General features: G+C 36.4%; 10 protein-coding genes and 1 long non-coding RNA gene across 13 annotated transcripts; 9 read left to right on the top strand and 2 right to left on the bottom strand.

Moving 5' to 3' along the window:
* Positions 1–14,317: 14,317 nt before the first annotated feature.
* On the top strand, positions 14,318–22,297 carry LOC142633108 (uncharacterized). The gene is made up of 6 exons (XM_075807380.1): positions 14,318–14,693; positions 17,464–17,722; positions 21,134–21,170; positions 21,274–21,379; positions 21,589–21,699; positions 21,861–22,297. The coding sequence occupies exons 1-6, from the start codon at positions 14,517–14,519 to the stop codon at positions 21,975–21,977; spliced, it is 807 nt and encodes a 268-aa protein (XP_075663495.1). The 5' UTR covers positions 14,318–14,516; the 3' UTR covers positions 21,978–22,297.
* Positions 22,298–27,738: 5,441 nt separating this feature from the next.
* LOC142633091 (ethylene-responsive transcription factor 3-like) lies at positions 27,739–28,005 on the top strand. The gene has a single exon (XM_075807364.1). The coding sequence runs from the start codon at positions 27,739–27,741 to the stop codon at positions 28,003–28,005; it is 267 nt and encodes an 88-aa protein (XP_075663479.1).
* Positions 28,006–31,413: 3,408 nt separating this feature from the next.
* LOC142631079 (uncharacterized) lies at positions 31,414–49,945 on the top strand. 2 transcript variants are annotated; one of them, XM_075805151.1, is made up of 7 exons: positions 31,414–31,491; positions 31,586–31,849; positions 34,549–34,807; positions 48,827–48,863; positions 48,967–49,072; positions 49,285–49,395; positions 49,557–49,945. In XM_075805151.1, the coding sequence occupies exons 2-7, from the start codon at positions 31,673–31,675 to the stop codon at positions 49,671–49,673; spliced, it is 807 nt and encodes a 268-aa protein (XP_075661266.1). In that variant the 5' UTR covers positions 31,414–31,491; positions 31,586–31,672; the 3' UTR covers positions 49,674–49,945. The 2 variants fall into 2 exon arrangements, with proteins under 2 accessions (XP_075661266.1, XP_075661265.1); XM_075805150.1 differs by lacking the exon at positions 31,414–31,491 and having other exon boundaries at positions 31,528–31,849.
* A 388-nt stretch (positions 49,946–50,333) lies between these two features.
* Positions 50,334–52,813, bottom strand: LOC142630824 (pentatricopeptide repeat-containing protein At5g50990). 2 transcript variants are annotated; one of them, XM_075804876.1, is made up of 2 exons: positions 52,655–52,813; positions 50,334–52,490 (listed from the first exon to the last, which is right to left on the bottom strand). In XM_075804876.1, exons 1-2 carry the CDS (start codon positions 52,782–52,784, stop codon positions 50,974–50,976), a joined length of 1,647 nt encoding a protein of 548 aa, XP_075660991.1. In that variant the 5' UTR covers positions 52,785–52,813; the 3' UTR covers positions 50,334–50,973. The 2 variants fall into 2 exon arrangements, with proteins under 2 accessions (XP_075660991.1, XP_075660992.1); XM_075804877.1 differs by having other exon boundaries at positions 52,660–52,813.
* A 12,055-nt stretch (positions 52,814–64,868) lies between these two features.
* On the top strand, positions 64,869–68,751 carry LOC142630844 (floricaula/leafy homolog). The gene is made up of 3 exons (XM_075804900.1): positions 64,869–65,406; positions 66,186–66,547; positions 68,105–68,751. Exons 1-3 carry the CDS (start codon positions 64,971–64,973, stop codon positions 68,465–68,467), a joined length of 1,161 nt encoding a protein of 386 aa, XP_075661015.1. The 5' UTR covers positions 64,869–64,970; the 3' UTR covers positions 68,468–68,751.
* Positions 68,752–71,045: 2,294 nt separating this feature from the next.
* LOC142630843 (uncharacterized) lies at positions 71,046–74,354 on the top strand. Its single transcript, XM_075804899.1, has 3 exons — positions 71,046–71,345; positions 71,435–72,133; positions 73,785–74,354. Exons 1-3 carry the CDS (start codon positions 71,091–71,093, stop codon positions 74,070–74,072), a joined length of 1,242 nt encoding a protein of 413 aa, XP_075661014.1. The 5' UTR covers positions 71,046–71,090; the 3' UTR covers positions 74,073–74,354.
* A 4,208-nt stretch (positions 74,355–78,562) lies between these two features.
* LOC142633090 (uncharacterized) lies at positions 78,563–79,240 on the top strand. The gene has a single exon (XM_075807363.1). The coding sequence runs from the start codon at positions 78,563–78,565 to the stop codon at positions 79,238–79,240; it is 678 nt and encodes a 225-aa protein (XP_075663478.1).
* A 6,653-nt stretch (positions 79,241–85,893) lies between these two features.
* LOC142631322 (E3 ubiquitin-protein ligase ORTHRUS 2-like) lies at positions 85,894–92,071 on the top strand. Its single transcript, XM_075805474.1, has 9 exons — positions 85,894–86,610; positions 87,526–88,058; positions 88,683–88,808; positions 89,349–89,448; positions 89,535–89,596; positions 89,670–89,772; positions 90,083–90,227; positions 90,466–90,680; positions 91,066–92,071. Exons 1-9 carry the CDS (start codon positions 86,080–86,082, stop codon positions 91,768–91,770), a joined length of 2,520 nt encoding a protein of 839 aa, XP_075661589.1. The 5' UTR covers positions 85,894–86,079; the 3' UTR covers positions 91,771–92,071.
* A 2,108-nt stretch (positions 92,072–94,179) lies between these two features.
* LOC142630652 (mitochondrial import inner membrane translocase subunit PAM16 like 2) lies at positions 94,180–99,891 on the top strand. Its single transcript, XM_075804680.1, has 5 exons — positions 94,180–94,400; positions 95,456–95,527; positions 98,990–99,077; positions 99,176–99,306; positions 99,416–99,891. The coding sequence occupies exons 2-5, from the start codon at positions 95,525–95,527 to the stop codon at positions 99,527–99,529; spliced, it is 336 nt and encodes a 111-aa protein (XP_075660795.1). The 5' UTR covers positions 94,180–94,400; positions 95,456–95,524; the 3' UTR covers positions 99,530–99,891.
* Positions 99,892–107,680: 7,789 nt separating this feature from the next.
* Positions 107,681–110,559, top strand: LOC142631499 (uncharacterized). Its single transcript, XR_012843613.1, has 3 exons — positions 107,681–107,795; positions 108,692–108,748; positions 109,875–110,559. It is a non-coding gene; the product is annotated as an uncharacterized LOC142631499 (long non-coding RNA).
* LOC142631498 (ethylene-responsive transcription factor ERF114) lies at positions 109,659–111,698 on the bottom strand. Its single transcript, XM_075805667.1, has 2 exons — positions 111,075–111,698; positions 109,659–110,411 (listed from the first exon to the last, which is right to left on the bottom strand). Exons 1-2 carry the CDS (start codon positions 111,211–111,213, stop codon positions 109,843–109,845), a joined length of 708 nt encoding a protein of 235 aa, XP_075661782.1. The 5' UTR covers positions 111,214–111,698; the 3' UTR covers positions 109,659–109,842.
* Positions 111,699–114,913: the final 3,215 nt, after the last annotated feature.

Below are 114,913 nucleotides of genomic sequence, written 5' to 3'. Positions count from 1 at the left end.
TTGAAAAACTAATTACTAGGTCATATAACTGATTTTGTCACCTAAAACATGAGGCTAAGAAATGCATCTTAATGTTCCGAGATTAATCTTTTAACCAAGAAAATAAAAACAAAAAGAAGATAAACTGTTTACAGTTTATAATAGGTAGTCATATTTGTATTACTACTTAATTACAATTATTTATTGATACTCTCAAGTTGATTAAGAATATACCATGAATTAAGAGATTAGTACAAGCAAATCATAATTTTGTCATTAACACTACCCATCTTTTTTCATTCTCAATTTCTATAACCATATGCATGGTTTTAAAAATTGAATTAGATTGGCGGGCTGAATCAGGTTAACTACAAATTCGACCATCAATCCATTTTTAAAAGCTACAAAATCAAGAAAAAAAAAAGTTTATAACAGATAAAAAACGAGTCTATCAGTTAAACTTAGTATTCTTCTCCATATTTTTGATTACTAGTGTGGGTTGCACATGCAAGGCACGTGCTGGCCCTTTAATGATAAAATTAATGTAAATTTTTTTTGTTAAAGAAGTATGAAGTTATGTACTTAAATTTAAAATAGCTATTTAAATATCTATGTACTATGACAATTTCTTGGAACTTATTTACTAAATGTAATATCTACTTACCAAAAAATGCTACAAAGAATGAAAATGAATGTCATCATCTTTCTACAATATTTAAATTTTCGCAATGAATGATAATATATGCTACAAATTTTTTGAAAATCTTCATTAAATTAAATATTTGCAATCATCTACAATGAAGATTTTGTTATTCATATTTCATTCTTTATTATCTTATTTTATGAGTCTAACTACGGTGTTTAGCTTACTTATTTTTAATGAATACCCTTTTACGTAGGAAAATAAATTAAAATAAGAACAAAATAACGAAAGACATACGTCATCAAATTTTTTATTAGATAAAATTATAAGTGTAAAAGATTTAAATCTAATAAATTAGTGTTCTCTAGGTAACAAATAGAACATCATATATCATCATTCTAACTTTCCAAGCATGACTACTAGTCTACTACATAAAATTCAAAATACACAAAGAAATTTTTTGGGACATTAAAATTTAGCAAGAGTATATTAGACATTGCACAATGGAATATTTTAGGAATTATAAGATTTTTTTAGGGTTTAACTAAGAGAGAAACAATAGGAGTATATGCTCATTTACAAAATATAAATGATGAAATTATTCAACTTTACTTTAAGGGGGAAAGCAATTACCCCGAACATAAAGGAGGAAAGTGTTACTTCGTTAATTTGTGTGTGTAAAACAATGTGTGTGTGTGTGTGTGTTTATTTTTATTTTATTAAAAAAACTTGAAACAATGTGCAAAAAAAAAAAAATCAACCTAAAAAAATTATGCATTAAACAATGAATTTTAGTTCAACAAATTGAATAAACAAAAAAAAAAAAAGTCTAGAAACACAAAAACAAGTCATAATATTTTTACAATACCTTTATTTTTAGCTATGGTAGGTCCTAGTCTGATATTTTATTATTTTATTTTAGAGTAATGTTACCTGCACAATATTTTCATAATAAATCTTAGGTGGTGAATTGCTACTGGTTTTAAATTGGGCTAACCACTTTTAACCGCGTATTTATAAATAAAATAAAAATCCAATTGAAGAAAACTGTGCCTAAAACAATGAGTTTTGGCTTACTAAATTTGTCTAAACAAAAAAAGAATCCTAGGATCACATCAAAATGTCACACAAAAAAGAAGTTTAGGAATATAATAAAACATCACAACATTTTCGTGATTTTTTTTTTATTTCCAGTTGTGGTAGGTCTCAGTTTGATATTTTAGTATTTAATTTTTACATCCATAGCATTTTCACAACGAGCTTAGGTAAAAAATTATTATTGCCTTTAAAATTATGCATTAAAAAAAACAAACAAAAAGACAATACAAGAAAATTATGCGTGAAATGTACAGTGAATTTTGGCTCACCCAATTTGACTATATATAGTAAAAAAGAAGTCTAAAAATACAACAAAATATTAAAAATATTTTCACAATACTTTTATTTTTAGCATCCAAATAGATATTTTTTTATTTTATTTAAGAGAAATGCTACATCTGTGGGGAGTAAAAGGACCCAAGTGGGCATGTGGGCCTTTGGGCTCTAGCAAGGAGGGCCGATCTGTTCATAAGCTAGGAATTTGTTAGTACTATGAATCGGCCCATATGCCGAGGGACCGAAGATACAGCCGAGGGTGAGTTCCTCCTCGGACCGTTCCAAGAGGACTCGGAGATTCACTACAAAGGTCAAGGCAGAATTCTGGAAAGACTGTTGGTTAAAAGGGGGAGGCCCTGAACCTTCTAGATGCACCAGTGTTAAAGAAAATATCAAGAGCAAAGTCTGCCACCTCCGCATTAAAGACTCTGCACCTACCTCCCTGGCCGCATTAATGGGGAAGTGACCCCTGAACAGTAGGGCTGAAACTTCTAGTCACTGTCCAAAAGGCATCAGGGAAGGAAGTATTTAAAGGGGTGAAGGCCAAAGAGATGGGGGGTCGATAACTAAGAAAGAAAATTAAGAATTGTAACCTTTAAAGAAAGAAAGAGAAATAATACAGAAGTATTCCTCGGCTCACGTCCGAGGAGGTCTATTTGCAATTATCGTTTATTATTTACAAGTGTTTGTAATTTTTAGCCTGTTATCAAATTCTCAGTACTTCTAACCTAGGTTTCAAGCCCACACTCTACAAATTTCATTGTTTAAGGCTTATTGGGCCTAAGCCCGTAGTTGTCTTTGGGTCCAGGTGCAATTGTGCACTTACAATTGGCGCCGTCTGTGGGAATCTAGTAAAAAAGGAGCTGGGATATGATGGCAGGCCTAGGTTCTCACCATGCGGAATCACAGGGATCACAACCGGAGGATCATTTCGAGCGTCTTGAGCGTCAAAGGGATCGTGAGGGAAGTGTCCATACAAAATACCCCAGGGCTAGCCATACTCAGGGCGGGGGTAGCACCACCCACGAGGATGGTGCTAAAGCCATGCAGAAGGAGATTGGTTGTTTGAAAAGAAAGCTACGCCGCGCCAGACGTAAGCCTTCACCGTCCTTATCTAATCCTTCTTCAGAGGAAGCCCGGGGAGGTAGTTACAGCTCAAGGTCATGCTCACCCCTCAGCGCAATGTCCTCTTGTAAGGAGGACGACCAGCCAGCTCGCAGACGCAAGAAGCTTCCTTCTAGGGGCTTAAGGAACGATGCTATGAGTCGGGCGTTGCACCAACTCTCCAAATCTCCATTTTCACGGAGGATTGAGAAAGTGAAGCTTCCCAGGAGATTCACCCAGCCTACCTTCACCATCTACAATGGCCGGACTGATCCGGTGGAGCACGTGAGTCACTTTAACCAGAGGATGGCAGTGCACTCTCATAACAAGACTCTGATGTGTAAAGTTTTTCCCTCTAGCTTGGGACCTGTTGCTATGAGGTGGTTCAACGGCCTTAAATCGGGGTCTATAGGTTCGTTTAGGAAGCTCACTAGAGCATTCGCTTCGCGGTTCATTACGTGTAGCAGAGTACCTCGGCCATTGGACTCGCTGTTATCCATGACCATGAGGGAAGGGGAGACGTTGAAAGCATACTCCAACCGTTACTGGAAGATGTTTAATGAAATAGATGGTGACTTTGATGAGGTGGCGCTCAATACCTTTAAGGTAGGTCTTCCTATTGATCACGACTTGAGAAAGTCTTTGACCAAAAAGCCTGTCCGCAGCGTATGTCGCCTCATGGACCGTATTGACGAGTACAAGAGAGTGGAGGAAGATCAGCAGCAAGGAAAGGGTAAGGAAAAGGTTATCCCGCAGGAGAGAAGGGATTTCAGGTCGGACAGGTACCACAACAACAAGTCGAGGAGAGATTACGTTAGGCAGTCCGGCTCGGCAGCACCTCAGGCCGTGAACACTGTGTTCCAAGAACCAATACATCAGTTGCTGGAGAAAGTTCGTAAGGAGCCCTTCTTCAGATGGCCTGGTAAGATGGCAGGAGATCCTGAGAAGAGAAATCAGAACCTCTTTTGTCAGTACCATCAGGATGTGGGCCACACTACCGAGAACTGTCGGACCCTTTGGAACCACTTGGAGCAGCTTGTCAGTGAAGGAAAACTAAAGCAGCACTTGTGTCAACCTGGCGAGCAGGGCAGTCAATCCGACTCAAACAATCAGAAGAATAATTCATCTCGGCCGGCGTTAGGAACAATTAATGTTATTTTTGCTGCACCTGGCAAGACCGGCTCGGGTCCCACCAGGGTGATGGCAGTTTCACATCCTCAGGCCGAGGAGTCAGGCTGCAGGCCGAAGAGGTTGAAGTTGAATTTGCCCGTCTTGGGATTTTCCGAGAAGGATAAGGTGGGGACTATCCAACCCCATGACGATGCTCTTGTAGTTACTCTTAGGATAGGGAATTATGATGTGAGGAGGGTGATGATAGATCAGGGCAGCGGTGCAGATATCATGTACCCTGATTTATTTAAGGGGTTAAGGTTGAAGCTGGAAGATCTTACTCCTTATGACTCGCCACTTATAAGCTTCGAAGGGAGAGCCGTTGTGATGAAGGGGCAGATCCATTTGCCTGTTCAATCCAGCTCAGAAACGGTTGAGGTGGATTTCATTGTGGTCGACGCCTACTCCCCATATACAGCCATCCTCGCCAGGCCATGGCTGCATGCTCTGGGGGCCGTCTCCTCTACCTTGCATGTTAAGGTTAAGTTCCCCTCTGGGGAATATGTTGAGGAAATCCTCGGCAGCCAATCGGTGGCCAGGCAATGCATATCGGCCGCAGTGCTTCATCAGACAGAAGCCGAGTCATCAGCTCTGCCCATCCAAGAATCATAGCAATTAATAGTTCCTGATGCACCTGTAGTGGTGACAGGAGAGGAGGCTCACTGTGAGGAGTTAGAGAAGTTTTTGATAGCCGACGATCCAGAGAGGTTCTTCCAAGTCGGCATACGCTTGCCGTACCAGGAGAAGATGGAGTTGTTGGAATTTCTGAAAGACAATATCGATGTTTTTGCGTGGGACCCTTATGAGGCTCCAGGTGTGGATCCGAGCTTCATTTGTCATCGTTTAAACGTCAACCCTGCTATTGTTCCGAGAAGGCAGCCACCTCGGCGTTCTTCCAAAGAACATTCCGAGGCTGTGAAGGAAGAGGTGCTCAAACTCAAGAGGGCCAAGGCTATTAAAGAAGTTTTCTACCCCGAGTGGCTGACGCATACGGTTGTGGTTAAAAAGAAGAATGGAACGTGGAGAGTATGTGTGGACTTCACAAATTTGAACAAGGCCTCCCCCAAGGATTCGTTCCCAATGCCGCGCATTGATCAATTGGTGGATGCCACTGTCGGACATCCTCGTATGAGTTTTTTGGACGCCTTTCAGGGTTACCATCAGATTCCCTTGGCGTTGGAGGATCAAGAGAAGACTGCCTTCATTACTCCAATGGGGAACTACCACTATAAGGTCATGCCATTTGGGTTGAAAAATGCTGGGGCTACTTACCAAAAAATGATGACCAGGATGTTCGAACAGCAACTGGGGAAGACTATTGAAGTATATGTGGATGATATGGTGGTGAAGAGTAAAACAATACCTTCACACGTGAAAGATCTGGCCGATACCTTCCAGATGCTAAGAAAGTACAAGCTGCGCCTTAACGCCTCAAAGTGCTCTTTTGGCATGGGGTCTGGAAAGTTCTTGGGATATATGATTACTCATAGAGGCATAGAGGTAAACCCAGTGCAGGTTAAGGCTATTCAGGATTTGCAACCGCCTCGGAACCCAAAAGAAATCCAGAAATTGACTGGGATGATTGCCGCATTGAAAAGATTTATATCTCGGTCAGCTGACCGGTGTCGTCCTTTCTTCCAATTGTTGAACAAGTGGAAAGGGTTTCAATGGACCGAGGATTGCGTTTTAGCTTTCCAAGAGCTTAAGCAATATCTTTCTCGGCCACCCATTCTGTCTCGCCCCGAGGCGGACGAGGTTCTGTTTGCTTATCTGGCAGTGGCCGTCCACGCGGTCAGCCTGGTCCTCATAAGGAATGAAAGCGGGGTGCAAAGACCGGTCTACTATGTTAGTAAGTCTTTGAATGAGGCCGAGGTGCGCTACCTACTCTTGGAGAAAGCACTTCTGGCCATAGTTCATGCCACGCGAAAGCTTCCTCATTATTTCTAGTCCCGCACGGTGGTGGTCCTGACCCAATTGCCTCTCAAGGCGGTGTTACGCAACGCCGATTACTCTGGCAGGGTGGCAAAGTGGGGAACCATTTTGGGAGCCTTTGACGTTAAATACAAGCCCCGCACCTCGGTGAAGGGCCAGGTCCTCGCTGACTTGGTGGCGGAGTTTACTGAACCATTGCTAGAAGAAACTCTAAAAGAAGCACACATGGATGGAAAATCAGTTGGCATGATCACAGCCGCAGTGCCTTAGACTTGGAAAATGTATGTGGATGGGGTAGCTAATCAGAGGGGGTCTGGTGTCGGACTTGTCCCGATATCCCTTGAGGGAATTATCTTCGAAAAATCTCTAAGGCTGTCATTCTCGGCTACTAATACTGAAGCCGAGTACGAAGCAGTCTTGGTGGGCATGAACATGTTGCATAAGATGGGTGGAAAGGAAGTCCATGCGTTCTCGGACTCTCAGTTAGTGGTCGGCCAGGTCACAGGGACCATGGAGGCTAGGGACCCAAGAATGCAGGAATATTTGGCCCAAATCAAGCGTCAACAAGCTGAATTTGACTCCTTCGTCTTAGCTCACATCTCTAGGAGTGGAAACACCCATGCCGATTCTTTGGCTACGTTAGCGACGTCCTCGGCTCAGGGTTTGCCCAGGATTATCCTTGTGGAGGATTTGCTAGAGCCAACTCTTACCGCTGTCAATGCGGCTCGCATCCATCTAATAACCTTAGAAGGTACCACGCCCATGGAATGTAAATAACCTTAGAAGGTATTATTATTAATAAAATGTGCTTTTGTTAGTTAACATTTCAAAGTTATAAGTACCTCTGGGGCTTGCAGTTACTATTCTTAAGAATCAAACAGAAACTTGGTTAAGTGTAGTCCTCGGACCACAAACCTTGTGGAAATTGATATCTTATCATTTGTTAAACAGAACCTTAGTTATGCCGGGTCCTCGGACCTTCTACTTTGGGAAAATTAACATTTGAACTTACCACTCTTAAGAATCAAACAGAAACTTGGTTAAGTGTAGTCCTCGGACCACAAACCTTGTGGAAATTGATATCTTATCATTTGTTAAACAGAACGTTAGTTATGCCGGGTCCTCGGACCTTCTACTTTGGGGAAATTAACATTTGAACTTACTATTCTTAAGAATCAAACAAAAACTTGGTTAAGTGTAGTCCTCGGACCACAAACCTTGTGGAAATTAATATCTTATCATTTGTTAAACAGAACCTTAGTTATGCCGGGTCCTCGGACCTTCTACTTTGGGAAAATTAACATTTGAACTTACTATTCTTAAGAATCAAACAGAAACTTGGTTAAGTGTAGTCCTTGGATCACAAACCTTGTGAAAATTGATATTTTATCATATGTTAAACAGAACCTTAGTTATGCCGGGTCCTCGGACCTTCTACTTTGGAAAAATTAACATTTGAACTTACTATTCTTAAGAATCAAACAGAAACTTGGTTAAGTGTAGTCCTCGGACCACAAACCTTGTGGAAATTGATATCTTATCATTTGTTAAACATAACCTTAGTTATGCCGGGTCCTCGGACCTTCTACTTTGGGAAAATTAACATTTGAACTTACCACTCTTAAGAATCAAACAGAAACTTGGTTAAGTGTAGTCCTCGAACCACAAACCTTGTGAAAATTGATATCTTATCATTTGTTAAACAGAACCTTAGTTATGCCGGGTCCTTAGACCTCCTACTTTAGGGAAATTAACATTTGAAGTTACTATTCTTAACATCTTGTCACTGTTCTTATTCTTATCACACGTTTTGTGGAAATCAATATCTTACCATTCGTTAATTTGATCTTGAGTTCTATGTCTTTAAGTGTTGAACAAATTTTTGTAAGGAATGGTCATCGGACCTTACATCCTACTGAAGGTAATACCTCAAATTACAAAAGTTCAAACCATCAAATTAGTTTTTTAACTAAGGCATTTTTTAAAATCCAAACTAAGTTAATCTCTGTCAGGTTCTTAAGTACTCTACTTTGCAAAGCAAATATGCGCATGGCTGTCTGGAGGTTATAATTATGCAACTCCTGGGGTCAGATTTGTCTGTTCTGTTCTTCTTTAAACTATGTATTAATGAGAACTTCTACGACAAGCACAAAAAGAATAAAGTAAAACAAATACAACATGAATGAAAGTTGAATAAAACTGTTCTTCATTAATCATAAAAAAAAAAAGGGGGAGGAGTACAAAAAGTTCTATCCTAGGCCTTAAGCTTATGGAGGGGGGTCTTGGAGGGAGCCGTCAGCCTCGGACTCTTCAGGCCTACAAAGGTGGACAAAACTTGCTTCCCTTTGTCTGCTGAAGGGATGAGGGGCTCCATGTCTTGAACTTGCTTCTTCTCGGCACCATCACACTTGTCCTTCTCTTTATGGGAACCTTCAGGTTCTGTAGGATTAGGAACAAGATCTTGCATCACAGGAGGAAGGGCAGGAGAGGCTGCTATAGGAGGGTCTTCTATCTCCTGTATGTCTAGGGGGAGCCAGATGTTCTCGGGCTTCCTTAGCTTGGAAGCTGGAGGAACCCCTGCTGCATTCATGGCCTCTCCCCAGACCTGTTGACAGTACTCTCGGCACAATGCCGCGAAGGCCTTTGTCAACAGTTCTTGTGTTCTGGTTACCCCCTCCTGATAGCTGGCCTTCTTCGCAGCCTCCAGTGCTTGCTTGTGGGTGCGAGCCTCCTCCTTTATCAGCGTAAGCTCCTTTTCCAAGTCAGAGCGTGCCCGTTGGGCTAGAGAGAGCTCGTCGTCCTTTTGACGAAGAAGCTTACGCTGCCCCTCCACTTGGGTTTCCATCGTCTTCAAGCTGGCCTTGTCACCATCTCTCTCTCTTTTCAAGTCGGCCAGCTGTGACGTGATTTTCCCATTCTCTGCTAGGGCTTGGCTTAGGGACCTTTCTGCCTCTTGCCTTAGCTCTTGCTCCATCCTAGCGCGCTTCCGAGAATCCTCCACGAACTTCTCGGCCGTGAAAACTTCTTGGATGGACTGCAAGGATGTCAGGAGGTTAAATACGGTAAAGTGTTTACAAATAAATACAAAGTACGAGTGCGAGGTGGAACTTACCAAAGCTAAACCCCTTTTTAATGAAAGGAACAGCTGAGGCTGACCCATCTTTTCCAAGGTTTCTATGTCCTTGGGCAGCAGAAGAGGACGCTCCAACACCTCGGCCAAATGGTGGGCATGGCCTTGTTGGACTGCCCTAATGTTGGAGTGGCAGGGAATTGACGCGCCGTCCAGCCTCAAGTCAGGAGACCAGGTAGCTGGTGCTCGGTGCACCTCGGCCACGTCCCTGATCTCCCCACTTTCAACTGAGCGAGCGCGCCCTTTGCCCTTGTCCAGCTTCTGCTGGGCCGGCGGTGGCTGCTGTTTCAGCTTCTTTGGCTTTTCACCACCAGCCCCCTCGGCATCCACCTTTCTTTTCTTCTTAGAATCGTCAGTGGGAAGTTTGGGCTCGGCTGGAGGAGGGGGTGGTGGCAAGGCAAGGGGAACTTGGGACCCCCTCATTCCCTTATTAGCCACTCTCGCGCCTCTCGCGGTCATGAGGCCCTTAAGCTCGTCCATGTCTTCCTCAACGGAGCTGTCTTCTGGACGTGCTATCACTAGGCCTTCGATCCCAGAGGCTTCGGCTGCTTCTTCTCCCTCGTCGGAAAGAACAACGAACGGGTTTCCGCAAGGTCGTGGGGAGTCCTCGAGCCGAAACTGTTCTATCTCCTCGTCCAACGTGTTCGAAGAAGACACTTGCTCCTCTGGGACAGTAATTGCTTGAGAGTGCACGGCGAGAGGGATTGCCGATATGGGCTGTGTGTACAATACGGTGTGAGGGGCGTCAGGGATGTCGTGGTCGGCCAAAAAGTGCGGCCTAGCTACGTGAATCTTTCTTCGCCTCCGGTCACCCGCAATTATCGCATTCTCGATCTCTTGGAAGTCCGAGGAGATAGGGTTGTACCCTAGAATCAAATGAGCCGCCCTCACTTGTAAGTCTTTGCTGACGAACACCTCGGAGCGCAGCACTCGATTCAAATCTGTAACTTTGCAGTGGCTTAAGCGTGGGCGCACATGTTGCTTATCTGCAAAGAAAGATACCAAACCGAACAAACATGGTTAGACTCGTAGAACATGTGATAAACGAAAATCAAATAGTTTGTAAAGGCAAATGACATTCTAAGGTGTTTAGATGGGGTGATGGGGCATGAAGTTAGATCCTAAGGTGTCACACCTGGATCTCTCCACTCGACTGGGCAGTGGGGGCCGTCGTGCTAGTTGCCAGAGACGATGAGGTAGTCATCCTTCATGCCTTTATTGGACTTGGGCAAACATGAGATTAGTCTAACTACGCTAGAGCGGAATTTGATGTAATAACCTACTTTAGTGAGTTTATGGCATTCGTACATAAAGGCAACATCATGCTAGGTTAGGTAGAGACCCATTTGCTCGTTCAGAGCGTCTACGCTTCCTAAGACTCTAAAAACGTTGGGAGCGCACTGATCGGGGCACAACCGGTGGTTGCGAAGGTACTCCCTGGTTACGGGTTTCATTGGGATGGTCATCCCACCTTCTACAAAGGCGACTATCGGGATGATGACCTCTCCGGTTTTCCTAGAACCGGCCACAGCTTTCGCCGGGCAGGATTTTAATCCTACGTCGCTGGGAATACGGTATTTGGCTCTAAAACCTTCCACCGAGGAGAATGGGTTAAGGAAAAGGAATAATCACTTACAAATTTGAAGTTGTGCGAGTTTCCACGGATTTGTGTAGACAAAAGGTGATTACTGATGTTTTGATGGGATTAGCCTCTGAAGAAATAAATGAAGGCGCAAGTTCCCGAAGCGTCACGACGTGCGGGAAGCGGCCTCGAAATTACATTGCCCCGCCCAAATTTTCATGGAGTAACAAAGGCCGTTGGATGCTCATCTCACCGTTGAACGTGGGGGACAAGGCGTAACTTACGGTAATAAATGCGCGCGTTTTTGAAAATAAAACCGCCAAGTGGCACCCTCTGGAACGCGAAACGGTCTCCACACGTGCAATTATTTACAAAACGTGTGGGGAAAATTCTCGTTGGATCAAAACCCTATTTTTCTCCTCAGATGCTGAAAAATAGAGTTTTGAGGGGCTATTGTGGGGAGTAAAAGGACCCAAGTGGGCATGTGGGCCTTTGGGCTCTAGCAAGGAGGGCCGATCTGTTCATAAGCTAGGAATTTGTTAGTACTATGAATCGGCCCATATGCCGAGGGACCGAAGATACAGCCGAGGGACCGAAGATACAGCCGAGGGTGAGTTCCTCTTCAGACCGTTCCAAGAGGACTCGAAGATTCACTACAAAGGTCAAGGCAGAATTCTAGAAAGACTGTTGGTTAAAAGGGGGAGGCCCTGAACCTTCTAGATGCACCAGTGTTAAAGAAAATATCAAGAGCAAAGGCTACCACCTCCGCATTAAAGACTCTGCACCTACCTCCCTGGCCGCATTAATGGGGAAGTGACCCATGAACAGTAGGACTGAAACTTCTAGTCACTGTCCAAAAGGCATCAGGGAAGGAAGTATTTAAGGGGGGTGAAGGCCAAAGAGATGGGGGATCGGTAACTAAGAAAGAAAATTAAGAATTGTAACCTTTAAAGAAAGAAAGAGAAATAATACAGAAGTATTCCTCGGCTCACGTCCGAGGAGGTCTATTTGCAATTATCGTTTATTATTTACAAGTGTTTGTAATTTTTAGCCTGTTATCAAATTTTCAGTACTTCTAACCTAGGTTTCAAGTCCACACTCTACAAATTTCATTGTTTAAGACTTATTGAGCCTGAGCCCGTAGTTGTCTTTGGGTCCAGGTGCAATTGTGCACTTACAACATCTATAGCATTTTTAGAACAAATTATAAATTGGTTTTAAATTGAACCTACTACTGATATCACTTTTTTACCCTTTAAAAATACCTTGCCACATAAAATTTGTTACAAAATTATTGTGAAAATTTGTGGACATAGCATTTTTTTATTTTGATCTATAAGGAACTGAGATCTCGCAATCATGAAAATATTGTAACAAGAAGAAGAAGATGTTATAACATTTTCATAATACATTTATTTTTAGTTGTGATTCTCAGTCTCTTAATTTATTATTTTATTTTGACCTTTAAAAAATTGACACCTCAATAATTATGAAAATATTGTAAAAATTTGTTGCGCTAGTGTAATTGTGTATGCACATATAATATTTAAAAGCACAAGCAAAACCAGCGTATTGTAAAAAAAAGGCCAATGAACAATGCAAATCGTCAATAATTGTGAAAATATTGTAAGAATTTGTTAAGTCAGTGTAACTGTACATACACATATAAATATTTAAAAGAAAAGGCAAAAACAACACAACTAAAACTGGCATACTGTGATTTATGGGGAAAAAAAAAAAACCTAATGAACAATGTTGTGAAAGTGTTGTAAAAAATGTTATGAATATAGTATTTCTTTTTTCATAAGACTTCTAGTTTTAGTTGTGGATGATTCTAGTATGATATTTTATTTTAACCTATAAGAAATTAACATATCAACAGTTGCAAAAATATTGTGACAATTTATTGTGTTAACTAATAATTATATTTATATATATATATATATATATATATATATATATATATAAAAGAGTGGACAGGATATTACCCCAAAAAAAAGCAGTGGGAAAAAAAAGGAGGAACTGTTCAAAACCTGAAAAAAAAAAAAAAGAAAAAAAAAGAGACTTACTAAACCAAAGCACTGTGGCTACTGGCTTTAGCATATTCACGCTTTTATATATAGAAAAATAAAAGGAGCGGACAAGATATTACCCAAAAAAATAAAACAAAGGAAAAAAAAAAGAAAAAAGAAAAGGAGAAACCGTTCAAAACTGAAAAACAATGAAATAAAAAAAAAAATACTCACTAAATCAAAGCACGGTAACTACAGTGCTTTAGTGCATTTGCGCTTTTATACATATACATAGATAAGAGAAAACAATGGAAGCCCAAAAGTCGTCTAACCCGAAAGCCCAAAGTTGATGCCTCAAATGTCGGCTACATCTTTCACCCACTGTCAACAAGACCACTGTTTTGGTATTTTATTTTATATTCATAGATAAGTGTTTAAATAAGGCCCCATAAAATAACATGGTTGAAACTTGAAAGCCCAACAATATCAGACCCAAACGAAATAAAAAATAAAAGTCCCCCCAAATCCAATACCTGCGTTCTAGGCCTGGCTTTCAGTTTCACCACCAAATTTGTACTCAACAACAAACAACACACTTGACACTACGTACAGACAGTAAACATTATGAAGACTATTGCATGCATCTCTCATTAAATGACATTATTAAGTAAAACTTAATCTGGCTATCAAAGATTGCGTGATATCTAGTTGTACAAGAACAAAAGGATTTGGATATATTTGCCATTTTTATTTTAAATGGTCGACAAGAACGTAAGGGTATATGATAGATACATTGCCGGCTATTATTTGCGTGCATAGCTTTTTTTTTTTTTTTTAGGCCGTGCATAGCTAGTTGAATAGCAATAAGGGCTCATTTGCTTTTCTTGTTGAACATTAAATGTAGGTAGTTGGGTTTGCATTATCATTGGGTGCCCTGTGATACGATTCTTCATCAGCTTGAAAGTGACCGCAGCATAAAATACCTTACTTAAAAAAAAAAAGAATTTAAAAAACTAACATGATACGATTAATGTGTGCTCTTAATACACGCATTAAATTATTTATTTTTGAAAAAAAATTTTGATCAATTTTTTTTCAGAAATAGTGTATTATTGTGTGCCTTTAAGGCACAAGTTAGTAAAATCTAACTAACATTAAAGTTTTAAATTATGTTATTTATTATTGATGATAGTTCTTTATTATTAGACCAAAATATCAATTGATTTTTTTTTATCTTTTATTTATTTATTTATTTTAAAAAATTCAGGATATTAAGTGCGGGTATTTTTCTCTGGGCCGGGATATTAAGTGCGGGTCCATTTTGCCAGATCAAGGAAGGGCTACCTCACCAGGACCAGCTTATTCTATTGCCAAAATTGACAAAAATCCGTACTTTTTTATTCATTATAGTTTTGGTGCAGCTAATTGTTTATGTAGCACTAGAACCCCATTGCTGTTCAACTTATTTGCCTCTCATTTTAAAGCCTGTTTGTTGTTAGTCATCAGTCTCAGAATGTGTTGAGAGAGCTAGTATAGTGAGAAATCAGAGAATCAATAACGAAGAAGAGTGAAGGCAGGGAGTTGAAGTACATGATGATGATGAACTCCAACATAAGTGAGTCTCGAGAAAGCTCAGAATTAGAAGAAGAAGCAGGAGGAAAATATCATGATGATGAAGGCAATGGCTTGAAAAGCAATAATGAGATTGAGCTGTCCAGAATTCGATTTATGAGATCCTTTGTGGAAACCCAGGATCCCTCCTCCAAGGTGCCATGCACCTTCCTTAATTACTAGCTATGTCGTTTCTTTAAATAATTTTGCACGTGTTTTTTTACTCTTTTATTTTCATGCAAAATTCATATTTCTACTTATTGGTAAGAAGATTTAGTACTCTCAAAATGCAATAACAAGGAAAATACTCCTACTCCTAGGCGCTGCCCATAATTAAAACTGCTATACCAATATTGATTATATATTTTCAACACTATGGCTTGGATCGATGATGGATCAGCTAGAATCAGCCACTCTACTAATTGCGATCTCCAGCGATTGCATGGCTGGGCCAGGCCAGCCATATAACATAACGAGTTATGCTACGCTGGCTTTAGCATTTTCCATAATATAATTTTTCTTTTTAAGAAATAATTTCAACCTATAATACATATTTATTATTACATCACGATGCCAATTAGTTTTTTTTTTCTTTTTATAATAACAGATTTATCCAGCTGAGTTAATTGAAATTCACCGTAAATTTTATCTTTACTTTTAATACTAATTAGTTAAAGGATGCCATAATGTTATTAGTTTTGGAAATATTTTTAGATACTTTTTTATTATAAAAAAAAAGAGAATAAATTGGGTCAGGAGCTGGCGTAAAAGGTGTGTTTTACGCCAGCCAATCCTGACCCGCCACGTCAGATTTTTACCCACAAAATAATAAATTTTAACAGTTAACACACAATTTCTCCCGAATCTTCATAAATCAAAACCCAATTTCACCGTGAAAATCATAGAAGTGTCCATTGGAGACACTGACGATTATGCTTATAGTCTGAAAGTGACACCAGACAAAACCACCAGGACCAAGTGGTTGTGCCGATAATGTTGGCCATTTTTAAAATCTCAGTGACTTGGAGTTCTAGACCAAGTTTCTCTTCAATCTTACGGAGAGAGTAGCTAAAAAAAAAAAAAAGCAATAACTCAGAAAAAAAATCCTATTGTTTACAAATCTCCAACAACTTCTCAGACTATCTCGCCGGACTCATTTCCAAAAGCTCTTGTTGTAACTGATCTTTTGAACAGTAACATTGGGATTTGATTTTCGGCAGATTTTGGGTTTAATTTTTCTTTATTAAATTTGGTATTTAAGAGGGAGTGGTAGTGTGTGTTATCGTTTATTATATTCATGGGTAAAAAACTTAAAAAAATTTAGCTTCCACAGTCCACACTACAACGATGTTCTTTGATTTTTTTTTTCTTAAAATAAAAATTGTTAATGACTGTGTTTGGTAGAGAAGAAAATCAAAAGGAAAAAGCCACATAAATCTTCTCCACTTGTGTTTGGTAGCCTAGAAAATTAAAAGGTAAAGCTAAACAAAGTTTCATCTCCATTTAGCGTTTGGCAGCCAAGAAAACCAAAAGGAAAATCCTCATGTTCTTCACAAAGAAACCCAAAAACACCCAATGGCCTTGATTCAACCACATCGGCCAAGGGCCAAACCTCTAACACAAAATTGCCATCAACCACCACATCAAACTCCAAATACTCACTTCAACCACACCAAAAATCCAGTCAACCCAATTGTCAAAAGGAAAGAAAAAAAAATACTGAAAGAAAGAGAGAGAGATTCAGACGTGATTTATGAAGATTTGGGAGTAATCGTGTGTGTTAAAAGTCTATTATTTGGAGGATAAAAATCTGACGTGGCGGGTCAGGATTGGCTGGCGTAAAACACACCTTTTACGCCAGCTCCTGACCCAATTTATTCTCAAAAAAAAAAGACCATTGACTTTTTTTACAGCTTTAAATATATATATATATATATATATATATATATATATATATATTAAAAAAAATTATAACTTTTCTAAAATAGTCTATTAACAAATGCACTAACAGTATCTATTAAGATTAGAATCTCCATCCATTATAATAGGCCTTACAAAAGAGGTCTTGGGCAAAGTGAGTCCAAGAATTAGCTGATCTCAACACGTGTGAGATCTTTCATAAAGAAAAGGAAGCAAAACTACTACTCCATAAGTGAGGCAATAAACTAATGTGGCACCGAAGTAGAGCAACAAAACACATTAAGGCTTTGTTTATTTTGATGAAAAATATTGTATAAAGATAATTTTTCATATTTTTTAGTATTAGTAGCATTAGAAAAAATGAGTCAAGGCAAACTATCTTTGGTCAACATAAAAAATATAGCTTATTTTTTAAAAAAATTTTCACTAGTTTTTTTTTTTTTTAAAAACTACTCTATCTCACAATAAGCTAAATAAGGAAAGTTAAAAGATTATTTTTCAACTTTACTACCAAATATAAGAAAATGAGATAGTTTTATAAGAAATATCTTTTGAAAAATGACTCATTTTCTAGAAAACATTATTGCCGAAACAAACAAAGCATAAGTGCATCACCTTCAAGAAATTTCGAGATGAGATTTTCCACCTCGGCCATCATAAATGATAAAAATGAATTATCATGAGTTCAATTTTTGTTTTTATTCTACCCCTCATTTTAAATACTTAAAATCTTATGTGTTAGACCCCAATTTTATAATTAAGTAATTGAATTCACTATTTCCCAAATGCTTAAAATACCATTTACATTTTGCCTTGTTTAGAAATACAAACGTTGGTGGCCCATATTATTTTCATAGATCAGTTGCCTGCACTGATTTTTTTTATTTTTTTTTTTCAGGCATATGCATAAATATATCAATTAACTAGTATTAGTGTGGAAGACATGGCGACATCTAAATTTCTTTTCCATTGCTGATATTTTGATATGTGGTGTTTTAACAAGCAGGTTGTAGATGATCTGATGATTAGAAGATTCCTTCGTGCTCGTGATTTAAATGTGGAGAAGGCTTCTGCCTTATTCCTTAAGTACTTGAAATGGAGGCAAACCTTTGTTCCAAATGGTTCAATTTCTGCATCAGAGCTTCCACATGAAATTGCACAAAACAAGATGTTTATTCAAGGATTTGACAAGACAGGAAGACCCATAGCAGTGGTCCTTGGTGCTAGACATTTTCAAACCAAAGGGGGAATAGAAGAATTCAAGCGTATGTTATTTTCCCTCTCTTGTTAAGTATTCATACAAGGGTTAAAATATCTTTGGAGCTTAACAATTCGTTTTGGAGGAAGAAATGGAAAAAAAAAAAATGAATAAAATGAAAAGAATAATTTTAGATATTCTTTTTATTTCCTTGTTTGAAAGTTTTAATATAAGAAATGAAAGGATCATTTTCTTTTTTAGGAGTTTAAATGGGAGGAAATGAATTAGATTTAGTGATATTTTCACTAAATTCCTAAAACAGCCTTATACATTCAACATTTTATTTCAAAATGCAGGTCTAATAATACTTTTGTTATGATGATTCTACCCCATTCCTTCTAACGTCACTCTTAAAAAAGATTTATTTAGGGTATAATAAATAGGAGTATAATAAATCTTCTTCTTTTTTATTTTAAAAAAGAATTTATTTACGTTCCATTCCTTATCATGCTATTATTTAGAATATGTTTGATAGACTGTAATAGGCACTGTAACATAATAGTTATTCCTATAATTTAGCTATTCAATAGTTGGTTATGTTTTTATTATAAGGAATCGTCATTCTTTATGAATTGTTATTCTTTAAAATAAAAAATAACTATTTCTCTCTAAAATAGTTGCAATAGTTATTCCTTAGTAGGTGCAATAATTTCTAAAATTAATATATTTTCAAATAAACAAATTTTCCATATGCATAAAAACTTACAGAAATTAAAAATAAAAAACCATTAAAAAAATGAACAAATTTGGTTACAAAATTGATTATAGTATAAGGTTACGACATTACTTTTTTTTTTCTCAAAAAAAAAAAAGTTACAACTAGTGGCAGAGCCAAGAATTTAGGTCGAGGGGCAAGATTAAAAGTAAAAGACTAATCTAAAAAAATTAATCAATATTAATAACAAAATAAATAAACAACTGTGGGTTCTAGTTAGCTCAACTGATAAAGTCTGTGATGATTGTATAAGAAATTTGGGTTCAATCCCCGCCTACACCAAAAACTAATTGGTGTTTTGGTCTGAAGAGCTATCATCAGGAGCGGACGCTATAAGTTAAAACTTTCTCAAAAAAAAAAAAAAACAACTATATGCTAATGTAAATTAGACATAAAATCTAAACTTTAATTCGTCTTTTCACATATAACTTAATTTACTCAATTACCCTCGGCAATTTTTCATATTTTGAAACTGCTACATGATTTTTTCACACTCAATAGTCTTGAATATATTTTTCTGTTTCGTTTTGCTGTGGGATCTTTTTATTTTATTTTATTTTTATAATCATTATTGGATGGGTCCCATTCCCACATGATTTCTTATTTACTTATGACAGTAGGATGACGGAGTGTGATTCCTATTTCATTTTGCTGTAGAATCTTCTTCTTCTCCTTTTTTGATTTCTTTTTTTTTTTTCAGATCATTATTAGGTGGGTCTCCCACATGATCTCCTATAGTAGTAGAATATGTTTTTTGTGCACAACTACACCTAGTGTCTTCTTTTGTAAGGGAGGGCATAATGATATATGTACTATATTAGCAGTGGAAAATTTGGAAGTTTAGGGCAACTCCCCTCGCCCTTGCTTACAACCTTACTTAATATATTTTTATTAAAGGTAAATTTTGAATAATACACTATTGGATTACATTTTCTTCTTATATTCTCTATATTTGTAAATTTTCTAGAAAATTAAATACCAATTTTTGTGTCATCAATAAATTGTTTAAATTGCAAGTTTTTATAATTTAAAATTCTACATAAAATACATGCTTATAGATCATGTAGTAAATAATATGCAATTGACACATAATTTGACATGTGTCTTAAGAGCGTAAAAAACATGCAATTTAACTGTTAAATTTTAAAAATATGTAGTAATATTTATTTTTATTTAATAAGGTTGTTTCCTTAGGCAACAACTAATTTTGTAGCCTTAGACTGTAACCAATTTTGTAACTAAATTTTGTCCTAAAAAAAATAACTAATCTCTTTTTCAAATTAATACACACACACACACACACACACACACACACACACACATATATATATATATTTTTAGGAAATATAATTATATGAGTAAGATATTTCCTAAAATATATCTTAAGTTTTATTCTAAAGTTACAATTTTGATTTTTAAAATTCTTTTATTCCATCGTTTTCAAGGTTCTATTCTTGTATTGTCATCAAACAAATGAACAATAATAAGTATTACATTACAATATTTTATATTCCTTGTAATACTTATTCCTATCCCTAGGTAATTACTATTATAGTCTACCAAATGAGCCTTTAAGGTATATTTGGTAGATTATAATAGGCACTGTAATATAATTTTTATTAGTATGATTTAGCTATTCAATAGTTTTGTTATGTTTTTATTACAAGGAGTCGTCATTCCTTATAAATAACTATTATTTAAAATAAGAATAATTATTCCTCTCTAAAATGACTATAATAAATATTTTTTAGTAAGTTTATTAATTTCTAAAATTAATATATTTCCAAATAAACAAACTTTTCATATGCACATACCAATTACAAAAATAAAAATCATAAAAAAATAACTAATCTTTCTTTCAAATTAAATATATGTTTTAGAAATATAATTATATGAATAAGATATTTTCTAAAATATATCTTAAATTAATTTAAAAATTTTAATTTTTAAAATGTTTTTATTCCATTGTCTTTATTCCATTGTTTTTATTCCATTGTCTTGTGTTGTCACCAAACAAATGAATATTAATATGTATTACATTACATCATCTTGTATTCCTTGTAATACCTATTCCTATTTCTATGTAATTACAATTACAGTTTACCAAACGTGCCCTTAAATGGGATAATACTACAGCCACAAACTATTTTACAACATTTTTACAAAGTGATGTTGTAGCCAACTTCTTACCAGCTTTCATCTAGGTCCATTATTAACATAACTTTTTCATTTACCGATAATCACTCACCGCATCAGCAATTTATATTAAAAAAATTGTAAAAGATTTTGTATCTCTAGAGTTACTCTTTAAAATGTCCAAACAAGATAAATTAATTCTATTACATTCCTTTCTTTTCTTTTCCTTTCCAATATGTAAATACATTCTATTCATTTACATTCCTTTATAATCTATTCATTCAATTTATCTATGAAATGTAAAAATTTGAAGTAATAGTTATAAGAGAATGAGAGAACTTTACTAGCAGTTTCAGTTTACAGCAAAAATGGTGAATGAATTATCCAAGTGGATTGAAACAAAAAGTCAAGTCAAAATATGTCTTGATTAATCACCTCCTTTATTCTGGTCTACATATATAATTGAGCTTATAAAACCTCCACTAGAGGGAAGAGGTAGAAAACTTAGTTTTACTTTAGTATTGTTGAAGTCTTTTAGCTCATACAAGGCACTCTTTTGTTGTACAGGTTATGTAGTCTATGGTCTCGACAAATTGTGTTCAAGGTATCTCTATCCCTATCCATGATTCATAGTGAAGCTAGAATTGGAAACTCAATAATACACTGCTGTAATTATAGACTGTAAATGTTTAACCTTGATGTATTAGGATGCCCCCTGGACAAGAGAAATTTGTTTTCATTGCAGATCTTGAAGGATGGGGATATTCAAATAGTGACATCCATGCATACCTTGGAGCTCTATCGATTTTGCAGGTTACATTACTTACAAACTCCCCAGATAAAAGATCTAGTACCCATTGAGAGAATCTGAGAAACTCAAATCTTTGACAGATAAATACAACTTCTGTAATTATTAGGACTGAAAACATAGTGAGCGTATATAAGCATAAAAGTCATTGCAATGAAACGATTACATTCAAATGGCTCATGACAGGCTGTTTCTAACTTTATGATAATGGCAGGACTTCTACCCAGAAAGATTAGGGAAGGTTTTTATCATCCATGCGCCTTACATATTTATGACAGTATGGAAAATTTTATACCCCTTTATCGACAAAAATACCAAGAAGAAGGTCAGATTTTGATTTTGTACCTTCATTGAGTGGAAAACTTCATACATGTTATTAAACTGCATTACATATCCGAGCATTCACACTTCTCAAACAAATACTTGGGCTTTTATAGATACATCTCATGATGGTTGATTAATTCCTTGTCTTCCAATACTGTGCAGATATTATTTGTAGAGAACAAAAGTTTAAAATCAACTCTGCTCGAAGAGATTGATGAGAGCCAGCTTCCAGAGATATACGGAGGCCAACTGCCATTAGTACCAACCCAGGACAGCTAATTAAACAACTGAGCTGGGAGAAAAACAGAAGAAACATAAAATGGATAAATTAAACTTCTTTCTTAGCATATCTTTGGTCCAGTGCATTATTGATGCACCTTTTCACTTATGTCTATTTGTATGAGGATATTTAAGACTGTGCATTGGTCAACTTGGAGGATTTTTTCAACTTCTTGGGTTGAGAAATTCCCAACCCACATAGGTCGGGTTAGGCCGGTGATTTGTGCATTTGTGCTTACATGTTTCATTTCTTATAAAAATTTGACTTTCATAAAACTATTTAAGCCCTTTTTTATAAATTAATTATTATAATTCATGTAATGTGCCTAAATTATGTTGCAAATTACCAAATTCATCAAAACTAATTTTCAAATACCAAAATAAATCGAATTAAAAATTAAAATAAGGGTAATAAAATAAACTTATATATATGGTGGGTCAAGTTGGGTCAAATGAGTTAAAAATATCACCCCAAACCTGACCAGAACCAAGGCTTTAAAAAAATTACAACACAACCCACAAAAACCAACCCAAGGAGTAGAGTTGGGTTGGTTTTGTGAGGTTTGTGGGTTGGATTCACACTATATATATATATATATATATATATATATTCAACAAACAAGTATCCAATAGCATGTAAAATTCAAAAAGATTTGGAGAAATTCAATGATCAAATTTCAAAGCATTGACCAATTGGTGTCACAGAAATTTACAAATTATTGCCATAAGAAATTAGAAGAATACACTACGATGACGTAGCAACAGAAAGATAAAAATTACACAACATCGTACCAATCACTATGACAATTGCAAGTACAAAAAAGAAAAATTAATAAAAATTTGAGCAACTCGCAACGATTAACTTACCTCATGGACTCTTTAGTAACAAGTATAATCTTGCAAGACTTCACCTAAATTTGTTAGCATTGGCATTTCAACTACAGCACCCTCAACTATTTGATTAGGCTTAAGATATCAACTGTTCTTCATTTTGCTTAAGCGTCTAACTTTAGTATATATTACCAAAACCTGATGGCTATATCAAGTGATTCAAATGATGTTGACCAAATTTTCATCTGCTGCCAACAAACAAGTTGTCCTCAATTCTTTGAATGACACATAACTTTGACAGCCAACTAAAGTTGCCAATAAAACAGTCTTCGATCTTTTCTTCAACTAGCAACAAGAGTCAATTAGCCAATCAGCCGAATTGCAACTGTTGGTTATGCACTCTAACCTTATGAATGTCCTGAAAAGGAATACCTATTTGCCTTTGAGGATTGACTACCAGTAATCTCCACAAGAACACAAACCATCTTCAAACCAATGAAAACGGATTTGATCTCTCACAATTATCACTCTGCCTAATACTCTAGAAAACAGTTTTATCCAACAATGACAGTCATTACAAATTCACAGGTTTTTTGAAACCCTAATATCTGTTCCAGGACTAGTTTTCAGGAGCCCATAGGCCAATGCCAACTTTTCAATATGACAATTCAAATTTTCCTCATTTTCCTCTTCATAGACATAGACATCCATCAAAACCAATCCTGTCATAGGGGTAAATCCCTCCAACTTGATCCGTTGGATCAACCCTTCCAACACTTTATATATTGCTTCTGTTTTAGGGTGTGACCGATCACCTGCCTTGAATCAGTGAATGGCACCCTTGAACTCAACCCAACTCTTTCCACGATTTTTAAGAATTCCTGTCTTTTTAATCATTTCTCTCACTCTCTCAGCACTATCCCATCTCTTTACAGAGCAATAGATATTAGAGAGCAACACATAGTCTCCACTCCTGAGACGAGATGTATTTGCAATTGCAACCTCACCATTATCCCAGCCATGGATCTTCGTTTATGTCGATGGAGATGAGGAATGCAAAGGCATGGGTTTGGTTTTAGACAAAGACAAAGGAATAAAAAGCTTTAGGGAAGAAAAAGGAAAAAGAAAGAACAGTGGGAGAAGAATAAGGGCAATGGTAAAATAGGCACTTTTCTTCTCTCTCCTCAAATAATAAATATTAAATTTGTACCAAGTTGTCAGCTTTTAAAAAACCAAGCACACACATACCATAATTATGGTTTTCAAACATTGAAATATGTTATTTGAAACATGGTACCAAATACGTATTTTGCTTTATGAACACTATAAACTAATGTTTCTACAACACTTTTTGAACCACAGTTTTCACATCATTTTAAACAACAATGTTTGAAATCTGCGCCCAAACGGGCACATATGTTTGATTTTGGATCCAATGTTATCTTCTTGTGCTGAAGCCCAACCATGGATCTTCATCTACATCGATGAAGATGAGGAATGCGAAGGCGTGGGTTTGGTTTTAGATGAAGACAAAGGACTCGAAGCTTCAAGGAAGAAAAAGGAAAAAGAAGGAACAGTGGGAGAAGAATAAGGGCAACGGTAAAATAGACACTTTGCTTCTCTCTCCTTAATTAATAAATATTAAATTTGTACCAAGTTGTTAGATTTTTAAAAATCAAGCACACACATGCCAAACATATAATTATATTTTTCAAACACTGAAATATGTTATTTGAAACATGGTACTAAACACGTTTTTTGCTTTTTAAACACTATAAACACGTGTTTCTGCAACACCTTTTAAACCATAGTTTTCACATCATTTTAAACAATGATGTTTGAAATTTGCTAGTAAATGAGCCCATATGTTTGATTTTGGATTTAATGTTGTCTTCTTGTGCTGCAACCATAAACATTAAGAAATAAATTATGCCAAAATTAAGTTTAAGTTACCATTTCAATTTCTTTTTCTTTTTCTTTTTTTGAGTGAGATATAGTTTTGTTTCAAAGTAGGTGTTTGCAAAATTTTGAGGAACAATAAAATTTTAAATGAGAAACAATTAAATAAAGGTCAAAATATTAGAATATTTTAATTTGAAAATTATATATCTTTCAAATTTCTTATTTATACATTTATTCTCACTCACTATTTATTGTATATTGTTTAAACACATCATTCATTTCAGAAATATGGGCATTGTATCTAAAATTATGGATATGTCTTTTGTGTACATACTGTATAGTGCATATCAATGAGTGTGAAAGAACAATTACCTTTTTTATTTAATGCAAAGTTGAGAGAGAGAGAGAGAGAGAGAGAGAGTGTGTGTGTGTGTGTACTAAGACCGAGGTCTTCGCCATTCTACACATTTCTTCAGATGATCGATATGAAGTATATCTCCAACTTCCCCCCCCCCCCACCCTCCAACAATAAATACGATATGGCCTGTCTCCCAAGTAAATTATTGATATCTATTTGGTGTCCAAGTCTAGTAAGGAGGGGGGGGGGATTAATCTATCATAGGTAGGCAATGATGGGTTTGAAGGATTATACAAATGCCAAAGAAGAGTATAAGAGCATTTCCATCAGGTGTGCCAAATGCCAAATAGCATTTGGCACACCAAAAAACCCCTTCCATTAGATCTTTTAAATGCTATAATATTTAGCACACATGACCAGTACAGTTCCATCTTTGGAACGGTACAGACGAAAATGCTAAAAATAAAAATTATTCATTTTCGCTCTCTTCTGTAATGACTTTCTTTCTTCTCTCTCTTTCTTTTTTTGTCTTTCTTTCTCCGCCTCTTCCTTCATCTTCTGTCACCCTCTCTTTCTTATTTCTTCTTTCTTCTCCAAAATCTTCACCTCTCTCTTTTTCTTTTTCGTCTTTTTTCTTTTTTCTGTCACTTTCTCTGTGCCTCTTTGTCACTATCTCTCTCTCTTTCTTCTTTTTTCTCCGCCTAGGCCATTGCCATTGAGATTGGTTGTTGCCGTGGAGTTCAACCTCACCAATGAGGTCGATTGGTGGATATCGCATGTGAGTTTTGGCGGGGTTTTTTTTTTTTTTTTTTTCGGTTGTAGATTCCATGTGATTGTGGGTGGTGGTGGAGTTAGGTTGATTCCATGTGATTTGGGTTGTACAAATGGAGTTGATTCATCTCTTCATATTTTTTTTTTTAGAGTTGTGTGTAGATTTTGGGGATTTTTTTTTAAAGTAGTATTGGGTGGTGGCAGCAACAGCTTGTGGATTGTTGTTGGTGGTTGTGGTAGATTGTTGTTGGTGGTGGCGGGTTGTACCTATAGGTGGTGGTGGTGGGGGGTGCTTGTGTATGGTGGTGGGTTTGTTACAGTTCTGTGCTTGTGTTTGTGTATGGTAGTGGGTTTTTATTTTATATTTTTTTATATTGATGGTTTTTTTTAATGTTATTTTAATATTTTTTTATATATTATTTTAATATTTTATATGGTTTTTAAAATTGAAAAATAGAAAATGTGATGAATGATGAATTGTAAAATGGTGTTTTAAAATAATAAAGTAGATTTTTTTATGCGTCAAAATGACTTCTTTATAGAACTCTTGATGAGAATGCTTTAAATACCCCTCAACAGCATTGATAAACTAAGCAATCTTTTTCTTTTTCTTTTTGAAAGAAAAGACTTCATTCAATTAACCAATAATGTTTGCATCATGATACAAAGTTTCCCGAGCGAATGGAGGTAAATCTTCCATCCAATACATATCCTCAAAAATATTTTTAGCATAATGAGCTAACACATGAGCCACTTCAATAAACTAAGCAATCTTCAATTCATGCATTTTTGTATCGAACTTAATTTTTGGAGTGCTTACTGCCATCCTAGTTGGAATTGTTGTGATCAATCCACTAGATCAATCTCCTTTTAAGAGAGCTTCCATCCAATTAATATCCTCAACCAAAATATTCCCACGTACAGGTATTTTTTTTAAGTACAATAAAAAACCATGTCTTGTTATGCAATAGCAAGTATATTTCAAATATTTTAGGACTAGGATTTTAAAAATGGCAAATGTTAACAAGTACAGTGCAGTTGGACTAATGTGAATTCTACTTAATAAAAAAAAAGGCGTAAATGCACTTTTGGTCTCTATATTTTGGGGTCATTTCTATTTTAGTCCTTACATTTTCATTTCATCACTTTTAGTCTCTAAATTATTTAGCGCATTCCATTTTAGTCCTTACCGTTACTCACTTAACAAAAATTGTTGATGTGGCAAACGGCATTAACTGTTGGCACATTAAATGTTGACGTGACCAATAAAATAATATTAAAAATGCAACGTCAACTTATAAATAAAAAATTTATTTATTTATTTTAACTAAATAAAAAATTAAAAACAAATTATTTAAAAAAGAAATAAAAATAAAATAAAAATTCTTTACATTATCTTCTTTCAAGTCATCATGAGTTCTTTCTAAAATCAAGAACATGCCAACATGATACACACAAAATCAAAAGTCACAGATCTACAAAATACAAAGAGGTTCAAAAATTCAAAGAACACAAACCCAAACCCAACCCTCAATCTCTAGCAAACCTAGAACATCACATGAAAAATCAAACTCTCCATACAAACATCAAACCCATTTCCCTTTTCAATTTCTCTTCGCTATCACTCGCTCATTCACCAAACTATTTTATCTCCGTTTTGTTTCATTTTTCTAATCAGTGATCACCTAAATCGAATCTCGATTGGCTGATCATTCCCAAACTTGAAAACAAGAAATCTATGTGCGGTTGATTTTGAAATAAGATGTGAGTGAAGAATTTCCCTCTCACCGCTCCTCAGCTAGCAACTCTTCCAGCAATCAGAGACAAACGCCCAGATTTTCTTCTTCTGCCAATACTAAGTTCCATCCGATTCAACCCAACAAGCCAACGACAAGTAGTATGAGCAGTACCATTGAGTCGTTTAGTGGCCCTAGGGTTGTTTCAAATCCGGTCACAAGGGTCAAGATTGTGAACCCTGTTGCACCCGATGATTACCATAGCGACTGCGACTCGTCATCGTCAGTGGTTGATGATGACAACGACGACTACAGTGTTCTCACCTCCTCGTTTCGTAAGATTCAGCCGTTCGATCTGAATCTACCTCCTCCGATGGATGAAGATTTCAGCATCAGTGATGATCTTCAAGCCACCGCTTTGTGTCTCTGATTGCGGATCTAATGGTCAACTCTTTTTTCTTTTTTTTTACTTTGTATTTTGTAGATCTGTGCCTTTTGATTATGTTTGTTTCATGTTGGCATGTTCATCATTTTGAGGAACAACTTGTGATGACTGGGAAGTACAATTTTTTTAAAAAAATTTAATTTCTTTTTTAAACAATTTGTTTGTAATTATTTTATTTAGTTAAAATAAATAAATAAATTTTTTTATTTATAAGCTGACGTGGTATTTTTAATATTATTTTATTGACCACGTCATTATTTAATGTACCAACAGTGGACGCCGTTTGCCACATTAGCAATTTCTGTTAAGTGAGTAACAGTAAGAACCAAAATAGAACGCGTTAATTGATTTAGAAACTAAAAGTAGTGAAATGAAAATATAAGGACCAAAATAAAAATGACTCAAAAATATAAAGACTAAAAATACATTTACGCAAAAAAAAAATTCACATAAAAATAGCCCTACAATTTATCTTAACATTTTTTTTTATGAAATTGACCCCCACAATTTATAAAGTTGATAAAAGTGCATGTTTAAACTGTCATATCATATACGAGTACGACCACTAAAAAGTAAAAAGTATAACAAGAAGGTTTCTAAACATAATTATTAGAACCGCTAGCTGTTAATGCATAAGTCGGCCTCTTGGAATGAAGGCTTCGGCCTTTGTACAAGTGTTTGGATTTGGGCCCATCTCCCAAAGATCTTCTGCCACCATAGTTCGTGTCTCTTTCTTACGTGGGGGTACTAATAGTTATTGGGCAATTGGGGTGAGCATTCTTTTGTTTCTTAATTTAATGAATGTGTTACTGTTATGCATCCTCAATAGGGAACAGGAAAATAAGAACTCGTTTTGTACTGAATCATTTGGAAAACTGGACGGAGGGACGGCCCCGTGTTCAGTGGTTGTTTGGAAAACATGGTACAAAAACTCAGGTTTAAAATGATTGTTTTGAAATCACTTCCAGCCTGTTTTTAAACATAAACACTAGTATTTAGTGACAATAGAATAATTATTTTGAACACTATTATGGACCTACATGGTCAGCTTTTTTTCAAGTATTGTCTCATCTTTTCTGATCATCTCTTCACCATTAATTCTTACCTACACCGTTAGAGCAACTCAACATCGTTAAAAAAATGTTTATTTCGTACTTTGATAAGTTTTTTTTTTTACAAAATTACACACATATCAAATACATATGTATGTTTTTTGGACAATAAAACATGTTATTTAAATCATGATGCCAAACACTTTTTTTTATTTTATAAACATTAAAAATACATTTTTCAATAATACTTTTTAAATCATAATTTTCACGTATCTTTAAACAACAATTTTTGAACTCTATCGCCAAACGGGCTATATTAACAGAATGCAAATCTTCAATCAGCAAATGAATGAATGAATGAAATGATAAAGCTCCGGGGGGATGGGATTTAATGAATGAAAGGCTAATTTATGCCAAAGCCAGGCTAAAGCCTGAACCTGAACCTGACACATGCAGTGAGTCATGGACAAGGAGAGACGAACTGTAAGCATCCAACAGGGTCTTGACGTGTCAAGATTTCATTGGTTTGAGTAGTACGTTTGGTTGACCAGAGTTTAATTATTCTGAAAAGAAGATAAAGCCATTATAATAAAGTGTTTTTGCAAACTAAATTTGTTTTTCTCTTTGGTTCCATAATATTAGGTCATGCATCGACTAGTTCATAACGTGTTCTTGCTTTGCACAAGCCTTGCGGTGCCATTGGAACCATGACATGTGCCAGAACACAGAAGGTGTTCAATATATTTTCAGCCATCACATGTGGGTAATAACTAATAAGAATGAAGAAGAGAGCAGATAGAGAGAGAGAGAGAGAGCGAGAGAGAATCACCTGATTGTCACACCGTAATCTCAAAAGTTCTGTATTTCCCTGCAATTTTTTTTTTTTTACGTTGCCAAGGAATAGTATTAATGAAGCCTACTGTTTCAGATATTTTCTGCTTATGTAATAGCCCTTTTTGGGCTTTTACTTGTCAATAAGACTTCATTATACAGACACAAGAGATTACCATCTATTGCGCAAACACCATTAATATATGATATATCCTCAAACAATCTTATATGACACAAATATTCTTTCCTTTTCAATGTTGATAGTCAACTTCCTATTATGTCTGAGCCATATGCCCAACAAGTTAATTTTTTTCCCTAATACCCAAATGATCAAACATAAAATAATTAGCCTTTCTTTATAAATCAATATCCATATTATCGTTCGAATTTTCAATTTATTGTCCTTTTAAAAGGCTTAAGCAAAGGACAAGAGAGGTACGTAAGCTAAAATATTTTGAGTGGCAATAATATTAATATGTCCAACTTGAGATCTTTGTCTTTTTGGCAGCATGCTTTGGCATTTACCTCAAACCATTCAAAATAGAAAAATGTATCAATTTTATACATTAAATCTTTATATTTACTTACATCAATTGAGCTAAAAATGTGTAAATTTATAAATTTACTATATTATTATGTAAATTTATAATAACACTATTCACTTTGCATTAATTTTTTGTTCTTTCTTTACATATTTCAAAAGTGAAAAAAAAGAGCAAACAGTAGTTATTGTGTGTGAACATTATGAAGACTATTGCATGCATCTCACATTAAATGACATTATTAAGTAAAACTTAGGGTCCGTTTGGATACAGTTTATTACTGAAAACTGAAAACTGAAAACACTGTACCAAAATAATTTTTAAATGTGTGAATAGTACCGTGGGTCCCATTTTTAATTTAAAAAAATCTGAAAAGTGAAGTTTGTGGGTTCCGTGAATAGTACACGGGACCCACAGAGGTGCTGAAAAGTCAGCAAATGCGGCTACTGTTCATGCACAGTAGCATGAACAGTAACCACTGTCCCCCCTGAATCGTGCATCAGCAGAAGAAAAAAAAAAAAAAAAAAAAAAAACGCAGAAATTTTTCATCAAAACGCAAACGCCAAGTTATCCAAACATACGCTTAATCTGGCTATCAAAGATTGCGTGCTAGTTGTACAAGAACAAAAGGATTTGCTTATCAAAAAACAAAAAGATTTGGATATATTTGCCATTTTCATCTAAAACGGTTGTACAAGAATGCAAGGGTATATAATTGCAAAAGCTGTCAATATTTTTTTAATTCTCGATAAATTTTTTTCTAAAAATAGATATTTATTTTGTGTCTTAAGAACACACGTTAACAAAATCCTTGATACATTGCTGGCTATTATTTGCGTGCATAACTTTGATAGGTCGTGCATAGCTAGTTGTATAGCAATAAGTGCTCATTTGCTCTTCTTGTTGAACATTAAATATAGGTTGTTGGGTTTGCATTATCATTAGTTGCCCTGTGTGGTACAAGTCCTTCACCTAATTGAATGTGACTGCAACATAAATCACCGTAATTTAAAAGAAGAAACTTACAAAATTAACATGATTTTTAGGTGAGTTTTAATTTATGGTGACGATAGCTATTTATTCTTACACCAAAAACTTTAATGGCCTCTCGTTTTAAAGCTGTTCGTTGTTAATCATCAGTCTCAGAATGTGTTGAGAGAGCTAGTTTAGTGAGAAATCAGAGAATAAAGAACGAAGAAGAGAGAAGGCAGGAAGTTGAAGTACACGATGATGATGAACTCCAACATAAGTGAGTCTCGAGAAAGCACAGAATTAGAAGAACAAGAAGCAGGAGGAAGATACCATGATGATGAAGGCAACGGCTTGAAAAGCAATAATGAGATTGAGCTGTCCAGAATTCGACTTATGAGATCCTTTGTGGAAACCCAGGATCCCTCCTCCAAGGTGCCGTGCATCTTCCTTAATTCCTAGCTATGTTGTTTCTTTAATTAATTTTGCATGTGTTTTGTTTTTACTCTTTTATTTTCATGCAAAATTCATATTTCTACTTATTGGTAAGAAGATTTAGTACTCTCAAAATGTAATAACAAGGAAAATACTCCTAGTGCTAGGCGCTGTCCATAATTAAAACTGCTATAACAATATTGATTATATATTCTCAACACAATGGCTTGGATCGATGATGGATCAGCTAGAACATCAGCCACTCTACTAATTGCTCTCCAGCTATTGCATTGTTGGGAAAACTTCTATATGAGTGGCAATAAATTTTAGCTAGCACAACTGGAGCACAATCATACAAAAACACAATAATTTACGGGAAACCTTTTCTCTTTTAATGAAAAAATTACGAGACAAAATTTGAACAATTTCATTATATTAAATAAAAATTACAATGCTTAAAGATACAATTTGAGCACCAAAAAAAAAAACTATTTTTTTTTCTTTTCACTCACCATTTTCCCTTACTCTCTTTATTTTTCACCTCTTTTGCTTGCTCTTGTAAAGGCAGCTGATGTAGGGCAAGTTTCAGTGCAGAAGGTCAAGGTTCATGAGCTGCAGAAATGACACGTAGTTCAGTAATATAGTTGTTAAACTGTTTGTAGCTTAGTGTCAATTATTAAGAGCAAAGTTAGTTATGGTTAGTGGACACGTGTACAGTCAAGATCATCTGTTAATTTGTAGTTGTTAATCCTACTGAAATCATTCAAGTTAGTTAGAATATATAATTAGAATATAGATGGTTAATGTATATCCTAATAGCACATATTAACCGGCTCCATCTCTTAATTAGCATGTGATAATACAAATAACAATCCCTTTAGACCCTCTCAATTCTCTCTAGATTCAAGGTTTTCTTTCAGCTCTCACTCACGCAGTTCTTCAAGATGCACCAGTCCTCACACTCTGGGACTTCACTCTTCTTTCTTCTTGCTCACTGGCTGAATGACCTCTCCTCTTATTTCTTTACCTTTTCCTTCTTTTCTTCCTTTCACATTCTTAACATCAAATTACAATAAATGCAACTCACTTACCTTGACTTTACTTCAGCCAGTTTCTTCTTAATTTCTTCAACTCTCCCTTAGGTCGAAAAGCCTTTCCTTCTTTCTTTTCTTCTTTCTTCAACGTGTCCAACACGCTTGGGATCACTTCTCATTAAGAGACAATAGTGACATGCTCATTAAAAATGAGCTCTTGACAAGGCATGTGGGCTGGACCCACACGGTGCTTTGCACCCAACATGCATGGTCGAGCCAGGCCAGCTGTATAACATGACGAGTAATGCTACGTCGGCTTTAGCATTTTCCATAATATAATTTTTCCTTTTAAGAAATAATTCCAACCTATAATATTATCTTTATTATTACATGAAAATATCAATTTTTTTTTTATGACAAAAGATTAATCCAGTTGAATTAAATAAAATTCACCATAATATAAATTATTTGTGCTTCTTTTTAGGCATGACCCCTATCCCCTGACCGTAGGTGTGACTCTGTGTAGACTAAGCAAATTTGATCTTTACTTTTAATACCAATTAGTTAAAGGATGCCCTAATAGTATTGGTTTTGGAAATATTATTAGATACTTTTTTATGAAAAAAGAAGAAATAATTGACTTTTTTACAACTTTTTATATTTTATATGAAAATGATTTCAATTTATAAAAAAAAAAGATATATTAACAAATGTCCTAAGAGTATATAATAAGAGCATCCATTATTAATTTAATTGGAATCTCCATCCATTATAATAGCCCTAACAAAAGAGGTCTTAGGAAAAGTGAGTCCAGAATTACCTGATCTCAACAAATGTGAGACCTTTCATAAAGAAAAGGAAGCAAAACTACTACTCCATAAGCGAGGCAATAGACTAATGTGGCACCGGAAGTAGAGCAACAAAACACATTATTTTGATGAAAACTATGGTGTAAAGATAGTTTTTCATGTTTTTTAGTGTTTAATAGTATTAGAAAAAATGAGTTAAAGGAAAACTATATTTGGTCAACATAAAAAATATGGCTTATTTTTAGAAATTTTTTCTACTCATTTTTTTAAAAAAAAAACACCTCTATTTCACATAAGCTAAATAAGAAAAATTAAAAGATTGTTTTTCAATTCACTTAAGGTTACTACCAAATATTAAAAAATGTGATAGTTTTATAAAAAGATATTTTTTAGAAAACATTTTCTAAAAAACATTATTACCAAAACAAATAGAGCGTAAGTGCATCACCTTCAAGAATTTTCAAAATGAGATCTTCCTTCTCAGCCATCATGAACGTTAAAAATGAATTATCAAGAGTTCAATTTTTGTTTTTATTCTACCTCTCATTTTAAATATATAAAATCTTATGTGTTAAGACCCCAGTTATTTAAAGGAGTATTAAAATTATAATTAAGTAATTAAATTCACTATTTTCCAAATGCTTAAAATGCCATTTACATTAAGTTTGCCTTGTTTATTAGAAATACAATCGTTGGTGACCCATATTATTTTCACAGATCAGTTGCCTGCACTAATTTTTTTTTTCAGGCATATGGATAAATATATTGATTAACTAGTTTTAGTGTGGAAGACATGGCGACGCCTAAATTTCATTTCCATTGCTGATATTTTGATATGTGGTGTTTTAACTAGCAGGTAGTAGATGATCTGATGATTAGAAGATTCCTTCGTGCTCGAGATTTAAATGTGGAGAAGGCTTCTGCCTTATTCCTCAAGTACTTGAAATGGAGGCAAACCTTTGTTCCAAATGGTTCAATTTCTCCATCAGAGCTTCCACACGAAATTGCACAAAACAAGATGTTTATTCAAGGATTTGACAAGACAGGAAGACCCATAGCAGTGGTCTTTGGTGCTAGACATTTTCAAACCAAAGTGGGAATAGAAGAATTCAAGCGTATGTTATTTTCCCTCTCTTGTTAAGTATTCATACAAAGGTTAACATTTCTTTGGAGCTTAGCACTTCGTTTTGGAGGAAGAAACCGGGAAAAAAATGAATAGAATGAAAAGAATAATTTTAGATATTATTTATATTTCTTTGTTTGAGAATTTTAATGTAGGGAATGAAAAGACTATTTTCTTTTTTAAGAGTTTAAATGGGAGGGAATAAATTAGATTTAGTGACATTTTCACTAAAATTCCTAAGACACCCTTATACATTCAACATTTTATTTTAAAATGCGAGTCTAATAACACTTTTGTTATAGATGATTCCACTTCATTCCTTCTAATGTCACTCTTAAAAAAGATTTATTTAAGGTATAATAAATCTTTCTTTTAAAAAAAAATTGGAGTATAATAAATCTTCTTCTTTTTTTATTCTAAAAAAAAAATTATTTGCATTCCATTCATTATCATTCTATTATTTAGGATATGTTTAGTAGACTATAATGGACATTGTAATGTAATAGTTATTCCTATGGTTTAGATATTCAATAATTGGTTATCTTTTTATTACAATGAATAGTCATTTTTAAGAAATGTTATTCTTTAAAATGGGGAATAACTATTCCTCTCTAAAATAGTTGTAATAGTTATTTCTTAATAGGTGCGTTAATTTCTAAAATTAATATTGTAGGGGTATTGGGCCCAATAGCATATGAAGGATGGCCCAACGAAGTATTTTGGGCTGGAAACCCAAAATCCGAAGACATCAAAATGGCCGTGGACTATTTACATATCCAAACACGTCCGAGGAGTAGATTTGTCCTCGGATTTCAAGGCCGAGGACATAGAAAGAGAAGTTTGGTATCCCTGGGTTATATTATAATGAGTCCTACAATTATGGGGATGCACGGTATACGTGGAGGGCGAGAGAAAGAACGGTGGAATGTCTAAAAATAAAGCCTGCTACCACCGCCCATACATTAAAAGCTCGTAAATTGATACACCGACCGTATAGATGGAAGGATGGGACACGAACATCGAGCTTGGAACTTGGTCCCCTAATCCCCGGCCGGGCTTTAGGGAAGAATGGATGGGACAAGTATCCAAAAAGTGGGGATTGCAACCGGGAAAAGTGGAAGGTGATTTAGTGAAAGGAAAGGATAGATATAGGAGGAAAGGCATACGAAGAAGGGGAGACTTTTCGAGTAAAAGAGATAGAGCCAATAGTAAATGATAATCAACACTTGTATCCAAACTTGAGAAATATCATTAGAAACCATCCTCGGACACAATCCGAGGACGATTTCTCGATCTTACTCTTTGCAAACGATTCTTTGTTCTGTTCTATTGGGCCCAAAGCCCGTTCTTTTTGTAATTGTCTAAACCATCCTTGAAATCTAAATTACAAGCCCATCCTCTACAAATTCATTGTAAAGACAGGTCTTTCTAGCCCATTTTTCTCCCGCCGTAGTTTGGGAACTTGAATTGTGTCCTTACAATTGGCGCCGTCTGTGGGGATTTAGTCTTTAAGGAAGTTTAGGACATCATGGTAGGATCAGGACCACAACGCAGTGCGGAGTCCGTGGGCTCTCAGCGTGAGGATCTCTCCTTGCATCCCGATCACGGAAGGCAGAGAGGGAAGTGTACATACTACACATACCATCGAAGTGCAAGTCATTCGCAAGGAGGAAGCTGAGCTCCTTATGAAAGAAATGCCGGGGCCATGCGTATGAGGAGATTGACGGCCTAAAGAGGAGATTGCGCCACGAGAGGCGAAGGAGAACTCCTCCGACCTCTCGACCCCTCTTCGGAAGGATCCGAGGATGACAATTACGGGCAAAGATCCAGAACTCCCCCAGTGAATATGCCTCTTCCGAAGAAGACAATCTGCATGGGAGACGTGGCGAGACTACCCCTAGGGGCTTAGGAAATGACGCAATGGGAAGAGCATTGCACCAAATCTCCGAGTCACCCTTCGCGCGCAGATTGGAAGAAGGAAGGTTGCCTCGGCGCTTCACACAACCGGCCTTCACTCTTTACAATGGTCGGACGGATCCCGTAGAGCACGTAAGCCACTTCGGCCGAGAATGGCAAGGTGCATTCCGGGAATGAAACTTTGTTATGCAAGATTTTTCCTTCTAGCCTAGGGCCCGTAGCCATGAGATGGTTTGACGGCTTAAGGGCGGGCTCCATTGATTCTTTCAAAGAGCTTACTAGGGCATTTGGTTCTCGCTTTATCACGTGCGGTAGAGTTCCTCGTCCATTGGATTCTTTACTATCCATGGCCATGAGGAAGGAAACCACGAAAACATATTCGGACCGTCTTGGGAAATGTTCAACGAAATTGACGGGAGACTTTGACGATGTAGCAATAAGGACCTTCAAGGTCGGCCTACCAACGAGCATGACTTGAGGAAATCCTTAACGAAGAAACTGTCGGAAGCGTACGTCGACCGATGGATCGCATCGACGAGTACAAAAGGGTTGAGGAAGATCGGCGAGTGGAAAGGGCAAGGCGAAGGTTATCCCACAAGAAAGGAGGGATTTCGGGTCGGACCGATACAACAACAATAGGCCTACGCGGGATTTTTCCAGGCAGCCGGCCACATACCCCCACAAGTGGTCAACACCGTCTTCGGGGAGCCTGCGGCAGTGATGGAGAAAATAAGGCATGAGCCTTTTTTCAAATGGCCAAATAAAATGGCGGGGGACCCTTTGAGACGCAACCAAAATCTCCACCGCCATTATCACTCGGGAGAGAGGTCATACCACCGAGGACCGTCGCACTTTCGTGGAATCATCTCGGAACAATTGGTTAAAGAGGGAAAGCCGGCGCTTCGTACCAACCCGACGGGCGAGGAAAACCAATCGGGAGTGGCAAACCACGACGGTCCTTCATCCGTACCTCCTACTAGGCACTATCAACGTCATTTTTGCGGCACTGGTAGGGATCGGCTCGGCTCCTTTCGGGGTAATGTCGGTTGCTCGAACATTGGCCGAGGAGTCACGGGATCGGCCGAAGAGGATCAAGGCAAGTATCTGCCGGTCCTAAGTTTCTCCGAAGAGGACAAGATGGGGACCATCCAGCCTCACTGATGATGCCTTAGTGGTAACCCTCGGAATTGGGAACTATGATGTAAAGAGGGTAATGGTTGATCAAGGTAAATTGGTGCGTATATCATGTACCCTCGAACCTATTTAGAGGCTTGAAGTTAAGAGTTGAAGATCTTATGCCATATGACTCACCCTTGATAAGCTTCGAAGGGAGAGTTTGTCGTTCCAAAGGGACAGATTAGACCGCTCGTGCAATCAAGGTCCGGAGGTAGTAGACGTAGATTTCATCGTAGTCGATGCCTACTCTCCCTATACGGCTATTGTGGCGAGACCTTGGCTGCATGCGCGTTGGGTGTTTCCTCAACCTTGCATGTCAAAATCAAATTTCATTCTCGAGATCGGGTGGTGGAGTTACTTGGGGAGTCGGGCCTCGTGGCTCGACAAGGTGTCACGGCTGCAATTCGCGTCGACTGCAACCGGACTCCCCGTCCTCGGCTAACGGTGAAGCATAGCAATCAAAATCTCTTCCCATAGCCGAGGTAGATGAAGCAACGTGTGAAGAATTGGAGAAAATTATCATAGACAATGATCCCGAAAAGTTCTTCCGTGCCGTTGGAGTTCAATTGCCGCAGAAGAGAAGACAGAGTGATTTTATTTTTAAAGAAAAATATGGATGTATTTGCTTGGAACGCGTACGAGGCCCGGGGGTTGATCCGAACTTCATATGTCATCATTTAAGGGTCAATCCAAATGTAGTGCCGAGGAGGCAACCACCTCGGAGGTCCTCAAAGGAACATTCGGAAGCCGTCAAAGAGGAAGTGCTCAAACTCAAAGCGGCAGGGCTATCAAAGAAGTGTTTTATCCCCCGAATGGTTAGCCCATCTTGTGGTGGTGAAAAAGAAGAATGGGAAGTGGAGAGTATGTGTAGATTTCACAGATTTAAACAAGGCTTGCCCAAAGGACTCATTCCCGATGCCTCGGATTGATCAACCGGTTGACGCCTTCTTGTTGGACATCCTCGGATGAGTTTTCTTGATGCTTTCCAAGGTTATCACCGTGATACCTTTAGCCGTTGAGGACCGGGGAGAAGACAAAGCATTCGTCACTCCTACGGGAAATTATCATTATAAGGTAATGCCTTTTGGCTTGAAAAACGCGGGGCTACCTACCAAAGGATGATGACGAGGATGTTTGAGGCACACTAGGAAAAAAATATTGAGGTATACGTGGACGATATGGTAGTAAAGAGTAAAGAAGTTTACGCACATCCGGAAGATCCGAGCAACACTTTTCGAAGCTAAGAGTATAAATTGCGGCTCAATGCCTCTAAATGCTCTTTCGGTGTGGGGTCGGGCAAGTTTCTAGGATATATGGTGACTCCGCGGGAATTGAAGTGAATCCCGCTCGGGTTAAGGCAATAAGCAGCCTTACACCCACCTCGGAATCCTAAAGAGGTGCAAAGACTAACGAGTATATCTTTCTCTCAACCGATTTATATCTCGGTCCGCGGACAGATGTGCCTTTCTTTCGCGTTATTAAATAAATGGAAGGGTTTTGAATGGACCGAGGAGTGTGCAACGACTTTCCAACGGCTAAAAAGAATATCTCTCGCGACCACCGCTATGTCTCGACCCGAGGCCGATGAGATTACATTTGCATATATTGCGGTGGCTAAACATGCAGCTAAGTCCGGTTCTTATCCGAGATGACAATAACATCCAGAGACCGGTGTACTATGTAAGCAAATCTCTCGTACGAGGCCGAGCCGAGTTATTTGCCATCGGAAAAAGCTATCTTGGCCGTGGTACATGCTACACGAAGACTTCCCCATTACTTCCGGCCTCATACGGTTGTTGTTCTTACACAACTCCCTCTCAAATCAATTTTGCGAAGTGCAGATTATATGGGAAGAATTGCCAAATGGGGAACTCGTCCTAGGAGCTTTCGATATCAAGTATATGCCTCGCACCTGCATAAAGGGGCGGTCATCGCGGACCTTGTGGCGAGTTTTGCCGAGCCTTCGTTAGAAGACTATCAAGAGAGCATGGGTAAAAATCGTAGGGCATGATTTCGTGTGAAGTGGCCTCCGTTATGGAAAGTCCATGTTGATGGAGCAGCAAATCGAGAGGGGATCGGGTATCGGATTAGTTTTGATATCCCCGGAAGGGTATTACTTTTGAGAAATCCCCGAGATTAGGATTCTCGGCCACCAACAACGAAGCGAGTATGAAAGCGGTCCTCGCGGGGATGAACATGGTTCATAAAATGGGAGGAAAGGCGGTGCAAATGTTCTCGGACTCACTATTGGTGGTAGGCCAAGTGTAAGGAAGCTAGAAGCAAGGGATTCCGAATGCGAGAATACCTAACCCGGTGTCGTTTATGCAATCTAAATTTGAGTCTTTTCTACTATTGCATGTATCCGGATGTGGCAATACCCATGCCGACTCATTAGCCACGCTCGCGACGTCCTCGGCACAAAGTCTACCACGAGTTATCCTCGTTGAAGATACGGTTGAAGCCCACCGGGACGGATGGTAACTCCACTCAAATTCTTCAAATTAGGACAGGACCTAGTTGGATGGATCAAATAGTAACATTTCTCGAAATGACATCCTACTCCGGAGAAAAAGCTGAAGCGGATAAGGTTCGCGAGAAAAAGCCACTCGTTTACGGTTGTCAGGGACCAAAAATTGTACAAACGTTCCTTTTCGGGACCATATTTGCTATGCATACACCCCGAGGGCAACGAGCTACTTTTGGAAGAGCTACACGAAGGGATTTGCGGAAGTCACACGGGGAGGAAGGTCTTTAGCTCACGGTGGCCCTTACTCGGGGCTATTGGTGGCCAAATATGCGAGAGAAGCGCAAGATTATGCAAAGAAATGTGACCAATGTCAAAGGTTCGCTCCAAACATACATCAACCCGGGTGGAGTCCTAAATCCTCTATCTAGCCCATGGCCTTTTGCCCAACGGGGCTTGGACATTGTCGGGACCCTTCCCCAAAGCAACGGGAAACCGACGGTGGCTTCTCGTGGGAACAGATTACTTTACCAAATGGGTTGAAGCCGAGCCATTATCAAACATCGAGACACGGAAGCAAAAAAGTTTGTATGGAAGAATATCGTTACCGGGTTCGGCATCCCTCATACTCTCATTTCGTATAACGGTTTACAATTTGATAGCAAAGCCTTTCGGAAATACCGCCGTGATCCGGGCATTACGAATAGATATTCCACTCCGGCTTATCCCCCAAGGAAATGGGCAAGCCGAAGACGTCAACAAAGTAATAGTGAGCGGACTCAAAAAGAGGTTGGGTGACGCTGCGGGAGGTGGGTGGAAGAATCGCCACATGTCTTGTGGACGTATAGAACTACACCACGAAGATCCACAGGTGAAACACCCTTCGCCATGACTTATGGAGCCGAGGCAATAATCCCCTTAGAAACCGGGTTCCCAAACTGCGAAGAAAAGCTCCTTTATTTCGTATAGCAAATGATGATCTATTAATGAGAAACTTAGACTTAGTTGAGGAACAACAGAAAGCGCCATGGTTCAACTAGCTTATTATCAACATAAGCTCAAGCGGGGATATGATTCTCATGTGAAACTTCGACCTCTTGGACCAGGTGACTTAGTATTAAGGAAAGTTTTTGGGCACGATGAAGAATCCTGCGTGGGGAAAATTGGGCCCAACTGAAGGACCTTATCGTATTACTTGGGTCGCAGGGAATAGGGGCCTACAATCTGGAAGATTTGGACGAGAATGTTGTACAACGTCCCTGGAATGTAAATAATCTACGAAGGTACTATTACTAAATAAAGGGCACTTCGTCCGTTCTTTGTTTTAAACTACATTATATTCGTTATATTCATTCTTCTAAGTATCAAGCCGAAACTTGGTATGCCCTGGATCCTCGGACCACATACCTCGTCTAAATTGATATTCTTTACTAAGTGTTAAACGGAACCTAAGTTACGTCCGGTCCCTCGGATCATCTACTTTGGGAAAATTAACATTTTAAATTTATTCAACTAAGTGTCAAGCTGAAACTTGGTATGCCTGGATCCTCGGACCACATACCTCGTCTAAATTGATATTCTTTACTAAGTGTTAAACAGAACCTAAGTTACGTCTGGTCCTCGGATCATCTACTTTGGGAAAATTAACACTTTAAATTTATTCATCTAAGTATCAAGCTGAAACTTGGTATGCCTGGATCCTCGGACCACATACCTCGTCTAAATTGATATTCTTTACTAAGTGTTAAACAGAACCTAAGTTACGTGGTCCTCGGATCATCTACTTTGGGAAAATTAACACTTTAAATTTATTCATCTAAATATCAAGCCGAAACTTGGTATGCACGGATCCTCGGACCACATACCTCGTCTAAATTGATATTCTTTACTAAGTGTTAAACGAACCTAAGTTACGTCTGGTCCTCGATCATCTACTTTGGGTAATTTAACATTTTAAATTTATTCAACTAAGTGTCAAGCCGAAACTTGGTATGCCCTCGGATCCTCGGACCACATACCTCGTCTAAATTGATATTCTTTACTAAGTGTTAAACAACCTAAGTTACGTACGGTCCTCGGATCATCTACTTTGGGAAAATTAACATTTTTAAATTTATTCATCTAAGTGTCAAGCTGAAACTTGGTATGCCTCGACCCTCGGACCACATACCTCGTCTAAATTGATATTCTTTACTAAGTGTTAAACAGAACCTAAGTTACGTCTGGTCCTCGGATCATCTACTTTGGGAAAATTAACATTTTTAAATTTATTCATCTAAGTGTCAAGCTGAAACTTGGTATGCCTCGATCCTCGGATCAATTACTCGATCCTCCTGGAGTATCAAATTTCAATTCAAGTTGTTGCTAGTAACTTTGGTAAAAGACGAGAAGATGATATTTATGGAATGATATGATCGACGCATAAAAACAAAAAAAAATATATGTATAAGAATCATCTAAAAAACAAACATTCATTCTTGTATTAAATTCCAAAAAAGTACTTTTGCACCTATACTTAGGTATTACACTTGGAGACAAAATAAAAATAAAGAAAGGAAAGACAACAAGCAAGTCACTGTTTCAGCTTAATCTTCGCAGGGCCTTTGGAGTCTTGAGGAGATGGAAAAGCCGGGACTCAACGGCAATTCCTTTGCCTTTGGGATCATCTATCAAGGTTATTGGGTTAGCTTGATCACCCAACTCATCCTTTGAAGATTCCCGAAGATCACTTGAAGGCTGTACGTCTTCAATTGCCTTTTCTTGTGCGGGGTCAAGTTGTTCGGGGGCATCTTCGTGAAGAGTTGAGTCTTGACCAAATCACCCCCTTATCCTCGGATGATCCACCGGCGGCTTCTTGTGCGGTGTCGGGAATGGAAGAAGCGCGAATTGCAGAGGATAGTAGACACTCTCCAAAGAGTGGAAGAGGCATCAACCCCAGCCTGGGAAAGTGCCTCGTTCCACACTTGGAGGCGTAGTGGTACCTACATACCTCGGGAACTGAGCCTTGAAGGTTTCGTTGACCTCCTTCACGCCTATATCATAACCGTCTTGTTCGAACTTGGTCCCTCGAGTTCTCGGCCTCTTCCTTTGCTTTCTCACTTTTCTTCTCCTCAATGGCTTCTTCTTTGCCCTTGATGGCTTCTTCTTTGGCCTTCTCGACTCGTGCGGATCTTTCTTAAGATCCTCTACGAGCCTTCGTGCTACTAAGAGGTTATCCTCGGCTTGGCGAAGCATTAGGCACTCGATCCTCGGCACGTTTAGTCGTCGTTTTCGGATCGGCCTCTAAGCCCGCCTTGGCACTCTCAACCTTAGCCAATTTTGCTGTGACCTCCGGCTTCTTCTTATGAAGGTCCGAGATCTTTTGAGCAAGCTTTCACGCCTGGACTCCTCGGCCCTCGCAGACTTATAGGAATTAATGGCAATCTCTTCCGCCCTTATGCGATTGAACGGCCTACAAACAAAACATATAAACCTTAGACGTATAGATATATATAGGAAATAAAAACAAAAGTCAAGGTTTTAGAGAAAACTCACCATTGCAAGCTCCTTCTTCAAAGTCATGAAGACGGTGTGGTCCCTTTTCTTTCTCGGCTAATCATATCCTCGGGGAGTAACGGTGCTTGCTCCAAAGCATCCGCGACGCATGCCGCTGTCCCTTCATCGGAATTTCTAATGGACGCATCCACGGTAATGACCTCATCGTCCATAGAAAGGTCGGGAAGCCATACAGGGGCGCGTACGACCGCCCGTTGGTCGGTTCTTCTTTCCGACCTAGTACGTATGGTGCGGGCTTGCTTTGCACCCTTTTCAACCTCGGGCTCCTTGGATACGAGAACCCTTTCCTACCTCCACAACTTCCTTCCCTTTCGGCTGATCCCTTTTTCTTTTGAGATCAGCTATGTTGGCACGTTGAGTTTGGGAGGATGGAGGAGGAGGAGGAAGCCTAGCTTCGGGGCGTTTGTCGCCACCCTTTTCTTGAGTCCAGGGCGCACCTCTTTTGGAGGTTCTTGGACTCTAGGGTCCTTGTCGGCGCCTCAAGGACATCTTTCGAGTGGGTTTAATCTTTCGTTGAATGCCCATAACATCAAGTTCTTCGTAGTAACCTTTGAGATTGGGGTAGAAGTGCCGAGGATGGAAGTCGAGTCTTCGGGAGAGTAGAGTTGATTAAAAACCTCGAACTCGTCCTCGGAACTGCACGTCAACTTCTTCTTCTTCTTCTTCCTTTACGTAAGGTAGGAAGATGCGGCTTCACCAGAGGTTAAAATTGTGGAGAAAGGAACCGCTGGGAATCCCAACCGGAACAAATGGTGGCGGTTGGATTGGTTGGGTGACCAAGGTACCTTGAGGAATGGTAGTCCCCCGGTAGCAAAAAACCCTCCACGCAACGCTAATCCGAGGAAGACGAGGATCGCGGGCTTTAATCACGCACTTCGGCGCCCGAAAGGCTTTTGATATTGGAGTGTGGCCGAGGATCGATGAGCCGCACGGAGTTGACCGTCGGTGTGCACGAAGATCTCGGCTTGTAGGATCCTATCCAATCGCCCGAAATCCACAAGGTTAGGATGACGATCCGCCGCGTGTGGATACAGAGTTGTCCAAGTAAAAGTGGGTAAGAGTAAGTAAAAAGACGAAAGATAAAAGTATGTAAAAGAAACTTCACTCGGAGTCCCTTCCCTTGTCGGACAGGGAGGCCGTCGTGCCAATTTCCCGATATGATCGGGAAGTCATTTTTTAGGCCCTTATTTGATTCGGTGCGTACATTGAATTAGCCCGACTTCCGGGTGTCTAGACTTTAGGTAATATTCATCTTTTTTGCTTAGGTGATGGAGGTTATAAACCCGGTTCACGTCGTGGTGAGTGAGCCCTAGGTTCATCTTCTCATTTAAAGCGTCTATGGAACCTAAGATCCTAAAGACATTTGGGGCACACCGGGTGGGAGCCAACCTAAAAGCCCTAAGATAATCCCTAGTCACAGTTCCCATGGGGATTTTCATTCCCCCTTCGATGAACGCAATCATCGGGATTACAACTTCCCCCGTTTTTCTTTTTGTATAAAACTCTTCCTCGTTACGGTACCTAATGGATACATCCGAGGGAATTTTGTACTTAACCTTAAACCGTTCTATTTTTCGTTTGAATCCACCGGGGACGCAAATCTACCCATTCTTTTTGAAAAAAGGCGGGGTGTGGAGAAAAAATAACTATGCCGAGGATGAAAGACACGATTGAAAAGAGAAGATGGGAAAGAAAAGAAACAAAAGAAACAAAAAAGGCCGATAAGGAGTGGGCGAGTATTGAAGAACTTACTTTTAAAAAGGAAGAAAGCACGGTCACCTCGGACGGGGTACTTGATAGACGAGAGAGAGAGTACGGGGAGATGAAAAGTGTGGCGGGTACGTTATGAGGTTTTCGTAGTGTGAAGAATTTTGAAGAAAATTAGTATTTATATGTCGAAGATGTTTTAAAGCGGGCGAATTCCGCCTCAACCCAAGAATGCGCTCTCGGCCGTTGGATATGTGTCATATTAATGAAACGTGGGGGACATAGAAGCGCCAACAATCAATTCGGGGGCGTTTCGCATACCGAAGCATTGGGAACACGCGATGGGTGATTCGGAAGTTATCTCTTGTCAACAATGTTGCCAAAAGTACGAGGTAACGGGGGTCTTTTTTAAGTCGAGATTCTATTTTTCTCCCGAGGTGAAAAAATAAAGAAACTCGAGGGGCTATTGTAGGGGTATTGGGCCCAATAGCATATGAAGGATGGCCCAACGAAGTATTTTGGGCTGGAAACCCAAAATCCGAAGACATCAAAATGGCCGTGGACTATTTACATATCCAAACACGTCCGAGGAGTAGATTTGTCCTCGGATTTCAAGGCCGAGGACATAGAAAGAGAAGTTTGGTATCCACAGGTTATATTATAATGAGTCCTACAATTATGGGGATGCACGGTATACGTGGAGGGCGAGAGAAAGAACGGTGGAATGTCTAAAAATAAAGCTCGCTACCACCGCCCATACATTAAAAGCTCGTAAATTGATACACCGATCGTATAGATGGAAGGATGGGACTCGAACATCGAGCTTGGAACTTGGTCCCTAATCCCAGCGGGCTTTAGGGAAGAATGGATGGGACAAGTATCCAAAAAGGGGGATTGCAACCAGAAAAGTGGAAGGTGATGAAGGGAAAGGAAAGGATATAAATAGGAGGAAAGGCATACGAAGAAGGGGGAGACTTTTCTGAGTAAAAGAGATAGAGCCAATAGTAAATGATAATCAACACTTGTATCCAAACTTGAGAAATATCATTAGAAACCATCCTCGGACACAATCCGAGGACGATTTCTCAGTCTTACTCTTTGCAAACGATTATTTGTTCTCGTCTCTATCGGCCCGTTCTTTTTGTAATTGTCTAAACCATCCTTGAAATCTAAATTACAAGCCCATCCTCTACAAATTCATTGTAAAGAAAGGTCTTTCAAGCCCATTTTTCTCCCAGTCGTAGTTTGGGAACTTGAATTGTGTCCTTACAAATATATTTTCAAATAAACAAACTTTCCAAATGCATAAACAATTACAAAAATAAAAACCATAAAAAATGGACAAAATTTAGTTACAAAATTGATTGTAGTATAAGGTTACAACATCACTTTTTTCTCAAGAAAAAAAAAAAAAGCTTACAACCTTACTCAATATTTTTTATTGAAGGTAAATTTTGAATAAAACACTATTGGATTACATCTTCTTCTTATATCTTTCATGTTTGTAAATTTTCTAGAAATTAAAGATCAATTATTTTGTCATCAATAAATTGTTTAAATTGCAAGTTTTTATAATTTCAAATTCTGCATAAAATATAAGCTTATAGATCATATAGTAAATAATATTTGATTGACACACAATTTGACATATGTATTAAGAGCTTAAAGAACATACAATTCAACTGTAAAATTTTCAAAATATGTAATAATATTTAAACTACAACCAATTTTGTAACTAAATTTTGTCCTAAAAAAATAACTAATCTCTTTTTCAAATTAAAAAATATATATTATTTTTTAAGAAATATAATTATATGAGTAAGATATTTCCTAAAATATATCTTAAATTTTATTATAATGTTACAATTTTGATAGTTTGATTTTTAAAATTCCCTTATTCCATCGTCTTCATGGTTCTATTCTAGTATTGTCATCAAACAAATATACATCAATAAATATTATATTACAGCATCTTGTATTCCTTGTAATACTTATTCTTATTCCTAGGTAATCACTATTATAGTCTACAAAACGTGTCCTTAAGGTATATTTGGTAGATTATAATAGGCACTGTAATATAATTTTTGTTACTATGATTTAGCTATTCAATAGTTTTGTTATGTTTTTATTACAAAGAATCGTCATTCCTTATGAATAACTATTCTTCAAAATAAGAATAGTTATTCCTCTCTAAAATGACTATAATAGATTTTCTTTAGTAAGTGCATTAATTTCTAAAATTAATATATTTCCAAATAAATAATCTTTCTATATGCACATACCAATTACGAAAATAAAAAATCATAAAAAAGTAACTAATCTCTCTTTCAAATTTTATATATATATATATATATATATATTTTAGGAAAAATAATTATATGAATAAGATATTTTCTAAAATATATCATAAGTTTTATTCTAATGTTACAATTTAAAATTTCAACTTTTAGAATGCTTTTTTTCCACTGTCTTTAGAGTTCTATTCTTGTGCTGTCACCAAATAAATTAATAGTAATAAATATTACATTACATCATCTTGTTTTCTTTGTAGTACCTATTCCTATTCCTATGTAATCATAATTACAGTTTACCAAACGTACCTTTAAAACGGGGTAATACTACTGTTACAAACTATTTTACAACATTTTTACAAAATAATGTTATAGCCAACTTTGTACCAATTTTCATACAGGTCAACTATTAACATTACTTTTTCATTTACTAATAACCACTCACCACATCTTCAATTTATAAAAAAAAATTTGTAAAAGATTTTGTTTCTCTAGAATTACTCTTCAAAACATCCAAATAAGATAACTTAATTCTATTACATTCCTTCCTTTTTCTTTTCCTTTCCATCATTTTAATACATTCCATTCTTTTCCATTCCTTTATAATTTATTCATTCAATTTCTCTATAAAATGTAAAAATTTAAAGTAATAGTTATAAGAGAATGAGAGAACTTTACTAGCAGTTTCAGTTTACAGCAAAAATATAGGATGGATTATCCAAGTGGATTGAAACAAAAAGTCAAGTCAAAATATGTCTTGATTAATCACCTCCTTTATTCTGGTCTACATATATAATTGAGCTTATGAAACCTCCACTAGAGGGAAGAGGCAGAAAACTTAGTTTTACTTTAGTATTGTTGAATTCTTTTAGCTCATACAAGGCACTCTTTTGTTGTACAGGTTATGTAGTCTATGGTCTCGACAAATTGTGTTCAAGGTATCTCTATCCCTATCCATGATTCACAGTGAAGCTGGAATTGGAAACTCAATAGTACACTACTTTAATTATAGACTGTAAATGTTTAACCTTGACGTATCAGGATGCCCCCAGGACAAGAGAAATTTGTTTTCATTGCCGATCTTGAAGGATGGGGATATTCAAATAGTGACATCCGTGCATACCTTGGAGCTCTATCGATTTTGCAGGTTACATTACTTACAAACTCCCCAGATAAAAGATCTAGTACCCATTGAGAGGATCTGAGAAACTCAAATCTTTGACAGCTAAATACAACGACTTCTGTAATTATTAGGACTGAAAACATAGTGAGCATATATAAGCATAAAAGTCATTGCAATGAAAAGATTACATTCAAATGGCTCATGACAGGATGTTTCTAACTCCATGGTAATGGCAGGACTTCTACCCAGAAAGATTAGGGAAGGTTTTTATCATCCATGCGCCTTACATATTTATGACAGTATGGAAAATTGTATACCCCTTTATCGACAAAAATACCAAGAAGAAGGTCAGCTTTTCATTTCATACCTTCATTGAGTGGAAAACTTCATACATGCTGTTAGACTGCATTACATATCCAAGCATTCACACTTCACAAAAAAATACTTGGGCTTTTACAGATACATCTCATGATGGTTGATTAATTCTTTATCTTCCAATGCTATGCAGATATTATTTGTAGAGAACAAAAGTTTAAAATCAACTTTGCTTGAAGAGATTGATGAGAGCCAGCTCCCAGAGATATATGGAGGCCAACTGCCATTAGTACCAACCCAGGACAGCTAATTAAATAACTGAGTTGGAAAAAACAAAAGAAACGTAAAATGGATAAATTGCTCCTTTCTTAGCATATCTTTGGTCCAGTGCATTATTGATGTACCTTTCACTTATGTCTATTTGTATGACGATATATAAGACTGTGCATGGGTCAAGTTGGAAGATTTTTTCAACTATTTGGGTTGAGAAATTCCCAACCCACATAGGTCGGGTTATGCCGATGATTTGTGCATCTATGCTTACATGTTTCATTTCTTATAAAAATTTGGACTTTCATAAAACTATTTAAGCCATTTTTTTTATAAATTAATTATTATAATTCACGTAATGTGCCTAAATTATGTTCCAAATTACCAAATTCATCAAAACTAATTTTCAAATATCAAAACAAATCGAATTAAAAAATTAAAATTAGGGTAATAAAATAAACTTATATATATAGTGGGTCAAGTTGGGTGAAATGAGTTAAAAATATCACCCCAAACCTGACCTGAACCAAGGCTTAAAATAAATTACAACGCAACCCACAAAAACCAATCCAAGGAGTAGAGTTGGGTCGGTTTTGTGAGGTTTGTGGGTTGGATTCACACTATATATATATATATATATATATTTAACAAACAAGTATCCAATAGCATGTACAATTCAAAAAGAATTGGAGAAATTTAATAATCAAATCTCAAAGCACTAACCAATTGGTGTCATAGAAATTTACAAATTATTGCCATAAGAAATTAGAGGAGCACACTACGATGACATAGCAACCAAAAGATAAAAATTACAAAATGTCGTAGTACGGTCGTACCAATCACTATGACAATTACAAGTACAAAAAAGAAAAATTAATATAAAAAAAAAACTCGCAACTCTCAACAATTAACATAACTTATGTACTCTCTAGTAACAAGTATACTCTTATGAGGCTTCACCTAAATTTGTTAGCATTGCCATTTCAACTAGAGCACCCTCAACTATTTGATTAGGCTTAAGAGATCGGCTGTTCTTCGTTCTACTTAAGCTTCTAACTGTAACTTTAGTCTATATCAGCAAAACCTGATGGCCGTATTAAGTGATGCAAATGATGTTGACCAAATTTTCATCTGCTGCCAACAAACAAGTTGTCCTCAATTCTTTGAATGACACATAACTTTGACAACCAACTAAAGTTGCTAATAAAACAGTCTTCGATCTTTTCTTCAACTAGCAACAACAGTCAATCAGCCAAGCAGCCGAATTGCAACTGTTGGTTATGCACTCTAACCTTATGAATGTACCGAAAAGGACATATCCATTTGCCTATGGGGATTGACTACCAGTAATCTCCACAAGAACACAAACCATCTTCAAACCGGTGAAAACGGATTCGATCTCTCACAATTATCACTCTGCCTAATACTCTAGAAACCAGTTTTATCCAATAATGACAGTCATGACAAATTCGCAGGTTTTTCGACACCCTAATATCTGTTCCAGGACTAGTTTTCAGGAGCCCATAGGCCAATGCCAACTTTTCACTATGACAATTCAAATTTTCCTCCTTTTCCTCTTCAGAGACATCCATCAAAACCAACCCTGTCAAAGGGGTAAATCCCTCCAACTTGATCCGTTGGATCAACCCTTCCAACACTTTATATATTGCTTCTGTTTCAGGATGTGACCGATCACCTGCCTTGAATCGATGAATGACACCCTTGAACTCAACCCAACTCTTTCCACAATTTTTACGAATTCCTGTCTTTTTCATCATTTCTCTCACTCTCTCAGCACTATCCCATCTCTTTACAGAGCAATAGATATTAGAGAGCAACACATAGTCTCCACTCCCGAGACGGGATATATTTGCAATTGCAACCTCACCTAATTCTGGCTTCCCGTAAGTTCTACAAGCGCTAAGAAGCGCCCTCCATATAACAATATCTGGCTCCATTGGCATTGAGTCAATTATGGCATGAGCATCTTCCAAAAGCCCCACTCGACCTAAGAGATCAACCATAGCTCCATAATGCTGAAGTTGTGGCTGAATTGAGTAACAACTTGTCATTAAATCAAAGTATTTGCGACCTTGTTCAACCAAACCACAGTGGCTACATGCGGTTAAAATTCCAATGAAAGTTATTGAATCAGGTAAAACATGTTCATCCTCCATCTTTGAGAATATTGCAATTGCATCCAAACCAAGACCATGAATTGCTAGCCCATGGATCATTGCATTCCAAACAGACACATCATCTCGCCTCACACTCTCAAAAACTTGTTTAGCAGTTTGGATTGCACCACACTTGGAGTACATGTCTACCAGTGCAGAACTCAGTACAAAATTGAGTTCAATTTTTTTCTGAATCATTTGATCATGTACCCAATGAGCATGATTAAGAGCTCCAAGCCTTGCACACCCAGTTAGTATAGAAGCAAATGTAAACGCATCCGGTTCAACATTTGCGCTCAGCATCTCCCTGAAGAATGTCAAAGCCTCCTCAAACCGTGCATTCTTAACACAACCCCCAATGACCGAGTTCCATGTTACCGTATCCCTTGTGGGCATTTTATCAAACACCTTCTTTGCAAAATTACATTCTCCAATCCTCATAAGACTTTCAATAACTATATTGACAGTGACCAAATCAAAATCCCAAGAAAAAACCTGATGAATAAGTCGACGAGCGAGATTGAGGCGATGACAGTGAGCATAAGTTGATATTAATATAGCTACAAGAGAAGGATAGGTTCCATAGCCAAATTTGATTATTCTTGCATGGGTTTGAGTTGCGGTACCGTAATTTAAGGAGTGTTTGCTGGCTTCAAGAACACGGTAGAGTGCTTGATGGTCTGAATGAAAGAATGGACAGAGGTAGATAAATCAATATGCAAATTCAAAGCTACAATAGCAAGTAGCAACGGAGTTTTACATTCTCTTCTCTTGTATGTAATATAAAACGCCAAAAATAAAAAGTACAGTGGAAGGAGCAAAGAGTAGTGTAGAGGAGAGGCACCTAACCTTCTATGTTGGCAGCAGAATGGAAACAGAGGGAATTCCAGCTGAAGGTGAAGGTGATGGTGATTGGACAAGAAGTGGGCCTCTTTGCTCTCTGCATCATCCTCATCAGCATCGCCATCATTCATTCCTTTTACGTTACAAAATAATCTTCTCATCTTAGAGTACTGAGAAGTGAGACGAGATCCTCATTATTCACTACTTCTTTCAAGTACTGGGCTGGACATTTACTTCTTGGCCCATATGTCTCCTTCTTCTCCACCTGCTTCGGCCCATATCCCAAATGTTATACACACTTTTTACTTTTTGGTGTGGCTTTAATAGATGTCAACTTTTTGAAAGATAGTCATGTATTACGCATACGATATCAGGCTTGTTTGGTGTATGGTTTTAAATAATAGTTTTTAGTATTTAAATATTGAAAACTTTTTTTCAAAAAAAAAAAAACGTGTTTGGTAGGGCTTTTATTTTTAAGTGTTGTTTAAGTTATGTTGTTCAAAAAATGGTTTTTAAAAACTAATTTTGGAAATCACTAAGAATTGTTTTTGTGTTTCAAACAATGCTTGGAATGGCACTATTATGAATATTTTAAAACCTGTGGGACCCACGTTGATGTGACAAAACTATTTCTCCCTTTTCTCTTTTTCTCATCAGACCTACCTCACCCCTTTTCTTCAACACGCCAAAACCAACGGCAACAGACCAATAACTTCAAACCCAACTACCCCTGATCTATTAGCTCAGTTCTCTCTCCCTCACAACGCATCAATGCCATAACTCAAACACAAAATTCAATCCCATCGCCCAACTTCCCCTCATAAAGATCTCCAACGCTCACTGACCCATAATCTTCCCCTCTTCTTGTACGGTTTTGACTCCACCCACACAAACTCCACTCTGAGATCCTGCCACACACTCGTCTAGGGCTTGGTCAAGTAAAGATTTATTTTTTCAAAATTTTGTCGTAGCTTTCTTTCACATCTAACCCACCTCACCTCAAATCACAATAACCCACATCACTACATATTTTTACTCTCAGTCCTTCACACAGATGGAATCAGACACTGCATCCTCCTCAACCTCACTAGTGCCCTACTATTCAACAGTTCCCTTGAGTTGTTCCTCCCTTGATCGTGTTCCCTTATTAGTAAGTGTTATGCATCTATAACCATTTCTTATGTGATTTTAATTTATTGTCATTTTTGTGTTTGTTTTGTTATAATTTTGTAGCTAGTTATAATTTGTCTGTTATTCGTAGCTAGTTCTGTTATAATTTGTCTTCATGTTGTGGCCTCTGGGTTGTTCTGTTATTCCCTGTGATGCAAAAATTGTATAAAAAATACTTCTGCACTATATGTGTAAGTGTAAACCAGTTGAGTAATTATGCTTTGGATATTTTTTCATGAAGCTATTTTTGGTGTATGATGTCCATTTTAATTTGTTCAATGTATTGTGAGAAGCATACTAGATTTGTATGAGAGTAAAAAAACACCTTATTTGATCAAGTTTTATGTTCCTATCTGCAATGTTTTACTGTAACTCTTATTTGATATGTGCAAGCGAAGGCACTTTAAATACGTTTTGGCAATGGGCATTAACATTAGAAAAAAAAACCTTATAACTTTTTTGTAACACAAGAAATGAATGAATTTGATCGCAGGCTTTTGATCTTGCAGCAGTGCATTTCTAATATTGCATTTTGATTAGACACACATTTTATATGAGAATCATTTCTAAACTATTTTGTGCATCTAGATTCCTTTTTATTTTATAGGGCCTATATATTAATTAGCCTTATGCTAGCCTGTGACTAATATTAATGTTGTAATACTAGCACTACAAATAAGATTATGATTAGTTTGCTTGCTTTACAACTATTATAACAAATCAATTTATGGTTGTGATAAGAAATCAATTTATGTCATAAAATTTCAAGTGAGGAGTATACTTCTTTTAATTTTTTTGGCTGTTGTTGTTGCCTTTAAGTCTTTAAGATCAACCTCTGCCTTCAAGTCTATTATGGCATTTTCATTTTTTTTCCTTCTAATTTTTCTTAAGCACAAGTTATTTTTCTAAAGTTTGATTGACTATAAAGTCTATGATGTGTATTTTGATGGTGGGTTGTGGATAATTATATAACTCTTACATTATGTTTTATACTCTTATTATATATTCTATTATATCTCTTTCTGGTTAACTTATCTTGGTATATCTTCATAGTAAACCTGAATTTCTAAACTGTCACGTACTATAATTTAGTATGAGATTTCTAGTATATGCCTACTACTTGGTAGTTTACTAACTAATAAGTTCATGTTTGATTATTAATGTAGTTATTCTTTTCTGTTAAACGATTTCAATAAATTGCGAATACGTTTATTTGTGTACTGGTTCTAGATATATGTGTATTGGTTATGTATGTCAAACTTTATTTAGATCGCAAATGCCACAAGTAACACTGAGGATGGAAAATTGTGGCCTGCTCTAATGGAGAAGCATTTCATAGATGTGTTAGTGGAGGAAGAGGTTAGAGAGAATATGCCCCAAGGGCAGTTTAAGAAAGGACTTTGGAGATCCATTCAATGCGAGTTTAACCTACACGCAAGTAAAAATTACCAAAAAGTCCAACTAAGGCAGAAATATCAAAGGTTGAAGGTTAGACACCAAGTCTTCTCTGAGCTCATCAGATGTTTAGGGATGGGATGGGACCTCGTTGCGAAGACAATTGTAGGAAGTGATGAGGCACGGACACATGCAATTGTAGTAAGTGTTACAACTGTACATAATAATTACCAAAGTCATTTGTATTGGTTTTTATATATATAAATCTATACCGCATGTGTTTAACCGGATATATACGATTGTTAATAAGCCAACCATAGATACAAAGAGTTCCGAAAAAAGGCGCTTGAACATTACTAGTTGTTGGGACAGCTTTTCAATGCCAACACTACCACGGGCTTCCTACAAATTTCTTCTGCCCAACTAGCTCCAAAAAACAATGAAGAGCGAGAGCTCTATGCAGTATTCCTATCGACAGGGTACATGTGAATGTCAAAGCCGATAGTGGAAACGACGTAAAGGAGCTGCCTACACCGGTTGAAGCTAAACTGGTTCATTTAGGCGGAAAAAAGAAGAAAGGAGGCTCCCTTAGTGAGATGACTAAGGCTATAAAGAGCTTCACTGAGGTGTCAAGGGCAAGACTTAATAGGTCCACTAACAGTATGCCCTAATCAGGATAGTCTTCTGTAAAGGTTAATAGGTTCTCAATTGACAAAACAATTGTCGTGCTCAATTCTTACACAAATGTGGATCATTTCACCTACTGCAAGGTCGTAAAGGAGTTTCATAATCCCGAAAGTGGAGCTTCTTTCTTTGCCACAATGGCAGAGAAGAGAAAGGCTTGGATGGATTTCGTTGGTAGTGGACTACAATCGGCTTATAAGGGAGGTGGTTGACGGTGTCATCTATTCTGATAGCCACGACATGATAGTTGTGACTGAACATTATCTTTAGCTTTATTCCATTTTCATGTTTAAAAATACTATTATGCTTTGGACTAATGTTTGAGTGTTGTCTTCTTTACTGTCTAACACTAGCGCTATCTTGGTTGTCACATATGTTTTCTCCCTGCTTAGTACACACACACACACACACACACACACACACATATATATATATATATATATATATATATATATATATATATATATATATATATATATATATATATATTACATGGTGTCTTTGTTGGATGAGATATTAATATATTGACTTATCCAATACTATTTATATTGGACATATATCATGTCTTGTAGCAAAATATTACTAAACTCAGTATAGTGGCTTATGTGAACTCATTGCTTGCCCATAGGTGTGATTCGTCATGGCCAACTCTGGTTCAGATCACGATGAAAGTGATATAGAATTTGAGATTGCTATAGCCTATGTGATGCTGTGTATTTACTATGTTCAAAAATACTACGTCAAAAGTACTAGCTAAACTAGTATTTTAAGTGGTGAGTCCTATGTTAAAGAAGTACTAGAAGAAAATCCCTAGGTCTGTTATGATCTGTTTTGCATGTATGTTCACATTTTTAAGCATTTGTGTAATGAGTTGAAGCAGTTACACTAGTTAGAGAAGGATACTGACATTGTGTCAGTGGAGGAGTCGGTTGGGACGTTCTTATACGTTGTTGGACATAATACTGACTTTAGGCTGATTGTGAGCCGCTTTCAACATTCTCTTGAAACCATTCAAAAGCGATTCTATCATGCATTGCGGGCTTTTCATTCATTGGGATGCCTCATAATTCGGTTTGATGATAATGCAACTGAGCTTCCTCATCATCTTCACGGAAATAACAAATATTATCCATAGTTTAAGGTATGATACTATAGTGGTATCTTGTTTCTTATTTCAATTATTGTTTTAAATTAGTCAATTTATAGCAGTATATTGTTATTATATCAGTTATTGTTTTGTTAACTATACACAATGAACATTACTATTTTGTTAATAAAGATGTGTAGAGGCCATTGATGGGACACATTAGTGCTTCTGCGCCGACCAGTAGGAGCACTGCCTTCAGAGATAGGAGGAGTGAGATAACTCAAAACGTGATGTGTGCATGCAACTTCGACATGCGGTTTACATATGTGCATACTAGATGAGAAGATGTTCATTGTTAGCTGTTGCTTAAGCCCAATTGGCTTGTTGTGCTGTAAATTATATGCATAAAATAAAATTTCTATTTTGTTCTTTTGGGTAATTAATAATAAATGTATTGAGATAGAGAAGAAGGGTACAAGAGGAACCTACCCAAAGAGGAATAAAGTTAACTGAAATTGAAGGGAAGAGTGTGAATCTCATGGTTGTCTGGGTCATTTTTATGAATCGATCACTATTAGCAAAAGGTTTTACAATTGCTCATGTACGAATAAAATTTCTATTTCATTTTTGTTACTTCTCTTGTTCATAATTATCACTAAATCAGACACTATTAGTGTTAGAATAATTTTTCAAATTACCACACACGTGGTCATGACCTTAGCAATTTGTACTCCCAATTTCTCATCTTCATGTTTTACTACAAAATCATCAATCTATACCTCCTCTTCTTCTTTATTTTCACATCCCAAAATTTCATCTTTTCACATGTTTTCCTCCACTGGGGCTTGGTGTTTTCTTCCAATGGAGTGGTTTAAAGCATCTGGGTATCTCAATCACACCAAAGCCTCTCAAATCAGGTACTTTTTCTCATCTGGGTTTCTGCTTTTTTCTAAAGTCAGTTGAATCCATTTGAAATGTGTGCTTTGCTTTCTTTTGAAATTGAAATGATGGTGGTGCAAATAGGAAATGGAGATGTAAGGGTAAGGTGGGTTATGCATCTCTGTTTGGGGTTGGAGCACAAGAGGCTCTGGTCATTGGGGTGGTGGCTTTGTTGGTTTTTGGTCCTAAAGGTCTTGCTTATGGTGAGTTGTGTGTATAAAATTTAAAATATTTCAAGTCTTACATTTGAGGGGTTACTAAACAGTTAAGTCTACTTATTAGTGTGCGATCTTTATTTGAATCAACCCAATGTTTATGATTTATGAAGTCCAAGCGAAGTAAAGTCGTATGTGCAAATGATGCAAAAATGGAAACACAAAAGGATTGAAAATTTATTAGATGTGCAAACAATCTCACAAAACCCCTCTCACTAATTTGCCACAGTTTTTCAATTAAAATTATAAAGAAGGAAAACAACAATCTTTAGACAAAAACCCATTAACAACCAAGGTCAAAGTGTTCTTCAAACCTGGATTTGCAACAGGCCCATGGGTTTTCGGTGTTGAAGTGGCACCTTCTTCCCTTGGCTTTGGCGGCAAGCGAATTCCTCTTTGTTGCTAGGTCTTGGACTACTGACAGTGGAGATGAGATCCGAAGGAAAGTGAAGCCCAACCGTGGATCTTCGACTACGTCGATGGAGATGAGGAATGTGAAGGCATGGGTTTGGTTTTAGACGAAGACGAAGGAATGAGAAGATTAAAGGAAGAAAAAGGAAAAAGGAGGAACAATGGGAGAAGAATAAGGGCAATGGTAAAATAGGCACTTTTTTTCGCTCTCCTCAAATAATAAATATTAAATTTGTACCCGGTTGTTAGCTATTTAAAAATCAAACACACACATACCAAACACGTAATTATGTTTTTCAAACACTGAAACATGTTATTTGAAATATGGTATCAAACACATTTTTTGCTTTATGAACACTATAAACACATGTTTCCACAACACTTTTTAAACCATAGTTTTCATATCATTTTAAACAACAATGTTTGAAATCTGTTACTAAACAGGCCCATATGTTTGATTTTGGATCCAATGTTATCTTCTTGTGCTGCAATCACACATATCAAGAAATAAATTATGCAAAAATGAAGTTTAAGGCACCATTTCAAATTCTTTTTCTTTTTCTTTTTTTGAGTGAGATATAGTTTTGTTTTAAAGTGGGTGTTTGCAAAATTTTGAGGAACAAGAAAATTAAAAATGAGAAACAATTAAATAAAGGTCGAAATATTAGAATATTTTAATTTGAAAACTATATATCTTTCAAATTTCTTGTTTAGACATTTATTCTCACTCGTTCTTTATTGTATATTGTTTAAACACATCATTCATTTCATAAATATGGACATTGTATGTGAAATTATGGATATTATGTCTTATATGTACATACTATATGTTGCATATCAATGAATGTGAAAGAACAGTTACCTTTTTATTTAGTGCAAAGTTGAGAGAGAGAGAGAGAGAGAGAGAGAGAGAGAGAGAGAGAGAGAGAGAGAGAGAGAGAGAGAGAGAGAGAGTGTGTGTGTGTGTGTGTGTGTGTGATCATAGATATTGTGGGGGATGAGAAGAGAATACAAAGGCAAAAGTGTAACTCCATTTTAAGTACCAACCAACTAAGACCGAGGACTTCGTCGTTCTAAACATTTCTTCGGATGATTAATATGAAGTATATCTCGAACCTTCCCCCCTCCCCTGGCATTAAATAAGATATGGCCTGTCTCCCAAGTAAATTACCTATCTCTATTTTGTGTTCAAGTAAATTACTGATCTCAATTTGGTGTCCAAGTCTGGTAAGGGGGGGATCAGTCTATCATAGGTAGGCAATGATGGGTTTGTAGGATTATCCACATGCCAAGAAAGAGTATAGATACCCCTCCCTTAACAGCATTGATAAGAGCAACCACATCAGCTCGTGTAAAAATTTCATCTATTTTACACAAAAAACCTTCTTTTAAAATTTTACACATTTATTTTTACAAATAACCCACATCAGTTCATCTATTCTATTACATCTATTAATTAAATAATAATTTCCTCACTTTTTTTTATTATTTCTCCCCAACTACCTATACGCGCGCCACTTCATTTCTGATTAATTTCTCTCTTCCTCTCTCCTTCTCTTCATTTCTCTTTCGCTTTCTCTCTCTCTCTCTACCCATTTCTGTGTTTGCTCTCTGTCTCTGTCTCTCTCTCTCTATATACCCACACTCTCTCTGAATCAACTCTCCCTCTCCCTGAAAATCTCTCCCTCCGAAACAACTCTCCCTTTCCCCTGAAAAACTCCATAGCTCTGAGCTCCCTCTCCCCTGAAAAACTCCATAGCTCCGAGCTCCGATCCGCACCGTTCCACAACCTCCAAGCTCCGATCCGCTCCGTTCCACAAACCTCCAAGCTCCGAGCTCCGATCCGCTCCGTTCCATAAGCTCTGAGCTCCGATCCAAGCACCGATCTTGTTTGTGTATCTCTGTTTTTTTTTTTTTTTTTTTTTTTTTTTGAGCAAGTGTATCTGTGTTGTGTTGATTTGTCTGTGTGGATGGGTTTGTGTGTGGGTGTGTTTGTGTGTATCTGAGGAAAAAGAAGAAGATGAGCAGTTAACTGTTTTTGAGCCCAAAGAAGAGAGAAAAAAACGAGCGAACGGAAATTAATAAAATAATCTATAAACGAGCTACAGTAACCGTGGAAATATACACGGTTACTGTAGCTCGGGTTGAATTTGCACAATTTTACATGTTTTTACACCTACTGATGTGTGCTCAAAATGTGTAAAATTAATAATTTTTTGTGTTTTAGATGATTTTAACTGGACTGATGTGGTTGTTCTAAGCTAAACAATCTTAATTCACGCATTTTTGTATCGAAATAGAGGTTTTTTTTATGAAATTGGCCCCAGAATTTATAAAGTTGATAAAAGTGCAGTTTTAAACTGTCATATCATATACGAGTACGACCGCTAAAAAGTATAACAAGAAGGTTTCTAAACATAATTATTAGAACCGCTAGCTGTTAATGCATAAGTCGGCCTCTTGGAATGAAGGCTTCGGCCTTTGTACAAGTGTTTGGATTTGGGTCTATCTCCCAAAGATCTTCTGCCACCATAGTTTGTCTCTCTTTCTACGTGGGGGTACTTACAGTTATTGGGCAATTGGGTGAGTATTTTTATTTTTTTTTAATGACTGTGTTATGCATCCTCAATAGGGACAGGAAAATAAGAACTCGTTTTGTACTGAATCATTTGAAAAACTAGATGGAAGGACATTAATTAACAGAATGCAAATCTTCAAACAACAAATTAATGAATGAAATAATAAAGCTCGGTGGGGATGAAAGAAAATTCAGTTAATGAAATGATAATAAAGGAGAGCAAAGCAAACGCAAAGAACCAAAAGGACAAACAAAGTAAAAGGAAAAGTACTGTTGATGTATGCCAAAGCCAGGCTAAAGCCTGAACCTGAACTTGAGGCTGAGGAGTGAGCAACTGACACATGCAGTGAGTCATGGACAAGGATAGACGAACTGTAAGCATCCAACAGGGTCTTGACGTGTCAAGATTTCATTGGTTTCAGTAGTACGTTTGGTTGACCAGAGTTTAATTATTCTGAAAAGAAGATAAAGCCTTTTTTTTTTTTTTTTTTGGCATCAGATAAAGCCATTATAATAAAGTGTTTTTGCAAACTTAATTTGTTTTCCTTTTTGGTTCTATAATATTAGGTCATTCATCGACTAGTTCATAACGTGTTCTTGCTTTGCACAAGCCTTGCAGTGCCATTGGAACCATGACATGTGCCAGAACACAGAAGGTATTCAATATTGTCAGCCATTACATGTGGTTAATAACTAATAAGAATGAAGAAGAGAGTAGATAGAGAGAGAGAGAGAGAGAGAGAGACCGAGAGAACCACCTGATTGTCACACCATAATCTCAAAAGTTATAAATTACCAAAGGGTAGGGCCATAGGGTGTCTTTGAAAGTACAAAATTCAGCCTTTCAGACCAGCTTAGGCAAACTGACTACCGCTGAAACACTTGACAGGTTCTGTACTTCCCTGCAACTTTTTTTTTTTTTTTACGTTGCCAAGGAATAGTATTACTTAAATGCTTCTCATCTTAAATGACCAAGTTACCCCCTTTTCTTGCTTTCCTTAATTAATGAAGCCTACTGTTTCAGAAATTTTCTGCCTATGTAATAAACCTTTTTGGGCTTTTATAAGACTTCATTAAACAAAAAGAAAAGGACATAAACACCTTTAATATGTATCCTCAAACAATCTTATATGACACAAACATTCTTTCCTTTTCAATGTTGATAGTCAACTTCCTATTACGTCTGAGCCATATGCCCAACAAGTTAATTTTTTCCCCTAATACCCAAATAATCAAACTTAAAATAATTAACCTTTCTTTATAAATCATCTGCCATATTATTGTTCGAATTTTCAATTTATTGTCCTTTTAAATGGCTAAAGCAAAGGACAAGAGAGGTACGTGCGCTAAGATATTTTGAGCATCAATAATATTAATTTGTCCAACTTGAGATTTTTGTCTTTTTGGCAGTATGCTTTGGCATTTGCCTCGAACCATTCCAAATAGAAAAATGTATCAATTTTACACATTAAATCTTTAAAATTACTTACATCAATCAAGTTATAAATATGTAAAATAATTATATTATTATGTAAATTTATACTAATATTATTCACTTTGCGTATAATTTTTTATTCTTTCTTTACGTATCACAATAATGAAGGAAGAGAGTAAACAGTAGTTATTGTATGTAAAGAAAAATAAATAATTTAAAATAGAGAAAATTTGATATTTTAATGTAATACAGTGTAAAATAGATAATCTAATATAAAATGTTTTGAAAAGTAAGTATATAAAACAGAAAAAACAGGTTCCTATGGTAAATAGATGAAATTTTTCGCACAAACTAATGTGAATGGTCATAGCTTTCAATTTTTTATTTATTTTTTTCCTTACTTTTTTTTAAAATATGTTTTTTTTTTATCTCACTTTTAACAAATAAGCTATGGAAAGAAATTCCTTACAATAAAGTTAGCCGTTATAAGTATTTGTATTGGGTGTTATAAAACCCTTAGTTGCTATTTTACAATCTCAAAATATTAAAAACCCATTTTATCTAGTATATATGCAAATCCAAATTTTATAAGAATTCGTGGTAGCATGTTGTAATGACTTTTTTAATGTGTAAGTATTGTCTCTCTCCATATTTTATGAATAATTTCTCTTCTTTCTTTATTTTTTAATACTACTTTATTCTATGATACACGGACACGGACACGGCGATACAGCAATTTTTAAAAAATAAGGACACAACACGGCATGGACACGAAAATTAAATAATTAATTAAATTTTATATTTAGGCATATTTTAAAATATTTTTAGACATAAAATACGTTTATATCTAAAATTTAAATTATGTAAGAACTACAAATAAGTAAATTAACACCCAAAGTAATACAACAATACACATAAAATGTTTAGAGTACAAACCAAAAGTTTAAATAGACTACATTCAACATCAAACTAGAAACATAAAAGGAAACCAAGCTTTAAACTTACAATATTTAAGTAATTTAATTTTAATAAATAAATAAAACTATAGCAGTAACAACTAACAACATTATATTATATGACACATAATGTAACAACATTATATTATATCCCACTCTCACGCAGTGACCATGAGAGTGGGATTAAAAAAAAAAAAAACGCGTTATAAACTTATAACTTAAATAAGTAACCCGTCCCATTCACCCAACCAAATGGCCAAACAAATATCTGAAAGAACAAAAAAAAAAAAAAAACAGAGAGAAGCTTAAAGAGGTCGAACCTGAGTTGTCCACGCCGAGAGAGAGAGAGATCGAAAGGGACAGGGACGGCGTCGACGTCTATGGAGCTCGCCGATCGGCCCGATCTAGCTCCGGCGAGGGACAGAGGGCAGCAGCACAGCGGGCAAAGGTCAGAGAGAGGGTGGGTGGGTTAAGAAGTGAGAGCTTGAGATGTGGGTTTTGGTTCTCAGACTTTTGTTTTAGAGTATATCATGAAATCAACGGTATTGGTAAGTCCATCTGTCAAAATCTGTAATTTTTTTTTTTACTGCTAGCGTGTCGGAGCCGCGTCGAAGCCACGTTGGAGCCGCGTCGAAGCCGCGTCGGAGCCGTGTCGAAGAAGCGAAAAAAAAAAACGACACTGCTCAGACACCGGAGTCCGACGAATCATATTGGTTCAAGTGTCCGACACATATTGGACACCGACACGTCGCTAAAAATGCCGTGTTGGTGCAACCTAGAATTTATTGTGTAGTTAATATTATTTTAATGGGTTGAATATAAAAATAAAAATTGAGATGTTGAATATATTGTAAAGTAAGTTGATATAATAAATAAATTAAGATTTTAAATGGTAAAATAAAAACTCTTATACAAATACGAGTGTGTTGGTAAACTATAGGGAAAGACGGGAAAATATATTACAGTATGAGATTTTAAAAATAACTTTTACCTAAAAGAGATTTAAAAAATAACTATACATAATGAATAAAGAAAAACAACACTGACATGGGCAAACGTTTTTGTGTATTGGGAAGTCTAGCCAAAGAGTGAATCGAGTCATTCTGAGTCTCTGACTAGTTTCATTTGGACTATCAACAAGTTTCGAAGTCCAAAAAATTCAAAACAACTTTCATCTTTTCCTAGAGATAAAAAAAAGTGACGAATACCGCAAATGACAAATGCTCCTAGTAGAGAGAAGTCAGGCAAAGGAGCAAAGGGGCAGTTTGGGAAACCCAAAAGAGAACTGTCCATATAGAAAGCAACAGCTTGCCGCCCTCTGCAAAACAGTTCTCAGTTCTCTCACAAAGAGACAGACAGAGAGAGAGAGAGAGAGAGGGAGAGAGAGAGAGACAGAATTTAATAAACTGTATACTGTGTGAAGGTGTGTTTGAAGCTAGCTTCATTGATGGATCCCGATCCCTTCACGGCGAGTTTGTTCAAGTGGGACCCGCGAGGAGTTGTCCCAGCTGCAACAAACCGGTTGCTGGAAGCGGTGGCGCCACCACAAGCAGCAGCAGCAGTATACTCGGTGCGGCCAAGGGAGCTGGGAGGGCTTGAGGAGTTGTTCCAAGCTTATGGGATCAGATACTACACGGCGGCGAGGATAGCAGAGCTTGGGTTCACGGTGAATACGCTGGTGGACATGAAGGATAACGAGCTGGACGACATGATGAACAGCCTCTCTCAGATATTCAGGTGGGACCTCCTCGTCGGAGAGAGGTACGGTATTAAAGCTGCAGTTAGAGCCGAACGCAGACGCCTCGATGAGGAGGACTCTCGCCGCCGCCACCTCCTCTCCCCTGACACCACTACCAACGCCCTCGATGCTCTATCCCAAGAAGGTGATCTATTTATTCCATTTCCTCTTATCAACTTTGTTCAATTCCTTTCCTTTTATTTTTTTTAAATTCTTTGCGCCGATTGGCTTACCACCTCAGGCTTGAACATTGGAATTTGGAAAACGATAAAGATAGCATCAATTTTACAAATTTACTTTAAAAAATAAATAAATAAACAACAATAACTTACAACCCTAGAACTTACAACCCTACGCTTTTCAATTAATTTGATTGACGTGTCATGCCAATATTATAATAAATAATTTTTTTCATAGTTTTTATTATTTATTATTTTGTGCTTTTAATGTCAACAGACCAGTATTCAAAGTAGTCAAATATGTAGTAGTATTAAATGTAACATCAGTCCAAGAATTTTGAGTTCAATGTCACCAGATCCAAAGAAAATATACAAACAGGCAAAATTTGTAGAATTTATAGATTTAGTCTAAGAATTATGAGTTCAATATAACAACATCAAGAGAAAATTATTGATGCAATAAGTTCCTTGGTTCAAAGTTCATGCAACTTCTTCGTAAAGGAACTGTTTGAATGATATGATGATATCTATCTTGATTCCCGCTAGGCGCTAGCTAACAAGTGTCAACACTCAACTGTCAACACTTTCCGCTTTTGTCATGAATAATCTAATCATACACTGTTATGTTAGTTCTCTGCTCACTATTAGACTTCAGTAATATTTTAATTATTGGTTTGCAACACGTGAGGGTTTGTTTGTTATGATAAAAACATATTTATACATGTATCGTGCATGGCATGGACAGGGCTGTCGGAAGAGCCGGTGCAACAAGAAAGGGAAGCGATGGGAAGCGGCGGAGGTGGGACGTGGGAGGCGGTGGCTGGTGGCGGAAGGAGGAAACAGCGGCGGAGGAAGGGTCAAAGGAAAGTGGTGGACGTTGATCATGATGACAATGAGTTGGGTGCAGATCATGACGATGACATGAATGGTAATGTTGGAAGTGAGAGACAGCGAGAGCACCCCTTCATCGTGACTGAGCCCGGTGAGGTTGCTCGCGGAAAGAAGAACGGCCTTGATTATCTTTTCCATCTCTACGAGCAGTGCCGTGATTTCTTGATCCAGGTCCAGAACATTGCCAAGGAACGCGGTGAAAAATGCCCCACCAAGGTAATAGTATATGTATCTATATATGGATATATATGCACCTGATATATTTCATTCTTATGTTATTATTAGCTGACCAACCAAACCAATAACCATAGCCTAGCTCCATCTCTACCTTCTTCTTCATCAATCTTCAAGTTTTTAGGTTAACTTTAACTTGCATCTGGACGGTCCAGATACAACACTTGCGTTCCCATTTGGGTCCACTTTTTATAGTTATAAAGGTCTCTTGCGGTCGCGCTAGCTAGGTGCACCGTGCACGAGTCGAACTACTCGATATACAACTCGTGATTCCTGTCAGCTGGTACGTAGGCTGGTGGATGAGTGGATCTGTCAAATGGGGCAATGAAATGTGGGCTAGATAGCTGAAGATTCAGAGAGGATGCTTTAATAATTTCGTGTCCTTTTTTGGCAGTCCCTACTGCATGGTGGCATGTCCTTGTTTCGACAGCTGATGATTTCGTACCATGCAATAGTAAACCTCTCTATTACATCCCGGATTCTAAGGTGTATCCTTTGCTTCTTCTTTTTTTTGTCCCCCCCAAGTACGGCATTTATAACCTTCTTGCGTGGTCCCGATTTTATTCATGAATTTGATCTACCAAAACTGGAATCAGGATTCTCTCCATACTTTTTTTTTTTCCCTTTGTCTGTCTTAGCTCGCAAGGGCCAAAGAGGATCTCCTCATTTGAAATTATAGTTCTTTTACAACAACACCTTCTTAGAACTTTGGCATCACTTTCATACAAGCTTACCGTATTTTCTCTCTATTCTCAAAAATAATGTCCACATGTCTATTGTCACCCATATTAACACCCAAATTAGGACTACTTTTCACATTTTATACCACCATTGTTTTGTGGTTGATTATATACGTGTATATGTAAGCGAGAGTGAAGAAGGTGTGTAAATTTTGGTATATATACCATATTATTTATTAGTATATTGATTAAATTATACTCTTTTGAGTGTTAGTTAAATATTATCCATTAAGACACGTTAATCATGTAAGTTCTTTTTCTTTTCTTTTTTGATGAAAATATGAGTTCATTTTTGGTTAGTAATATAATTGTTAAGTGTCAAATAAATGTCACCCGTCCATATAAGTCAATTTATGTTAGTAATTTGACTATTAAATGTCGAGTAATTGCTGTCCATTAAAATACCTCACTTATATAATATCAAGTGTTACAAAATTTAATCAAATATGAAGAATTAAAATAAAATTTTGAAACATAGAGAGCCAAAAGTATAGTTTAAGTTTTAATATTAAATAATATAAATCTAAAGATTTATATAATATCATATCATTTAAAAGATTATAATGAACAACACTATTACATGGTTAATTTAAGAAATAAAATATTAACCCTCTTTCACATGAGAGAAAGAGTCCTACATTAATAGGAAAGAGATACCATTTCTCATTATCAACTTAAATACTAGGAAAAATAAGTATTCACTTGAATATATATAATGAGATAATGTGATTGTGATAATTAACCTGGTAACTGATAAGGTTAATGATCTGTGATGTACATATATGGCGCATACGTACAGGTGACAAACCAAGTGTTTAGGTTTGCGAAGAAGGCTGGAGCGAGCTACATCAACAAGCCTAAAATGCGACACTACGTGCATTGTTATGCCCTCCACTGCCTTGACGAGGAAGCGTCCAATGCACTGAGAAGAGGTTTCAAGGAAAGAGGGGAAAACGTTGGGGCTTGGAGACAGGCATGCTACAAGCCTCTGGTGGCCATAGCAGCACGCCAAGGATGGGACATTGATGCCATATTCAATGCACATCCCTGTCTATCCGTCTGGTATGTACCAACCAAACTTCGGCAACTTTGTCATGCTGAGCGAAACCATGCCACAGCTTCAAGCTCTGTTTCTGGTGGGGCTGACCACATGCCCTTCTGAAATACAAGGCGTCATCAGGTGCACTGACTACTACAGAGAGTTCAAGGAACCCGGTCGTATTAAATATTGTACGTAGGTCTCTAGAGAAAAATTTGTATTTCTATGACTCTACTAAACGATGACAGTCTGAGTCTGGTCATGTGAACTATTCCCATTGCTTTGTTATGTTTGATATCGTATTTTGACATTTTATATTTTACGTACGTACCAATTATACCAACTACCAAAAGACAGATAATTTTATCTGTTTTTTGGTTAGTATTAGGTCTCTAATTTAATGATGATGTTATAATTCAATAACTAAAGTTGTCAGTGCTTTAGCTGTGTAAATCTCATCATTTAATCTGAAGCTTAAGCTTAAAGCATGCTACTGCTAATGAGAATAATGAGACCATGAGAGGCAGGCACTGATCCTGGAAAAATGGAAAATGTCGCTATATTTATGATTTTATGATGATTGGCAGTTCATAGTTAGGACATCTTATGTCCGAATGAATGATGTGAGGTTGCAAGTACTAGTGACATAGAAATTTATTAGATAGTCTGGAAGCAATGCTCCTGGACTATACTAATTTTTCTAGTGATTCTATAAAAGAAGGTTGTTGTGATGAAATAAAGGTTAAACACAATTACACGGTAACAAAATAAAACAAAAATAAGGCACTTGAGATGAAAAATATGGAATATATATATATCAGAAGAAGAAAACTCTCAAGTATAGGCTTCTGTTGCAAAGGATAATCCCTATTACCCCCTACAACCAGGAGTTATTGGCCATGATAAAGATTCCACACTAGAGTTAGGTGAAAATTAGCACTGTTGGTACAAGTAGCCAAAACTGCCTAAATAATGCTTCTGTTAAATCTGCACAAAAACTTCAAATTTCCTACTAAAGTTAAAGTTGTTTTGATTCCCTGTTAAAGGTAGGAGTTCTTGCTCTGACTACTCCTCACGGAGAATATATATATTCTATTGGGTAGAAATGTACCCATGAATACAATATATTTATAAGACCTTATTAAGAACCACATAAAATCCATGAATTACAATCTTGTTTTAGAATGTGATACTAAATGAATGCTTATGATGAAGCTCTCCTTCCTCGATGTATGGCATTCTTTTTGTCCTAAGATTGGTTTGAGAGTTGCCTCTCCCTCCTTTTTAGGCTTGGGGAAGGTGTCTTTGTGAGGGATTCAAACCCCTCCCCCAGGAAGGATGGGTTGAGTGAAGGCTCCTAAGTCCTAAGTCCTAACCCATTCTATACCTCTCTTTTTTTTTTCAGGATGAGGGTATAGGTTAGGACATCATCCTATACTACTTCCACCATTCGGATACATCATCTTTGTGGACTTTTCATGGTTGCTGGGCTCCTCCCCCATAAATATAATGTTATATTTTAAGACGAAAATTAAGATACCCATAGCCATGATAATGTGCTCAAAATTTGAATAAGCACAACTTACAAAAATTTTCCCCTTAAATGAAGTATATGCAAATTGCTTCTTTGAAAAGCAAATTTCTTCTCTAAAACCATTACGATATTAACCTTAATTTTGCTACGATGCACGTAAATAAAATAACAAAACCTAGACCTAAAAATAAAGGTCAATAAATTGAAATTTTAATTAACTTTTACTATTCTCCCTCTTTTAACAATTACAAAACTCAAGAAATTCAAAGAATTGAGTTCAACACTGATGGGAGTAAACTCGTCCTGTATTATAGTTTAAGGCTAGAAACAACGATCGACATTATTACAACAAAGAAATTCTAAGGATGGATGCATGACCTCCCATGTGAAGGAAACACGTGTGTTAAATACTCGACAGGAAATGGCAACCTCCAAGAGGTATGGAAAACACCCTATTAGAAGCACTTGTTACTAATATAAAATATATTTATGATAGTGTGGACTTAGAGTTGGTGAAGTTTTGGCTAATATTGGACCACACCAATATTTACCTTGAGCTTTCTCATACTTTTGTTCCTGTAGGTCTTTCAAAGTCCAAAAATGTGTGATAATAAATCTTAATTAAGAGCAATTATCCTTTTACATTTTGTTTAGATCTATTATTTTACATTAAGGGTCTGTTAAGATACCGCTTATTACTGAAAACTGAAAATATTATAGCACAATAATTTTTAAATATATGAATAATGCCGTGGACTCAATTTTGAAGACAAAAAAAAGTACTTGCGGGTTCTGTGAATAGTGCATGAGATCCACCATTGTTTTAGCTAAACGCACATTAAATATTCATAATTGATGCGTAAATATTTACATTTTAATATATAAAAGTGGATGTTAAAAAAAACAAATGGTACCAACAGGATGAGTTAAAAGTTTAAAGAGTTTGAAAATTTTTGTGGGGGGAATTAGATTTAGAGGTATTGCATATATCACTTGCTGAATCTCAATCCGGATACAAATTTTGGGCTTTTCGATGGTCTAGAAGAGAAAGATATGGTCTGATTGGATTGGATTTATCGAGCCTAGGAAAAAAGCCCATTGTTAAAACGGGCCTCTGAATGAAGACTAATATAAGATAGTCGGTTTGTTGGAAATTAGTTGAAATTCAAATTGAAAAGTGAAAAGCAGCGGTAGCGCCAGGAAAAAGAGAGAATGAGAACGAGATCGATGCGTGAGCCTGAATCGCTAAAATTGAAGATGAGGAGCATGGTGGCTCGGCATGAACAAATGAAGCGCGCATTCACGGAGCTCAAGTCTCAGATCAGTATCGGTTTGCTTGAAGCTGAAGACGTCTTCGCCTCTTTAGCCATTCCATTGATGAAGCTCGTTGGTCTCAAAACCATGGAGATGGCAAATGAAGGCCGTTTCACCACCATCATCCTCAACAACCGCTTCCACCATCACCAGGTACGTACTTAGGAGGTTTTTCCTTTACTTGATTTGATTTGATTTGATCCATTGATCGAATTTCTGCTTTGCTTAATTCCTTTGATCAGAATTCGAATCATCATCCAGTTCCAACTCATGATTATAACCACGAAGAAATCCCCGTCGCTGCTAAAGCCGCCATGGCAACCGGCAAGCAACTCTTAGAGAAGCAACAAACGCAATTCGTCCAGCTCCTCAATCTCCTCAAGCAAATTGAATCCAAGGTCAATTCTCGCCGCAACAACCTCGCGGAGACCATCGCCGACCACCGCGCCTCCCTCCGTAGCTTCTTCCAGCGAGCCATTGCGAACTTATCAAACACCTTCCGCTCCTCTCCGCGCCACGCCGACGATACCGTTGAAACCGCCCTCAAGCTCCTCTTCCTCGCCTTCAAGAACGTGGACGCGGTGTTAGGCTCGGTGGAGAGTGGCGTGGAGGACCTTATGGACGGCTTGGCTGAACAAATGTGTGATCCAATGGTGGAGTATGCGAAGGGGCTTAGGGATGATATGAAGAACGGGACGTGTGTGCGGTTGTTGGCGCTGGTGAAGGAAATGGAAAGAGTTATATATGATGGAAGGGTTCAATTGGAGGAGGCCAAGAACAAACAGAGAGCAGCGGAAGAGACCAAAACTGAGGCTTTGAATAGGCTAACAGAATCTCAACAAAGAGTCAACAAAATGAAGGAGTGCCTTGGCTTGCTCTCGCTCCCTCAACCTCAATCACGACACAAAAATGGATCTATTCAACCTGTTGCTGCACATAAGGTGATCTGATTAATCATTATCAGAGTATTAATAGCTTTATGGCCTTAATTTGTCCATGACACTGAATTGATTGCATGTCCATTTGATTTTTTTTAAAGCGTGTTAGATTAAATGATTCAATTCACCCTTTTATAACGCCTTAGCATGTGTTATTGGCTAAATTTTTTAGTGGTTCTCGTGCATTATTTACCAGACAGTACTTTTTTTTAGCAAAGACAAGTTTAAAATTGGTTTTACGACATTATTCATATATTTAAAAATTATTTTAGCAAAAAACAAGTTTAAAACTGGTTTCACAGTATTATTCACACATTTAAAAATTATTTTGCTAAAGTGTTTTCAGTTTTCAGCAATAAGTGTTATCCAAACAAACCCTCAACCTTTTTGGATAATTGGTAATTTATCATAGTGTCACAATCGGAGCACATAAAGGGGTGTTAGATTAAATTCATCATTTCTTAAGAGTCTAAGATTTTGGGATAAATAGTAATTTACTGATACAAAATCTGCAAATTCAGAAGGACATAATCTCTAGTTAATATCTACTGCAATCATGGTTGTTCTCTATTTTCTCGTTTTTAGTTATTTTTGGTAGTGCATATTCTAAAATTATTGTCCTTGGGGTTGCTAGTGGATTAATTGAAGCATAAGTTCTATGAGATCCAGTATAAAAGGAATACTACTTAAATTAAGCTTGGTTTGTTATTTGCTATTCTGGCATTTGTTTCCAAAACATGGTTGTGGGGATCATAAAAGCTTAATGCAAGCTGCCTGTGGTGTAAGATGGTGGATGAGTTTCGTTTCTCTGGTTTTATTCCCTAGCATGCATTCGTCACTTAGTTGCTATCAACTATCGAGTACTGATTGGTCACTGGAGAAGCTACAGCATGGTAAGTTGGGATATAAAGGGCATCCAATATGTGTGTTTTGTGGATACAGATTATGGACAAAGGATTGTGTTTATTTTGAGTGTTCTATCACTCAAACACCAGAATCAGTTGCTGATGAAATGTTTATTTGTTTGGCAAATTAGTGGTCGGGAAACTTAATTAAATTGGGCTATCAACAATCTAAATGGTGCTGGGTCAAACCATACAATGTGTAAGTTGGCTTGGGAAGCAACCATCTACTATATTTGGAGGGATAGGAATGAAAGAAAGTCATAATGGAAGAGTTGAGTGAAGGCGAGATGCTGAAATCCATTATGGGTGGCAGCAAAAACAAGAATGAAGATTTCCATTCTGAATCGTACCTATTGCTGCTTATGGACAAATTTCTTATTTTATTCTAGCATGATTGCTTGTCTATATAATTTCTTGGTTTTTTTGTTCTATTAGTAGTAGAGGTAGAACCGTAGAAGTTGTCTTCTGCAGACACTAGTTCATTGGAAAGATTGCTGTGAATCAGTTGTGATATGCTATTGGTGGTTTAGGAGAGTTAAGTTTCAGATGTGCTTAGTTGTGGCAAGCTAGGAGGTTTGAGTGGGAAATCTCAAATTTAACTAACTGTTAGTCTACTAGTTTTGAGGTTTCCTATCTGGTTTGAATAAAATTTTGCTTTTCATTAAAAAATGCAGATTAATTGTAAATTGTAACGATTACCAGTTGAAAGAAAGTTGTATTTTTCTTCTTTCTGTTTTTCCTTTGTAAAGCTCTTAGGTAAGGTAGAAGATCAAGCTAGAGATGAGAAGCTACTGTGGGAACTGTTGGAAAGGAAGAGAAAGAATCAAGCACCTGAGAGTCCCATGGGACCAATAGAGCTTCAGTTCACCGAGCCCAGTAAGAAGCGCAAGGTGATGCCCTTAATCAGTCACAAGCCAATCACTAGGAGTCTTTCAAAAGGACAGAGTCCACACACGCCACACCCAGATCATTGGATACCTTTGGGCACGTCACCTTCGGTGGCTCAGCAAGTTTCACGCAGATACATCACTCACTGAGATCAGCCTTATAGGTGTAAGTTTGCTGGTGATTTCAATATTGATGAGTACGCTTGTCCATGCGCCAATAGACCTCTCTTTTTTATTTGCCTTTCTATGCTAAATTGTTTACTGCAATGGATGCATGGGTGATATTCTGCAATTGATGCATGACTAGAAAACTCAGCGACAACTTGGTACATCTGTAGGTGCATAGAGAGCATTTATTTTTACATTCTCTGATTCTCTCTATATTCTGACCAAATAATTGTTGTTTATCCTTTTACCAATCTCTCTTCAAAGCTTATGTCTACAGTCAAGGAGCATCTCTTAGGAATATGTTGGGAAAAATTCTATAATAAGTGTGAATAACTTTTAGCCAGCACACAATAATACAAAATATAAAGATTTACGTGAAAATCTTTTTTTCAAGAAAAAATTACGAGATAATTTTTAAATAATTTCACTATATTAAACAGAGATTATAACACGATACAACTTGAACAAAAAAAGCTCTTATTTTCTTTTCACTCACTCGCTTCCTCACAGTTAATCTCTCACAATTTTCTCTAGCTCTCTATATTTTTTTCTCTTTTACTTGCTCTCACTCACACAGTTCTTCAAAGCTGCACTGTCCTCAGTCTCACTCACTGGGAATTCTCTCCACCCTTCTCCAAATGGCCGAATGGCCATACTTTATATTTCTTCATCCTTTTCTTCTTTCCTTCCTTCAAAGTGTCTCACAAGTTTAACATCGCATCTTCATTTATGTGGCTTGACTTTTGTACCTCACTTCATAAATGTTGCTGGACTTTTGTACATTATACAGAAAAAGATGAATTCAATTCTTCTCTTTTGGTCAAGATACTCCAGCAAAACCCATTCACTTTGCTGTCTTCTCAGCACTTGTCCAACAAGGTCATTTAATAAGCTAAGCAAAAGGGTGGGCTGGACATGTGGGTGTCGGCACCCAACAGAATAAACATAAACAAAGAGATTTACCCAAAAACAATAAAGAATGCAATTTCCCACACCTTGCAGTTGGAGTTATTGTAAGCCAGATCACTATGGTATGAGAGGGATTTGATTTAGCAATTGTGCTGACAAATTTGTTTCTGACATGCAATTTTAATATTTGTTGGAAATTACCTCTGTATGGATTTGGTTAACAAAAAAAAAAAACTATTGATAAAGCTAGGCAGAATCAATAGTAGAGACAGTAGTAACCAGGAAAAAGAGAAGAGTGTGAAGAGTTGCATTCAAACCATGCCTTTAGGCAATATGCATTGACAACAATTTCCTTTTTACTGTAACTTTTAAGAGCATCATCCCACTGTGATTGAAGTCAATATGCATTTTCTCAACTGGCCTTTTTGGGGCCACAAGAATGTGTGTTTCTTATATTTTGTCTTGGCTAGGACAACAACAACTATCCTTTTGCTTCGCAAAGTTGCAAGTCTTTTTCGAAATAAATTGTTATATTTGCATTGGTAGAATGCTAAATGCTTGCATAGATTATAGAATATGTGTAGTATATAAAATGCATCCCAAAGAAATTGGCTGACCTGTTTTTGCACTCCAAAACTTTGGGTTTTTTTATTAATACATTTTTCTCGAAGACAGAAGAGGCCCTAGTTGGCACTCAAATATCAAAAGTGGGTCAAAATTTAAAACCTGCAGTGGGGAGTGGGCCCCTGTTTCAAATTTAGATATGATATATCCTGAGCAAAAGTATAAATAATAAAACAGTCCAGGCCCAGAGAATCCATAATCTGCGCAGAAGCCCAAGCACTTAAAAGGAAACACATGTCGTCCATGAATGGTAACTAACGCATTTTCCATATTTGAAAAGCGGGACATAGTGGGTAAAGCTGTGGAGACACACGATCCATGCTCGACAGAGGAGATTATTATACACAAAAAACAAACCAACCCCATTTTAAAAAGTAGCTGAGCTTCTGGCATTATCTATTTACATTCTGAGTTGATACAATATGACAATTGCATGGATGTATGGACTAATAATTCACATAGTTAACTTTAATCATCAGTTGAGAAATATATATTATATTTGCATTGCATTGTTCAACAACTATTATATGGATAAACATGATTCATATAACTTAATGTATGTGTCACTGTCATGTATGTTTTAGTAGATACATACCCTAATCATGGCCTCTTATCATTCGTAATGAATAACTTCTATATGTCTTTTTTGATAATCAATAACTTCTATATGTCAATTGTCGTGTCTATATCTTCTTATATCGTGTCATAGAAGTCAAATAGTAGTTACCATGGGCTTTTCATTGTAAATGTAGGCCATCTAGCCAAACTACATAAATCCTTACTTTTGGTATCTCTAAATCTTTTATTTTCTTTATTTTATTTTAACAATAACCATGGGTTTGAATTAATTGGATAATGTAATGAACAAAACTTAAGAGATGTACCTGCATTTTGCCTTTTGTAATCGCATAAGCTTTTGAAAACACATTAAAACTAATTGTCTTTTTTGAAAAACGCAATTTAACACTAAACATATTGTGATAATTAAGCAATTATAATTAAACATTTAATTTGATTTTTTTTATTTAAACTAATTAATTACACATTCACTATTATATTCAAATGTTTATTGACATTTTTTACATATATTACATAGGCTGGGACTAGTGCTAAATTGCTAATATAAAATGAAAGTTTCCTATTTGGTTCTAAAAATGATGTATTTACTTTTCATTTTCTTTTATCTGTATTTAAATTTGAAAATTGAATATAGAAAAAATTACTCATTTTTACATGTGAGGGTGTTTGGTAAGTTATTTTGAATACATAATTTGGGTATAAAATTCATCATTCATGGTTTGACATTGTTTTCAATTTTTTTTTTTAAATTACTTTTTTCACTTACACACTCTCGCATCAATTAGGTGGGGTCCTTTGTGTTTTCACAATATTTATGGAATTGCCACTGTATACATTTTCTATGAAAATGAAAATGCTAAAAAGGTGTTTTCATTTTTTCTATTCAAATCCAACTTTTAGGATACTAAAAATGAAAGCTGAGTACAAATTTTTAAACCAAGATTTCATTCCTCACAAATCAAGTAGTGAACTAGCACGTGAAAGACCAAACCTTGAAATCTCAGAAACTCAACCTGTGAAGAAGAGAGTGGTTTGTAGCGATGAAGTTTCTACCTTACCTGAATCATCGGCGGTGGTTGTATCCTAGCCCTGCTGGTCACCATGAAGTCTGTTTCGTACCATACAGGCCGGTACGACTGATATTTACCGTTCTGGTACCTTGGCTGGTACATAAACAAGGTTGTTTCATACCGAAAAATATACCGGCTCATATCGGGTCATTTCGGCCATACCAGAGGAAATATCGGATTTCGGCCGGCAAATGCATACCGGACAGAAAAAAGAAAAATGTTTCTTTGTCACTCTCACCTTCCATCGACGATGATCTCTACATTCTCAACCTCAAGTCGGGGTCGTTGACTGATTTGGCTGCTGCTACTTCTTCTTCTTCTTCTTCTTCTTCTTCTCTCTCTCTCTCTCTGGCTGTCTAACTTTCTCTTTTTCTCCCTCTTTCTCGGTGTGTTTTTTTTTTTGAAACTTTTCTTGGTTTTTCAAACCTCTTTGCCCAAGAAATAGACTTTTTAGATGTAAATAGTAGCTTGCCTTTTGATTTTCTCAAAGCATCAGAAGATGATAGTTTGAATTGGTATCACAATCTTTTGACACGTGGGATTAATATTTATTGAGTTTGGTAGGTGTTTGATTATTTAATATTGTTTTTTTTTTGTTTCCCACTTTTATATATTTATGTTGATAACTCCATCAAAAAAATATAAAAAGTTGCCAAAGTGATATATTGAATTCTTAGAAATATCACTTTGTATATTGTATAAAATAGTAAAAAATAGCGGCAAGCCCGAAACGGTACACTAGTATTGACCGGTACCCGAAATATATCGTACCGCAGGCCAAACCGGTATAGCCTCCGGTATAGTATTGACTTCCTTGCCATGAATTACATGAGCTGGAATTGCCGGGGGCTTGAAAACCACCGACGAGTCTGAGAGCTTTCAGAATTAGTGAAAGCAAAAGGTCCCGATTTGGTGTTTTTAATGGAAACTAGGAAGAAAAATTCTTACTTAGAGAGATTGAGATGTAGGCTGAAGTTCAACAACTTATCTATTGTGCAAAGAAAGAATCGGGGTGGAGGTCTTGCCTTGTTGTGGATGAATAGCTTAAATCTACACATTCGAACCTTCTCGCCTCGACACATTGACGCGGTGATAAACCCAGGAATCGATGACGCCTGACGCTTCATGAGTTTCTACGAAGCTCCTGAAGTGGCCATTCGGGAAGATTCTTGGTTAGTACTTTGCCATCTCACCTCTCAACTTAACTTGCCATGGGTGTGCATCGGGGATTTCAATGAGATCGCCAAGGTTGATGAAAAATTTGGTGGCGCAATTTGGCCTGAAAAATAAATGCAAGACTTCAGAGATTGTCAAGATTTTTGTGGTTTGGAGGATTTGGGCTACATGTGTCTGCCATTTACTTGGTGTAATAGGCGTTTTGAGGGTGATCTCATATGGGTTCGACTAGACAGAGCACTAACCACAGCAGATAGGATTCTAAAATTTCCATCTAGCCGTCTTCACCACTTGCAAGGTTTGTCTTCCGATCATAAGCCTTTATGGTTAGTCTCTAACGATGTCCTTGCTCGCTTCTATCGAGCTCAAAAACCATTTCGATTTGAAGCCATATGGCTTAAAGATGACCCATGTGAAGGTGTGGTTCATTCGGCATGGGATATGTGTTTGGAGGGGGAAGCTATAGGTAAAGTGCTAAACAAGGTCGCTGCCTATCAAACTCAGTTGAAACTTTGGGATAAAAAAACTTTTGGTAATGTTTGCATTGAATTGGCCCGTAAAAGGAAGCAATTGTTGAAGGTAGAAGGTGAGTCGATGGCTGGCAGGGGCCATGCTCGTGTTAAGGTGCTAACTGATGAGATACAAAAGCTTATGGATAAGGAGGAATGCATGTGGCACCAACGGTCTAGAACTGAGTGGTTAAAGCATGGGGATCAAAACGCAAAGTATTTTCATTGCCGTGCAACGGAGAGGAATAAAAGGAATTTCATTTCGGGTTTAAAGAATGAGTAGGGCAATTGGGTGGAAGCGGAGGATCAGATTGGGGACTTGCTTACGAGGTACTATTCTTCGTTATTTACTACGGCTTATCCCACACAATTGGATCTTGTACTCCGCAGGGTAAAGCCAATGGTGACAGCAGAGATGAATGATAAACTGCTAAAGTCATTTGTAGAAGCAGAAGTGCAGCAGGCACTTAAGCAAATGTATACAAATACAACCCCAGGGCCGGATGGCCTTCCACTACTTTTCTTTAAACAGTTTTGGGGAAAAATTGGCTGAGAGGTCTCTGATGCAGTCCTAGCTGTCCTTAATTCAGGTACCCTCCCTGCTACCCTAAACCATACTTTCATTACTTTGATTCCAAAGATTCAAAGTCCTAGAAAGTAGCTAACTACAAGCTGATTAGCTTGAGTAATGTTTTGTATAAATTGATAGCAAAGGTCTTAGTAAACTGTTTGAAGCCGTTATTGCCTCAGTTGATTTCAAAAACTCAGAGTGCCTTCATGTTAGAGAGACTTATCACGGATAATATACTTATTGCTCATGAGATGCTGCATTACCTAAAGGAGCAAAGAATAGGTAATATGGGTTATATGGCCTTGAAGCTTGATATGAGTAAGGCATATGACCTCGTGGAATGGGTTTACTTGGAGAAAATCATGGAAAAAATGGGGTATGGCCATAAGTGGATAAATCTTATCGCTACTTGTATTCGATCTGTTACTTAATTAGTTATGCTTAATGGTCAACCCCGTGGGTTGATAACTCCAACTAGAGGGTTGCGCCAGGGTGACCTATTGTTGCCTTATTTGTTCTTACTGGTGACGAAGGGTCTACATGCATTATTTGAACAAGCTGAGGGTAAGGGTGATATTAGAGGAGTCTCTTTATGCCCTATCGGTCTTAGAGTATCTCATCTTTTGTTTGCCGACGATAGTTTTGTTTTTTGTAGAGCTACTGTTCATGAGTGTGTGAAGATTCAATCGCTTCTCTACCAGTATGAACAAGCTTTGGGTTAGGCTATTAATAGAGGTAAAACAAGCATTTTTTTCAGCTCCAATACTCAATCTCGAACTCAAGATGCTATTTCCACTTTCTTGGGTGTCCTCACTACCCAAAGATATGAGCAATATTTGGGATTGCCTTCCCTAGTTGGTCGAGCAAAAAAGAAGTCCTTTAGTATCATCAAGGAGAGAATATGGAAGAAATTGAAGGGTTGGAAAGAGAAACTTTTATCACAAGCAGGAAGGGAGGTTATTGTCAAGGTAGTTATACAAGCAATTTCTACTTACACAATGTCTTGTTTTAAACTGCCTAAAGGACTCATCAATGATATTGAGTCACTCATAAGGAAGTTTTGGTGGGGTTATCGTGGTGAACAAAGGAAAATTCACTTGGTTAGTTCGGAAAAGATGTGCCGGCCTAAGGGTGAGGGAGGGATGGGGTTCAGAGAGCTAAGTAAGTTAAATGACTCGTTTTTGGCTAAATAGATCTGGCGTCTTTCCAATAATGAGGAGTGCCTTTTCCATAAAGTATTTAAAGCCAAGTTGGAAATGGAAATGGTAGGCAGGATTTGGAGAGTTGGAAATGACACACAGTGAGAACTTAAATAAAGGGTCGTTTGCGTGGAAGAGCATCATTCAAGCCAAACTTGTTATTGAGGTAGGCAGGATTTGGAGAGTTGGAAATGGTGAATCCATTCAGATTCAAGGGGATAAGTGGCTTCCAGAAATTTCGGGTTCCAAAATTTTATCAACATAATCGGGTTTGCCTTTGGACATAAGGGTCTATGACATTATTGAACAAGAATTGCATACGTGGAAATCTACCTTGATTGACCAAAACTTTAGGCCTTATGAAGCCACTTTGATAAAAGGCATTCCCTTGAGCTGGCATAACACTCAAGATAAGCAAGTGTGGCTGCCCTCGAAGCATGGGGAATATACAACCCGATCAGCCTACCAATTACTAGCACAGATGGATAGAAACTTACAGCCAGGTAGCTCTTCAGATGGAGGGAACAAACATTTTTGGAAGTGTATTTGGAGTCTACAGGTACCACACAAGGTAAAACATCTGGTTTGGAGAGTGACGAATGAAGCGTTGCAACACTTCATAACCTGGTACACAAAAAGGTAGTTACTTCAAGTTACTATCCAAATTGTAAGTCTGATGGTGAAGATACGGGTCATGCTTTATGGAGTTGTTGAAGGCTAATTGTGATATGGGAAGATGATGAAGAACTGATGAAACTCACTAGGCAGAAGTTTATGGATTTTGCTGATCTCTTGGTTGTGTTGTTTATGAGGAAGGATAGGGTGGATGTAGACCTATTGGTTGTGATCTGGTGGCTTATTTGGAGTAGAAGAAATGCTGCACGAGTGGGCGAACTTGTCTTCGAATTCCATCAGCTACGAGTAAAGGCAGAGTAGTACTTGTTGGAGTTCAAGTTTGCCCAGGTGCGTGTCAGCAGGGGCATGGCAGAGATTGTAAGGCAGCTAGATGGGTACCTCCCACACCAAATCAATACAAAATTAACTTTAATGGGGCTGTTTTCTCCGATGTGGATGTAGTGGGTCTAGGTGTGATAATTCATGATGCTTGTGGACAGGTGATTGGTTCATTGGCAGAGTGCATCCTAATCCCAAACTCAGCAGCAACAGTTGAAGCTCTAGCTTGCAGAAGAGCTTTGCTATTTGCGAAGGAACTGAGGATCTTTGATACTGTGTGTGAAGGAGATCCAGAACTCATCATTAAAGCATTGCGGGATAGAGAAGTTCATCATCCTAAGTATGGACATGTCATATAGGATTCTCTTATTTTTGCATCTGCATTTCAGGTTTGTAAGTTTACCCATGTTAAGCGTGTAGGCAATACCGTTGCTCATTTTCTTGCTAGGCGGTCTAAGTCAGGCAACAAGTTACAGGTGTGGATTGAATCTATCTTTGATGATATTGCCCCTCTTGTTATGAGGGATGCCTTGTCATTTTTTTCCCATTAATATCATTAGCTGGCCTTTCGGTCAGGTTTCTCTATAAAAAAAAAAAGAAGAAGGTGATATAGGGTTCAAACCATGGTTATGCTAACAAAGGAGAGCAAATAACGTCAATAAACTAAGGCTGCGTTTGGTTTAACGGTAAACCAATTTCAGAAATTGTTTTCCCCGTTTGCGTGTGTTTGGTGAGCACAAAAAATTTGGTCAACTGAAATTATTTTCCAGTTTGACCGTGAAACACCCCTTATACGATGGAATTGGTTTACCGTTCCTATTTTACCTTCAAATCACATTTTCCACGGAAAACAGAGAGAGAGCACGAAGAGAGGGAGACAGAGAACGAAGAGAGGAGAAAGAGAGAGAAGTGCCGACGAGCTCGCGCTGGCGAGATCAAACCCCAAGCCCAGACGAGCTCGCGCCGGCGAGATCGAGCCTCAAGCCCAGACCGAGCCCTAAGCCCAGACGAGCTCGCGCCGGCGAGACCGAGCCCCAAGCCCAGATCGAGCCCCAGGCCCAGACGAGCTCGCGCCGGTGAGATCGAGCCCCAAGCCCAGATGAGCTCGCGCCGGCGAGATCGAGCCGCGAGATCGCTACCACGCCGGCGAGCTCGCGTTGGCGAGATCGAGCCGCGAGACCACCGTCCCAAGCCCAAACCCACCTCCGTCGTTACCAATCTGGCCGCCGTTACCGATCTCTCTCCCTCAATCTCTCAATCAATCCGAACATTGATCTCTGATTTTGTTGTTGTTGTTGCGGTGGTGTGGGTGGTGGTGTTTTGGTGGTTTTTGTGTTGTGTGGCGTTGGTGTGTGGGTGGAGGTGGATTTTTCTGTGGCTGCTATGTGGGTGTAGTAGATTTTTTTGATATAAAATTTGTTTGGAAGCTGAGAAAATGTGAGAAATCAGAAAAAAATTTGCATTTTCAGAATGTTACCAAACACTTGAAAATATTTTCCAAAGTATTTTTTAAAATGCCACCAAACATCTAAAAATATTTTCCTTTCCCGAAAATATTTTCTTTTCCTGAAAACATTTTTCGGAATTGCTTTACTGTCGAAACAAACGCACCCTAAATGACTCTTGCATAGTAACGTAATGTGATTTATCATATAATGGGAGGCTTGGAGGAATTTTTTTTTTTTTCATATTAATATTTGTGTGTACACACAATTTTGTTTAACTAATCAACTTTTTCCAATGGTGTTATGTAAGCTTTTTAAAGTTCAAAATTTCCACATTATCTTTCTTATTTATATTATTTAATAATTTATTTACTATGTCAAACAAAATGAAATCAAAGACTTCGGCTCTTGTTAAATCCTTCGGATCTTGTTAAATCCTTCTTGTATTGCTACACAAGTTTAATTTTTCTTACATATAATAGAAAACTAGTTATAATTCCTTGTTTTATTATATATAATAGGGTTTGGTTAATGTATACCCTTAGGGCACACATTAAGTCATCCAATTTTGGAAACATTTTCTCAAGAATTGAAAAAACTGTCAATACTTTTTCAATTCCTGAGAAAATATTTTAAAAAATGATTAATTATTATGTGTGCTAAGGGTATATATTAGCAAAATCCTATATAATAAACTAACCTAATGCTAACATTTTTTTACTAAATTAGGTTTAGTATTTTCAAAAATATCATATTCTTTATAAAAAAATCAATTTATTTTTATTTAGTAATATATTTAAACATGATAGTTATTAATATTTTATATAATATTTTAGTGCTAGTGTTCTTTAAAGTAAATATAAAATTCATGATTTTGTAAAAAGTTGTATCAAACAACCAATAATATCTTGGCCAACCCTTATTATATGTTTTAGTAATCATTATAGATTCTCTTAGATTTTACCTGTTACAATTTGGATACTATAATTGGCTTAATAGCCTTGAAGATCATACCATAAATCCAAAAGTCTTAAATTCTATCTACTAGACTATATTCATAGCATATTCGAGGTATCTTATAGGTAGTAAGTAAAATGGTCCAATTAAAGGTCGAGACATCGCTTTCTATAATATATTGTAATATATAGCATTTTCAATAATAATTTAATTATTCAATTTGAGAAACACCTAATGATAAGACCAAAGAAAATAATAATTTACAAAAATAGGACAAAAGTACAAATTACACCATTTAATTTTGGTCAATTGTCATTTTAGTACTGTAGTTTTTGTTTTTGTTAGTTTGGTCCCATCAATTCATATATGTTACCATCATTAGTCCTTCCATCCATAACTCCCATTGACCATTAAATATAAATTTTAATACTAAAAAACCATTAAAATACAAATTGCACATTTTATGTTAAAGAAAATTGTCATTTTGGTCCCATAGATTTTTATTTTTGTCGTTTTTATCCTGTAAATTCACATTTGTTGTCAACATTAATGCTACTTAACAATCAATTTTTTAACGAAATAGATGAAGGACTAATGGCCCTTTGTTGAAAGGTATATTCATTATGAGTATACTGTTAACTACATCTTTATTTTTTTATTTTATAAGAGAGAGATGTTAACTACATCTTTGTGCGTTAACAAAATCAATGTTGTTGTTATGTAACGTGAGTTCATAATAAATTACCAAATATCTACCCCGTTAATTAAAATGTCAATAAAGTTGATTAAAAGATGTTTTTATCCCAATTTTGGTTCAAGTATTGGATTATCAATAGGGGTCTTGACATGCGATCTCTCCCTATAGAAGAAAGTGGGTTATAATCTTCCTTTCCTATTTGATGTCATATTATTCTCAAGGTTTGTTTGTTAAAATCAAATATTTTAATATTGGTCTAGTATAGTGTATCGTTTTAGGATCATCGCTAAATTTATAAAATACAAATACACTTTATTCTTCACCACTTAGTATTCTACCGTATCACTTATTGATTCAAAATACAATATTGCATATTCTTAATATCGTCATATATAACACGTCAAATATGAATAAAGTAAACGAGAGGGGAAAAAAATAATGAAGAAAGAGAAAAACATGTCCCATGTGAGTAAAGTAAATGAAAAGACAATTTGTAATGAAAATAGTAGAGAATGAACATGTTAAAGGTGAGTTAAGTAATGAAAAAGGAAAAAAGAATTTAGGGGGGAAAAAAAGAAAGAAAGAAGAAGCTTTGTTCACATTAAAATCAAAAAATCACTAAATTATTTGGAATTTAGTAGAATGGATAAGAATGAACCGAGATTTAAACGGAGGTAAAATATCCAAATAGACATCATCTAAAATATAATTTTTTGGCGTTTGTAATCGGAATGGAATAGAATTAATAACATCGATAGATGACAAAATGAAATACATAGAGAAAAGAGCAGGTGTAATTGTCATTTAGAAAAACCGCTCTCTTCCAAAATTTAGAAAAAAAGAGAAAAAAAAAAAGCGTAAATCAGACAAATTGAGGCGCACTCGAAGACTTAAAAAAGTCCCAAACGAGTGAAAAGCGGAGAATGGCACCAAAATTTCGAAAGAAGTCAAGGAATTGGTTGCTCAATTGACCTCTCACCTCAGCAAACCAATATCCAAGAAACGCGTAAAAGAGTGTATCTACATCGCGCCGCACCCAATAGCTACCCAAAATTCAAATCCGAACCTGTGTATTTTCAAAACCCCGCCGTCTCTCTCTGCCTATCTGGCTTTGTATAAAATCCCAGAGAGAGAGAAAGACACATTGACATTACCATCATCATCATCAACAAAACACCAAAAAAAAGCCTATTTCTCAAAAAGTCTCCATTTTTTTCTCTCTCTATCTCTATCTCTATCTCTATCTCTCACACACACAGACACAGTCACTCTCTCAGTGTGAAAGTGTTGTGTCAGCCCATGGCGCACGTTAGCGAGTTGCCGTGCGACGGAGACGGCGCATGCATGGTGTGCAAGGAGAAGCCATCGGACGAAGACAAACTCACCTGCAAAACCTGCGTCACGCCGTGGCATCTCGCCTGCCTCAAGACTCGCCCGGAGACGCTCGTCTCCGCTCTCCACTGGGAGTGTCCCGACTGCTGCACGACCTCCGTCGTCTCCGCCGCCGCGCCGGTCGGAAATGCGGCGGGCGGGGCCTCCGACGACCTAATCTCGAAGATCCGAGCGATCGAGGCCGATGCGTCTCTGACGGACCGAGAGAAGGCGAAGAAGCGACAGGAGCTCGTGAGCGGAAAGGCCTGCTGCGATGACGAGAAGAAGAAGAAGAAGAAGAAGAGGAAGAGAGGAGAGAAGGACGAAGAAGAAGAAGACGAAGACGAAGACGAAGACGACGAAGACGCGAAGGAAGAAGGAGAGAAAGATGTGTTGGATGTTCTCGATGGGAGCTTGAACTGTTCCTTCTGTATGCAGCTACCGGAGCGCCCTGTTACGGTTCGTTCTTTAATGCTCTCATTATTTTGCTGCCTCCTCTGCATTTCACTGTTTTTCGATGAGCTCAGAGCTCTCACATTTCGCCTATATCTCTTTGTTGTTTTGGATTTAGGGTTCGATTTCATTTTTGAACTGCGTATTATTCTCTGTCAAATGCTATATATATATTTTTTGAGATAGAATATTGTAGATAGAGTGATTTGTAGTATATTTGCACTGAATATGAATCTGCGTGAGCTATTTTTGAGTGATATGATTGGTTCTGATCGATGGCTGTGTTTTTGCTGGACACCTATTTGGTTATTGTCCTCTGCCTCATATGTGTACAAATGTACTAGTTTTAACGAAATTTCCATGGATGTTTGGATGAGTTTTGGGTCTGAGATTTGTGCATTTTGATACTGTTTTTGAGAACTTTTCTCTGTGTACGTCATGTGGACCCATAAATAGCTTTTTTTGACCTCTTTTGATGGCGTTCTACCCATTTTGCTCTTAGTTGTCGGGTTTCCTTTTTCAAAACCCACTTTCTTTTCGTTTTTAAATTATCTTATGTGTATGTACTTGTCTGGCACATTCTAACCATATTGTCTTACTCTTTCCATCCTTTTTTTGGGTGCTCGTCTTTGTCAGTGAATTTTATATGTACTCCACATCTCATTTACGTTGGCAGCATCTTAATTATGATTATCAAAGTGTCTGCTTTGTCATCTTCATTCGCCTCCAGTTGATGAGAGAATCATGCTCTGGTGGGCCTATTTATTTGCAAACTAAAATTGCCTAAATTGGCTATCTGGGATGAATACGTTTCATTGACATGGAAATTGGATTTCAATGTACCAATTGCCTTCATTGTGTATGTGACAATTCAGCTAAAGAATTATCTTGTGATTTTGGTTCTGTTTGTGTTTTTACCAGACACCATGTGGGCACAATTTCTGCCTAAAGTGCTTTCAGAAATGGGTCGGGCAAGGAAAGCGTACTTGTGCAAAGTGCCGTTGCTCCATTCCTCCCAAAATGGCAAGTCAGCCCCGCATCAATTCTACCCTTGTGGCAGCCATTCGTATGGCAAAGGTGTCCAAGTCAATTGGTGCTGGAGGCCCTTCAAAGGTCTATCATTTTGTACACAATCAGAATAGGCCTGACAAGGCATATATGACTGAGCGTGCACAGAGGAAGGGGAAGTCCAATGCTGCCAGTGGAAAGATATTTGTTACTGTCGCCCCTGATCATTTTGGTCCTATCCCAGCTGAAAATGACCCTGAAAGAAATCAGGGTGTGCTTGTTGGTGAATGCTGGGAAGATAGATTGGAATGCAGGCAATGGGGTGCACATCTTCCACATGTTGCTGGCATTGCTGGGCAATCAAACCATGGTGCCCAGTCTGTGGCTCTTTCTGGAGGCTACCTAGATGATGAAGACCATGGAGAGTGGTTCCTCTACACAGGAAGGTTTGTTTTTAGATTGCTGTTCTGTCAACTGATTCTAGTTGCTTTTGCAGCAGTCATAGAGTCTACTATTTTGCTCATGAAGTTTAAGCATTATTTAAAGGCTAAAAATTGAATTTGTTACTGCAAATCCTGGCCGCTATTGATGATTTATTTCCAATTGGTTGTTACTGTAAGATTTGATGCTTGGAACATCGCAGTAGCCTTTGCTTTCAAAGAGGTCTATAAATGGAGATTTATAATGTGAGGCCATGTAGCCATTAATTTAAATTCAAAGCTTACTACTGTAGGACTTGCAAATTTAAAATTTTATTTCTCTATTGCAAGTCTTTTACTTTGGGTATGCTTATAAGATGTCCATCTTTGAGTATGTCCTATATGTGCACAAGGATGTTCCTTGGTGGATAATATTAGGCTGGAACCATTGCTGTATTGTTTATAATTTTTTCTTTTAACTTTCATTGCCCTATCCAATGAAGTGTAAAATCTTTGGCCATATTTTTTCATGTTTATTCTGCATCCTGCATATCAAGCTTATCTTATAAATAAATGTGATCAATTTATCTCCCCATCCCTGGCCTCTTTGCTTATTAAGCATCTGTTAAATTTTATACATGTGGATGGCAGTGGAGGCAGAGATCTTAGCGGGAATAAACGGACAAACAAGGATCAGTCTTTTGATCAGACGTTTGAGAAAATGAATAAGTCACTTCAAGTTAGTTGCTTAAAAGGGTATCCTGTTCGAGTTGTCAGGTAAGTGTTAATGACTCTACCTCTATCTCTCTCTATGGTATTTTAAATCCTTTATTGTTTCATTATTTAAAAAATTCATAATCTCAAACATAAATGCTCTGCCTAGTTAAACTCCTTTTGTTATACTAGAAGTGTTAATGTAATTCTTTGTGTAGGCATTGATTTTGTAATTGAAATAATATTTTAAAGGTGTGAATGAACATTGTCCATTTGAGACCATTTTATATGCAAGTTTCCATAACTGTTGGCTGAGGGAATAATTCTTGTTCTTTTTCTTGGATAAGAATTAATTCTCATTCCTGCTTCCATGTATAGAAATAGACAACTAATAGCTTACAATGAAGCAACAGTGCTTGTTAGATGAAGAATAAATTCTGAGACTGGCTTTAAAGGATAAGTGATTGCCTAAAAGGATGAATACTTTTCCCATGGGTAGAAATTTCTAGTTCTTGGGAATTAAATCATCCAGTGAACTTACATAAGTAGGTCAAATTGGGACATTATCATAGTGTTTTCTTTTCTTTGCATTATGTTGAGCAGGTCCCACAAAGAAAAGCGCTCTTCATATGCCCCAGAGAAAGGGGTCCGTTATGATGGAGTCTACAGGATTGAAAAATGTTGGCGAAAAGTGGGTATTCAGGTAATATGTGTGATCCTACATATTTGAATTGCTCATCTGGTTTAATTTTGCACAACAGATCTTTTGACATTGTTTCTGTGATGTAGGGTTTCAAGGTCTGTAGGTATCTTTTTGTTAGGTGTGACAATGAACCAGCCCCCTGGACAAGGTTTGTGTTCTGCCAATTATTTTGTTGGTAATCCTCATCTGAATTGTACTAAATTTCCTAACTTGAACTGCAGTGATGAACATGGTGATCGTCCTAGACCTTTACCTGTCATTTCTGAGCTGAAGAAGGCAAATGATATAGTGGAGAGGAAGGAAAATCCAGCATGGGATTTTGATGTGAGTGGTTAAATGAATTAATCTTGTTTCACACTTAATATTTGCCTTGGTTTCTTCCATTTCTGACTGGGAGATTTTGTCCTTTGCATTACAAAGCTGCATTGTAATGAACCAATCTTAATATGAATATAGATGGTGTCCTTGCTGATGTTCAAGAACTGAATTTTGATAAACAAGTCTGGAATTGCAGTTCATTTGTTATTGGATTCACTTAAAAAATGAATTTTCTTGTTGTGAGCTAGTAAAGCTACTAAGCTCTAGCCTCTGCATTTCTGGAATTATATATGTATTTTTGGGTATTTTTTGGTAGGAGGAAGCCGGTTGCTGGAAGTGGAAGAAACCTCCACCCCTCAGCAAAAAACCGGTACGAACTGGAAGTTCTGATGACATAAGGAGGACAAGGAAAGTAATACGGCAAGCTAAGAATGTGAATGTGAGGGAGAAGCTCCTGAAAGGTCTGTTCTCTCTCCATCCTTGAATCATTTGTCATTAGCTCTTTAGTTTTGACCTTCAATTTGGCTATCTCCGGTTACAAATGTGGGTAGGGTTGATCAAACATTGAAAAATGAATCTAGAAGAGTCACTTTGGTTCTTTATGGACATGGAGTTGTTTTCAAAGATCCAATGTATGTTTAGTTGGTTGTTTGCATGATAAACCATGTGAGATATTCACCTATATATTTTCACATGCAGAGTTCAGTTGCCTTATCTGTCGGCAGGTGATGACTTTCCCAATAACAACACCTTGTGCTCATAATTTTTGCAAGTCATGTTTAGAAGGTGCATTTGCTGGCAAAACTTTTGTGAGGGAGAGAAGTAGAAATGGACGGTCGCTCCGGTCCCAAAAAAATGTCATGTGCTGTCCATCTTGCCCAACAGACATCTCTGATTTTCTTGAAAACCCTCAGGTGTGTCATGTACTTGCATATTTTCTCTTGATTTATGCAAAGTGAATTTTATTTGTGCTTTATTTTGTACTCCCTCAGTCCTATATTGTTGGTCCTGTAAAAAATCCAAATTCTAATGAAAGAGTGGGCATTGATTTTTTGTTGTTTTTCCAAATAAAAGAGGGTATGAATTTTTGAGAAAATGGGAGAAGGGAGAGTACATGTGTACTACTAAAAGAACATTATGGGTTTAATTATTGTTGGAAAGTGCATGACCTTGTTTTGTCTTCTAAGCAGCCAAATGAGGCATTAGTGACTTCCTAATTTCCCATGTATAAATCATTATTTATGGCTTATGCAAATGGAGATGTATATTTACATTATTTTGTGGAATTGAGCGTGACAGGTAAATAGAGAGTTAATGGAGGTAATAGAATCTCTGAAATCCAAGACTGAAGAGGAGAATGGGAACAATATTGAGGAGTCTATTAAAGAAACAGATGGCTCTGAGGAAAGTGCTGATCATTCATCCACAAGCAGTGACACTAACACAGAAATTCCAGACAATACAGGCTTGGATGATAGTGTGCAGAGTCATCCAGAGAAAAGCAAACCCAATAAAAGCCGAAAGCAAGAGAATGTTGTTGATGGGGAATGCTCAATAGAGAACAAGGGCGGGTTGGAAAATGAACTCTCTTCAGAGAAAGCTGATGCTAAGAGTTGCTCACCGAAACATGTTGATGGGGAATGCTCAAAAGAGAACAAGGACGGGTTGGAAAACGGACTCTCTTCAGAGAAAGCTGATGCTAAGAGTTCCTCACCGAAACAGGGTGTTGGTTCAAAGACCAGGAGCAGGAAAGCTGAGAATGCTTTGGATGAAAATAATGGTGTTGGTGTAAAGACCAGAGGCAGGAAAGCTGAGAATGTGGTGGACGAAAATAGTGGTGTTGGTGTAAAGACCAGAGCCAGGAAAGCTGAGACTGCTGTGGATGAAAATAATGGTGCTCGTGTAAAGACCAGGGGTAGGAAATCACAGAAAGTGGTGGATGAAGGAAATGGTTCACCATCAAGTCCTCTCCATGTGTTAGCTGATGATGATGACTTTGAATGATGAATCTTATCTGTTGGATCATCAGATAAACTCATTTTATTAGGAGTATTTTTAGAAGTGGCTTTGGTAGGCTTTTTGCGAACACTTCAGGAGTTGTGAGAATGGGGCTGAAAATTGGATAATGCCTGAAGTATGGCGTTTGCATTTTTGGAGCAGGAAGCTGAACCATCTACAAATAGTTTTCTGAATGCTTAAAAATATATTTGGTGTAGGATATTGCACCATAAAAAAATATTAATATTTCATAATTGTTCTTCATTTACCAAATCTTTTGAAAATTTAATGCTTTGTTGCCTTGACATATCATGCCTTGCAGAATATGATTTGACCATCTGTTTAGTGAGATGCTAGCTAGCTGTAAGCACTGTGGATGATTGGATGGTGAATGAGTTGCATTACCTTTATTTTTAATCCACTACTTTCATTAAACAATAAGACAACAAGAAAGCAGCATCTTTCCTCAATTACTCAATAACAAGAGGAAGAGAATGATTTTTACAAAATCCAAAAATCCTTTTGAGTAGTCGCAAATTTAGCAAGAGCATAGCAATATAATTAGCGTCTCTCCTAACCCAGCTAAAAACACACTGGACAAAACTTTTGCTAAACTCGAACACGTTACTCAAAAGAGTGGAAATAGACCACTCAATAGAAGATAAACCTAAATTTAAAGCATCAACACATATTTTAGAATCTCTTTTCAGGCTTTTCACAGTAATCTTCTGAAGTTCTCTTTAGCTTGTGTTATCTGTAATGCCCAGTGCCACAGGAAGGCTGCAGCTTCGGCTTGAAGAGGATCACACAAGGCATTCTGTTTTGTCCAAGTCATAAGTACCTCACCAAAAGCATCTCAAGCTACTATGGCCAAAGTAGTGGGAGGTATTTGTTACCGCAGCATCAAGCCATCAACATTAAGCTTGGGTACATTTGATGGAGGAGGAAGCCATCTATCCCTCGATCTATTGTGAACTTCTCTAATGAACTCTCTCTTAGCATTGTGAAGCACGTTACATTAGAAATAAGTAGTTTATTGCACAACAATGAAAAAATTTTCTTTTTTTATTTAACTCTTTCATATACAAGGGGATTTTACGTAGAGAAATAAATGTTTCATACTAATGGATTTAGGCGCATAACTATGAATTTCAATATACGAGATATTATAGCTCTTACCATTGAGATCTGCTCAACAAGTATTTCATGGAACAAATTAATTGTAGACATTAATATAATTAGATTGGCTCTTTACTGACCAACTTGTTATTGCAAATCTTAGGTATAATCTGATTATGATCATTTGATAATTTTGTTCAGCTTTGTTTTAAATGGTTCTCTAGTGTTTTCATATCAACTAGACTTAGAATCTTGCAATATCTGAGAATATATAATTGTTTTGAGATTTTTATAATGTATAATTTATTCTTTAAATTTTATTTTAAATAATTTCTGTCCTTAAAATTTAAACAATTTCTAAAAGTATTTTCTATCTTTCTAATTTTACAAATATATAACTTTATTGTTTTTGGTGTTTTTGATTGATATTATTCTCTTTTGAAGTGATCTATATTCTTCTAACTATTGTTGTTATGCTTTATATTTTCCTAATCTCTTTTAGTACAATTAAAATTTTTAACTTTCAAATTTATCACTCTCTTAAGGAGATAATTATCATGATAATTAAAACTTATCACATAATTACAAGTGATATTACTCAAATAATTGATAAGCACATTTAAATATATATCCATATAGATCGTACTTTGATAAAAACTCAAATTCTCACTTCCAAACTAAGGATTAACTCAAACAAATATCAAACTAAAGTGATAAGAGAGAGAAGCACTGACAGACCTATAAATATGAAATGTAGAAAAGATAATAGGAGAAATAACTTAAAGGCTTTAGAGACTACTTTGACAAAAAAGAAAGAAAGAAAGAAGTACTTTAAGAATAATACAGGGAAAAGAGTATAATAAGAGAAAGAGAAGTAAAAGAAATGATGGAAAGGATGGAAACACGAAGCAATAAAGAAACTAGTTCAATACAAACATTATGTAAGAAAATGCATGAGAAAGATAACAAGAATCAAGATTTGAAAGACTTAAAGACTACTTACGAAGAACTTAAAAAACACAAATCAATATCATATTAGAGTTTGGGTTACACTAAAAACCATAACGGGACTTCGTGTTTTTAAGAGAAACCACGTGGGTTAGTGTGTGTTTTTCCTAAAAAACGTACTATGAAACTTTTTTTTTTTTTTTTATAATAATTTTTTTTGAGAAAAAACATATTATGAAAGTGGATGGTGTTCTATTGGTGTTGTTGAAACCCAACACAAAAAAATTAAGCGTGTTGGGCTTTTACAGAGGCAACATAAATTGAGCTGTAGTTGGCCCATTTCTTACTGGGTAGGTAGGTTTGTTTGCTTTGCACGGTTGGGTCGTGTTCGTGTTCGTGTAGTGTAGTTTTCTATCAAAATTACATTGGCTTACTTTCTGAATGCCAGGCCTCTCTCTCTCTCTCTCTCTCTCTCTCTCTCTCTCTCTCCTTAAAACCCTAAACCCTTCCTTTCTTGGGGAGGAAGAACACACCGACAAAATTTCCATTGGATTTGTTGAAAGTTTCGGGTAAGTAGTAGAATTAGCTATTACCATTCCTTACTTTTATGCCTTTTCAAGTTTTAACATCCATGTATCGTTCTTTATTTCCATTTTCTTCTTCTTCTTCTTCTTCTTCTTCTTCTTCTTCTGTTTATTTATTATTTCAATCTTCGCCTCGATTTCAGTTGTTTTGAATTGTGTTATTGTTGACTGCAATCCTTGGGGATAATAAAGTTTCAACATCTAGAATCAATTCTATAGTTTGCTTTCTGTGTTGCTGACGATATATATATATATATATATATATATATGTAGTAATTTCATGTTTAGTCATGTATTTATAAGATAAGTTTCTTGATTTCAATCATGTTCGACAGTTTTTAATATTAAATTTTATAACCTTTGGCATTTGTTGTGGGGGTGGGGGGTAGTTTGAGTTGAAAATTTGTACGAGAACAAATAGACTAGAGTTTAGATGTTTTGTCTGGTTTTTGATGTTTGTGTCTGATGATTTCGACAGTCAGGCATGTGGGCATGCTCAGACATCCATAATTGTAATTGATCAACTACAACTTGTCCCAGAATCATGAATTTAATCATTTAACCATTATTCTAATAGTTTTGATGTTGAGTAATACAGAGTTGTCAAGAGTTTTTATTTTTTTATTTTACATTATGAAGAAAGTTTGCTATCGAAGATTGTGCCAGATTTTGAGTTTTAATATATATACAGTTTTACATGCTTATGGGAAAACTTTTGGTTTGATTTAGTGATTATTGTTATTTACTTTGCACTGTTCAAAGTAGATATGTTTTTTCTATACATCAAATTCATGATTGGTTTATGCTTATTATTTGTAATTAAAAATTTATAGAGAACTTCTGTTGTGCATTCTGTTTTCCTTGATACAATTTGTTGTTCAGCTTACTCTATTCACAATTTAGTCTCCTAAGATTTGTGTGGTTGGTTATTGTTTGTGTGAGTTTCAGTATACTTGATGTGCACACACATACACATTGGAGCCAAAAATGTTAAGATGGTATTTAAGGACATATCTGACACATTAGTTCTGCTTTTTTAGGTTTCTTGAATTCTGAAGTAATCATTTGCTGCTTCCACTTCCTGGATATTATTTGCTCCCTCTTCAGTAATGGTAGGTATACTTAATACTCTACACACATACACCCTTTTATGCATTTTCATGTTTTTGTATGATTGCAGTATTTATATAACCAGATATATAAATTCCTTTTCTCCTTGTTCCCATTTTTTTATTTATGATGTTTTGTCGAATTGGGCCTGTTGACGAGCAACCTAGTGGCCAGTGGGCCTCTTGATAGGCAAGTGATGAGCTTACTTGAGCTCTGCTGAGTATCCAGAAGGCCCCTGCTTGGTATGAAGTGTAACCTAGGGGTGTGAGTGTGGCATCTCATATTCAGGGCCACTTTGTTAATTGATGCCTGGCTTTCAAGGATGCACTTGAAGAAGATTGCTTCTGAAACATTTAAAAAGTAAGCCTTGCAAAAGGGGTCCATGCAGCACCTTATTGTTGCCCAGGTGGCTTTATCTATATAATATATCAGGGGCCTTGTAAATGACTTCTGAAATTTCATTGCTGTTGTGGACTACTTGCACATTTTGCCTGTGTAGTACACTGCTTACCTAGGATTTTTAAAATTGGATCCTAAAGGATTGGTGGAGGCTTTATGAATTTGATCAATAGGATCAGATCGAGGATCCTAAGATCCTACTTCCTGTTGAAATAAAAATTTGAAAAACACGTTGCTTGTGACTTTGTAGGTTGAATAATCAACAGAATTATCATATTATCAGTAATTATATAAAAAAAAGTTTTACTTGATTATAAATGACTTTATCTTCAATAATAGAGCCATAAATAAATTTAAAAAATTTACAAAGCAATAAAAAATGTACTGACCCACTGAATCACTAACCCAAATGAAGCTTCCACCACATCAAAACAGGGAGCCATCAGCCATTCCAAAATAATCGAAACAGAGAGCAATTGGCCACGTGAAAAATATTCTAAACAAAGAGCCCATTATGATGATTACATCAGTAGAAATATTCTAAATAAGCTGAGCAAAAATGGTCGTTTTCCGAATTGAACCTACCAATCAAAGGAATCGTTCAAATGAAGCCAAAAAAAGAAGAAGATACGGCTAGTCAGTGATGGCGGCGACAACTCCTCAGCAGCTTAGCCTTGATAGTGACTTGTCATAATCTCAGCCTTGGCAGCGACTCCTCAGCGGCTAAGAAGCATGGGTGTGGGTGTGGGTGTGGGTGTGGGTGCAGGTGCGGGTGCGGCAATTTAAAAATTATTAAAAATATTTTTATTTATATTTTCTATATATTTTTCTATTAGAATATTCTTAAAAAACACATTACTATGGGCTTGGTTCACAAAACAAAGAAAGAAAGCAAGAAACACAAAAAAAAAAAAAAAAAAAACACACACACACACACACACAAAAGAAGCAACAAATATCCAGAATAAAATTGAGGAATGACAGATTTAGGATGTTTGGCCTCATTCAAAGCCTTTTTTGGCTGTTCTGGCATGACTCAAGGCTGATTTCAGCCTTTTTCGACCGATACGACCCAGTTTGGCGCGAATCCCAACAAAAAAAAGAAAAAGAAAAAGAAAAAAAAACTCAGATGCGGCACCGACGCGCGGGCGGCGGCGTCGCTGGCCGCACCCCGCGTTATACTCCGATGCGGCACCCTCCCAGCCGCGTCGATGATTACTAGCTCAACGGCAATTAGATATTTAGGTCATCTAATCTCTAATCTCCAAGTCCTTTGTTGTGGGTGATGGTACCCGGATTTGTTTTTGGCATGATAGATGGGTTGGGGTTGATCCCCTTAAAATCCTTAACCTTGAGTTATATGTGATTTCAGCAGATAAGGAAGCTTGTATTTCTGATGTTGTGAGTCATCAAGAGGGGGATGATGTTAGATTTTGGAACTTGAGATTTTATAGGGATTTCGAAGATTGGGAGCTTGCTGCTTCTTTTTCTCTTCTTGATTTTATTCAAGCTCATCTTCCACGTGGAGTAGGCAGCAATTCTTTGTGTTGGGGTCTTAATGGAAATGGTAAGTTTGATATCCGTTCCCTTTACCATGAGTTAAGGGCGACTCCCAACTCTATCTTCCCTTGGAAGGGCGCATTTGGAAAGCAAAGATTCCCAAAAGGGTGCCTTTTTTATATTTTTTATTTTTTTTATCGATGGTAGCTTATGATCGCATTCTTACATTGGATAATCTCATGCTTAGAGGTCGCCCTTTGGCAAATCGGTGCTATATGTGCCGGTGCAATGGGGAATCTGTGGATCATCTCCTTATTCACTATCATGTGGCGAATTCTTTATGGGTTTTTATGCTTTAGGCTTTCAGTATTTAGTGGGTCTTGCCTAGTTCTGTGGTGGAATTATTATTTTGTTGGAATCATTGGCTTGGAAAACATGATTCAGATATTTGGAATTTAATTCTAGGATGTTTGATGTGGACTGTATGGATGGGATGGAGCTTAATCGTCGGTCCTTTGAAGATTCTGAGAAGTCTTTGGTTAAGTTAATAGGCCTGTGCTAGAGAAGTCTTTTTGATTGGTCTCGGTGCTGGGGTTTTACAGAATGTTTTTCTATTGTTTAGTTTTTTTCTTCTCTTAGTTTAGTCTCTTGATTGTTTTCTGTTGTGTTCAGTTTTGTGCTTTGCTGTGTTCATTCTCATGAACACATTGTATTTTTCTTTTTCAAATTTTATAAATAATAATTCTTATATTACCTATAAGAAAAAATCTCTAATCTCCAAGTTCGGTGTGTGTGTGTGTGTGTGTGTGTGTGTGTGTAAATTTGGGGATTTGAAAGAAATTGTGGGCAATTAGGTAAGATTTTGGGGGTTGTTGGGCCTTTCCTTTGGTCATTTTGTAACAAGGTAGTGGGATTTTTCTGGGATCATAGGATTGTAAAATGCCACCAATCTTGAAGGCGAGTATGATTCCTCACCAATCCTAGTCATTTTGGGTGAGTTGGATGTTAGGATTATATGATCCTACTATCCAGATTGTGATTTGAACAACAATGCTGCTTACATATTTTGTTATTGGTAAATATAGGAGTGGCAAGAACTTCTTTATGGTATGGCTATTTAACTTAATCTTTGATGACCTAAATTTGCTATTGGTGTGGTTATGAAGTAACTGATTGCTAATGTTTAGGATGCTTTGCTGGAATGGATCATAGATGCTAGTCATGTATTGATTGGGCTTATGTCTAGCTTTGTTGATTTCTTTTGGTTTGTCAGTCATGCATTTGCTTTTGCTGGTATTCAAGTTTGGCCCTCTGTGATAGCCCTGCTGCTAGGTCTGCTGTTAAATCCATTGTTTTGTTAACCGTTCAGTTACTGATACTTTATGAGAAGGTTGTTGCTAGTTTTTTACTCTCCTTGGCCAACTCTGTATATCCACATGTCTGTGAATCAGTTACGATGTTTTACAATTGGGTTCTTTATGCATGGTTCTGGCACAGCCCTAATAGAAAATGGAAGATGACAGAATAATGTTATGTAGTTTATTTTCTGTTATTTGTTTGTACAGGCTGCAAGACTTCTTGCTAACTTGCTTGTGCTGGGCTCTGGAGTAGTGGCAAGGTCTTTTGTTCAAGCATACCGGCAGGCACTTGCAAGTATGTTCTATCTGAAGTTCACTACCAAATCTATTGTGTTGTGCTATTGTAAAACTTATTGAAATTTTTAGCTTAGAAACTTGTGTGAATGATTGCAGATGCCTCAAAATCTGGTGTTGCTCAAGAAGCAGCACAGAATATTAGGAGAGCAACCAAAATTATGGCCGAGCCGGAGGCAAGGCAGGTACTAGGTGTCACTGAACACTCATCGTGGGAGGAGATCTTAAAGGTTGCTTTACATTTCATTTATGCTATAGATTTATATGTCTTAGAGATTGCAGTATTGAATCCTTTTGTGGTTGCTATTTAGCAGCATACTGACAATCTGCTGTATACAGAGGTATGACAACCTGTTTGAGCGGAATATGAAGAGTGGGAGCTTTTACCTTCAATCAAAGGTTCATAGAGCTAAAGAATGCTTAGAAGCTGCTTACAAAAAGAATGCTCAGTGAACTACAAATCCACAACTCCTTGAGGCTTGCTTTACTGCCCTATTACCCTTTTAGCGATCCAATAGTTGCCTTACTGCAGTTTGATCTGCATGAGTTATCATAGCACCAATATAAACTGGCCTAGTATTTCTGCCATTCGTATACCAGATGCAAGAAAGTTTTGCTTTTGCACCTTTAAAGTGTAATTTGATTAATGAAATTATGGTTGAAAATTGATTATTGGAATGCATTGCTGATGCACTTAAAATTTGCTTAGAGATGGCATGGGTTCAATGACCATTTGTATGTGACTCAAAGGTGTATTTTTATATATTTTCATTTGTATATATCTTTGGTAGATGTCTATTTGAAAATTATTCCCTGATTGTTGGGTGCACTCCTTATGCAAGTATTCTGATATTTAGGGTATGACTTGAGTGTTTCATTGATCAGGGCCGCATGCAATGCCATGATAGGTAGCAGAACAGTTTAAAGCATTGGAGCCATACTCTCAAAGGAAGATAGTTTATACTCTTCAAGATTTGCTGTGTGCAACCTAGCATTCTTCCAAATGTTTTGGTTTTTGATATCCTTAAATCCCATTATCCCAATCATCGATAATTTACATGTATTTATTAGAGCATCAGCATTGAATGTGGGAAATCTCAAATGCATGCCAAATTCCAAACTTTTTTACAATTGAGCCCAAAAAACGTCTACAATGAAAGTTGTAAAATACAATAATGGTAAAAAAAAAAATACCATTGAGCTACAGTGCGATTCTAAATGTAGAATCGCACTGTAGCTCAATGGTATAAAAAAAAAAAAATTATTTTTTTATTCGGTCCGTGTCTTCTTTCCACAGAACCTGCTCTCTCTTCTTTCTTTATTTCTATCTTTCTCTCTTTCTTTCTACTCTCTCTTCTTCCTGCTCTCTCTTCTTCATGGAAAATATTGTTCCGATGGGTTTTGGTTTGATAATGGATTTTGGTTTGCTCGGTATGTGATCGGTGTTGTGATCGGCGTTACTGGCTTCGATGGGTTTTGGATTGACGATGGTTTTTTTTTTTTTTTTCCTGGGTTTGTTGGTATGTGATCGGCGTTGCTGGTTCCGATGGGTTTTGGTTTGACGGTGGTTTTTTTTTTTTTTTTTTTTTTTTTTTTTTTTTTCTGGGTTTGCTGGTACATGATCGGCGTTGTGGTGGCTGTTCTGTTGTGATCGGTGTGATGGTTTTTTTTTATCAGTTTCGCCGATCTGGGTTGATATGGATGAATGATGATGGAGGAGTTGTGTGGAGGAGTTGGGTTGATGATGGAGGAAGAGTCTGAAGAGGTGGGATGATTCTGGAAGAGGATAAAGTTGAGAAAAAACAAAACAGCAAAAAATATATTTTATTGCAAAAATATATTATTTTAATGAGTAGGATAGAAAAATAAAAGTCTTGATGTTGGGTGTTTTGAAAAATGGTATTGTATAATTGATAAAGTGGATTTTTGATGGTAAAATAGAATAGAATTAAGAAAAATGAATGCGGATGCTCTTAGCAAAACAACTAGCCATCTAGATAGTTAGTAGCTGGTGGAGGTTGATTTTGGTACAAGTCATATTCCAAGCATGTATTTATATGTTGGCTGCTTGTAAAGGATATAATAATATGAGTAAAATGTTTTTATATCTCTTGAATGCTCTTTTGCTTGAAGGATGTGGTAAGGTGTCTTTATGTAAGACCAGTGTTGGCATTTGGGATATGATGAATTGCATTGGGTGATAAACAAGATGAAGGAAGGGGGTTTCAAGAGTTGAATGTGCGAGAAAGCTTGATTTGCAACTCTTTACCATTTACCATTATTTACAGATGGCTTAGGAAAGCAAGGTGTCATTATGAGGTTGATATACTGAAGTCTACTAGGAATTATGTCATTATGTGAGATGGTGGTGGTTGTTGACCAAGAAAAAGAGTTAAAAAACAGAAAGCTGGGTAGGTAATTTTTTGGTTTTTGTTTTTGGAAGCTAGCAGCATCTGTTTTGATGTTATCAGGCTGCTAATTGGTTTGTAATGTAGTTGTAGTGGCAATTTCAATTCGTTTGCAGTTCTGCTCTCCTGTTTGGTAGGCGGGCTGCTGATTGCTGACTTTGTAATGTAGTTGGTAGCAGTGTTTGCAGTTTTGCTCTCCTTCTTGTGGTTCGAAGAGTAATTAAGTCAAGCTCTCACCCAGCATATCGTTATGTCAAGTTATAACATATTTTTCTCTCTCATTTGAATGAATGAATGAATAAAATACCTATCTTGTTCATAATAATAATAATAATACTATCTCCTTGTGTGTATTTGCAATTAATGTGAATCGAATAAGGGGGTTTGTTTTGATCTTCCTGACGGTGATGACCAAAGTTTTACTAGTTTTTATTGGGCCCTTGACTTGGGGTTGAGACTTGAGAGTATGGGCATAACGCGGAGAGTGAACATGATTGAGTGGACCTGGGTAGCCTGTGGCTTTGGGATTGATTTGTCCTTTTCTCCGCATATAGGGGACCACATCTTTCATTCTTTCGTTTTTGTTTTTTCTTTTGGGTCAGTTGGGTTGATGGATTGGCTTCAAGGTTTTACTTTCAATTCTTTTATTTATTTATTAGTTTCCCATCAACGATTCCCACCTCAATTTATCAAACATGACAAGCCGTAAGTATGGGAATTGTAACCTGTGATTATGACAAAAATTATGGTAAAAATCGTAGTCTTAATAATTTCTCTACTTAAATTAGTCATTGTACTTTTTAAAGAAGAGATCTTTATAGGTGGGTGTGAGTGTGACCACGTATAGGAAGATACAGACATCAATTATTTTTGTAATGGATGTGTGAATTGAAATGAAGGGTCTCTCTCCAATAATTAAATAATGAAACTAATAATAATAATCGTTGTTTTATGCTTAAAAAAAAGAAAAAGGAAGAAAAGTTGGGAGCAGCGGCAGCAGCAAAGAGAGAACGTGGATTCATATTAAAAGTATTAACAAACCAGGCAAGCATCTGATTGTTGTGTTGAGGAAGCAAAGGGAGAATACCCATTTGCCGAAAAGTTTGACACTGGGAGATGCTCTCAGCCCCCGACAAAAGCTTTTGTCCAAAGTCGGCGCCGAAGTCATAATTAGCCGAACAACCTATACTTATCCAACACTTCACACTTGCGTTGCGTGGAGATTAAGGCAAAGAGTCAAACCGGTCCTAGCTAATCTATCTACCAGCTAGTGATCGCTACACGGCTTGGCTGCCTTCATTAATACGAGGTTTTTATAGCATTCCCATTCTACTCCCCTTTACTTTTTCAACTAAACATGCAGCGTCTTATTAATTTTTTAGGTTTAAGGACTTTGTGGTCCGTTTTTGTGCTTAATATTACTAATTCTGTTTGATAACTACTTATTTTACTGAAATTGAACATTTTTTACTAAAAGTAAAGTTAATTGAACTAATACAGTGAAATTTATGAATAGTACTAAAAAGTGCAGTGAGATCTATTAATAATAACAAAAATAAGCTGAATAGAAAAATAAGTTGGCAAAAATTATTTTTGCTAAACGCACCCTCAATTAGTTTATTTGAAAATAATTCATTTAGTTTTTTTGTTGAGAAAAAGTAAGAAAAGATGAGAAAAAGTGAGGTTTTAAAAAGTTCTACATAAAAGTTAAAGCTTAAAAATGTTGTTAAATTCACCCTATATACTGAATTTTGTTTATAGTTTACTTCTAAATTAAAAACAACCACAAAAAAAAAAAAAAAAATCCGGTTTGCCGTTGCTTATTTATCTACATAAAATTTCTTGAATTTATTATGAATGGATTCACTACATATAACATATATACAATAGAATTTTCCTTGTTAGTTATGTATTGCATTTCAAAGAATACAAATGATCAATTATAATTAGTTTCATAATTGACCTAAAAAATTTTGAGACTAAAGTTTGATTTTGTTATTGTTAAGAACCTTATTGTTATGTGTTATTACCTTTTCTCAACAAAAAAAAAAAAAAAGTGTCATTACCTATTTCTTTTTTTCTTCCATAGAGAGAGCTTAGATTCAAACCATCCCCTACCTCACTTTGTTGTAAGCCAAAAAAGAAAAAGAAAAAGAAAAAAAAGGTTCAGCAGCCTTTGCGCTTTATGGTTTATTCCCATTGGACGAGAGTGGACAAAGCAAGTTAAAGTGATATTGTACAGTAATGTTAAGTGAATATGAACTCAACAATAATTCATGCTAACGTCGCATTCATCATAATATTAATTTCACTGCATTCCATTTTGGTCTTGGAGGAGTATAAATTAGTGTTCATACTATTAAAAGAGTTCAATACAAAGTCTTCTTGCTATAATAATGATTTTCTTGTATTAAAAAAATAAAAATAATAGATTTTCTTTGCTGACAAGGCACAATTTGTCTTGTACCAACTAAAACATGCCTCACGCGTTACTTATTATTATTATTATTTTTTCAGTGGCTTTAGATGGTTCTACGAATTAAGAAAAGCAATTAATCATTTTTCTTTTGACCAGTCATTATCAATTATCAAAGCCAAGGGAAAACTGAGAATGTTAGGCATCTTTGCAATCACATCAGCTCTCTTTACCCTTCTACATTAGGATTCTCACCAAAAAATGCATAAAACGTGTCAGTCCAAGACGACATTGTATTTCCTGCTTATAATTTTGAAATATTCTCATGAAAAATCCCAGAGTTTGATCTTAGTTTCAAATTATACTTTAAAGTTTCATTGCATAATGTCAACCTCATATTTTTGAAGTCGATACAATCTTTTTTTTTAAAAAAAAAAAAAAATATCATTATCAATTAAAATTTAAAAGTAATATGAGAAAATTTAAAGAGTATTATCAGGAAGGATTATATTAAGTAATTATTAAAATGAATCTTTAAGGGGTGCCACCAAGATGCTAGGTAGAAGTTTTGAACCCATGAGAATCTCACGAGGTATTAGAAACCATTAGACCAACCCCTTGGGGTTTGCAAAAAGTTTCATTTGTGCATACAAAATCCTGATAGCTAACAAAAATTTAATGAATATGCAAATTGCATTTTTTCATAAACTTTCACTTCTTTTACAATGTACCTTCCAAACGATCACTTTACACAATTCTTAATTTGAAAGAATCGTATCAATATACACCTTACTGTCAAAATTGAGAGTTAAATTAGGCTGAAAATGTGTTTTTTCATTGTAATCGATGAGATTATTTCTGTGATTACACCCAATTTTTTTCTTGCAATTTAGATTGCGGGGGCACATCGATACATTTATTTATATTAGGATGTCAATCATGCATAGTAATAGTTTGGGGGCACATTGTAAATGGGGTGCACATATCTTCATTGGACTTCCATTATTTTTAGTTAACTAAAACTAATTGAGAGAATTTAAATTAGACTAATTTTGCAACTATATGATACCATAATTACAATTGAAATTTAAAGATTTAAATTGAAATCATGGTTCAAACTCTAAGATGTATTATATATATAAAACCGAAACCTCTGAAACTCTCACAATTTTCCACATCACCACTATTTTCTTTTTCTTTTTATTTCAGGTTTTATATCTTATATATTTATTATTTTTCTTCAATATGTAATTATCTTATCAGTATTACAATAGTTTAGTTTAAGTAAAACTCTATAAAATATATGTTTCAAGAGCTTGAAAATTCTACTTCAACTAAAATTTTATAACAAAAATTTCAACAAATATATAATATAAAATCATTATCTATATATATATATATATATATTTACATTTAAAACATGCAGTTCTTTATTTCTCTCTTTTTGAGAATTCTATAACAATATTTTAGTTCATACGAATCTTGTGTGACGTCAAGTTGCTCAGGCTTTTACGGCATCCTAATATTGTTGAAATTAAGCACATCATGTTGCCACCATCAAAGAGGGAGTTCAAAGACATGCATTTACGTTGTCTTTGAGCTAACGGCGTTTGATCTTCACCAAGTGATTAAAGCTAATGATGACTTGACCCATGAACATCATCAGTTTTTTTCTCTATCAGATGTTATGTGCATTGAAATATATGCATAGAGGTCATTTTCTTAATATCTTATCTTTTTTTTTTTTTTGTGCTTTTCTTTAATTTTAGTCTTTGTTTAGCTCCCGTGAAATTTGTGGTACAAAGTATTTAGCATCATAGGTAATACTTAGCCTCTTATTCAAGTTTGAGAGGGTCTTCAATGTCAGCTTTGACTATTTTTATTATCAAGTTGAGATTTTAATTGGTTTATCAAGCAAGGGTCAGTTGAAAAATTCAGTCCTCATATGCAACATGAGAGAAGTCGATGGAGGGGAGGCGACTGGAGAGTTTTTGGACTTTCTTTTTTGTGTGTGAGTATTTCGTAGTGTATTATTTTCGGTATTTGGTATTTTGTTATCCAATTAGGAAATAGAAAACCTAGGTATAAATAGTTGATTTGTTATTTGTCGTTTCATACTTCTGAATTGTTTTTGTAGTTAATTTGTAAGTGTATGGAAGGAATTCGGGTTATTTGGAGTGTGGTTTTTGGTGGATAAGGCTATAGAAAAATATATAGTGGTAAGGTTTAGAATATTTAGCAGTGTATAGATCCTATGAAGTTAGATATGCTATACATTTTTCTGCAAGGAAATATATGAACATAACTTAATAATGTTTTTATTTTATATATATATATATATATATATATATATATATGGATTGTGGCAGCATGGTTGAGACTTCTATGCAAAATACAAATGGAGTAAATACAAAAAAGAAGAAGCTAGAGGTAATAAATGCCTGAAATTATCTAACATTTGTTAATTATCCCGTGCATCGCACGGATTAGCGACTAGTATATTGTTAAAGTAATGATGCCAGAAAGGATAATAAAATTATAGGCAAAATTAGAAATGAGTCCTTGAGAACCTTGATACACTTTGAGCAAAAGTGAAACACGAAGAGGTTTAATTAGACATTATTCGGTTGCAATGTTATTATTTAAGCAACCAAGATCAAATTTAGTAATTAAAAAAGTCATACTTGGGTTTGAAAACTTTAAATGAAGACAATTACATTTTACCTACATCTGCTTTAGGTCGAATTCAATTTTCTAATCAAGCACTTTACCCATCTAAGATTTAATTTCATTATAAAAACAACTCAAAATCATTATAAAATTATATGTTTAAATCACATTCTTTGAAAAATAAAAAATAAAAGATATATACAACAACCTCACTATAATCTTAATATATTAAAAGTTATAAATTAAAAGTAACCAAAGTGCAATTCTTTAAACATATTCTACCAATTTTTTTTTTAAAAGTTACCACTACTTTTGAGTATAGTTTATGGTGTGTTTTTGTATTAGAATTTTATTTCATTTCCTTTATGGGTCTGTTTAGATACCGCTTATTGCTGAAAACTGAAAACACTGTAGCAAAATAATTTTTAAATGTGTGAATAGTACCGTGAGACCCAATTTTAAAATTAATTTTGTCAAATTTTGTACTTGCGGGTCTCACTGTTTAAAACGCAGACACAAACATGGTTGGATTTCAGCGGTATTCAAACTCCCGCTATATGTGTATTTGTTTCTCAAAAACAAAACGCACTCTTTAGACCACACATTGATAAATTAAATTTGATCCAAAAAAAAAAAAAAAAAACTTGATTTTTAAAAGGATAAAGAAGCCTTACATATTTAAATTTGACATTCCAAGAAAGAAAAAAAAATTATTTGCCGTATTGTGTTGTTTTATCCAGTCAAGGTCGGAAGTGAGAGCTGACTGACCAGAGAGTAAGACCGGCCAATTGCGCAAACAGGTAGCAATATCAAGGCCCACCGACCACCGTTTTGCGTTTTGAAGTCAACTATGTCATTTAACAGCCGAATTCCCTGACCAATCCTCAATTCAATTGTCCTCACTCTACTAGTTTCAGATTTTCTTTTATACCAATATCTTATGTGATTGTCAACCAATGAGCCTCCTCAACGACTTGGCCTTATTATACATTCTAGGTTCTAGAAAAAATAAAATAAGAGAGACATCAAGTCTACAAGGAACTATCTAATTAATGTACCAAATCTAACCTTCGCTTCAATCTATAAATGGCAACCCAAAGGGTGGTTTCAGATTCTAAGAGATGAGCTATGGAATGGAATTAATTACACCTCGTGTGCTTTGCATAAAGGGATGACAAAAATCACCCACCTTATTCTGAGCAGACTTTTTCCACTTTACAAAGAGGTATGAAATGAAGATGTGTTTTGTTTGGCCCACACCCACATGTATATACACATGCATGCATATCCTATTTATAATTTAATTTTTTTTTTGATATATTCTATTATCATTTTCCAAATATTTATTTTTTTCTCTCTTAGCATTCTTTTATTATCCACTCTATTTTTCTTTTATTTCTACTTTATTAATATTGAAGTAAAAAAACAAAATAGTTTCAGCATGTCCGTTTCCGCCTTAAAAGGGGAGTAGAACACCCCTGACTGGACCCATCTTGCTCCATTCTCATTCCTAACCAACCATCACATCATAACTTACTCATACAATGATTTCCATCTTATTTCTCTTTGATCTCTATTTTATTAATGTTAAGACCAAATAACAAAATACATTCAACTTGTCCCAATTCCACCCCAAAAGGGAACACTACAAGGTTGAAACACCCATTTACATCTCATCCCGCTTCATTTCCATCCCTAACTAACACCCGTATCATGACTTATTGACACAATTGTTTATGTTTGCCCCAGCATCGATCAGATAGAATATATCGTACTATATATTTTCGTGTGAACATAAATTGTATTTCATGCTGTGCTATAACACATGTTGTCTGATTATCAAAAAAAACATAACACATGTTGTCTGCCATCGCATGCTTTCAAGCACTTTAATTACACCGTAGCAGTACGGCCTGCTTTTTGGAAAATTATAGCACCAGAAGTTTCTGAGCAAGACTACCTATCTTAGCTAATTTTTCTTGCCTGGCTTGTATATTTGATCACTTCCCCTACCCATCACTTAGAGACCCCTGGCATAGCAATTGAGCCATGCTTAATTAACTAAACCAGAAAAACAACTTGTTTTGCTTTCTTTATTTATTTTAACTACTTTTCCTGTAGGTTTACCATGGTCGAACACTTTTGATATACGAAGGAACAGGCCTTACAAATCTCAAGGTATATACAATTTAAAATTTTAAATAACGTGATATTTTGTACACCTATAGATATTAGAAATAAAATGTTAGAGCTGTAAAATGGAGTCCTCGATCCATTTCAAAAAGTTCATATTACAAGATACAACCAATCCATTTTATTTAGAAAGCATCCACCACATATTGCCAATTGAGGTTGGCCAACTTGTTATTCATCAACTAGGTTCATATATCGGCAGAGGCTACAGGTTGTTAATTATCACCATAGAAACCCATATACTCAAAATATGATTCTTGTATTGCTGTAAGCATACCATAATGTTGTGTTTGGGGGCCGGGGTTATTACTAAAGGTATTTATTCTCTTACATAACTTTTTTCACATCCTCAAGTGAAAAGTAAATGTGAACTAAATGTGAAAAGTAAACGTGAACGAATGTGAAAAGGTATTTTCCTATTACTAAAGTATCCCTAATAAAGTTGGAAAAGGCTCTAGCCCTCACACCACACTTATTGGGAGATTAACACTTCCACATGATTGAATGTTTTCTACATGCATGAAATATGGAGAATTTATTCTAAGTACAGAGTTTACAGCTTCAGCTCCACCAACTACACAAGAATCGCCAGTATCACTTCTGCTGAATGATTCATTTTTCTTAGTGGTTCAAATCTAGAGAATATGGTAATAAGAATAATTGAGTCCTTGGAAATAATTGACTCTTGGTTCCTAAAATTTGGGATTGGTTATGAATTTTTAACAGACTAGTTAAATTCGACTGTATACAAATCTAGGAACTATCCAAGTATTAATGAAAATGTTTATTGAAATGCACATTTGTTCCTAATTAATGATAATTCTTTATTATCAGACCAAGACATCAATTAGTTTTTGATGTAGGCGAGGATTGAACCTCAGATTTCTTATACAACTATCAAAAGATTTACCAGTTGAATTAACTAGAATCCACCGATAAAACACTTCTTGATAACTCATAAATAGAAGAAAGTTTCATAAGCAAGAATTTAGAAAGGTGGGAAAAAGGTATAACATATATAATTCCAAATCGTTTAGTTTTACCTTATATATGTATATATGTCCTTTGAATTATTGGTCTCAAAAGTCTTTCTTGTTTTTACGAGGATTAGAAGTAGTAGAAGAACCACCTCCAAAGTGCGTTGGAAATCTTAGAAGCTCTTGTTGTTGATATTGTTGCTGTTGTTGAGTTGGTATGGGAGATGAAGATGAAGATGAAGATGTAGTAGATGATGAAGTTTGTGATGCAAATCCTTCTTGCCCATAGAGACTTGGCACATTAACATAATGTAAGTTACTATCTCCAGTCTGAAGAAGTTGTGCATATTGAAACATATTGGGATATGTTTGTTGAGAAAGAGCTTGATGAGGAGCATGATGAAGAGTCGGGTTAGGAACTTGTTCAGTCCCCAAACCAGTTGTAAAGTAACCAGTTTCGCTTGTCCCTTGAACTCTTTCCGGGAAGTTAAGCTTAGCTTTGCTTCCTTTGAATCTGAGAGCTGCTTCATCATAAGCAAGTGCCGCAGACTCAGCTGTTTCAAAAGTGCCAAGCCAAACTCTGGCGGCCTTATATGGGTCTCGAATTTCTGCCGCCCATTTTCCCCATGGTCTCTGCCTTACTCCTCTATAGTGTCTTCTCCTTGTGTTCCCTTCACAGAAATGTTTTTGTTTTACCGCATAAAATAGAGAAAGTCTAGACATGAAATTTATGAGAGGATATTGATGACTATGCATCAATTAAAAAGGACTTGTAATATTTACCGTTAAAATTGAGAAACTTATAAGTCTTGTATCTTAGTGGTATTATCTAATTCTTCCGAAAGAAAACCTAATCTAAAGAAAAAAAGACTTTACACTAGTCAAAAAAAGAAAAGAAATATTTCATTGGAAAAAAATAAAGTGAAATGCAACATGGATCGATGAACAAGTAAGAGGGAGGTAGGTATGCACGAGAAACATATAGCTAGGAGAGTCAGTTAATGATAATACTTGCATCAATCCTTTCACAGCCAAGAGCATTAAAGCACTTGGGTCGACTCAATATTGTTCAATTAGGGGTAGGGGTTTGGGAATCAACCATTAAATAAATGAAAACTGATGCTGTAAAAAAATTAAACATGGAAAATAGGAGCACATGAACTTGCACTGTATTCAACCCTAATAATTTTTCAGTCTGTGATTGTGAATGCAACATGGATCGATGAACATATGCTCAAATATATACTATTGTCATCATCCATTATTAGTACAACAAAATATGAATGAAAAGTGATTTTCATAACGCAAAAAAGCTTGTTATTTATGTTCGATACCTTGATCTACAGCAGGTTGAGACTGATGTTGTTCCGTTGTTCCAGACTGGGATGTGATTATCGAATTTCCATGCACTTGAACTGGGTTTTGGTCGCTGTTGCTAATAACTTGAGCTAGGGCTGAGACCATGGCAGACATATCTTGTTGGGCTCGAGCTGAGTAGACAGGAAATATATGATCCTCCTCCTTCTCTTCCGCTTCGTTGGAAGGAAAGGGCCTCTTCCCATGTTGCCGATCCAGCACTTTCAGCTTGATGATGCCTTGCTTGTTGTGTTTGTTGTGCTAAATCATGCAGATAATATAAATTTCACTAGGGCTATACTTGTTACGTTGATGCGGGTGCTAAATCAACAAAAGAAGATGTGATTTGATGAACAAAATATGTAGCAGAAGATGGAAAGAAGGAAGAGGAGAAGAAACAAGATCGAAGACTAGAAAGATAGGGTTTACTCTACAGAGAATTTTTATACCCGAAGGTTAGCTTCTTGGCGTGAAGTTTGAGAGAGTGGAAAAAGAGTTCGGTCTAACTTTTGACTTTCTTTGTTTTTGTTCTTGTCTCTCTCGTAACCGAACGCTCCGATCTCATCTAGAAGAATAATCACCGTTCCAAAATACTACTCCTATCTTTTTCAGTAGATTTTTTCTTTATTCTATTATGAGATGTTTCAACATGTTGTTTTATTTTTAAAAATAAAAATGATTAATTTACTAATATTCTTATTATATCTTTACTTTTTTTTTTTTCAAAACTTTTAGAAAAGAAAACTAATTACATATATTTAAAAAAATCAATCTAAATGAGGCACCTTTTCAGTTGCCTCATTAAGAATAACTATTTAAAAAAAAAAAACAGATAAATTTATTTAAAGGTAATTTTGTAAACTTATATATTTATATAAGGTAGACAAAACAATAAATGATATTTTCTTAAAAAGTTTGACTTTTCTAACATGACAAACAAATTGGAACAGAGAGAGTAACAAATATAGTAAGATTTCAATTTAAATTATTACATGTAAAATTCAAACTAACATCTATTTAATATAAACAAAAAAAAAAACTGTTTATACGTTGCAACTAAACTAACAAAATGAAAGTTGAAAATAATTTATAATTGATTATACACTCAATTTTGTACTAAAATTCCTTATATTTTCTATTTTATTGAGAAGTCTAATTTTGACAATATTTATATATGCATAAAAAATTCAAATATTTTAATAGATTACATGTTAATCTACAAATCATGAATAATTATATTTTTTATTATCTAATTATGTGTACAATATTAATTATGAGGTGCTAAGCCTAATTTTTTAAGTTTGAAGTTTTAATATCATATATATCTATATATACTATTTTTTTTAAGAAAAAAAATTGAGGGAGTTATGGCCTCCATGTCTACACATATTTTGTCCCTCCTCTTGTTTGTTCGTTGGGTGTGAACACAAACATTTAAACCTATAACATCATGGCAATTTCACACAATCAAAGTGTGGATGTGTTTCATCTATAATCACCCAAATTTAATTTTTCGTCATTGGTATTTTTGATAATAAATGCCTCCACAACATCAATATCTATCAACTGTGTCGTTACTAGTGAAGAAAATATGGAGATGTAAGTGAGTTAAAATGTAGATAGGTACCATGCATTGATCTCTCCGCAGTTTGACATAACAAGTGTGCACAAAGAACATAAAGAGTACATTGTGACAATTCTCAAGGCGGCTATGCATACACAATAGCAGTAATTTGAACAAAAAAGTAAGAAGTATTTTCTTCATTTTACACTTTCATGTTATATATTTCTTAATAAAATTACATTTAAGAAACATCGAATTTGTCTTTAGCTTAAATTAAGTCAAGTTCCAATTACATCAGCGTTCACTCAATAATTTTTCATTATCTAGATCTATAATGAGTTTATTAGAAATATATTAGCTCATTAGTATAAATTCAAGCCTAATTCTACTGTGTATACAAGCCAAGTTTTCTCTTTTGTACTAGAAGTCTATTAGTCTAGGATTTAGTCTACAATATATACAAATGTTATAGTTCATTCTAACACAGGATTTATACTACACTCTAATATATTATTGATGTAGCTTTTTAGGGTTTCCTTTGTGGATGTAGGTCATTATACTGAATCACGTAACCCTCGTGTGTTATTGTGCTCTACACTTTATGCTTTTGTTTTCGCATCCATACTAGCATATTTAACATGGTGTATCAATGCTAATATTTAAATTGGTATCAAAGTCACCTTCTTGTGGCTATGGTTTTTTATTCTTATGGTATATTAAGAGCAATCTTTGTCTTCCTCGATGTTTCTTTACTACATTCATCTCAAGGAAGTTAATACCGTACCGGAGGCTGTAAAAATTTGGTCAACGGTACGATATATTTCAGGTACCGGCCAATACCGGTGTACCGTTTTGGGTTTACCCCTATTTTATATATATTATACACACACACACACACACACACACACACAAAATCTCTAGAACCATGTTTACAAGATTATCCACTATTCTTCTGCCCCAAGAAGCATAGGAATTACAACACAAAGGAACAACTTTGCTTGAGGCAATTCATCATTAGAGAAAAGTTATAGATGCACGACAAGTATAAATTGGTCTCATTTTTCTTTAGTGGAATTAAATAAACATAATGCTAAAATTGCATTTCGTAATGAACCTGTAAAATTGTCTCTCCAAGGAAAGAAACAGCCCCCTTTATAATAAATGAAAGAAAACCAAAATTAATTTTTTTTAAAAAAACACGAATTTCAGAGTATAGAAACTAAAAAAAAAAAGCAACAAAGCTGAAAAAGAAAATAAATAAATTCTATGTTTTGCATCAAGGAATTCTGAAGAATGACATGATGGAACAATGGCAAGATACTCATATAAAAATGTCAAATTCTAAAACCTTATGCAAAACTTATATCATACAATGATAACGATTTTCAAATTTAATTAAGGCAAAATTTTACCTGAGAGTGAGAAGCCGAGACCCGAGACAGAGAATGAGAAGTCGAGACATAGCAGAATGAGAAGCCAAGACAGAGCAGAGTGAGAGACAGAGCAAAGTGAAAGACAGAGAAGCCAAGAGATGAGAGACACAGAGCAGCTGAAAGAGAGCGTGAAAGAAAGAAAGAAAGAAAGAGGGCTATATGGCTGGGACTTAGGGTTAGAATTAGGTTTTGCACAATTACCATATTACCCTTGAAAATTTGTCAAAATTTCAACAAAAAAAAAAAAAAGTGTCTTGGAGTGTTTTGGCCCGATACGGTTGGTACGCGTTTGCCATGGCCGAATTTTGCCAGTATGGTTGGTATGCATCCGATACAGCCGGTATATTTTTCAGTATGAAACAGAGGGGTACCTGTACCAGTGCACTAGCCGGTACGATATTTACTGGCCGATAAAGTACGGTATCTAGGGATGGCAATGGGGCGGGGCAGGGCCGAAGGATGGGATTTTCGCCCCCGCCCCGTATAGATTTTTCTTGCCCCATTCCCACCCCGCCCCGCATGACGAGGAAAATTTCTTACCCCATCCCTGCCCCTTAAGGCCCCGCGAAGCCCTGCCTTACACCGCAAAACTTTATTTTTTGTTAATTTTCCTTATAACTATTACCATTTTTTCAAATAAAATAATATGTTTCAATATTAAAAATATACTTGAAATTATAAATAAATTTATCCTATCAAATCAAACTAATTTTAGCAAAAACTAAATAATATTATCTAAATGTTTAACAAGACAATGTCACAACAAAAATCTTATAGTATGACACAAAAATTTCATATTATGTTAATGATGAAAAGTAAG

Source organism: Castanea sativa, chromosome 4 (assembly GCF_040712315.1).
Source record: "Castanea sativa cultivar Marrone di Chiusa Pesio chromosome 4, ASM4071231v1".
Classification (NCBI taxonomy): Eukaryota; Viridiplantae; Streptophyta; class Magnoliopsida; order Fagales; family Fagaceae; genus Castanea; species Castanea sativa.
Note: the sequence above shows the minus strand (reverse complement) of the source record. Positions and strands in the feature narration are given on the sequence as shown.

What these genes read in the sequence shown, in the direction of transcription:
- LOC142633108 (XM_075807380.1), top strand. Translation starts at nt 14,517, where the DNA reads ATGATGATGATGAACTCCAACATAAGTGAGTCTCGAGAAAGCTCAGAA. An exon ending in GAGCTCTATCGATTTTGCAG is followed by an intron (nt 21,380 to 21,588) that starts GTTACATTACTT and finishes TGATAATGGCAG; the next exon opens with GACTTCTACCCAGAAAGATT. An exon ending in ACAAAAATACCAAGAAGAAG is followed by an intron (nt 21,700 to 21,860) that starts GTCAGATTTTGA and finishes AATACTGTGCAG; the next exon opens with ATATTATTTGTAGAGAACAA.
- LOC142633091 (XM_075807364.1), top strand. Translation starts at nt 27,739, where the DNA reads ATGAGCAGTACCATTGAGTCGTTTAGTGGCCCTAGGGTTGTTTCAAAT.
- LOC142631079 (XM_075805151.1), top strand. Translation starts at nt 31,673, where the DNA reads ATGATGATGAACTCCAACATAAGTGAGTCTCGAGAAAGCACAGAATTA. An exon ending in GAGCTCTATCGATTTTGCAG is followed by an intron (nt 49,073 to 49,284) that starts GTTACATTACTT and finishes TGGTAATGGCAG; the next exon opens with GACTTCTACCCAGAAAGATT. An exon ending in ACAAAAATACCAAGAAGAAG is followed by an intron (nt 49,396 to 49,556) that starts GTCAGCTTTTCA and finishes AATGCTATGCAG; the next exon opens with ATATTATTTGTAGAGAACAA.
- LOC142630824 (XM_075804876.1), bottom strand. Translation starts at nt 52,784, where the DNA reads ATGAATGATGGCGATGCTGATGAGGATGATGCAGAGAGCAAAGAGGCC. An exon ending in CTGCCAACATAGAAGGTTAG is followed by an intron (nt 52,491 to 52,654) that starts GTGCCTCTCCTC and finishes TCTTTCATTCAG; the next exon opens with ACCATCAAGCACTCTACCGT.
- LOC142630844 (XM_075804900.1), top strand. Translation starts at nt 64,971, where the DNA reads ATGGATCCCGATCCCTTCACGGCGAGTTTGTTCAAGTGGGACCCGCGA. An exon ending in CGATGCTCTATCCCAAGAAG is followed by an intron (nt 65,407 to 66,185) that starts GTGATCTATTTA and finishes TGGCATGGACAG; the next exon opens with GGCTGTCGGAAGAGCCGGTG. An exon ending in GTGAAAAATGCCCCACCAAG is followed by an intron (nt 66,548 to 68,104) that starts GTAATAGTATAT and finishes GCATACGTACAG; the next exon opens with GTGACAAACCAAGTGTTTAG.
- LOC142630843 (XM_075804899.1), top strand. Translation starts at nt 71,091, where the DNA reads ATGAGAACGAGATCGATGCGTGAGCCTGAATCGCTAAAATTGAAGATG. An exon ending in ACCGCTTCCACCATCACCAG is followed by an intron (nt 71,346 to 71,434) that starts GTACGTACTTAG and finishes TCCTTTGATCAG; the next exon opens with AATTCGAATCATCATCCAGT. An exon ending in AACCTGTTGCTGCACATAAG is followed by an intron (nt 72,134 to 73,784) that starts GTGATCTGATTA and finishes TCCTTTGTAAAG; the next exon opens with CTCTTAGGTAAGGTAGAAGA.
- LOC142633090 (XM_075807363.1), top strand. Translation starts at nt 78,563, where the DNA reads ATGCAAGACTTCAGAGATTGTCAAGATTTTTGTGGTTTGGAGGATTTG.
- LOC142631322 (XM_075805474.1), top strand. Translation starts at nt 86,080, where the DNA reads ATGGCGCACGTTAGCGAGTTGCCGTGCGACGGAGACGGCGCATGCATG. An exon ending in TGGTTCCTCTACACAGGAAG is followed by an intron (nt 88,059 to 88,682) that starts GTTTGTTTTTAG and finishes TGTGGATGGCAG; the next exon opens with TGGAGGCAGAGATCTTAGCG. An exon ending in ATTTTCTTGAAAACCCTCAG is followed by an intron (nt 90,681 to 91,065) that starts GTGTGTCATGTA and finishes TGAGCGTGACAG; the next exon opens with GTAAATAGAGAGTTAATGGA.
- LOC142630652 (XM_075804680.1), top strand. An exon ending in ATACCGGCAGGCACTTGCAA is followed by an intron (nt 99,078 to 99,175) that starts GTATGTTCTATC and finishes GAATGATTGCAG; the next exon opens with ATGCCTCAAAATCTGGTGTT. An exon ending in CGTGGGAGGAGATCTTAAAG is followed by an intron (nt 99,307 to 99,415) that starts GTTGCTTTACAT and finishes TGCTGTATACAG; the next exon opens with AGGTATGACAACCTGTTTGA.
- LOC142631498 (XM_075805667.1), bottom strand. Translation starts at nt 111,213, where the DNA reads ATGTCTGCCATGGTCTCAGCCCTAGCTCAAGTTATTAGCAACAGCGAC. An exon ending in TCAACCTGCTGTAGATCAAG is followed by an intron (nt 110,412 to 111,074) that starts GTATCGAACATA and finishes ATTTCTGTGAAG; the next exon opens with GGAACACAAGGAGAAGACAC.